This window comes from Papio anubis, chromosome 16, assembly GCF_008728515.1.
Source record: "Papio anubis isolate 15944 chromosome 16, Panubis1.0, whole genome shotgun sequence".
Taxonomy (NCBI): Eukaryota; Metazoa; Chordata; class Mammalia; order Primates; family Cercopithecidae; genus Papio; species Papio anubis.
The window spans coordinates 60,233,411-60,352,907 of NC_044991.1; the positions used below are offsets into that span (position 1 = coordinate 60,233,411).

The 119,497-nt window shown below is 46.8% G+C and overlaps 4 protein-coding genes and 4 long non-coding RNA genes across 12 annotated transcripts; 5 read left to right on the plus strand and 3 right to left on the minus strand.

The window, feature by feature from the left end:
• The first annotated feature begins 15,886 nt into the window (after positions 1–15,886).
• BPIFA2 (BPI fold containing family A member 2) lies at positions 15,887–28,884 on the plus strand. The gene is made up of 5 exons (XM_021921129.2): positions 15,887–18,949; positions 21,610–21,754; positions 22,743–22,850; positions 24,067–24,219; positions 26,764–28,884. Exons 1-5 carry the CDS (start codon positions 18,766–18,768, stop codon positions 27,143–27,145), a joined length of 972 nt encoding a protein of 323 aa, XP_021776821.1. The 5' UTR covers positions 15,887–18,765; the 3' UTR covers positions 27,146–28,884.
• Positions 28,885–37,131: 8,247 nt separating this feature from the next.
• LOC103888051 lies at positions 37,132–43,860 on the minus strand. Of its 3 annotated transcripts, none has more exons than XR_652399.4 (5): positions 43,537–43,860; positions 42,808–42,950; positions 42,035–42,141; positions 39,421–39,512; positions 37,132–38,019 (listed from the first exon to the last, which is right to left on the minus strand). It is a non-coding gene; the product is annotated as an uncharacterized LOC103888051 (long non-coding RNA). The 3 variants fall into 3 exon arrangements; XR_001891941.3 differs by having other exon boundaries at positions 39,414–39,512; XR_002515155.2 differs by having other exon boundaries at positions 37,132–39,512.
• Positions 43,861–44,052: 192 nt separating this feature from the next.
• On the plus strand, positions 44,053–52,648 carry LOC101004235 (putative BPIFA4P protein). The gene is made up of 5 exons (XM_021921128.2): positions 44,053–45,319; positions 46,323–46,470; positions 48,533–48,637; positions 49,542–49,691; positions 52,188–52,648. Exons 1-5 carry the CDS (start codon positions 45,220–45,222, stop codon positions 52,318–52,320), a joined length of 636 nt encoding a protein of 211 aa, XP_021776820.1. The 5' UTR covers positions 44,053–45,219; the 3' UTR covers positions 52,321–52,648.
• LOC110740515 lies at positions 47,996–65,174 on the minus strand. Its single transcript, XR_002515154.2, has 2 exons — positions 64,899–65,174; positions 47,996–49,770 (listed from the first exon to the last, which is right to left on the minus strand). It is a non-coding gene; the product is annotated as an uncharacterized LOC110740515 (long non-coding RNA).
• A 136-nt stretch (positions 65,175–65,310) lies between these two features.
• BPIFA3 (BPI fold containing family A member 3) lies at positions 65,311–75,712 on the plus strand. 2 transcript variants are annotated; one of them, XR_652398.3, is made up of 7 exons: positions 65,311–65,643; positions 71,772–71,922; positions 72,317–72,424; positions 73,061–73,210; positions 74,364–74,448; positions 74,847–74,948; positions 75,493–75,712. XR_652398.3 is itself a non-coding variant. In XM_003904855.3 (7 exons), the coding sequence occupies exons 1-7, from the start codon at positions 65,520–65,522 to the stop codon at positions 75,570–75,572; spliced, it is 762 nt and encodes a 253-aa protein (XP_003904904.1). In that variant the 5' UTR covers positions 65,311–65,519; the 3' UTR covers positions 75,573–75,712. The 2 variants fall into 2 exon arrangements, 1 of the variants encoding a protein (XP_003904904.1); XM_003904855.3 differs by having other exon boundaries at positions 74,885–74,948.
• A 4,962-nt stretch (positions 75,713–80,674) lies between these two features.
• Positions 80,675–82,727, plus strand: LOC110740514. Its single transcript, XR_002515153.2, has 2 exons — positions 80,675–82,470; positions 82,583–82,727. It is a non-coding gene; the product is annotated as an uncharacterized LOC110740514 (long non-coding RNA).
• A 468-nt stretch (positions 82,728–83,195) lies between these two features.
• On the plus strand, positions 83,196–91,419 carry BPIFA1 (BPI fold containing family A member 1). The gene is made up of 5 exons (XM_021921127.2): positions 83,196–86,198; positions 86,369–86,525; positions 88,088–88,195; positions 88,528–88,680; positions 89,673–91,419. Exons 1-5 carry the CDS (start codon positions 85,931–85,933, stop codon positions 89,788–89,790), a joined length of 804 nt encoding a protein of 267 aa, XP_021776819.1. The 5' UTR covers positions 83,196–85,930; the 3' UTR covers positions 89,791–91,419.
• Positions 88,368–106,664, minus strand: LOC110740513. 2 transcript variants are annotated; one of them, XR_002515151.2, is made up of 3 exons: positions 106,316–106,663; positions 91,320–91,718; positions 88,368–88,750 (listed from the first exon to the last, which is right to left on the minus strand). It is a non-coding gene; the product is annotated as an uncharacterized LOC110740513 (long non-coding RNA). The 2 variants fall into 2 exon arrangements; XR_002515152.2 differs by lacking the exon at positions 88,368–88,750 and adding an exon at positions 90,731–90,976 and having other exon boundaries at positions 106,316–106,664.
• Between the last annotated feature and the right edge of the window lie 12,833 nt (positions 106,665–119,497).

Sequence of the window (119,497 nt, forward strand, 5' to 3'; positions counted from 1 at the left end):
AAGTATGGAGGGGTAGCCAAGATGGGAGAGGCAGCCATGCCAGTTTTATTCCTGGGCTCTCTAGCCTCCCAGAGTTTTGCTTTCCTGTCCTTTTTATGGGTCCCTGATGCTGGGCAAAGGGGAAAGAAAGGGACATTTCATGAGGGACAACTATATACTAAGTAGTTTACACCTGTGGAAGACGGAGATTTGCATTGTGTTACAAAGAAATCTGATAGAATCGTTCAATCTCATCTGATAAATGTATTCTCCAAAGAGAAAGGTGTACAGATATTTTCTTATCAAGAGAATTCAGCATCTGTTTACTGGTTACAATTTGATCAATGAGATTTCCACCAGCAAGTTCATTATTACAAGGTTGGTAAACAATCAGCTTCTTCTGGCAAACATGGATTTACAACTTAAACGAACAATCGCAATTCCCTACAACAGCCTGTCTAATAAATGCAGTGCCTCCATCACAAATATGCTTGGATTAAGGGTATACGTTGCAGTGCTTGCAAAATAATTTAAGAATTTTTTTTGAAAAAGAGCAGTGTGTCCTACTGACCAGGTTTGGATTCCTCCAGGAGCAGACACTGAAACAAGGGTTTGAATGCAAGCAGTTTATTTGGGAGGTCGTCCCAGGAAGCACAAGTAGGCAAGTGAAGATGAGAAACAGGGAAGAGGAGGCAGCTCATATGGTGTGATATCAAGCCAGTTACCATTATGAGCACTGGAGCTTAGTCTCCTTGGGTTCAGTGCATAGAACATGACTTAGAATTACCCTACCCAAGGGTGAGGGAGCTAGGGTATTTATACACCAACTACCATCAGTCTTTGGCTGAGGGCTGCTCCTGGGAGCATTGATTCCATGGTACTTCCAGCCTATGCACAGGCAGGAAAAGCAAGCTTTGGAGGCTCCAATAGACAGATGCAAGTGGAAGCTGGACTCCAGTGGCAAAGAAAGGGAGTATGGGAAGGTATGAACAATGTTTTCCTGACCTTCTTAGCAATCCAGCCAGAAATCCAATTCTATGATGACAAGCTAGAGAATAAATATAAATTTCACCTAAAGCATTTACCCCACCTGAATAAAGCTATTTATCCTTAGTTCTCTTACACTAACTATTATGTGAATCTCCAACTTACTCCCTTATCTTTTAACTAAAGGTAATAATTAGCTCTTAGGATGCACTCACAAAAGCATTTTGTCAAAAGTCTTTTTCTTAAAAGTTTCTTATTAAAATGCCATCACATCTACTGATTTGTGCTTCTGTTCTTTAATTTTGTAGAACATTGGATTAATGCATTTGAGGCTTATAAGAATATGCTATAATTGGCTGGGTAACATGGCTCATGCCTATAATCCCAGCACTTTGGGGGGCCAAAAAGGGCAGCTCACTTGAGGTCAGGAGTTCAAGACCAGCCTGGCCAACATGGTCAAACCCTGTCTCAACTGAAAATATAAAAACGAGCCTGGCATTGTGATGGTTGCCTGTAATTCCAGCTACTCAGGAGGCAGGAGAATCACTTGAACTAGGGAGGTGGAGATTGAAGTGACCTGAGATCGTGCCACTGCACTCCAGCCTGGGTTTTAGAGCGAGATCCCATCTAAAAAAAAAAAAAAAAAAAATGGAGAGAGAATGCTATAATAATTAAATATTTGAGGCTTACAATTTTGTCCCCCACATGGCCATGTTATGAGGTGTAGACTATAATTCCCTATATTCTTGAGATGAGAAAAAAGGCTCAGAGAGGTGGAGTGAATTGCCCAAGGACACTATGTAAGTGTTAGCTGTTATCATTGTTATATAGTTCATTGCTGAGTGGAACTCAAACTGATTAAAACATTGGTTCTCAGTTCAAGGTATGTTTGCAAGCCAAGGGATGTTGGCAGTGTCTGGAGACATTTTTGATTGTCACAACTAGGGGAGTGCTCCTGGCATCTAGTGGGTAGAAGCCAGGGATGCTGGTTAACATCCTACAGGGCACAGGACAGCCACGCATTACAGAGAATGATCTGGTCCAAAATGTCAATAGTGCCAACACTGAGAAACCCTGAATGAAATGGTTGATGTTGATGGTGGTAATATGATGATATTTCTATCATGTAGGAAATGGCAGAGCTCAGAATGGATTAGATTGATTTAGTCCCTTGATGGGGACCTGGAAGCCCATGGAGGGATGGGATCTATCTAGGGTCACACAGCCAGGCAGAAGCAGCTGGGCTGGAAGGGTGACCCAAGGCTCCTCTCACCGAGACCTCTGTTTGTCTGTATTTCAGCTGTGCCCAGTGGTTCTGGTTCTACATCATCAATCAACAGTTGAACCTTCTGAAAAGTGAGTTGTGCCAATGGTTTGAGACCAAATCTGTTTAGACCATTGCATACCCCTTTCACCCACTCCTGCTTTCTCCCCTTCGTGGCCGCCAGAGAGATTTTTCTGAATCACACCTCTGATCAAAATCTTCTGCAGATGACCAGGAGGATCAAAGGCACATCCCCAAGGCTGGCAGTTGAGGTCTCTCCTGCAACTGCTCCATCCAGCCTTAGTCTTGACTTTCCTTTTGCTGCTCCAGCTGGTTGGCCTCAGCCACCCCCACATATTCCAGCCCCTTTTGAGACACAATGACTTTGCTCTTGGAGACTTCCTACACCCTCTTTCTGTGCCTGGAAAGCTCTTTTACCCCTTCAAGGTGTGACTCCAATGATCTGTCCTTCCAAAGCCTTTGCAGATCTCTCCAGGCAGAAGGACTCCCTCCTGAGGACTTCTGCAGGACTGTGCACACCCATCTGTTACTCATCATATAGCATAGTAACTCTCTGTTTCTTGGCTGTGTCTTTATCTAGACCAGAAGCTTGTTAAGGGTGGAGACTTTGTTGTACTCTCGTATTTGTCTCAGTCCTTCTTGGGTGCAGAGTAGACCCACCATGTCAATTTTGTTGGCATATGAACTGGAGATGAAAGGAAGGAATGTGGATGGACAGAAGTATGAATGAATGATAAAATAGAAAAATGAAAAGATGAATGGAAGAATGCATGGATAGAAGGGTGGATGAGTGATAGTCAAATAGAAGGAAGTATGGACATGAAATGATGGATGGAGAACAAAGGAAGGGAAGGAGAGAGGGAGGGAGGGAGAGAGGAAGAAAGAGAGGAAGGAAGGAAGGAAGGCAGGCAACTTAGATGGATAAAAGATGAAGAATATGTGGATGGATGGATGGATGGATGGGAGAAGCAAAGGGAGAAAGCTGGATAAAAGTATGAAAAGAAAGAAAGAAGCAGCCGGGCGCGGTGGCTCACGCCTGTAATCCCAGCACTTTGGGAGACCGAGGCGGGCGGATCACGAGGTCAGAAGATCAAGACCATCCTGGCTAACATGGTGAAACCCCGTCTCTATTAAAAATACAAAAAATTAGCTGGGCGTGGTGGCGGGCGCCTGTAGTCCCAGCTACTCGGAGGCTGAGGCAGGAGAATGGCGTGAACCCGGGAGGCGGAGCTTGCAGTGAGCCGAGATCGTGGCACCACACACCAGCCTGGGCGACAGAGCGAGACCCCGTCTCAAAAAAAAAAAAAAAAGAAGGAAAGAAGGAAGGATGAATAGGAGGATGAATGGATTAAAGTGTACATAAATGGTGGATGGATAGGTGAGTGAATGAAGGAAGTAAAGATTTATTACTGGATGTGTGGGAAGATGAATGATGGCTAGATGGATGGATAAATAATAGATGGATTAATGAATGCGTGAAGGAAAAAAGCTATAGAGATGGATGAATGAAAAAGAAAGAAAGAAGAAAAAAGGAAAATTTGGTGGCTGGGTGGATGGATGGGAAGATGTGTAGAAAGACGCTGATTAGGCAGGCAGTAAGGAGAGCTTCATGGCTGGACAAGGAAGAGAGAGGGATTACAACATGCCAAGTTGAGAATGCTCCACTGTCTGTGTCAGAAGACAGTGGGCCTTCTAGCTGCAATGTAACAGTTTGGGAATAATCTCCCTCTCCTGCATAAATCTATGGATGACAGGGGAAATGAATGAGCTTTATAAGCCTCCAACTCAGTTGACTTATCTCTTACGTTTCTCTTGTCCACCCTTCCCGTCGCCCCCTGTCTCCCTCTGTCTCCATCAGATGTCCACTCACTTGGATTATTTGGGGACCACCTCTCGCCTCTCTCCCAAATACCCCTGTTGTCTCAGCAGTATTACCGCCTGGACTTTCGGGTAGGAGCAGCTGCTTCTCTCCTGAGGAATGTTCTGGGATTTGCCTCTGAGATTTTGTTCACATCTGAGACTAGCTCAATGGCGCCCCTTCACTCACTTGAGTCTCCCAGGCAAATGTGCCCGCAGCTGTCCCCTTAAAAGAGAGAGTATGTGCCGTGGCTTCAGAGCCAGGCAGGCTCTGCTTCTGCTTGACTGCGCAACCCTGGGCAAATCCCTTCCCCTTTCTAAGCCTCGGTTTCTTCCTCCATCAGGTGAGAATGATTAGCATTCCCCACACAAAGCTAACATAGTTCATCATTTGCAAGACACGCATATTCCTTACATTGTAAATTTCTTAAATTGGAATGCTTTGTATATTCAATGGCATTTCATAATTTAATTGGCAATTTAAAAATTTCTTAGTGGCACATTAAATAATGCATATCTTAATCAATGGTATTCTAGTGTATGTGGAATATAATATGATGATTACATGAGAAAATGCCTGGTTATTTATCTAGAACAGACTAGGAGCTCAAACACTAGTGGTTTATTCCTCTTTGCCCTTATTTTATTATTTTATTTTTTGTATTTATTTATTTTTGAGATGGAGTCTCACTCTGTCACCCAGGCTGGAGTGGTGCAATCAAGGCTCACTGCACCTCCACCTCCCGGATTCAAGTGATTTTCCTGCCTCAGCCTCCTGAGTAGCTGGGATTACAGGCACCCACCACCACGCCCGGCTAATTTTTGTATTTTTAGTAGAGACGAGGTTTCACCACGTTGGCCAGGCTGGTCTCGAACTCCTGACCTCAGATGATCCGCCTGCCTCAACTTCCCAAAGTGCTGGGATTACAGGCGTGAGCCACCATGCCCAGCCTGCCCTTAGTTTAAAATGTTAAATTAAGTGAGTTACATGGCATCATAATATGCGGGGGTTTTAGGTCCATGGTGGGCCTGCTTCCCTTTCTTCTCAGCTTCTCCCAAGCCTTAGCATAATCCTGCCAGCCCCTCTAACTCATGAGAATTCTTGAATTACAGATAATGTGTTTTGTTCCACAAAGTGGAACCTTCAGGGATCTTGGGGCAGAGCCATCTGTGAGTCTTCTTTCCTTGTCAATAATTCTTATATTGCAAGGTTGTTGTGAGGATTAAATGAGAGGCACAGAGTCTAGCATACAATAGGTGCTCAACTAATGTGGGCTATCTGGTTTTTTTCCCAGGACAAATACTTCCTGGGCTCTTTCATTAACTGGCTGCTTGAAAGTAAGTTTTATTTTACCATATATGCCTCACTGTCCCCCAGTCCTGCCTCCCTCTTCAGGGCAGAACAGCCTTTCCTCAAACGTTGATGTAAAATCGCAGGGCCTCAGAGCACCTACCCGACACAGAATTTGTGCCTTGATCAATAGCACCAAAGCGCGGTTTCTGAATAGTCAATTTCATGGTGATCAGGGTTGCGGTGTGGTTCCTGAGATAGCCCACACCATGGTGATTACTGTTACAATGCATTCTAGGGCCATCCTATTCCATTCTTGTTATTGAGGGATCTCTGCAGTATCCATCCCATAGTGACCAGTGTTAGGTTCATGGGATAGCCCACTCCACAGTGACCAGTGTTAGGTTCATGGGATAGCCCACTCCACAGTGATCAGTGTTAGGGTGGGTCTCTTGAACTGACCTACTGTGCAGTGAAGGGCTTTATCATGAGCTTCCCGTGATCATGCACTCCAGGATGACTAGTCTTCTGGTGAAATTGCTGAAATTTCCCACTCCATAACAATCAGTGCTGTGGGAAGACTATTATAGTGAAATTCCTAAAATATTTCACTACTGTGGTGTATTATTGAAATAACTGACTCCATAGTGAAGGCGTTACCATCGCGCTCAGGACTGGCCCCTTCCGTTGGTGTTAAAGTGAAACGTTGTGGTTATTATGGTTTTGGTATTACGGCTACGTTCCTGGGCTATGCCACTTTTTAGTGAAGAATACAGGGCTGGAATTCCTGGGATAGCCCACTGCTCTATCATGAGAAGCTTTCCAGAACTGATTTCTGAGTCTGGAGGAATTCTTAAAAAATCACTGTGCTTCCATTTCATTTCCCACATCCCCTATGCTTACTGTTGGGGCAAGAGCGGAGGGACATAGGCAAAGAAGGAGAGTTGTCTGGACCAGACTTCTGGACTAACTGCCATTATAGGGTGCCTTGCGCCACTTCTCAGTTTCTCACCGAGGCTGGGTCCCAGGCAGGAGGAAGGGAAAAGATGGGACGTCCCTCTCCTCCAATCAGGCAGGGAAGCCTATTGTTCCCCTGGGGAACCAGGGAAGTTCTTAAGCCCTCTTGCTGTTTCTCTGGGACTTCTCCAACATTATGGTGAAAGCCAGAAAAGGTGAGCAGAAAGAGCCCTAAGCTGGGGATCCTGAGACCTAGGTTCAAGACCCAGTTCAGACACTAACTCTCTGGGAGAAATTATGCCAGCCCCACCCTCTCTGGGCCTCCCTCCTCTCATCTGTAAAGTGTGCCCAGTCTCCAAAGGCCTTTCCTTCAATAATGAGTGTTGGGAAGGTGGAAAGCAGGGCAAAACCTTGGCCACAACAGGTCTTTCTCATGGTGGCATCTTCTAATGTCTTCTGTGCTGTCAGTTGCAGTGACCCAGCAGTCTTCCTATTTCTAGGATGAGTCTGGGACCCCACCAGGACTATGGTAAGGAGGTTCAAACACTGGAGCATCACTATGGTACTCTCTGACCCCATCTTGGTGGCTATGACCTTGATCTACCCACCAATGATTTCCCACAGTCAAACCACAAATAGTTCCCTCATTACAGCTTACGTTTGGATATGCCCAAAGCTGATAAGCTGGGAAACTTCCCAAGGGAAGGTAATTCAGCGTGGAGCTGGTGGAGGTAGAAGAGCCTCTAAGAACCAGACTAAAGGAACGGTGCCTGACAGGGGAAGGACAGACAGTGAATGCCCCTCCCACTTCAGACAGATGGTCAGATTTATAGCTTAGGGTTTGAGTATTCTTGAGGACTATCTGAAGCTGATGAGACGTTCCATCCAGCAGGACAATGGCATTGCAGTAAGATTTATGAAGCCGGTTGCAAGCCTGTCTCTAAGTCTTTTAGAACTAAAGGAAATAGAGGCCAGGCATAGTGGCTCCTGCCTGTAATCACAGCACTTCAGGAGGCTGAGGCAGGAGGATCGCTTGAGCCCAAGAGTTTGAGACCAGCCTGGGCAACATGGCAACATTTTATCTCCACAGAAAACACAAAAATTAGCTGGGTGTGGTGGTGTGTGCCTGTAGTCCCAGCTACTTGGGAGGCTGAGGTGGGAGGATGGCCTGAGCCCAGGGAGTCAAGGCTGCAGTGAGCCACGATTGCACCACTGCACTGCAGCTTGGGTGACAGAGCAAGACCCTGTCTCAAAAAAAAAAAAAAAACCTAAAGGAAATTAGTGCTAAATGTAAGGTTACCTGAAACCCTTGGACTCTCTGCATTTCCAGTTAACCACATCTCTGCACTCTGCTTTCCTCTCCTGCATAAGCAAGGTACTCCCAAGCCACTTTCTCGATGACTGAGGTTCACTTCAGGACCTGCCAAGGGAAATAAAGGAAAGAACGCCAACATTATACACATTTAGAATTCCGGAAGGTCAGAATCTTGGCCTTAGAGGTCCTGTGAACTCCGAGACCTTGGCAATGGGGGTGGGACTGAGCAGAGGTGCTGGGCCTGCTGGGTCCACAGGATTGAAGCACTGAATCCTTTAATTGCATGAAACTCCCATGATGCAGTTGTGTGCTGGGAAGTAGGTGGCCGCAGTCATGGCTCTTTGGTGTGGCAGTGAAAGGGACAGGCTTAAGGGTCAGGTAAACCTGAGTTCAAATTCTACCCTTCCAACGACTCGGAATCTCAGGTTCCTCTTCCACAAAATGGGAATGAGAATGGCACCTATTTATAGGAAAATGGTAAGAAAATGCATGAAGAAAGCCTACGCTCAGAGCCTGGGTGACAGAGTGAGACCCTGTCTCAAAAAAACAAAAGAAAAAGAAAAAGAGTGAAAGGAAATGACTGCTAAATGTAAAGTTACCTGGAACCATTGAGCCTTGCATTTCCAATTAACCACATCTCTGCACTCTACCTTTCCTCCAGAGAACCAGAGGGTGGTCAAGCAGCTCCATCTCAAACACCCCAATCCCTGTGGTACCAGTGGGGGAAACTGAGACTAGAAGGGCATGTAAGACTCAGCCAAGACACCGTAGGGTGCCCCCTGCCTGAGGCTCTGGTCACCTACCCCCTCCTGCAGCTCCTGCCCGCTGTCAGAGGACCTGGGTGTGAAGCTCAGCCCTGCGTACTTCCAGCTGTGCGGAAGTGGACCAGGCAGCTCACTTCCCTGGGCCTCAGTTTCCTGGACTGTTGAATGAATATGAGCACTGGCGGATTGTCTACACACTACCAGGCAGAGGGAACAGGCAGCTTGAGCTAAGGTGTGGAGTGGGGACTTGCAAGGAAGGGGCTGTGAGAACCCGCAGTCACACTCTCTGCCTCTCCCTGTTCCCTGTAGACAGGCACAGTCACAGGCTGGACACTGCATGGCCTTCCGAGCCTCTCCCCCGCTTCTGGCCACACACAGGGAGCAGCAGGAATGGCCTGGGCACAGGCAGGGCTCCCGGGCAGATGGATGGGGGTGAGGGCAGGCACAGTTCTCAGATTTTGCCACAAGGAGGAGTTGTGACCATGCTAATCCATGTTTCTCACACTTGTTAGACTTGAAGGATATTTGCATAATGCAGCATTTGATTTTTATTTTTATTTTTTATGCCAGGCACTGTGCTGGGCATCTGGCTTTCAGGATCGCATGTGATTTTCACAGCCACTTCTCAAGGTCAGCAGTATCATTATCTCTATTTTAGACATGAGGAGACTGAGGTTCAAAGTGGTGATGGGACTGCATGGATGGACAGGGGAGTCAGGATCAGAACCGGGCTCAAACCCCAGCTCTTTGGCCTACCAGGGCACACAACCTCTCTGTGCCTCAGGCTCCAAAGGGGAAAAATGGGGCCAATGATAGCAATAATATTTTGAATAGACCTTAGCTCTTTGTGGATTGTTTATCCTGTGCCCAGCCATGGATCATTTCATTCAGCCCTTTACCCACCCTAAGAGGCAGCTGTTCATACATATTCATTTTGCAGATGAGGAAACTGAGGCCCAGTGAGGTTAACTGCTGCCTAGCCCACTTCCGCACAGATGGAAGGAGGCAGAGCTGGGCTTCGCACCCAGGTCCTCTGGCAGCGAGCAGGAGTTGCAGGAGGTGGTGGGTGTCTGGAGCCGGGAGCAGGGGGGACCCTACTGTGTCTTGGGTGAGTCTCCCATGCCCTCTGGCCTCAGTTTCCCCACTAGTACCACAGGGATTGGGGTGTTTGAAGTGGAGCTCCTTCACTACCCCCTGGTTCTCTGGAGGAAAATGCAGTGCAACAGCCAAGAAGCCATATCCAGGAGGCTCCTGGGGCTGGGGGGTGGGTCCTGCAGCAAGAGGAGGACCCTAAGCTCCTGTATGTCTCCCTATGCCCCAGCCAAAGCCACCCAGAGCTCAGTCCATGCTGGGCATCCCTAGTGTCACTTGGGTGCATGGCTGATGACACATACGACAACGTTTGTTTTCTCAACCTTTTTGTCAGGACCATCTTTGTGAACAACCTGAGGGCCCTGCAGGCTGCGGGGAGAGTCATGTGGAGCCTGAGGGTGGCACCAGGAAAGGAGAGAAGAAGCAAGTGGAGCCGGCCTTCAGGGTTCCTGAGTCTCCACAGGCCCAGGGCACCTGTGTTCTTGGTGCAGCAATAAATGCTCAGATGGATGGCGAGGACGTGGGTCACCACAGGATCCACTATGGGAGGCTCTTGGGAAATATCACCACCACGACACTCATTCTTTCAGGCAGTAAACATAGCCAGGTCCCATTTGATATGAATCTGACCTGCAAATTTGCAAGTGTCCTACAACATATTAAGTTTTACATGGTGAACAGAAAGTTAAATAAAACATATCCCCTCCTCCAACATTTTCCACTGTTAAGAACACACACCTAACTTCCTCAAGTCCCTCCCTTCTCAGGAAGAATAAAGGTTCCACCTGTAACTACACATTCCCTCCACCAACCTCCTTCCCTCTCTCATCCCCTTCGTAGCCAAAGTTCCTTAGAACTGTGCTTCTCCAGCTTGAACACACACAGGAGCCACCTGGACTCTTGTTAAGATGCAGGTTCTAGGGCAGTTGGTCTGAGCTAGGGAGAGGCCAGTGGTCCATGGGCCCCGCTTTGAGCAGCATGCTTATTTTGGATACATCCACCCCACCACCCATCTTGTTTCCACTGGTCACCCCACCAAACTCGCCTTTACCAGGTCCTCTGTGATCACCAGGTAGAGGAAGCCAGTGGACCATAGTTGAGGTCAGCCTCATCTTGACCATAGCACACATACTACTTCCTCCTCCATGAAATCAGTTCTTCCCTTGGCCTTCCTCCCCTAGCCTCCTCCTCCTCCTCCTCTGACCATTCTACCTCTGCCTTCTTTGCAGATGTGATATTTGCAAATTGGCCAACCAGTGGCTTCCTTCACTCTGGCCACTCTGATTGGTTCAGTACTCAGCATGTAACCTTAGCAGGACCAATGGAAATCAGTACTAGAACTTTTGAAGAGATGTGAAGAAAGACATACTCTCTTTCTGCTAGACTATTAAGAGAGAATGTGGACCTGAAGCTGTTGGTGGCCATCTCTGCCACCTCTTGGGGGGATGTCAGTTTGAGAAGAAAGGCAAGCCAAGTCATGGAAAGAACAGAGGCCTGGAGATTTCTTTTGAGCACCTAGATTCAGCCATGCCTGAAACCTGTGGACCTGCTAGTTACATGAGCCAATGACTCTCTTTCACATCTAAGTCAGTTTGGGTTGTGTTTTCAATTACAAATATAACCCAAAGAATCCTGACAAATGCAACTGACAAACATTTCAGTTTATTGGCAAGCCATAGTGGGAAACCAGAGATGAACCCCAGACAGAACTTGGCCTCCCGGAATTGACAATGGAGGAGAGACAGCTGTGGGTGTGTAGGCAAGGAAGAGACCTGTTCAAAACTGACAAGGCAGAACGTGAGAAAAGGTCAGCTGGGTGACTCAATGAAGGCTTTATATAAGAGGTGCTTGCAGGATGGGGAGAATTTGCAGGGGGGTGACATCCTCAGACCTGGTTCTTGGCACTGAGAAGAGTTGATGCAAAGAAATTCTGGGAGGCCAAAGAGGAGGCTTTGGGAATTGTCCAGCAGAAACAGAGAAGTCTGACAGAGGTGGTAAGCCAAGACCCCACAGACACAAGTCCTTTGAGGGCCCTAGAAGAAAAGACAAGGAGCTATGGTACTTCTCCCATGGTTTGGGATTTTTTGTTGTTTTTTTCTGAGACAGAGTCTTGCTCTGTTGCCTAGGCTGGAGTACAATGGTGAGATCTTGGCTCAACTCAACCTCTGCCTCCCAGGTTCAAGTGATTCCTCTGCCTCTGCCTCCCGAGTAGCTGGGACTACAGGCACCTGCCACCACGCCCGGCTAATTTTTGTATTTTTAGTAGAGATGGGATTTCACCATGTTGGCCAGGTTGGTCTTGAACTCCTGACCTGAGGTGATCCACCCGCCTTGGCCTCCCAAAGTGCTGGGATTACAGGCGTGAACCACTGTGCCCAGCCTCTCCCATGGTTTTGATTCACCCTTTTGATTGAGTGGCCACCACACGATGCTCCAGGACTCTGCATTCCCCCTTTTATTTAATGCCTCCCCAGTCCCTACTAGCCAGGATTGCACCGATTTTAGAGAGCAGAAGACACTGTCTCAGAGCAGCCATGCCGTGCCTAACATCACACAGCTGGTCAGTGGCAGAGACTGGAGTGAGGCTCTGCCTTCTTTCCCACCCTTAATCCTGCTGCTGGGCGTGACACTTCTGCATTATCTTTAGTGAGCACTTATGATGTGCCTGATACTGGGCTGACTCTTTTCCAGGCTTAAGTCCCAGATCAGCTGTGTCAGGCGGATGATCATGGTCACCATTTTGCAAATGAGGCAATAGAGGCCCAGAGAGGCAATGTCACTTTTCCAGAGTCACACGGTTAGAAAGCGGCACGGTTAGGACCCAAACTGAGGTCTGGTTGGTTACCCAAAGCCCCTGCAAGGCAAATACACCCAGACTTACCCACATTTTGGAATCCTCCCATCCTTTGTCGTCTATATGATCTGTCTCCACCTACCCCACAGTGTCATAGCATTTCCTCTTTCCACTCCCAAAGTCAGTTCGACCCCATTCAGTGCTTAAAGGAAGGACCTTCACCAGGGCAGGGCACTGTGCCAGGGACAGCAGCTGCCTATTTGCTTCGGGCCGTCGATGCACAGAACACTTGCAAGAACCGTACCTGCTTTGTGGAAAGTAATTGTCAGTGTGCATGTTGGCCTCTGCCCCTGCCGGTGGGGTCTGAGGGTGGACACATGTGGGGGTGCTCTGTGGGGCCCAGAGCCCCACACGGGGCAGGACCCAGGTAAGACACTCCGTACGTGTGTGACGAATGAATGAATGACAGGATGGGTGGGTGGAGGGAAGGAAAGACTCTTCTTGCTGATTCTGGGTCTCATCTCCTACATTCATCTATTCAGTCTGTGGATTAACTTGCTTTTTTCGTTTTAATTAATTGTGGTGTTTATTGGGATCCACCAAAAGCCAGGAGCCAGGCTGCTGCTGGGGACACACAGATGGCAGAATCATGGTCCCCAACCTTAAGGAGCCCCAGTCCAGCGGAGGAGAAAGGGCTAACTCACATGCCTTCAACCAACAAGCTTTTATGAAGGGATTCCCCGGACACAGGCTTGGGGCTGAGGGTGCTGGCGCAATGCAAATGAATCAGAAGGACCCACACAGCCCAGGGGGGATTCTGACGATTAGAATATAAGTGGCAGTGCTGCCAGGCACGGTGGCTCTTGCCTGTATTCCCAGCACTTTGGGAGGCTGAGGCGGGTGGATTACTTGAAGTAAGGTGTTCGAGACCAGCCTGGCCAAAAGGTAAAACCCCATCTCTATTAAAAATACAAAAATTACCCGGGCATGGTGGTGCATGCTTGTAATCCCAGCTACTCGGGTGGCTGAGGCAAGAGAATCACTTGAACCCGGGAGGTGGAGGTTGCAGTGAGCCAAGATGGACTTTGTTTTTTATATATATATATATATACACACACACACACATACACATATATATACATACACACACACACACAAATGGCAGTGTACTGTGAGTGGCTCAGAGCATGGACTCCGGAGTCAGGCTTTCTGAGTTCAAATCCCAGTCCTGCCACTTACTAGGTGTGTGACCTTGGGCAATACACATTACCGCTCTGTGCCTCAGTTTCCTTGTTTATAAAATGGGAATAAGACAGTCCCTGCCTCTGGTTGCTGGGAGGGTAAATGCCTTCTTGCCAGACGTGAGCCGATCGAAGCAACTCACCTACTGCCCTGGAGGTGGCTTGTCTCTGGGACAAGGACTGAGCTTCAGACATCTTTGACTCCATCACAGGGCTTGGGGTGCCCACCAAAGGGTTGTCAAAAGCATGAGTGGTTCCAGCAGAAAATAATTTGCACTTGTAAAGTGAATGAACAATAAATAAATGGACAGATGACTAGGTGCAGGGCCTGGCCCACTTTAGCCAGGAGGATCTGGAAGATGAGACAGGGCACAGACAGATTGAGGGGCCAAATTCCAGGGAGCGAGGTGAGAACAGGGAGGGACCCAGAGAGCTCGCTCATGTCAAGAGGCCCACCCACCTGGGGAAGACAGAAAGTCAATGCCCGTGAGCTGAACCAGACCCTGGGCTGGGTACTGGGACCTTGGAGATGGTGTGGTCTTGCCCTCAGAGAGTGGAACTGGTGGGACGTGGCTGGCCTCCCTCCCTCCCTTCTTCTCTCCCTCTTCTCCTCCCTCTCTTCTTCTCTCTCCACATCCCCTTTCTCTCTTTCTTCCTTCCCTCTCTCCTTCCCTTTCCTGTCTTTCTTCCCTCCCGCCTTCCCTCTCTTTCCCTCCCTCTCTCTTTCCTTCCTCTCTCTTTTTTCCTCCTTCCCTTTCCCTCTTTTTCCTTTCTTTCTCCCTTGTTTCCTGCCACAAACATCATTTGACTCCTGCTGTAGACTAGACCCTGTTCCAGCTCTGAGGGAACCAAGGTGAACAAGACAAGGTGCCCAGACTTCAAAGGACCAGGGGAGGACGCTGACCCGGTGAAAACTCCTTTAAATTTTCTCTGGGAGTGATGGGTGAAGCATTCAGGCACCATTCCATGGGGCAGGAGGAAGAAGTCTCCAGCCTGCAGTGGGGCAAGGCCCCCTCCATCAGTCAGTCCATAGGAAGTGGCTCCCCATATTCTAGGGGCAGGACCTGAGTGGGGTCTATTAGTGTCCAGATGTGGAATCCGGGACTTAGGGAAATACTTGAGAGCTGAAAGAATACAATTGTCACCTTCAAAATCAGGAAAAAAACCCAGCAAAGTCAAAATTAGTAAAAGTTGAATTAAAGGCCTTCAGACTGTAACATTGTGACAACTTTATTAATTGCTCTATTGAGCAGTCATAAGAAGGACAGTAACGTGTGAAAACATTTTGTTGCTTTGATCTTTCTTATTTGCCAAGAATTCCTGAGTAGGCAGTTCAAGTGTGACAACCTAGGACCTACTAGAAATTGGATGGATGATTCGTACCTGACTGATTTCACAAGCAAAATGGTGACAAGCCTTTCAACAATTTTACTGGCAAAATAAGGCAATTATCTTTGATGGGTGCGATGGGAGTGACATCTGTGTGTTTGTTATCTGGAGAAGGGGTGGGGGCTGCTTCTGTCGGTGGGGAGAAGGAAGGTCAATGGGGCAGAGCCTGGTTAGCTGAACATCCCCCAGCCTGGCTGGCCCCTTGTGCAACCCCAGCCCTGTCACTCGCCTTCTCTGGTCTCAGTAGGCTGCGTGACCTCTTAGGCTCTTTCTAGACAGGGCACTGAGCCATGTATGGAAAAAGATACCAGCTTGGAGGTTAAGGCTGGGCCAGTGGGACCAGGAAGCTGCCCCAGCTGGGGATTAGCAGTCATGCCAGGGGTAGGATGTCCTAGTCTTGGCACAGCTAGTCTTTAATGCCTCGCTGGGAATTTTCAATAAGAAATTCATCTCGCGACCCTCATGGCTGGGGCCTTTGTCCCTGAAAGGCAAACATCTTCCATGTGAGAAGACTTTGTGTAACCTGGAGAGGGAAGAGGAGGAGGAGGAGGAGCACACAGGCGGAGGTGTCATTGCTTCTCTTTCCGGAAGGACTCAGACCGGCCAGCCTGAACCACGGGTGACCTCTGAGGGTCCCAAACTCCCCACCCACCAAAGATCCTGTATTGTATATTCTATAATATTAATCTTATGACAGATGCTCCTCATTTTATTTTATTTTTGTTTGTTTGAGACGGAGTTTCACTCTTTTGCCCAGGCTGCAGTGAAGTGGCACAATCTTGGCGCACTGCAGCATCCACCCCCCGGGTTCAAGTGATTCTCCTGCCTCAGCCTCCAGAGTAGCCGGGATTACAGGTGCCCGCCACCACGCCCAGCTAGATTTTGTATTTTTAGTAGAGATGGGGTTTCACCATGTTGGCCAGGCTGGTCTCGAATTCCTGATCTCAGGTGATCCGCCCGCCTCGGCCTCCCAAAGTGCTGGGATTACAGGTGTGAACCACTGCACTCGGCCAGATGGTCCTCATTTTATAATAAGTTATGTTCCAATAAACCCGTAGTAAAGTTGAATTATTGAAGTCAAACCGTGGTAATCTGGGACCATATGTGCACATATTCATCAGCATCATCTTCACCATCTTTGCTGTCGCCGTGCATCAAGGGCCTACCCTAAGCTAAGCCTTCATGGTTGTTACCCCACTTTGACCTCACAGCACGCCCATGAGGTGAGCACTGTTCTTAGTCCCATTTCACAGATAAAGAGCCTGAGACTCAGCAAGGTACAGTCTCTGGCCCAGGTCACATAGCCAGCAACCAGCAGAGCAAGTATTCAAGCCCGGGAGAGCCCAAGCCCAGTGCCAGGCTCTGAGCACTGCCCTCAAAGCCCCTCACCATCGCTTTGATTTCCTAGGTCCTTGCCTGTCCACTATGCCTCTGAGATCCAGGAACAGGATGTTTACCCATTTTACAGATGAGGCAACTGAGGCCTAGGCCAACACCAGGTCTCGAGGTCACTGCATCACGCTCAGCACCCTGGGCTGTATTCCTGGGCTGGAACAAACTGCCTTCACGAGATTTCAGCACAGCCCTTGGCTCTGTGCTTCACAACTGAGGGAGGAGCGGGGCTCAGATGTGTGCAGAACCCAGTGTCAGGCAGCCAGGGAAGGAGGTGTGACAACCCTTCAAGACCACGGGCAAGACTGCAGCAGTGCTCTAATGGTCTGGGCTCTTGAGGCCTGGCCATCACCTTCTCCCTGCAGCCGCCCAGCTCTGTGCTATAACAGCGGAGCCACGGTTAGCGTAGGAACAGCCAGCTCCTGGAGCCACCGGTCTTGTCCCAACCTTTGTCTGGTTGCGTCATTTTGAGGACGGCCCCCCCCCCCAGGTCCTTGCTGAGTTGCAGGTGGGTAAGCAGAAGGGCAGAGACCCATAGTGACCCTGAGCTCTGTGCCAGTCCTTCCCAGCCTGAGGCCAAGTGGGCACCCACCTGAGTTTCCTGTGCTGTTCCGGGTTGACACAGGCCCAGCGCAGCAGGCGTTACAACCAACCCAAACATCGGTGGCCGAAGCAAAAACAGGATATTCAGGCCCAGGGACTCTCCCTCTTTGCTAACTGACCTCAGCCTGATATGGGTGGAAGGGTCTTCCCTGGGGGCCCAAATGCCTGGTTCCTGTCCTTGCAAGTGTGGACAAGCCACCTCCCTCTTTGAACTTCAGCTTCCTCAACTGGAAAATGGAGCTCTGAAAACCTGCCTTAAAGAGTTTTCATAAGGAATAACAGGAAAGTGCATCTAAAGTGCCCTTTAGGGACACCAAGCCTAGTGTCAGCACAAACAGTTGCCAGGCATCTGCTGCACCTGCCGGGTGCAGACCCCTGGAGGCAGGATGCTGTACACTGGGAGACTGTCTGACTCCTTGTGGGCCACAATTCTAGACCCATCTCTGTCCCTGTCTTGCTGAATGACCCCAAGCTGGTAGCTTCCCCTCTCTGAGCCTCAGTTTCCAAGTGATGACAGAGTTAGACTGAATGGTCATTATGGGTCCTCCTGCCAGGACATTCTCCAATTCATTCATTCTCGGTCTCTCCCCAGTCCTCACCCACAAGGACCAAGGACCACCCCCTTGGTAGCTGCAGGCTCCATGAGGACCTGGTCTTAGTCTTGGCAGAAAGCCCTCTCCATAGCCATCCATTTCAATTCAAACATCCTGGGTGACCTTTGGGTTGGAAATCTCTCTCTCTGCTCATCCTGAGAGGGGTATTTTCCTTGGAGTGTCCTTGGATGATCCCAGAACCAAGGCTTGCTTCTGTGGGCAGCCTTCCATCCCATCTCCACCATATAAGAGCCGCCACCATTCAGCAGAATCCCAGCAGACTGTGCAGGGGGCAAGGATTTCATGAGCATCCTCCTCTAAACCTGTGAGTGGCGTGCTTCCCCCACTGGCACCACGCATGGTGGTCTTCAGAAGGTTTTGGGGGCAAGAGGCAGAGGGGTGGGATTGCTTGGGTTAGCTAATATTTTGCATATAGCAGAGATAATCAATATATCTCTAAATTTGCTCTAAATAGCAACTTAGTGATGGGTACTCACTAAAGATTCCATTTCCTTCTGGGCAATTCTTACTCCTGTTCCTTCCATGACAGTCCAGGTATCAAGACAAATAGCAAATCAGAGCAAATTTAGAGATCTATAGATTATATTAAAATAAGCGTCAAACTAATGAACAATGCAGGTTCATGAGGTGGTCTCCACTGATTTGTTCATACTTTTATTCAACAAATATTTATTCATTTACTGTACTGTACTAGGTGCAGGCTTTTTACTGGCGCCTGAGGATTTGACAGTGAAATAAGTCACAGTCCTTCCCCTGTGGAGTTCACAGCCTGGTAGGAAAGGTGGTCAAATAATCAGGGAAGTGTTACCCAGGACCTTGATCAGGATAATGAAGGCAGCAAGGTGGGACTCTCCCAACTTAGAATCTGGGGAGGGGCCTACAGTAGGCTTCACAGAGGGCATGATATAGGAATTGACCTAAGTGGAAAAGTAAAGAAGAAGAAAAATATTTTAGGCAGAGAAGACAGCGTATGAAAAGGAACCAAGAGTATGGGCTTGGAGTCAAGTCTGACTTTTCAAATCCCAGCTCCTTCACTCACTGGCTGTGTGTCTCCGGGCAAGTTGCTGTAGCTTTCTGACCTTGGTTGCCCATTTGTAAAATAAGAAATAACTACATCTATCTTAATGGAATGTTAAATGTTAAGAGTAATGGGAACTCACTGAAGAGACCATTTCCCTCTGGGCAATTCTCACTTTGTTCTTCCCATGACTGTCCAGGTGTCAAGACAAAAGATGCTTCAGCTTTGGAAACTTGTTCTCCTATGTGGCGTGCTCACTGGGACCTCCGAGTCTCTTCTTGACAATCTTGGCAGTGACCTAAGCAATGTCGTGAATGAGCTGAAACCTATTCTTCATGATGGACTTGAGACAGTTGACAATACTCTTAAAGGTAAATCAACGAGGGTTACGAAGAGTGTCACCTAAATTAGCCTCCTAAACACTATGCCTGCATTACCAGAGGCTGCCACTAGGGGCTACTCTTTATGGGTGGTTTACTGAGAAAAGTGGCTATTGAATTCCTGGCTCATTCATTTCTTTCTAGAAACAAGCAATGCCACAATGACTATCCTTTTACATATTATATCCTGATAAACGTTTGCCAATATGTGCATAAGATAAATTCCTACAAGTGGGATTTCAAAAGTTCAAAAACTATGCCGTTGACAAATAATCTCCTATGTTAACACTGTCTCCAACAGTCTACGAGAGTGTTTTTTTTCCCACCCCTTTTCCAGCAGTGGGTCTGGACAACTTTAAATGTTCTGCCTGTCTCACAGATGAAAAGCTATAACTTATTTCACTTTGCATTCCTCTAAGTTCTCCAGAGACCTATCATAAAGACACTTTGCCCTCCTCCTCCTATAAGAATTACTGCTTTCTTTCTTTTCTTTCTTCATGCTTTTGGTGTCATGAAGTTTTTGCCCATGTCTATGTCTTGAATGGTATTGCCTATGTTTCCTCCTAGGGTTTTTATGGTTTTGGGTTTTACATTTATGTCTTTAAACCATCGTGAGTTAACTTTTGAATAAGATGTAAGGAAGGGGTCCAGTTTCAGTTTTCCGCATATGGCTAGCCAGTTTTCCCAGAACCATTTATCAAATAGGGAATCCTTTCCCCACTGCTTGTTTTTGTGAGGTTTGTTGAAGATCAGATGGTTGTAGATGTGTGGTGTTATTTCTGAAGTCTCTATTCTGTTCCATTGATCTGTATGTCTGTTTTGGTACCAATGACCTGCTGTTTTGCTTACTGTATCCTTGTAGTATAGTTTGAAGCCAGGTAGCATGATGCCTCCAGCTTTGTTCTTTTTGCTTAGGATTGTCTTGCTATATGGGCTCTTTTTTGATTCCATATGAAATTTAAAGTAGTTTTTTCTAATTCTGTGAAGAAAGTCAATGGTAGTTCAATGGGAACAGATTGAATCTGTAAGTTACTTTGGGCAGTATGGCCATTTTCACGATATTGATTCTTCCTATCCATGAGCATGGAAAATTGACAAATGGGATCTAATTAAACTGAAAAGCTTCTGCACAGCAAAAGAAACCAGCATTAGAGTGAACAGGCAGTCTATAGAATGGGAGAACATTTTTGCACTCTACCCATCTGACAAAGGTCTAATATCAAGAATCTACAAGAAACTTAAACAAACTTACAAGAAAAGAACAAACAACCCCATCAGAAATTGTGCAAAGGATATGAACAGACACTTCTCAAAAGAAGACATTTATTTGGCCAACAAACATATGGAAAAAAGCTCATCACCACTGATCATTAGAGAAATGCAAATCAAAACCACAATGAAATACCATCTCATGCCAGTAAGAATGGCAATTATTTAAAAGTCAGGAAATAATAGATGCTGGCAAGGCTGTGGAGATATAGGAACACTTTTACACTATTGGTGGGACTGTAAATTAGTTCAACCATTGAGGAAGACAGTGTGGCTATTCCTCAAGGATCTAAAACCAGAAATACCATTTGACCCAGCAATCCCCATTACTGGATATATACCCAAAGGAATATAAATCATTCTACTGTAAAGACACATGTACACATATGTTTATTGCAGCACTATTTACAATAGCAAAGACAGGGAACCAACCCAAATGCCCATCAATGATAGACTGGATAAAGAAAATGTGGTACATATACACCGTGGAATAGTATGCAGCCATAAAAAAGAATGAGATCATGTCCTTTGTAGGGACATGGATGAAGCTGGAAGCCATCATCCTCAGCAAACTAACACAGGAACAAAAAATCAAACACTGCATGTTCTCACTCATAAATGGGAGTTTAACAAAGAGAACACATGGATGCAGGGAGGGGAACAACACACACTGGGGCCTTTTGGGAGCTCGGGGGCAAGGAGAGGGAGAGAATTAGGACAAATACCTAATGCATGTGGGGCTTAAAACCTAGATGACGGGTTGATAGGTACAGCTCACTACCGTGGCACATGTATACCTATGTAACAAACCTGCACATTCTGCACATGTATCCCGGAACTTAAAGTAAAAGAAAAAAAAAAAAGAAAGCATTATTGCTTTGTGGGCCTGCTGCAAAGCTGTCATTCTGGGACTCTCATTTGCCAGTTTCATGGATTGGAGCCATTTTTTCTCCTTGATTCTAGATTTTTCATTTCTTGAGTGTATTCTCTCATTCTTTCTAGTTTTTCAAACTCACGTGAGCATCTCACTTAACACAATAGACCCCTAAGTCACTCCTAAACACTGGCGTACAATCAATATCAATTTCCTGGCCTATTGGTTGATTGCTCTGTTGACAAATAATCAGAATATATTATTAATAGTACGGAGGCAGCATGAAGGAAACAAGAGTTCCCTGGGTGTGTGGCTAGACACATTTCTTAACCATCTTGAGCCTTTATTTCCTTAGCTGTAAAAAAGCAGACAATGACAATATCTACCTCACTGAGTTGTTATAAAGATTAAATGAAATAACATAGGCAAACAGTCTTACCCGGTACCTGGAGCATCGTAGCTACTTCATAAGGGGTGCATGACACAAAATGGCGATTGTTTTTGGCAGGTGTCCTTGAGAAACTGAAGGTCGACCTAGGGGTGCTTCAGAAATCCAGTGCTTGGCAACTGGCCAAGCAGAAGGCCCAGGAAGCTGAGAAATTGCTGAACAATGTCGTTTCTAAGCTGCTTCCAACTAATACGAACACTTTGGGGTGAGTTGGTGCTTCAAGGTGGAGATCTTTGCTCTAAGAAAAGGGAAACATATCTTTGAGGAGGTAAGTTGAAGATGAAAGACAAGCCTCTTTCCCCTCCCACAGAGCCAAGGTGGTCTGAGCGAGGTCAGACCCACCAGAGCTTGAGTAAATTAGAGGCAGGGCTACAAGGTCAATCTGGGTGTCTTATGGGTTTGGGCTTCCATGTTCTTTAATTTCAGGGTCAGGGTGAAGGTTATATTCATCCTTACCTCTACCTGTTTGCTGGTACACAAAGTCCCTTTCCAAGGAATAAAACTTTTCTTTTCCATATGTAACTGGGGGTAAAAGCCCGGATCCCTTTAGAGAAAGGGAAACTGGAGTCTTCACCACATAACTCCAGGCAGTGGATTCACTCATAAACTTTTTATTTTATTGTTATTAGTATTATTATTATTATTTTGAGACGAGGTTTCGCTCTTGTTGCCCAGGCTGGAGTGCAATGGCACGATCTTGGCTCACCATAACCTCGCCTCCCGGGTTCAAGCGATTCTCCTGCCTCAGCCTCCTGAGTAGCTGGGATTACAGGCATGTGCCACCACACCCAGCTGATTTTGTACATTTAGTAGAGATGGGGTTTCTCCATGTTGGTCAGGCTTGTCTCGAACTCCCGACCTCAGGTGGTCCACTTGCCTCGGCCTCCCAAAGCGCTGGGATGACAGGCATGAGCCACCGTGCCCGGCCCCACTCATGAACTTTTAAAGTCAGACTGTTCTGGCCTCAAAATCTGCCTCTGGCACTTACTCCCCTGGAGATCTGGGGGAAATATCACACCAGCCTGAGCCTTGGTGTGCTGTGCCATAAAATGGAGAGAATCAAACCTCTGAACAGGGCTATAGTGAAGACTAAAGATGGCAAGGCCGACGAGGCCCAAACGCTTAACTCAGGGAAGTGCTTGGCAAGTGGCTGTTATGAGGAGTGACAAGGGTGAATTGTGGGTTTTACACAGGTTGAAAATCAGCGACTCCCTCATCCTGGATGTCAAAGCTGAACCAATCGATGGTGGCAAAGGCCTTAACCTGAGCTTCCCCGTCACCGCGGATGTCACTACAACCTTGTGAGTATGCGCTAGAATCTGAGATTTGGGAAAGGCAGTGCAACCTGGCCGATGGATGCCCAACCTGGGAATCAGGCACCTCCTCCCGTTACTGGGTGACCTTGGGCCTCAGTTTCCCAATCTGTGAGTGAGAGGACCCTTCTGGGTCTAAGATCTCAATCCTTAAAATGCTCTAGAGAACTCTAGCCATAATCAAGGGTCTTTTAAAAATAATACTCCAATGAATGTAGTTTTGAAATCATGACATTTATCTGGTTTTAAAATTTGAAAAGTTGAGAAAACAAGCATTTATTATTCCTTGGCAAAATTTCCTCCGGCATTATTTTGTCTCTCAAGATTCTCTCTAAATTGCAGAGACCATTACAGAAAAATTCATACAGTAATACACACTGTATAATAAAGTATGTGTGTGCAAAATATAAGTTTAAACTCTTTTAATTTTAGCTGGGAGTGGTGGCTTATACTTGTAATCCCAGCAATTTGGGAAGCTGAGGTGGGAGGATCGCTTGAGCTCAGGAGTTCGTGACCAGCCTGGACAATATGACAAAACCCTGTCTCTACAAAAAATACAAAAATTAACCAGGTGTGGCGGTACACGCCTGCAGTCCCAGCTACTTGGGAGGCTGAGGCAGGAGGATTGCTTGAGCCCGAGAGGTCGAGGCTGCAGTGAGCCCTGATTGCACCAGTGCACTCCAGCCTGGGTGACAGAGTGAGACCTTGTCTCACGAAAATTAAAAAATTTTAATTTTAAAGGAGATAGACAAGAAAGGATCATGTGTGAAAGCACTTCTGTAAACTACATGCACTAATGGTGCCATCCATCATTTAGCTATGAGATCTTGGGAAAGTTACTTAACCTCTCTGTACCAAGGTTTCCTCATTCAGAAAATAGGGATAGTAATAAATGAATCCAGGTAAAATACATTTTAAAGTACCTACACATAAATTGTTGTCAATAAATATTAACTACTATTATTTTACCTATTAGTGTAATGTTGTATAAAAAATTCATATGAGCTAAACCCAAGTGGCCAGGAGAAGCCCCTAAAATAAACATGTAAATTTCATAGAGGATATGGACCATGTTGATATTACCTGGGCCATGTTGACATTACACATAGACATTCTGACTCATGTCCACACAGGTGGAAGAACCCAACTGGGCAACAGGCAGGACCTTCTAGACTGTGTTCACTGTGCATCTTACTTCCTGCAGGCCCATCATTGGCCAGATTGTCAACCTGAAAGCTTCCTTGGACCTCCTGACTGCAGTCAGCATTGAAACTGATCCCCAGACAAATCAGTCTGTTGCTGTCCTGGGAGAATGCGCCAGTGACCCAACCAGCATCTCACTATCCTTGCTGGACAAGTAAGTCCTGTCATCTTAGCAGAGCTGGGCTCTCAGGGAACTTGAGGACCCCTAATTTCAGCTCTAGTCCTATAAATAAGAGGAGGCCTCGTGGTGAAAGTGTTCAGGCTCTGGGGTCATGTTGACCTTGGTTTAAACATCAGCTCTGCCACTAACTTGTAACTTTATCACCAACTTGATCCTCTAAGCCTGTTTTCACATCTGTAAACTGGGGGTGTTCATAATAACTACTCATAGGCTTCTGAGATGACCAGATGAGAAAATACAAATATTTAGCATGCAGCCTAGAACATGCTGCCTCTCTCCCTGCTGGTTCTCTCCATTACTGAGACTGGAGTGTTGAGCTCCCCACCATAATCATTAATTTCTTCATTTCACCTTTCAACTCTGTCAGTTTCTGCTTCATACCGTTTGGAGCTCTGTTGTTAGGTGCATGCACATTAGGATTGTTATGACTTCTTGGAGAATTGTCCCCTTTATTGTTATGTAATGTCCCTCAATAATAATAATAATAATAATAATAAAATTGTATTTACTTTCTTGCCTCCAGAAGGAGGGAGAGGGGAGAGTAAGCGCCTGCCATGGGCTCTAATTTCAGATTGTCCCCAAATTGTTCTCCACCCAGTGGAAATTTCCTGAAAGGAGATCTTGAAAACTTAATCCTCCCCATTTAAATCATTGATCCCTTTTAATCCACAAAATCTACATCTTAAGCTCTGTGCTTGAAAGAGCAGGTCTGACTCAGACAAGAGGGTGGAGGGAAAAAGAGTGACACTGGCCGATGGCTGGGAGAAGAAGAACGACCCAGAAGCTGAGGGCTGGGGCTATTTGGCCTTGGCCAGGAGCAAGGCTGGGTCCTCAGCTCTCAGCCCTGATGGCCATGAGCAGAGGACACTCCACTTGCCCTGCACTGAGGGATCTGAACACAGGTTGCCCAAAGACCCCTGAAAACCAAAGAAGGTTTCCATAGCCTGATGTGAGTTGCAAAGGCCGGGATGTAAATTCAGAGACCGGAGTCTGGCTGGGTGCTATCTTCCCAAGTAGCCTCAGGAACTCCATCCTGCTGCACTGGGTCTGTGCCCACATCTGTGAGATGGCACCACTCTGCAGCTCCAGATCCTTCCAGGGCCTTTCTTTGCACTTGTGGTTCAATCCCAAGTGCTCCCCATGGTCATGTAGGCTCTGTTTGATCTGGCCCCACCCTTGTATCCCTGCACCCTCCCCTTACTCACTGTGCCCAGATACAGTGGCCTTTGTGCCGTGCCTCAGATAGGCTCTTTCCCAGCTCAAGACCTTTGCATGGGATGCTCTGGCTGCCTAGAGCATCTTCTTCTCACTCTGCTTCAATGGACTGCTGCATCCTGCAGGGCCTTCACAGGGCTCCTCCTATTCTCTCTCGTAAGAGTCTACTCTTGCCTTTAAAGCACTTGTCACAAGTTCTCAACGTATATTTAATGGCATGTTCACTTTTTTCATTCTTTCAGCCAAAAATGTATTGAGACTGAGCATGGTGGCTCCACACTGGTAATTCCAGCACTTTTGGAGGCTGAGGTGGGCGGATCAGTTGAGGTCAGGAGTTCAAGACCAGCTTGGCCAACATGGCAAAACTCCATCTCTACTAAAAATACAAAAATTAGCCAGGGTTGGTGGCAAGTGCCTGTAATCCCAGCTACTTGGCACGCTGAGGCACAAGCACTGCTTGAACCCAGGAGGCAGAGGTTGCAATAAGCCGAGATGGTGCCACTGCACTCCAGTCTGGGTGACAGAGCAAGACCTTGTCTCAAAAAAAAAAAAAAAGGTGTATTGAGCAGGCACTATTCTGGGCTCTGGAGAACTGATTGGTAATGACAAACAAGGACCCTGTTCTTGCGGAGCTTACCTAAGGGAAAGCTAAGCTGGCCTGGATCTGTGTCCACATCTGTGAAATGACACCGCTCTACAGCTCCGAATCTTCTCAGGGCTTTTCTTTGCACTTTGGATCAAATCAACCCAAATTCAGTCCATCAGTAAAGAACGCTCCAGGGAAATATGAGTCCTGCACAGAGCATTACCCTTAACAGGGCACTGTGATAGCAAAGCCCTCTCTTAGATAAGTAGTCAGGGAAGGCTGCCCTGAGGAGGTGGCAGTTATACTGACAGTTGAAGGTAGGAGGAGCCAACCTTGGCAAGAATTGTTTAGGTACCACATTAGGGTATGTTTGGACTGTTAATGTTTAGGTACCAGGTTAGGGGATGTTTGTACTTGGCTCATTCGGTACCAGGGCCCAGCTAGGTTCCTGGTGCATAGTTGGTGCTCTGTGAATATGGGTTGAATGAATGAACGAATAAGGTCTCTGTGCTGAGAATCTCATGAGGCCCTGGGGTGAGCCACTGGTCAGATGTGGGATTCTAAGTGATGATCCATGTGGCTCTGTCTGTAGTTAGAAAGGAGTTTCCATGTCCCTGGGATTTCTCTGACTCCACAGTGTTTCCCCCCCAGCTTTTGGCAGTTTCCCCCATCTCTTGCCCACTTGACTAGGCTTTAACAGTTCCTTGTGTTTGCAGCCGCAGCCAAATCATCAACAACGTTGTGAATAGAGTGATCAACACGCTGAAAAGCACCGTATCCTTCCTGGTGCAGAAGGAGGTAAGTCTCCCACTCCTTGGGGCCCAGATCCAGGCCTGGTCGTGGCATTTTGGGGAATTTGCAGGCCTGGCTGTATCCTCTGGGCACTTTTCCTTCAGAGGTGAAAGCTTCTCCTTGGGAGGTCAGCTGGAACTTCCTCCCCTACTAATCAGCCTGGGGGGCAGCAGGGGAGAACAGAGGCCTGACATCAGCTGGAATTGCCAGGACCCAAACTTGAGCCACTCAACATATCCATGCACTACCAATATGCTTTTGCAGCTAACATCTTCGACACAATTTTACTTAAATACATTTCTTTAGAAGCATTTATTTTTAAAAATAAAACTTTATATCCCTATCACAAATAGAAAATTAATATCACATATCATACAATCAATGGAAAAACTAAACACAGACTTATAAAATAGTTTTAATTTTTTTTTCCATCTGTGCATCATCCAGAACCATAGGTACCATGTGCAGGATTCCTAGGCCCACAGTTGCAGAGATACTAAATCAGTCATTCTGGAAGGGGACCCAGGAATGTGGGTTTATAAAAGAAAAACCCTCCGGATGGCTCCGTGACCCACTGAACCGGAGTTTATTTATATTCCAAGTGTGGTCCTCCACCAGCTTCAGCCTCAGCTGGGTGCTTGATAGGAACATAGAATCTCAGGCCCCACCCCAGACCTGCTGAATTGCAATCTGCAGGGAACTGTGTACACACAAGAGCATGAGATACTCTGCTCTACAACCTCAGGGCAAACGCCTCAGGGCACCATTTGACCCTTTAAAATTCCAGGGTTCCAAAGCTCAACAACATGGGGATGTCAACACTCTAGAATGTAGATTTCTGAGGTCCTAGAATTCTAGTGTTCTAAGGTTTTAGGATTCTAACACCCTAGGGTTTCCAGATTTAAGATTGCTGGGATCCCATTTCTCTAAAATTCCAAAGTTCAGGCCAGGCACGGTGGCTCATGCCTGTAATCCCAGCTCTTTGGAAGGTCAAGGTGGGCAGATCACTTGAGGTCAGGAGTTCAAGACCACCCTGGCCAACATGGTGGAACCCTGTCTCTACTAAAAACACAAAGATTAGTCATGCATGTTTAGGTACCAGCTTAGGGGATGTTTGTACTTCGCTCATTCGGTACCAGGGCCCAGCTAGGTTCCTGGTGCAGAGTTGGTGCTCTGTGAATATGGGTTGAATGAATGAACGAATAAGGTCTCTGTGCTGAGAATCTCATGAGGCCCTGGGGTGAGCCGCTGGTCAGATGTGGGATTCTAAGTGATGATCCATGTGGCTCTGTCTGTAGTTAGAAAGCAGTTCATGTTCCTGGGGTTTACAGGCACATGTCCCAGTCTCTTGGGAGACTGAGGCAGGAGAATCACTTGAATCTGGGAGGCGGAGGTTGCGGTGAGCAGAGACTGTACCACTGCATTCCAGCCTGGGCAAGACAGTGAGACCCTGCCTCAAAAAAAAAACCAATAAAACAAAATGAAATCCTAAAGTTCAAAGGTTCTAAGATCCCTAGAAATGAGCTCCTCTGTGGGTGGCAAGCAGTTTGTTTCTAGCCCAGGAGAACGGTCTGTTCTTCCTCCTTCTCCTGACCGTCCTCTTCCTCCTCTCTCTGGCTGTCAGATTTGCCCACTGATCCGCATCTTCCTCCACTCCCTGGATGTGAAATTCATTCAGCAGATCATCGGTAAGTCAACGGGGAAGTGGGGACCTTCTGAGGCAGGCCTGGAGCTCTGTGCCCACCGCATAAGCAGTTCTGGTCAGGAGACCCTGGAGAAGCAGAAGAACCCACTGTCCTAAGCAAATTAGGAGCTGTGGCTTCCCTCCACAGGCACTTGGGGACTCTCTTTGGCTTTTGGGTCTACAGGCATGGCTGAGGTTGCTGGGGAGAAATGGAGTAAGTAAAGGTGTCAAGACCCTGGAGGTGACCCTTCTATGAAAATAGCCACAAGTCAGCCAGGAACGGTGGCTCACACCTGTAATCCCAGCACTCTGGGAGGCTGAGGTGGGCAGATCACTTGAGTTCAGGAGTTTGAGAGCAGCCTGGGTGACACGGTGAAATCCCATCTCTACAAAAAAAATACAAAAATTAGCCAGGTGTGTGGCATGCACCTGTAGTCCCAGCTACTCAGGAGGCTGAGGTGGGAGGATTGCTTGAGCCTGGGAGGCGAACATTGCAGTGAGCCGACATCATGCCACTGCACTCCAGCCTGGGCGACAGAGTGAGATCCCGATCTCAAAAAAAAAAAATTAAAAAAAAAAAAAAGAAGAAGAAAGGAAATAGCTGCAAGTCCAGTCCCTTAGGCAGTCACTTCGTGCTCTGTACTCACTATCTCACTGGATCCTTGCAACAACCCTGTGGGGTGGGTACAGTCATTGTAGCCACTCTACAGATGAACAAACTGAAGCTCAGAGAGGTGCAGTAACATCCCTGGGGTCCCACAGCTGTCAGGTGACCTGCAGGAGAGCGGCATCTTTTGGAGTCTGGTCTCTATTCAATTTTCCAGAGGCAGAGACTAAAACCTGCTATTGATTTTGTTTCAGATAATCTTCAGCATGAAACCCAGCTGCAAACCCACATCTGAAGAGGATGAATGACGAGGACCACTGTGATGCCTGCTGGTGAGGAGCCAGGCTCTAAGCCCCAATGCACAGGGCCTATGGTGAAGAAAAGCCAAGCATGGCTTCCCTTCTTTTTGTGTTAGAAGACTGTGCCTTCATCTCAGTCATAGACTGAGCACTGGCCCCTGTCCCAGGCTAGGGCCTGATTCTGGTCACACTCTGAATACTGAGCCTTAATCACTGAACTATGATTCTGGCCCTAGACTGAGCCTGGATCCTAGTCACAGACCGAGCTTTGATGCCAGTTATTGACTGAGCCTTAGTCTTGGTCACAGACTGAGCCCCAACCTTGGTCTCAAACGGATCCATGATTCTGATCACATATTAGGCCCTGAACCTGGCTCCAGTGGTGGCCTGCAATCAATCTTTCCACATCTGCCATTGTTCTGAAGGAGGGTGAGGGGAATGTAGATGAGTCAGTGCTAGGTGCCAATGAAAGACCCCAAACCACAGGTCCCAGTTTTTTCTTCCCAGGACTTAAACCACATGGGGTATTGTGGGAAAGAGCTGGGACACTGGAGCCAGGTCAACTTGAGTCCCATCAAGTGCCCAGTGGATGACAGCTGGGTATAAGGGCAGCCTAGCTGCAAATGTCCTAACCCCCTGTGGTCTCATTCCAGATTGGTTCCCAGTGGCTTGCGCCACCCCCTTATAGCATCTCCTTCTGGGAAGCTGCTGCCACCACCTAACCAGCGTGAAGGCCTAAGTCCCACCAGAAGGACCTTCCCAGATGCCCCTCCTGCTCACAGTCAGAACAGCAGTTTCTACACATACTCTCCTGTCCCTGGCAATAAAGGCTCATTTCTGCACCCTTCTGTGTGGCTCATTGTGTTCCCTCCATTTGGGATTTGTTGGTGGGAATTGGGGAGGGAGGTTGGGGACTGCAACTAGGGTGGGAGAGACCTGGATCCAGAGCTAGAAGGCTCAGTGAGAATATCCAGCCCCATCTCCTGGTTCTATAAAGGGGGCCACGGAGACACAGAGAGGCAACAAACCAGCCCAAGTCTCACAGCCAGTCTGTGGCGATGGCAGACCTCTGATCTATCCATTCACGCATTCAACAGGTATGTAGTGAGCACCTACTCTGTGCCAGACAGGCAGTGGGAACTGGAAAGTCACATTCTGGGAGCAGTCCCACCCAGCGCTTTCCTCCATTCCTCTCCAGGGGCCCTGAGGATTCTCGGAGAAACAGGGGACACCCCGCCTGACTGGAGTCAGGAGTATAAGGCAGAGTGATGCAGGCTCAGAGGCCTGTGGCCCCATCTCCACCTGCCCTGTTGGCCCCGCTGCCCTCTAGGGGCCCCACTGGAGCAGAGATGTCTTTTCCAGGGGGTCCTGAGAGTTCTTAGTCTGTAGCGCTCTCACCCACCCCTCCCATCACCTGAGAGCCTGTGCACCCACCTGCCAGGCTGCCTGGAGGTCCAGCTTCCCTAGTGAGGTCAAGAACCCTGGGATGCTCACCTATCCTATGGAGACCAGTTTCTCCCTCCACCCAAAGCCCCTCCATCCACACCCCAGAATGCAGCTCAGCCCATGCTGCACCAGGCTGTGGCAAAGACAGCATCACACTGCTCACAGCAACACGTCATGGGGGGCTGCCTTTGTGCGGCATGAGGGCTCCATTGATTCCTTACCACACCCATGCACCAGGAGAGCCATTATCACACCCATTTGACAGAGAACTCTGAGGCTGACGGAAGCAAAGTGACTCCTCCGGGTCACACAGTGAGCAAGGGGGCAGAGCCGGGCTTTGAATCCACAGCTGTAGGACCCCTGGATTTACTACAAATGAAGACACTGAGGCACAAAGAGGGCCCAGGCTCAGAGAGGTGACATCCTGGCTTCCAGGCACTTTGGCCACTACTCTTGCCAGTCTCCAGCAGGCTCCACTTCCCTGGCCCAGGACAGACGAGGTGCTCTGGGTGCTGTTCTTCTCCCCCATGTGTGGACCCTCGGCTCTTCCTTTGTTCTAGAAGGGGCAGGACACTGCCCGTTCCCACAATCGCGTTGGCCTCAGCAGAGATGCAACACGGGCCACACACTAATGCACGCTGTCGCCTCATGATCCCAGCAGCCTCTCCTTTCCAGTAGGGAACCCAGCTCCAGGAACCTTTGCCAATTTTGCCAAGCAGCCATCTCATTACTCTGCACAACTCTAGGAGGCAGGGACGGCTCTTGTCTCCACGAGAAACTCAAACTCAGAGAGGCCAAGGCCACACAGAAGCCTGCACCCAGCTGCTAATTCACTCGAGGGCTTCCTCTCTGATGAAGGCAGTCTCACGGAGTCAGGTGGCCTACGGGGGCCCTTTGATTCCTTAAAGTTGCCTAGAGGGCCTTGGACCAGCAAGCTGAATCTCCTCCTGAGCCCCTCTGCTGAAGATCTCAGCTCTGGTTATGACTGCGAGTTGCTTGACACAGGGTGAAACTGAGGACTTAGGCAGATCTGAGTTCAAGTCTGCCACTTTCTAGCAGTGTGACCTTGGGCAAGTTACTTAACCTCAGCTTTCTCACCTGTCAAATGGAATTAATAGAAAATCTGCCTCACCAGGCTTGTGAGGATTAAATGAGGAGTCAGTGAGTGGAAAGTGTTTAACCAGGGCCTCATATCAAATAAGCACAGGATGAATGTTGGCCTCTACACCCTGAAACTACTGTTACAACTGCCATGCTCAAGTTTGTTGACTGACAGATAAAAATATGGTAGAAGAATTGTGGCCCAAGGAGATGTTGAGTTTCTACCTTGTCTCTATGAGGGAGGACTGCTAACTAACTCCCAGTGTGCATTCTTCTCTCCCCAAGATTTGGCTAGACATATGGACCCCAGCCAGAGACCACATCTCCCAGCCTCCCTTGCAGCTAACTGTGGCCATGTGACTAAGGTCTGGCCAATGGCATATAAGCAGAACTAATTATGCAAATTCCACTTTGTGCTTTAAAAGGAAGGGGATTCCCTCAACTTCCTCCTGGCATTCTCCCTCCTCTGCAGTTAGAAATGGGAGCAATTGGAGCAACTGCCCTGGACCCAGAGGTGGAAGCCCTGTGTTGAGAATACCACAGCTGCTCCAGCAGCCCCAGACCACTCAGCCCTGGGCTGTTAAGGGAGAAAGGAATGAACTTGCTTATTTAAACCACTACGTTGGGGTCTTTTTGCTAAGTCTGCTTTGTCTACATTGTACCTAACTCATTCTTCCAGTAACGTGCTGTGTGACCATTAGGCAGCCAGCTTCCCCTCTCGGAGCCCTGTTTCCATATCCCCAAAGGTTCTTCCCACTCTGACAGGACAGAAACTAATGTTTCTTCCATAACTGAAGAGGGAAGGAAAGAATAGACATTTGTTAAGTTTCTACTACATGCCAGACACTCTATTAGACTGATGATGACTTTGCCCTCCAGGGAACATTTGGTATTGTCTGATGTGAACCCCGAAAATTTGAGACAGGTCTCAGTTAATTTAGAAAGTTTATTTTACCAGCGTTGAGGATGTGCGCCCATGACAGCCTCAGAAGGCCCTGATGACATGCGCACAAGCTTGGTTTTATTCATTTTAGGGATATATGAGACATCAATCAATACATGTAAAAAGTACATTGGTTCTGTCCAGAAAACCGGGAAAAACAGAGACAACTCAAAGCAGGCAAAGAGCTTCCAGATCACAGGTAGGTGAGACAAATGGTACCATTCTTTGGAGTTTCTGATTAGCCTTTCCAAAGGAGGCAGTCACAATATGCATCTATTTCAGTGAGCAGAGGGATGACTTTGAATAGAACTTCCTTTCACACTGGCAATATTTTCAGTTGTCACAAATGGATGAGGCGTGTGCTACTCCAGGAGAGCACGTGAGTAGAGGCCAGGGGTGGTGCTAACCATTCCATAGTACACAGGACAGACCCTCACAACGGAAGCATCCAACCTAAAATGTCACTAGTGTTAAGAAACCCTGTAGTAGGCAACTGGTGTGGGCTGAGGACAGTGAGGGCCAGGACCCTGGGGCACAGCCTCAGGATTCCCCACCCTTGGAGCTGGGGAGCCCGGGTTAGGCAATTTGTGGGTGACCATATCTGTGGAGGACTTTGCCGTCTGTGTTTTAGGACCTGGGGAGAAAGAACCCCGTCCCCTACCCCTCCTCCCCCATTTTAGATACCCCAGAGGGACTCATTTTGGGATTCCCACTGACATTCAGGAAGGACACAAACCCTTCTCTGACCCCAGCCAGCCCGAGTGGCCACCTGTCTTTGCCACAGTGACCCTGCTCCCATGACCCTGCGGTGTCTTGAGCCCTCCAGGAATGGCAGGGAAGGAATGCGGAGCCAGCAGGGAGACCACGGGGTCGTTGAGGAGCTGTGCCCGAAGGTGGTGCGTGTCTGGAAAGGCCCTGCAGGAGCTCCCACAGGATGGTACTGGGGAAATATGTCTATGGAGCCAAAGATAAATTAAAAGAGTCACCAGAAGGAACTTGCTTGATTAGAGATAGCTCCCATTCAGACGACCTATTAACAATATCTGTTAAAACATCAGCTGGACCAACTAATCTTCCAATCAAATACCAAGATGGGAAATTCAGATTGCACTCTGTCCTTTGTGGCAAGTGTGGATTCATCTAATTGACTGCTATGTTCAGATGAGCAAGGATGAGCAGACGGGCGGGAAGGTTCCAGAACGGCACTGCTCACCTTTACTGACCAAAGCACGCTACCCAGTAGCCCTGATGAGGCAGGAAAATAGGGTCTGGAGGCAGGGAACATAAGGCCAATTCACACTTCAGCTAGGACAGGAAATACCCTCTCCATAGGGCCTACACTGAGTAAATGACTTGGTAACTTTACTTCATCCTCTTCATTTACACAGGGCGTACCCCAAGTACAGGGTTTTTAAACTCACAAAAGCTCTGTAACAGGGCCTTTGAGCCCCTGTGCTCCGCCCTGCTCCCACACTGTGGAGTGCACTTTCTTTTCAATAAATTTCTTCATTCCTTTCTTGCTTTATTTGTGCATTTTCTCCAATTCTTTGTTCAAGACGCCAAGAACCTGGACACCCTCCACCAGAAACACCGTCTCTACAGCAGCTCTGGGAACCCCCCAATGACACTCAGTGATATCTGGGAACCCCCTGCTAGCAGCCAGTGATATCTGGGAACCCCCTGCTAACAGGCGGTGATCTCTGGGAACCCCCTGCTAACAGGCGGTGATCTCTGGGAACCCCCTGCTAACAGCCAGTGATCTCTGGGAACCCCCTGCTAACAGACAGTGATCTCTGGAAACCCCCTGCTAACAGGCCATGATCTCTGGAAACCCCCTGCTAACAGGCAGTGATCTCTGGGAACCCCCTGCTAACAGCCGGTGATCTCTGGGAACCCCCTGCTAACAGCCGGTGATCTCAGGGAACCCCCTGCTAACAGGCCTTGACCAACAAGACTAAGTTATTTGGAAGAATATCTGTTCCAGGTATAAGTGGGGATTTTTTTGTTTGTTTTGTTTTTGTTTTTGAGACTAGAGTCTTGCTCGGTTGCCCAGACTGGAGTGCAGGGGCGTGATCTCAGCTCACTTCAACCTTCACCTCCCAGGCTCAAGAAATTCTCCTGCCTCAGGCTCCCAAGTAGCTGGGATTATAGGCGCCCACCACCATGCCCGGCTAATTTTTTGTATTTTTAGTAGAGACAGGGTTTCGCCATGTTGGCCAGACTGGTCTCGAACTCCTGACCTCAAGTGATCCACCGCCTCGGCCTCCCATAGGGCTGGGATTACAGGCCTGAGCCACCCCGCCCAGGTTCTCTTTTTCTAAACATGCCTCACATAGAGTGTCTCCAAATGCAGCTATGTAAAAGAGAACCAAAACTTGAGTGACTGCTCTGAATAGCTATGAGGAATTCTTTGTAAGAACCGCTGAAGGCAATCTGATTTAAATGCGAAGAGGCAGCTAGGTATTTAAAGTTTCCCCAGATATCTTCACCTAAGTGATACCTCCCTTCCTAAGGCTGACCAAGGCCGGTTGATCCTTTTAAATTAAAAATAAAATGTCCCATGTAAAGGCTGGAGGAGTGTTTTATCAGAATGTCTTGCCTTTCTGAGGTTCCTTTCTTTTTTTTTTTTTTTTTTTTGATACGGAGTCCCGCTCTGTCGCCCAGGCTGGAGTGCAGTGGCCGGATCTCCTGCCATTGATTTACGCCATTCTCCTGCCTCAGCCTCCCGAGTAGCTGGGACTACAGGCACCAGCCACCTCGCCCGGCTAGTTTTTTGTATTTTTTAGTAGAGACGTGGTTTCACTGTGTTCGCCAGGATGGTCTCGATCTCCTGACCTCGTGATCCGCCCGTCTCGGCCTCCCAAAGTGCTGGGATTACAGGCTTGAGCCACTGCGCCCGGCCTCTGAGGTTCCTTTCTATTAGGTCGAAGGTCTATGCTCCAGGAGGAGAGAAAGACCTCCTCATAGGAATGCTGAAGAGAGAGCAGGAACTGAGCTGATCCCAGGCTTCACTGCAATTTTATATGCCTGTTGGTCAGTCTCTTTTAGGGCATTCTATATTTTGCATTCTGATGTACCTAAGAGTTAAACAGTTGTTAAACAGATCATGCTTGTGAGTATTTCTCTCTCATTTTGTACAATTAACCAAACAAACAAACAAACAAAGCCCACGAAGCCCTGTATTTGTCTTTTTTTTTTTTTCTTTTTCTTTTTCTTTTTTTTTTTTTTTTTGAGATGGAGTCTTGCTCTGTCACCAGACTGGAGTGCAGGAGCGCCATCTCGGCTCACTGCAACCTCCGCCTCCCAGGTTCAAGCAATTCTGCTGCCTCAGCCTTCTGCGTAGCTGGGATTACAGGCACGCGCCACCACACCCAGCTAAGTTTTGTATTTTTAGTAGAGATGGCATTTCACCGTGTTGGCCAGGATGGTCTCGATCTCCTGACCTCATGATCCACCTGCCTTGACCTCCCAAAGTGCTGGAATTACAGGTGTGAGCCACCGCGCCCAGCCTGTATTTGTCTTTTTACTACATGGATGAACTCTGTCATATGAATAAGTACTGTACTAATCCATTTTAAGGGAGCCTTATTTTGGAAATATTTCAAACTGGTGCAAATGGAAAAGGCTTTTTTTTTTTTTTTTTAAAGCTAAAGACAAGAATGTCATGCTATACAGGTACAACTTGATCTCTGTTAATAAAAACCAATGTAGATATAGACATTTTACCCTTTGGAGTAGCTGTGTCCCAACCTGTCGCCATTGATTTTTTGGAAATGGCTTTAGAAATGTCCAAGTTGGGCTGGGCTCAGTGGCTCACACCTGTAATCCCAGCACTTTGGGAGGCCAAGGGGGGCAGATCACTTGAGGCCAGGAGTTCGAGACCAGCCTGGCCAACATGGTGAAACTCTGTCTCTACTAAAAATACAAAAACTAGCCGGGCATGGTGGCGCTTGTCTGTAATCCCAGCTACTTGGGAGGCTGAGGTAGGAGGATCGCTTGAACCCGGGAGGCAGAGGTTGCAGTGAGCTGAGATCGTGCCACTGCACTATAACCTGGGTGACAGAGTGAGACTGTGCCAAAAGAAAGAAAGAAAGAAAGAAAGAAAGAAAGAAAGAAAGAAAGAAAGAAAGAAAGAAAGAAAGAAAGAAAGAAAGAAAGAAAGAAAGAAAGGAAGGAAGAAAGGAAGAAAGGAAGAAAGGAAGGAAGGAAGGAAGGAAGGAAGGAAGGAAGGAAGGAAAGAAGAAAAAAATAAAAAATGAAAAGAACAAAAAGAAATTTCCAAGATGTCCTTGAATTGTCTAACCATGGACATTGGCAGTTGTCTCCCTTCTATCATGTAGAATACTTTGACTTAATATTCTTCCAGATATAAGGGGATACTTGCTTGTTTTTCAAAGTGTTTATTTACTGCTTACTATTTGATTACAATGTATTAAATTTTAAAACCTGTGGAAGTGGCGAGGTGGGGAAGAAATCCTGTAGTGGACCTCATACACATTTATCTCATTGAATTCAGATTTTTACTGAGTGATCCAGTGAATGAGTCTTTGGTTAGGTGTGGCAACTCAGGGTCAGAGAGGTGAAGTGACTTGCCTGAGGCCACATGGCTGGTCAGAGGCAAAATGGCATTTAATCGGAAGTTCATCACCTCCGTAGCTTTTCCCGCTAGCAAAAGATGAAGGATGCAAATTTTCCTTACTGACTATAATTTGTGGCAATCCAATCCCACAGAAAATACACAAGGAGGCGCTCAAAAGTCAGGGCTTCTTTTGGGCAGTAACTAACTCGGGTCAGTGCCAAGCCTTAGTCCATGCTGTCCCAACCTAGGACACCTTTCCTTCTCCCTCACCTGCTGGTTAAATCCTCCACTGCTCAGGAGTCACCACGCAGCTGAGCGGGACTACTCCTTAATGTTTCCAAAAATGAGACACTGTATTTCTCGACATGCACGTCTAACCAAGCTACCTTGTCACCAGCGTCCAATGCAGAGAGAACACTCAAACATCATCAGTTCTTAATAGCGTGGCTTCCACTCTTCTCGTTCACCCCTCTGCCCATCTGCCTGAGGGCAGGTGCTTCACTTCTCAACAGCTCCAATGCCTAGCAAAGGTGCAAGCAAATAACCCATGATGAATGAATGAATGAGCGAATAAATGAATGAGCCTCTTCTTGACTGTACACAGACACCATCTCTGGGGCAACTGAATGGGTGAGTAAGCAGGAAAACTCTAGCAAACCAGGATTAGAGGGTATGGGAGACCTGCATTATTTTCTGTTAACCAGAGACAGATAATGGAGGACAAAATTGATGGACTATGGACCAAACGCATGGCTCCTAGCTGCATGGCGCCAGGCTGTGGAGGGAGTAGGGCCAAGATCACCAGGACCCACTGATGACTGATGTGGCCAATGTGGAGTGGGGGAGTTTCCCCTCTGGGAGCCTCCCTGGGGCCAGCTCTGGGCTTCTTTCTCACCAAGCCCAGAACTTAAAAGTGGGGATGTGGTGAGGGCTTCCTGGAGGTGGTGATGTCCCATGAAGGAGGCTTTGGGGAAGAGGAGGATGCTTTGGGAGGGAGAGGGACATCTACCATAAGGGGATATGTGGGAAGAATGAAGGCACAACCTAAGTGGACATGAAGTTATCCAGAGAGTAAAGCACTCAACTCTAGCGCAGGCTCTTTTGAAGCCTTTATTCAGTTAAATCAATGCTGCCCATTCATATGGATCTTTCCAATGTTTGCTTGATTCATACAGGATAACATTTCAGGATCCAAACTGTTAACTCTATGCCTTGGAACATTTTGTGACCCCAGGAACACATCATGAAATATTTACCAAAGTGGATCTTTCTGTTTACACTATGATGATAGCGTGTACCTATTTCACTACATCTTTGCCAGCAGATGGAAACCTTTACTGTAAATATTTGCTCTGCGAATGGGAGTAGAATAAATTTCATCACACTGGAAAAGCCAAAGTTCTCAAATTAGGGGAGTCAATTGTTACACCAACTCAACAGACTTGTTTTCTGGGCATTTTTTTTAAAATGGAAAAATAACTGTAGTTTCCAGCTGGGTGGAAATAAAGATCTAAGAATTTGCTTAGCTGGAATCACAATGATGCAAAAAAAGTGGAACTGAGAAAAAAACTGAAAAGGGATGCCAAAATTTGACAGACGTTTATTCGTTAGTCTTACTAACTTACTTCTGTGTTAGTGCATGCAAGAAAAAAAATGCATTTTCAAAAAAAATAGGAAGGTTGTTGAGTATCTAGCTGAGCCAAGCCTGTGCTGAGCAATTCAGAGATGACCTAAGCAGTGCCTAGCCAACCTCAGCATGCAAGGAATGTGTTCCTGCCACACTTGTTGCAGGGACTGGAGGGACTGAGAGGGGAAGACGGCAAGACCTGTTCCCACCATCAAAAAAGTACAGCCTGTTCCTGCTGCAATAACAAAATATCTTAGACTGAATAATTTATAAATAATAGAAATTTACGTCTCACAGTTCTGGAGGCTGGAAGTCCAAGATCAAAGTGCCAGCAGACTTGGTGTCTGGTAAAGGCTTTCTATCTGCTTCCAAAATGACACCTTCTCACTGCAATCACAAGAGAGAAAGGACGAAAGGGCAAAAGGATGAATGTTATGTCCTCACATGGCAAAAGAGAAGTGGAGGGGCTAGGCAGCTATCTGAGGCCACATTTATAAGGACACTGTCCTATTCATGAGTACAGAACCCTTATGACTTAATTGATTCCCAACAGGCCCCACTTCTTAATACCACTGCTTTGGGGTTTAAGTTCCAACATATGAATTTTGGAGGGACACATGCATTCAAACCATGCACGTGTTTTAAGACATCTTTGCAATTAAGGCTTTAGTGGGGTCCCAACCTTTCAAATGGTTGAGCACATCTGTTCTCAAGTCTTCAATGAACAAACCTCTTCAGTAAGATAGAGAACAGTTACCCCTACCCCACAAGGAAGTCACAGCTCTGCTCTAAAAGGAGGAAATTGTGATGTAGTATGAAGGTTACAAGCTTTCATGGAAGGTAGAACTAGATTCAAATCCTCATTCTATTATACACTAGCTCTAGGACCTTGGGCAAGATTTGTCTTCTCTTGAGTCTTAGTTTCCTTATCTGTAAAATCAGGTTAATTAGTTCTTGCATGATAAGGATGCATTTGTGAAAATTGCCTGTCAATGTGAGCTATTATTTTTATAGATGGAGAGACGGAGACCCAGAAAGGGCTTGGGAGCTGTCCAGCATCAAACAGCAAGAAATGGGCAGCACCATGCTGGAGCTCAAGGGTCTGGGACCACAGACCAGTAAACTGAAGCTAGGACATCCTCTGCCTCCCCACTCACAGAAGACCGAGCGGCTTTCTTCCTCAGAGTCACCAGACCCATCTCGCTTATTGTACAGATGAGAAAAGCAGCTCAGAGCGGGGCAGGGATGTGAATGTGACTCCTACACACTGTCTTCCCGCTTGCAGCCCCTCTCGGTGCTCTCCATACTCTCTGCACCTCTCCATTTGATGGCATTCGTGATGTACAGATTCAAATATGTTGTTGACATTTTCCCGGGCCTTCCAGGCAGGCATGTTTGCTTTGGAGGTATTGGATAGACGTGGTAAAATCAAGGGCTTTCCATCAGCTTCCTAGCTGTCCATCACCCAGTGCCACGTCTCCCCCAGCAATGGGATCACTTGCCATTTATACAGTCTGCTCCCCTACAGAGTCATCGAGAATCAACCTACAGAGGCCAGAGTGTCTCGACAGCACACCAGAGAAATACAGGTAAGCACAAGGCAATGGCACTCTCCAACCTGCCTTTTCATCAGATGCTGAACCAAACTAAAGCTTTTGATACATGTTACCAGTTACAAATTGTGTTTGGTTCTAGCACAGAATATGAAAAATCATGGCTTCCGTCATGATGAGAAGCCCAGAGTTAGGCTGGCGGAGCCTGCCATCTCCTTCCTTGGCTACCCCTAGCATGTAGCTTTCATCTTCCTTCTAGTAAGATAACTGCTGGGCTCCAGTCATCATGTCTTACATGTAATCAGGAAAAGGCAGGAGAGGAAAACAAAAGCATGCGCTTTGCAGCTGGATCAGTCACTCTAGAGAACGTTTTAAGAAGCCCTGACCTACAATTTCCATTTATATCTCATGGACCATCCCTGGTTGCAAAGAAGGTTGGGAAAGATAATTTCTTTGTTAAGCACATTTCTTCCCTCAAAAATAAAAGGATTCTATAAATAAAGAGGGAAGAATGGGCATGTGCCCTCAGCTCTCCAAGCTTCCATTTCCTGCTCTGTAAAGGAAGCATGTCAATAACTGTCTCATAGGATTGGGATGTTGTAAGGAATCGGGGCACTCCTCCAGCACCCAGCAGGAAAGATGCTTCCCGGCCACCCTCCCCTCCTTCAGACTGTCCGTGAGTCTTCCAAGGGTACTTACTGTCAGAACCAGGGAGGGATAAAGAGGAACTTTAATTTGCAAATTCAAAATTAACTTCTATTTAGTGGCACTAGGCTAAACAATTTTCAAAATGCTTGCTGAATTCTCCTACTAACCTTTTTGAGTGAGATGCAGATTAAAGTATAAAAAACTAACAAGCAGGAGAGCCAGGTGCTAGCCACTAACTACAGCTGGCCTTAAGAAAACTTAACCCTGATCCGAGCCTCTGTGTCCCATCTGTAAAATGGGTATTGGGCTGGGTGCAGTGGCTCATGCCTGTAATCTCAGAACTTTGGGAGGCTGAGGTGGGAGGATCACGAGGTCAGGAGTTCGAGATCAGGCTGGCCAATATGGTGAAACCCGTCTCTTCTAAAAATACAAAAATTAGCCAGGCATGGTGGTGCACGCCTGTAGTCCCAGCTACTCAGGAGGTTGAGGCAAGAGAATTGCTTGAACCTGGGAGGTGGCGGTTGCAGTGAGCTGAGATCGTGCCACTGACTCCAGTCTGGGTGACAGAGCAAGACTCCATCTCAAAAAAAAAAAAAAAACCGGTATTGGGTGGGTAGGAATGAGTCCAAATGACTCCTTTGCTCCCCCCAATCTCCTTTAGCTCCATAGAGAACTTCTCAGAGTGACCCTGAAGCTGACTCTGCTTACCTGGTATCCCACGGGTACTGCCCCAAGACGCTGAAGGTCGCGGGCCTCCTCATCCTCTGTTGGTTTCTTGCCCTGTTGTCTGCTCAATATTGGAATATTTGACTTGCCTGTGGATTTATTTATTGCATATTTTAATTTCTTGGCCTTTAGTCCCTTGGTCATTTTTTAAGCATGCATGCCTTGTAAATTTTTATTGGATGCTGAACACGATGGTGAATGACATGATCTTTTTTCCAGAAACGAAGATGGCAGAAAGATAGAGCAGAAATGGATCATGACCCTGCCTAGGCTTAGCTTTGTGTTTTATTATGTAGAACTATTTTGGTCTTGTTCTTACTTTTAGAGGGAGACTATTTCTAGGGTGTGGCCCTTTCTCCTAGAGCATAGTCTTTTGTGTCTTCACTGAGAGCTTAAGATGTGTACCAAAGTCCCTCCCATCAAAGGGGCCCACCTCCAACCAGCGCTTCCTTCCCCAGCATCACACAGCGGAGGTGCTGGTGTCTCTGTTCACCTTTTAACTTTCAGCTGCTGTTTTCTGCCTCAAGCCTGAGAGTCCCACCCTGCAAGGGCGCAGCTTAAAAGCTGAGATTTCAAGGCTCCTTCCCTGGGGACCTTCCTCTGGGATTTTGCCCCTCAAGTCCCAGCCACTTTGGTGGCCCTAAATTCCAATTTTTGTCTCCTCCTCCCTGTAAGACTAGCTCTTTTTGCTTGGACTCTAGTTGATACGTTGGAAAATGACCTCAAGCAAAAGCTGGGGTGAATATGGAGCCCACCTTGAATGATGTCTCTTTCTCAAGAATCACAGCATTTCAAATTGTGCCCGTGTAGTTGCTCATGGATGTCCTCCTTTGTTTTTATAGATTTCCATCTCTTATAGTTGACTTTAGTTGGGAGGGTTAGTCTGATGCAAGATACTCTGTCGTGAACAAAACCAGAACTCTGCAGATGGAACTTGAGCGTAGATTTCACAAGGACTGTGAACCCTCATTGCGGCTCAGGGATAGGGTGAGAAAGATGAACACAGAGAATGCTTCCATACTTATAAAAACAGGCCAGGCGTGGTGGCTCACGCCTGTAATCCCAGTACTTTGGGAGGCTGACGGGGGCAGATTACCTGAGCTCAGGAGTTCACGACCAGTCTGGGCAACATGGTAAAACCCTGTCTCTACTAAAATTTAAAAAAAAAAAAATTTAGCCGGCTGTGGTGGCTTGCACAGAGGTCGCAGTGAGCTGAGATTGCGCCACTGCACTCCAGCCTTGGTGACAGAGCGAAACTCCATCTCAAAAACAAAACAAAACACCACACATGCACACACACACACACACACACACACACACAAAGAACTTCAGGGTTGGTTATTCCTGGAAAATGCTTCACGGGTTATAATGTGGCAGGGAAATGCAGAAAACCTCTAAGGAGGTTCCTGCCGGTGCCATCTTGGGTAAAAACATGAAAATTGCCCAAAAGAGGAGACATTCCACGAACATCAGTCAATACATACCTTAGAAAATTCTGCAGACGAGGAGGTAGACAGTCCTGATGTGCTGCTACTTGAATAAATGCTTCTGTAGAAGCATGACAGGCCAATCCTTGTTTCTCATCGTGTTACATGAATGCATACCTATGGAAAGAAAAACTTCCAAAAAAAGACACAACAGAAGTTATCTCTGTGAACTTATTTTTATCTACTTCTTCTGTCTTTGTACATATCTTTATTTTCTAATTTCTCTACTTGCCTAAAAACAGATCTCCCAAATTAAAATGTTAAACCATGAGGTGGTTCACACCTGTAATCCTAGCACTTTGGGAGGCCAGGTTGGATGGATCATCTGAGGTCAGGTGTTCGAAACCAGCCTGGCCAACATGGTGAAACCCCATCTCTACTAAAAATACGAAAAAATGAGCTGGGCGTGGTGGTGGGTGCCTGTGATCCCAGCTACTTGGGAAGCTGAGGAAGAAAATTGCTTGATCCCAAGAGGTGGAGGTTGCAGTGAGCAGAGATCATACCACACTGCACTCCAGCCTGGGCAATAGAGTGAGACTCTGTCTCAAAATAAATAAATAAAATAAAATAAAATAAAATGCTAAACCAAATGGGCTATGAATTTACATGAGAAAAGTGACCAGGGACTGGGCTGAGAGTCTCCTTGGAATCTGTCAAGTGTCTAAGGAGAGAACCGGCCCCTACCAGCCTCTACCTGTTAGTCTCAGGTCCCAGTGGGGCCATTTGCACTGGCATTTGGTTGAAGTCCCAGGAAGCCACATGAACACCTGCATGCACCTCCTTTCCGGGAGGGGTGGAGCATGTGTCAAGGTCCCAAGGGGCACTCCCAGACCAGGCAGTGTGCCGTTCAAACGGGCACAGTAGATGGGCCTGTAGTGTCCACATACTCCAGCCCTAGTCCCTCAGCCTGGGCCCTTCTTGTCCGTGCTGCGGAGCCTACGCTCTCCCACCAGCTCAGGGAGGTAAGCCCTTGAAAATGTCAAGTGAAAATCATGATCATAATGATGCATCGGCACAGTGGTGACCATTTGTGAAGCACTTACAATGCGCAAGGTGCTGTGCTAAGTGCTTACAACAAGGGCAAGAGGAAGGTATGCGTTTGTATCCTCTGCATTTTCCAGGTGAGGAAAGCCTCAGGTATCCAGCAAGTAGGTGGCAGAGCTGGGATTCCATCCTGGGTATGTCTGTCTGAAGCCAGGGCATATCACCACCACCATTTCACTGTAAAATGAGGATAGCGTGTCCTGCATAACATCGTGTGGTGAAGCAACTTGCACTAAATCCCACAATCCCACAGCTGCTAACAGGTGGGGGATTTCAGAGACCATTGTCATAACTCTAACGTTATGCAGCCTCTTGCAGCAGCCATGAGCAGCCCTGCTGGGGAAGGCAGTGTCCCTGCGGGAAAAACCATATGTCCAGCTTTTGGGCATAAATACAGGTTGTGTGGCCTTGGGCAAGTGACTTCATCTCTTGGACCCTCTGTTTCTTGCTGTAAACTCTGAGGAAAAGCAGGTCCCTCTCTGAGCCTCAGTCAACCCATCTGTAAAATGGACATAGGTGAATGGGTCCACATGAGTTCTGTGGCCACTTCAGACCTAAGCTCTGGGAAGACCCTCTCAGAAAGTGTCCTTGCAAATGACCTCTTTTCCCTGATCCTCCACAGGGACCTAACCCAGGATGCTGAATGTCTCCGGCCTCTTCATTCTCCTCTGTGGGCTGCTTGCCTCATCCTCTGCACAGGACGTCCTGGCTGGAGTTTCTTCCCAGCTCCTTAATGGTGAGACTGTCCTGCCGTGGGTCATGCAGAACCCTTAGCCAATGCCAGTGAAGTTCTCATTAGCAAAGTGCCTGGGACACAATTAACACTATTAATTGTTCGCTGTCCTGACTGCAACATCGTTTAATCCGCCTTTTCCAAGAGCCCCCTCTTTCCTGTCTCCTTGCTGTGCTTTATCTATCAAGACCCACCATCAAAGGAACCATCTCTACATGGACTGGTCCCTGTCCCAGCCTTTGTACCTGCTGTTCCCTCTGCCTGGAACATTCTTCCCCTACCTGTCAACATGGCTGCCTCCCTTCCTTCAGGTCTCTGCTCAAATGCCACATTTGCAAAAAGCCCTTCCTTGACCTCCTGCATAAATGAATCCCTCACCCTGCCTTTTATTTTTTCGTCATAGGATGGACTGATATTCAGCGGCACGGTCATCATGGTTAAAACATTGAAATTTTGGGGTATACTATTTGGGAAATACTTCCTGCTTACAGACTCTCCAGGTGCCCCCCATTGCCCCAACCATCCCAGCTTCACCCCCAGAACTCCAGCTTCCCCATGAACTAAACAACTATGCAGTTAACACCTGGCACAGCCTGGGGACCCCAGGACCTGGGTCCAGAGCTATGGCCAGTGCCCCTGTTGAGCTTGTTGCTAAATACTTTGAAACCAGCCTCTTCACAGCACTTGTTTGCACCTGAATCCTGCCTGTCCCTTTATCCTCCACTTTTTCATCTGTCTCTCCTCAGCTCCGTAAGAATGCCAGCTCCATCAGGGTGGTGCCCAGGGTGGTGAACAGACTGGATGCATGGCCCAGGTGCATAGTAGGCCCCTATGAATATTTGCTGGATGACTATGTCTGGAACTTGGCCCAGAGCCCAGCAAGCCAGAAATAGCTGATCGACAAATCGGAGCCACATAGGGGACATGCTCGGAGGTCGAGATTGTATCTGGGGATCTTTGGCATCTAAATGTCTACATGGGTTTGGGGGTGGGACATTCTTTACAGATTTGACTCAAGGACTCCTCAGGGCAGACTTTCTTCCCAGCCTGCAGACAATCGGCCTCCAGAAATCATTGAGTAGTGCCTTCGATGTTGTATCAGGCCTCCTGGACATCTTGGGGCCTCCACTCACCAATGAGATCGACACTGTTAGGTGAGTGGTCCCTGATCACCAACCACCCCCAGTCCAGGCTGTCCTGGTTTGTTGGATAGTTAGAGCTCTCCCCACATTTCCTGACCTCACAGAGGCCCTTCCCTTGCAAAGAGCCTTTCCAACTCTGATGGCCTGAGATCCCCTGGGTGGGAGAAACTCCCACTGCAGAAGGCTAGGGGAGGGGCTGAAGACACAGGGATTCAGTCCCCTTGTCTGGGAAAAGGATGGCTGCTCACCAGCTGTGACAGCATCACCAATCTCCCCCTTTCTCTGAGCCTCAACATCTGCCCTGTTCAATGGGGAATAATAGCATCTACCCCCATGGGGCTGTTGTGAACATTAAGTGAAATAATATGTGTAAAATGTTTGCACATCTTCCTCTCCTCAGTAAGCATCCAATCACAAGGTAATAAACAACAGCAAGAATGTGATAATCCTAATACTGGATGATGCTGGGCTTTAGGGTTAGATTGGCCATCAGAGTATAGAAGACCTGGGTCCCTTGTCTTCTTAAACTCAACATGTCCAAAACTCAGCTGCTGACTCCCACCTTCATCCCTGCCCCAACCTGTGCCTCTCCCTGCCCAGCCCATCTTACCTAACGACAATTCCATCCATCCAGTTGCTCTGGCCAGAAATCGTGATATCCTCCCTGGCTCCTCTGTCTCCCTTGTACCTGCTTCCAGCCTGTTGCCAAATCCTCCCTGTCACTTCTGCCTTCAAATCACAGCCAGGCATCTCACCACTTTTTTTTCCCACCTCTGGTGGTCTGAGCCACCATTATCTCCCCGCTTAACTTACAGCCGCAGATTCTCCTGCTTCTACCCACCAGCCCTCATCTCCTCCATTCTGTTCTGCCAGTATCCAGAAAAATCTTCCTAAGAAGCGGAGCCAACCCTGTAACTCCCTTGTCCAAACCCTCCAATGTCTTATCTTCGCCCTCAGAACCAAGTCCAAAGTTCTTACCACTGGCCCTCAAGGCTCCACGCAATCTGGCCCTGGCTACCTCGCTCACCTCTTCTACTAGTCTCGCCTCACTCTCTGCCTGCTAGCCACACAAAGCCCGTTGCTGTTCCTCAAACACACAAGCCACATTTCAGCCTCAGGGCTTTTGCACTTGCTCTGCCTTCTTTATTATTTCTACTATTATTATTGTTTTGAGATAGGGTCTCACTCTGTCTCCCAGGCTGGAGTTCAGTAAGTGGTGTGACCACAGCTCACTGCAGCCTCAACCTCCTGGGCCCAAGCCACCCTCCTGCCTCAGCCTCCCAAGTAGCTGGGACCACAGACACATGTCACCATGCCCAGCTAATTTTTTGTTTGGTTGGTTGATTTTTTGTTTTCCTTTGTTTTGTTTTCGAGACAAGGTATTGCTCCGTCACCCAGGCTGGAGTGCAGTGGCACAATCATGGCTCACTGCAACCTTGACTTCTCAGACTTAATTGATCTCCTGCCTTGGCCTCTCAAAGTGCTGGGATTACAGGCATGAGCCATGCACCCAGCCTTGCTCTGTCTTAAGCCTGTCCTTTCCTTCTCTTGACTGTCTGCATGACTCATTCTCACTTCATTCGTGACTCTGCCCAAACGTCGACTCCTTTGATAAACCTTCCCTGACTACCCTGTCTGAAATTCCACTCTTCCCAATATTACCTTCCATTGTCCTGATCCTGTAGGGCCTTTTTTTTTCACCATGCCTATCACTTTCTGTATGTATTTATTTACTGGATTTATTCTCCTATACATACATACCTGCTCCAAGCATCTGCTGTATATGGCTTTCGGTCTTATTCACTCATTGATTCCAGCCTGCTTGGTGCTGGGCAAAGTGCTGAACATTATTATTCTGAGATGCATTAAGATAAGAGCTTCTTTTTGCTCGGAGATATATTTCCAGTGCTTATAACACATAGTAGCTTTGCAATAAACTACCTGGTTAATGAATGAGTAACCATCTTTGCCTATATTCAGCTTCTTCTCTGCAAGGGACCTGCCATTGCACAAAGTGAGGTCCACCTGCAGCAGGAGCCACAGCCTCCCTGTGTTGTGCTGTTTCTTCACCCAGGATACAGGTGAAAAATCCTCAACTCCTCCAAGTCTCCATCGAGAGTACCCCTCAAAGAAAGGAGGCCACTGTACGAGTACCATTCATATCTGAGTTGATCGTGCAGTAAGTCACAGCTATGAGTCTCGCAGGTTCCATCGGCTTTTGCACAGGAGTCGGGGGTTGTGGGCAGGAGCGCTAACCAAAGGACTCAGCAACAGACTTACTGTGTGGTTAGAGCAAAACATCCACCCTCTCTGGGCCTGAGTCACCCCATGTGTAGAATGAGAAGCCTGCAGAATACTTGAGTGCTCCAAGCTTGGGGCCCCTCTGGAGAAAGCAGAAGGGTTGAGCAGATTTCCTCCCCCTACCTCTTCCAGACAGCCCCCACCTTCATTTATTTGGACTTCATGAGTCTGCTTAGTTCTGATTGAATGTAACTGAAGACAAGAACACCGAATCACCTCTGGACCCCAATTCTGTGACACTATTGCCTAGAGATCAACCCAGGAGATGCATCTGGCCCACTGATAAATTTTGTCTGGTTTGCATGGTGCCTCTGCAGAGGCCAGGCATTCTCCAGTTCACCGCAGCCTTTACCTCTCCCTGTGAAACTAACTGCCGGTCTACTTCATTCATTGCCATTTCAAGCCTGGTCATCAAGGCGATGGATTCTGAGACCTCTAGAAAAGGACTTTCCAAGGTCAGATGCAGTTTTCTAGTTTTGATAAGATGCCATACTTAGAATCAAGATTTTCCTTCCTAACTGTCCCCAGAGCCAGAGGTAGCAAGTATTAGGTTCCCTGAGTGCAGAACCCTCTGACTTAGCCACTGGCTGGATGCATGACTTGGAGAAAGCCATTCCCATTCTCCAGGACTGAATGGCCTCTTTTGAAAAATGAGAAAATGACCTTAACAGGGTGGTTTTGAAGATTCTGTGGCAACATGGGGAACCTCGTTCTAGAAACAAATGGGGATGTAGTGAGCTCTGAGTTTCTCTCCCATCTGCCTTACCTCTTCCCTCCCACAGGCTCCTGACCTTGAAGCCCTTCACAGCTAATATGCAGTCAGATATAAAAGTCCAGATTCGTCTGGAGAAGAATGTAGGTGGCAGATATGAACTTGCCTTTGGGAACTGCAGACTCTTGCCTGAGGCTATCTGGATCCAAACTGGAGCCCAGTGAGTTCTCCATCTGTCTTTCTCTGTGTCCAGCTGGTTATGATGATGTTCCCAGTGAGGTTTCACCTGAAAGATGTCACTAGAAAAACAATACCCTACAAAATTAGGCTTTTGTGTGTATGGTGATGTGGGTATAATAAATAGGACTTTCTGTGCCTTTAAAATTTTGTTTTTGACAAAAGTAATAATTCTATCAACATGAAAAGAGACTTACCAAATAGGACTGAGCAAAAAAAAAAAAAAAAAAAAAAAAAAAAAGGATTGCTTGGCCATTTGTTGATAGGTTATTTCTAAACTTTTTGGGCCTAGTGAGGTGGCTCATGCCTGTAATCTCAGCACTTTGGGAGGCCAAGGCAGGTAGAGAGCTTGAGCCCAGGAGTTCAAGACCAGCCTGGGCAACACAGCAAAACCCTGTCTATACAAAAAATATAAAAATTAGCCACTTGTGGTGGCAGGCGCCTATAGTCCCAGCTACTAGGGAGGCTGAGGTGGGAGGATCACTTGAGCCCAGGAGGTTGAGGTGGCAGCGAGTCATAAGCATGCCACTGCACTCCAGCTGGGGCAACAAGCAAGACCCTGTCTTGAAAACATTAAATTAATTTAAAAGATAAACATTTTGCTATCATAAATAACCCAGAACATTTTGATATAGGAAAATGTTCCAAAAATAGAATTATTTTCTTATTGTAGATTTTTAAGATTATTCCAAAAGTATACACAGTTCTACAACTTCTAAGTTTTCAGCACTGCCAAACCACTCACCAAATACCTTACCAATGGAACTGAACCAAGTGGCATGTCTCTAGCTGATACTGGGCAGTTTTGTCCCATATAAAATAAATCCCAATTATTCTCTTTTTCACAACATTTATTCTTTTATACATACATACCTTCCCCAAGCATCTGCTATAGATGGCTCTCATTCTTACTTATTTATTTCAGCCTGCTTGGTGCTGGGAAAAGTGCTGAATATGATTATTCTGAGCTACATTAAGACAAGATCTTCTTTTCACTAGGAGGAAAATCCCACAAATGCTATTATTTTCATTACTTTGACTACCAGTAGAAAAAGATTTCATCATTTCTTAGTCTCTGATATTTCCTCTTCAGAGAAACTGTCTTCAGAGATTTTGCTCTTTTAATAAGTAGAGTTTTAGTGTTTACTTCTAAATTTATAATCCTTTTTCAAAAGTCTTCTTTTTAAATATTTTTTTGAAATAGGGTCTCACTCAGTTGCCCAGGCTTAAGTGCAATGGTGGTACAATCTTGGCTCACTGCAAACTCCACCTCCCCAGCTCAGGTGATCCTCCCATCTAGGCCTCCTGAGTAGCTGAGATTACAGGCGCAGGCCAACATGCCTGGCTAATTTTTGTGTTTTTTGTAGAGACAGAGTTTCACCATGTCTCCCAGGCTGGTCTCAAACTCCGGCACCCAAGTGATCTACCTGCCTCGGCCTCTCAAAGTGCTGGGATTACAGGCATGAGCCACCACATCTAGCCCTTTTTAAAGTTTGTTTGTTTGTGTGTGTGTTTGTTTAAATTAAGGCTGATATCCACATTTAGCTGAATCCAGTGGTCATCACCAGTCCATTTTCTATCTTGTTTTCTTCTTTCACGAATTCTCTATTTTGATTCATCTCAGTTGCTCGCTGTTTCAGGAAAGCTCTGGGTGTGGAATGCTTTCTGCACCCTTGCACACCTGGTCCTGTCCTCCTGACATGTTCAGACACAAATGAGAACCAAGCCAGATTCACAGCCCATCTCGCCTTCTGAAAACTCTGCAAATACCTCTCTCTCCCGTGATATGCTAAAGAAAACATGGCCCTCCTTTGTGAGGAATCTGAGACCTAAGGTTGGAAGCAGTAGATCATAGCTGATTTCTATGCACACTCTTTAAAAAATAAAGACATAAACCCTTTGCCTGAGAATAGGACAGATTTATCTTCACATGTTAATGATTAGGGACTGAGTCAGGAACACAGAACACAAGGACACCTTTATGCTATTTCCTGCTTCTTTCTCCTGTCTCCCAATTAAAGAACGATGCTATACTGTTCCTTCCATGAAAGCACTGGCCCTCCGGCAGAAGAGATAAGTTCTGCTGTAGCATCAGGTAATCAGAGAAATGAGAAAGTGAGAAGGAAAGAGAGAACTCAGAATTAGCCAGGATGGTCAGGAAGAGCTTTCTGAAGGAAACCAGTTGGCTGGGCCTAACAAGAATTTGAAGAAGGCATCTCCAGTGGGAGATGCAAAATAGTCACAGAGAAGATAACGGTGGGTAACAATGATAAGGGCAAGGTGACTTAAACTTGGATGATTAATTTTGAGGAGCCCTAGAGTGTGGACTGGAGCAGTAGGACATGGCTGGGTGATTCAATGCCGTGGAAACAAAGAGTAGACTTGAAGAAGTTCACGGTCATTGAGCAAAGAAGTGATGTGGAGAAAGGAATCCGAGAGAAGTTAATCTGTTCTGCGTATTTTCTGCCTCTTGATTTAGACTCGCCCCAGCAGCAAAATTTGTTGTGGCAAACATAGAGAGAAACCTGAAAAACATAGTAGCCCACGATCTGGGACAAAAGGTAAGTATGCAAACCCAGATTACTTCCGTTTTTGAGCTGAGACTCAGATAACGAGGGATTGGATCTTCTTAACGAAGTGGGAGGAAATCTTCCAGGAAGGAGAGCTAGGGAGAGATGGAGTGGCGTCTATTAAGCTCCCATTCTGCAATCGGGCACTGGTGAAGTGTTTTACAGACATTCTTTAATTCTTCAGGTCAAAATCAGCATCCGTGTGACCAGAAGTGAGTTGATAATTCTCTCCAAAACTCAGTTTCCTTATCCATAAAATGGGGATAAGTAATCACAAAATTAACATTCACTAAGCACTCAAACACTATGCTAAGTATCCGAATTTTCTTATCTCATCCTCCAAACAATCTCATACTCCAGGTAACAATATCATCTTCATTTTCCAGATTTAAGAAACGGTCCCAGGCAGGGCCAATGACTTACTCAAGTCATACAGCTGCCAAGTGGCTGAGCTGGCTTGTGACCCTAGGGCAGCCTGAGCTGGCTTGTGACCCTAGGGTAGCCTGTCCCCAAAACCCATCTACTTGGTTGTCCCCAGAATGGGTTGGCTTAGGAGAACTTGCCTTGCTCACTCTAATTTAGGCTTTATTAACGGAGCCCTCCTCCTGACTTTTGCCTATTTCCTTGTCTTTCAGGTGTGTCCTGTGATTAATAAATGGCTCTACAACCTGGAGCAGCATGTGGTTAAAGAATTGATTAGTAAGTGCTGGAGGTGGGAAGGGACAGGAACACTCCAGAAGAAAGCTCAGACCCCTCTGTCACCCTTTGTATCTCATTTCCCCTTACCTCACCCTGGCACTTCTAGACCAAAAATCTCTTTCCTGCTGAAGTAGAATGGTCCCTAATAATCACAACGTTAATAAACTCAGCTGACATTTACTGAGGGGGCCCAGTGTGCCAACATGAAGCACTGTGCCTGCACTAGCAATTGAATGTGCACCTTTAGCTAAGGACATGCTTGTTTCAATTCTCTTCTTGTCCTCAGCCTAGAGCAGCTAAGATATGAATGAAGGCTTCTCCAGGGGAGAAAATCTGCCCAATTCTCCCTTTATTCTCCTCTCAAATTGTATGATGTTGATTGAGGGGCAGGAAATTGGTCTGGTTTCAGCCGAGACAAAGACTGCCTCCTTTCAGATGTCTCTACCTCAAGCATCCAAAGTTTTCAGATCTGCTAGAATTCAAAGCAAAAAATGCAAGACTGAATCTCAGCAGCTCAGGCCCCCATCAGGACTCCAAACCTCCCCCACCAAAAAAAAAAAAAAAAAAAAAAAAGCTGAATTGAAAGGTATATGCCTTCATTCACTGAATATTCACTAGTCCTGCCAAGTGCTAGATGCCGGAGTTTCTAACGTTCTCTCGAGTGGCTCTCCCAGCAAGCAATTTTCTGACCTCTGCTTATATACCTTCATTGACTGGGAACTCACTACTTTTTTTTTTCTTTCTTTCTTTTTGAAATGGAGTTTTGCCCTGTTCTCCAGGCTGGAGTGCAGTGGTGCAATCTCAGCTCACTGCAGCCTCTGCCTCCAGAGTTCAAGTAATTTTCCTGCCTCAGCCTCCCAAGTAGCTGGGATTACAGGCATGCATCACCACACCTGGCTAATTTTTGTATCTTTAGTAGAGACGGAGTTTCACTGTACTGGCCAGGCTGGTCTTTAACACCTGACCTCAAGTGACCCACCCACCTTGGCCTCCCAAAGTGCTGGGATTACAGGTGTGAGCCACCGCGCCTGGCCAGAACTCACTACTTATGAGGTAGGAAGCTTGAGGCAACTAATCTGGATGAACCTAAAAATTCCCAAAGCTTGTGATCCCAGGCCCATGCAAATGAGTGGGACAGCTCAACCAACACCTTCACTTTGCTATTGGGCCATCGCTTCAGAGAGATGACCAGATGAAATGAGACTCCAGCTGCAGTAATGGCACCTTTCTCCACTGTCTCATTCCAATGTAGGAGCTCTTAAGTGATTAGCTTGGAAGGAAGTGGTTGTTCCTAATCTATAGATAAGGAAACCAAGATCCAAGAACTTTAAGCAATTTATCCAAGATTGCTTAGCAAAAAATAGTAACAATTAAATCTAAATGCATATTAGGTGCTTTACTATGTGCCAGACTCTTTGTGGACTTTACATATGTTAACTTGATCAGTCCACACAACTCCATGAACTAGGTATTATCACTATCTGCATTTTAAAGATAAGGAAACAGAAACAAAGGAAGATCAAAATGTTTGCCCATATTTCCATGGAAGAAAGTGTCAGAGCCAGAGTGAACCCACATCCTCCAGCTACAGAGCCCACACTGGTAGTCACTATACTGCATGGTTATCCATGCAGTATCCATGCAGTATCCAGAACGGTCCACGAAATCATTCAAGACAGCCAGCAGCAAATCAGAGCTTCCAGCCTCAGACTTCCGTCTCCACAGCTTGGGCTCATTCCCCCTCCCCATTCTGCTCCCAGTGCTGCTCCAAGGGGGAAACCTCCCTGTTCTCTCTGATCCTCCCCCACCCCCACTGTCTGAGGTATCTGTTTTGCATTCTAGATCTGGTCCTGCTGCAGGAAAAGTACCAAGTCACCATCTAAATGTCCCCAAAGTGAAGGAGCTATGTGTGTACCAATCCGGTGAGAAACCAGAGCATGTTTCCATTCCTTAGTGATGACCTTTGGCCTTTAGGGTCATTATAAGTGTGTTACTCATTCATTTATTAAATTGTAGTTAAGCCTCTACTATATGCTAGACACTATTCTACATGTTAGGAATACAGCAGTGAAGGAGATGGACAAGGAATCTGATTTCCTGGAGCTTGTATTCTAGTTGGGAATACTAACAGCGAACAAAGAAATAAATATATAGTCAACTAAATTCCAGAGGATGGTGGGTATTCAGAAGAAAACAAAGCAGGAGGATGTGGACAAAAGTAACTAAGGTGGGGACAGAGAGAGGCATCAAATTAATGTAGTCAGACAGAGGCTCTTTGGGGAACAGATACTTCGGCTGAGCCCTGAATGATCAGGCAGTAGGAGTTGTACCAAGACCCAGGAGAAAAGTATCACAAGCAAGAGGATGAACACGTGCAAAGTCCCTGAAGCAGGAATGAAGGAACTTGCCTTTTTGAAGTAAAGAAAGGAGGTTGACGTGGGCTGGAGTGTGCAGGGAGCTCAGTTTTAGGAGACATCTTTACAAGAGTGATATCTGGGCCGGGCGCGGTGGCTCAAGCCTGTAATCCCAGCACTTTGGGAGGCCGAGGTGGGCGGATCACGAGGTCAGGAGATCGAGACCATCCTGGCTAACACGGTGAAACCCCGTCTCTACTAAAAAATACAAAAAAAAAAAAACTAGCCGGGTGCGGTGGCGGGCGCCTATAGTCCCAGCTACTCTGGAGGCTGAGGTAGGAGAATGGCGTGAACCCGGGAGGCGGAGCTTGCAGTGAGCAGAGATCCGGCCACTGCACTCCAGCCTGGGCGACAGAGCGAGACTCCGTCTCAAAAAAAAAAAAAGAGTGATATCTGGCAGATAAAAGGAAGGGAGTTTCTATAAAAGGAGATGACATTATTCATTCATTTATCATGTATGTATTTGCAACAATTCTGTGCTGAATACACTCTGCTCAGGTGTCACCATCTCAAGTCTCTCAAAACGGCACATCCACCACTCTCTTCCCTGTTTTATTTTTCCTCATAACAGTCATTATTGTCTTACTTCCTACTATATTATCTGTATCTTTTCTCTCCCCCTCCCATAAGAATGTACACCTCATGAAGTCAGGGACTTCATCTTATTCCCTGTTTTATCCTAAGTTCCAGGATTACAAAAATGAATCACACATGGCCCCTGATCTCAAGATCCCCCAGCCTAGCAAGAGATAAAACAAATAAATAGGCAATTTCTTGTGCACTGAGGTGATCAGTTGAGGTTCTATGGAAGTAGACAGGCAAGACTCAGTAGCCTCACCAGGAGACTTCCAGGAGTCTTTGCAGAAGAGGCAAGATTTAAACTGGGTATTGAAAAATGATAAAGACTCTTTTGGTGGAAAAAGACATTATAAGCAGAGGATACAGCATGTGCAAGTACACAGAAGCAGGAAAGGGTCTGATGCTCTGGGCAATGGGGAGAAGCTCTGGGTGACTGCCCATAAGAATCATGGGGGATAGAGGTATCCTCCTCTGAGGAGTAAGGATAAGCATGTAATAAGCTGCGCTGTACACATGCTTTGTGAGAACAAGGTCACATGTGATGAATCGAGCTGTAATAAGGTACAGTGCATGACGGGGACATAAAAAATTAAGTGGCCAACACCATAATGGAATCTATGTCCTTGAGTTAATTAGCTTAGTTATGTCATACTCTAAACTATTGTTATCCAATGGAAATATAACAGGAGACACACACGTAATTTTGAATTTTCTAGCAAAGCCATCTTTAAAAGGAAAAAGAAACAGATTATATTAACCTTACTGGTTTATATTTACCCACCATATCCAAAATATTATCATTTTAACATGGAATCAATATAAAAGTAATAAAATATTTTACATATTATTTTTGCAGTAAGTCTTTGGTCTGATGCGTATTTTGTACCTACAGCATATTTCAGTGTGGACTAGCTGCATTTCAAATGCTGATATCCATGCGTGACTAGTGGCTACCCTATTGGACAGTGCAGCTCTCTCTAAGTTAATTGGCTGGCAGTTGCAAAACGTTGAAAGGTCTAGGGCATCTCAAGTGTTCCTGCCAATATATCTAGGCTCTCACTTAGCACAGAAGTCCCAAATCTGTGACCCCCCCATATTATATTCAGCTCACAGACATATTTGGTTTAGCTTATAAAGTGTTTATACATGTGACTGAGTTGCCAATATTAAAAGTAAGAAATATGTCTTTTGATTAACTAGGGCACCTGGTGATATTTTGTATTATTGTGTTGTGAAGTAGGCCAAGGTGACGAGGAAGAGCCACCTTGATTGATGAAAGGAAGTCCAGGGAAACAATGAGAAAACGTTATCCAGAGAGAGGCAGTGGATGGGTGTCCCTACAGGAATAGACTTCAGCACCACGGACAGCAGTCATACCAGCGCGGAGGGAGAGGGCAGGAAGTGGGAAAGGCTGTCGGTTCTGACCGGAAGAAAGGGTGTGACATTTACTAATACCTGGATTATTTCACACAGAATCAGCTTCTGCATCCTAGTTTTCTCCCTGGAATGTTCTCCACACTCCAGGACACCACCTGCGTAGATCGTGTTGATTATTCAGCTGATGCCTGGAACTGCATGACCCACCCTGGACCCGAAGATCCCCTGCTTCTCCGGGTATGGAGGTTATTTCCCTGTAAATCCTCACCAGAACCTCTGTGCTGATTCCCTGTAATCTTCCCACAATAAATTTTTAGCAGCTCTGAACTGCAAATTGTCCACCTTCCACAGCGCCATGTAGATGGGGGCAACATAGCCAGAGACGGTGGTAGGTCTGGCCATGATAACTAAAGTCTGGAAAGCAGGGGAGGATACGTGGGTTGATTTATCCATTATCTCATAAACATCTGAACACTCTAGTATGATGTTTCCCTAAAGCTAATTAAAAATTTTAAAAGGTTTCCTGTCTTGTCTGGGATGTTTTCTGAACTGATTTTGTGAGCTTGGGTGGCTCCATCCTCTTGGGCACAGTCTCCTCACTGCGCAGTGGGAATGTTGGTCTCATCTTCCCAGCACCCTCAAGCAGGAACAGCCTACAAAGTTGTGATTTATGAGAGAAACTTTATCCTGGCCCTGGTAACTCCATTTCTCTTCCCTGTATCACCAAACTTCCCAAAACATAAGCTGCTATTCACTGCCTCTCCTTCCTCACTTTCATCCCCTGCTTATTTCTTTTTTTTTTTTTTTTTTTTTTTTTTTTTTTTTTTTTTTTTTTTTTTTTGAGACAGAGTCTGCGGCTCTGTCGCCGGGCTGGAGTGCAGTGGCGGGATCTCAGCTCACTGCAAGCTCCGCCTCCCGGGTTCCGCCATTCTCCTGTCTCAGCCTCCCGAGTAGCTGGGACTACAGGCGCCCGCCACCTCGCCCGGCTAATTTTTTTTTTTGTAGTTTTAGTAGAGACGGGGTTTCACCGTGTTAGCCAGGATGGTCTCGATCTCCCAACCTCGTGATCCGCCCATCTCGGCCTCCCAAAGTGCTGGGATTACAGGCTTGAGCCACCGCGCCCGGCCGTTTATTTCTTTTTAAGATGGAGTTTTGTTCTGTCTTCCAGGCTGGAGTGCAGTGGTGTGATCTCGGCTCACTGCAACCTCCGCCTCCTGGGTTCAAGAAATTCTCCTGACTCAGCCTCCTGAGTAGCTCAGACTACAGGTGTGTGCCACCATGCCCAGTAAATATTCACATTTTTAGTAGAGATGGGGTTTCACCATGTTGGCCAGGTTGGTCTTTAACTCCTGGACTCAGTGATCCATCTGCCTCAGCCTCTTAAAGTGCTGGGATTACAGACGTGAGCCACTGCAACCGGCCAAATTTTTTTTTTTTTTACACAATCTGGCTTCCTTCTCCAAAGCATTATTCTAATTTAATTCTCATGATAAATCTAGGAAGTAACTGTTATTTTCTCTTGAATAGGTGAGAAAACTGAGGCTCGAAGAGGTGCAGTGATGTGTGCAAGCTGCACCTCTAAGAATGAGAGAGTCAGAACTCAAACCACATCTGCCTTAGAATGAAAGTCTGGGTACTCACTGGGCCTGTGGGCACACTGTTTGTGTCCATATGCATGTTCCTGACCCCGTCCCCATCACTTTCCCCTTGTCTCACTTGCTCTGGTCACACTGGCTTTCTTGTGCTGCCTCCTCAGCTTGTTGCAACCTCAGAGCTGAACACTGGACTGGATTTTTATCTGTCCTGTTGACTGCTTGGCACATGGAGGGGCTCAGTGAAACCTGCCAACTCCCTGATAAACGCTCCCTCCTGGGAGCTGCCACACACTGCACAACAGCATGGAGAATGTCACCCCCAGAGTCACACAATCCCTCTTCCAAAGACAGGTCCCCAATTCCCAGAGGATCCAAGTGAAGAAATTTAGTGTTGCAGCTATCTCTAGCAACCATGAGAATTTAGGATCAGCTAAAGCAAAATGAGCAAATATTGGGTGACACATGTTGGAGAAAATTAATAAAAGGGGAATTGGGATCCAAAAGCGGAAAATGGAAGAAGACAGAAAGCAAGTTTGGTCCCTTTGAGAAAGGCAGCAGGAAGCAGAAGAGAAGCCAAGTTGCTTGAAGAATAAAATTAATGATCAAACAGGTTGAATGTGCATTTTTAAAAGAAGGACCCATGCCCGTTTCCTCTTCTTATTGGCTGACATTTAAGGGCAGGTGAGGCTCTGCCTGGCTGGTTATCCTTAATGACCTGCCTTCCTTCTTTCCTCCTGAGAACACTCCTGCTAGGTAAGCCTCGGGGCTTGACAGGTTGGTTCCTGCCCCCTTGTGGTCCAGAGTGTTCGTGGTTATGGTGAGACCTGCAGTCTTCAGTCCATCTGGTGGATCAACACACTGAAAATGTTGGTATTGGCCATATGTGTCCCACGAATCTTAGTAGCCTCTGTAGTATATAAGAGGAAATGCAGCTGGACAGAACAGGCTTGCAGACCCCGGGGGCGGGGGGGAGGTCAAGGGCTGTAAGTGAATTTATCCAGAAACAAGGTAGAGCCGATTAGAGCCAGACGGCCCAAGATCAAATCCTAGCTCCACATTTACCAGCTGTGTGTCCTTTGACAAGTGACTCCAGAGTCAGGGTTCAACATAGGTCTGCCCTTGTTATTCTTCCTGCCTCTCCTTGCAATGCCTGTGGCTGGGGAAAGCAGGGCTGAGGATCATGTTGAGCAGCAGAATGGGGTGTGGGATGGAGCAGTTGGGGAATGAGCAGCAGCTCCTCGGAGCTCCCTCCTGCAGGCCTGGCTACCTGGTTCCCATCCGAGCCCCACCCCTCCCCAGCTGGGTAGATTTGGGGATTTTACTTAACATTTCTGTGCCTCTGCAAAAGGAGGCCAATAATAACAGTACCTACTGCAAAGGGTTGTGTTGAGAATTCAGTAAGTCATTACAAGTAAAGCACTTAGCTTGTCCCTGGAGCTCAGTCAGCACTCAATAACTGTTAGCTAGTCACTGTTATTATTTCAGCTAAGTGATCTTCACACACCCGTGTGCCTCAGAATTGTCCAGAAGCTTATTCCAAGGCTCCCCCTCCAGAGAGTCTGACTCAATGCATCAGAAGTGACCTAAGAATCTGCATTCTTACAAGTCCCATCTCTCCCTCCAAAATTTGGTGATGCTCCCCTGGAAATTCCAGTTTTTCCGTTTTCCCTTTGCCTTCTCCAGGCCACCCTCAGAACCCAGAATCGGTCAACTCTTCCTTTGTCAAACCCAATAGGCCATTCAGAAATGGTCCCCACTCTGTCCCCTGCCACTTTAAGGAAATTCGTCTTTGGATTAAAGTTATACGTGTATATACGTGTATATACGTATATACACACATACATATATGTACATATATATACAAACACACACATATATATTATATATATAAATAATGGAACAAACGAATGACTAGATGAACAATGAATTCCATTCCTTAGAAGAGTAATTCTCAAAGTATGGACTGAACCCCCTGCATCATCTCTCTAGGGTGTTCATTCCAAAGGCAGCTCCCAGCACCTCCGCCAGCCCCTTCTAAATCAGATTCAGGAATCTGCATTTAATGCTTCTGCCTTCTCTGCTGTTCCCTGGAGTTTGGGGACCTCTGCCTTTTGCTAGGGACCTGGAATTTCCTTAGGGCCCCAAGGAGAGGAAGTGGACACCCCAATTGGCCATTGGAGATCACAGGTGTGCATAAGCCTGCTTGGCCCAGAGTTCTGCCAGGGGAGGTTCCTGCCTCCTTGTCCCACTGGACAGCTTCTTCCTGCAGCCAGGGATGTGAGACAGGCCCTCTCCCTGGGCACATGGGTACAGACTTCTCACCCCGTAGATCCAGCCACTACTGTCTTCATTTCTTCCTCCAACCTGCTGAGCCCTTTCCCACCTGAGGGCCTTTGCCATCGTGGTTCCCTCTGCCTGGCTCCCCTTCCACATTTTGATACTCAAGGCTGGCTCCATCACCTCCTCTCCTCCTGGGCTCTGCTCGAATGTCACCTGAGACCTTCCCTAGCCCCAGTCTAATGTGGCCTGCTTGCTATTTCCAATCTCACACTAAGCTTTTCCCCTTAATACAATTTATGGTTATTTGGTTTCTTGTTTATTTCACCTTGTTCTGATTCCCTCGCCAGATGATAAGCTGCTGGTGAACAGGGTGACTGTTATTCCCTAGAGTCAAGCACAGTGCCAGGCACATAGTTGGCCCACAGTAAATAATGGTTGGGTGGGGCCGGGCGCAGTGACTCAAGCCTGTAATCCCAGCACTTTGGGAGGCCGAGACGGGCGGATCACGAGGTCAGGAGATCGAGACCATCCTGGCTAACACAGTGAAACCCCGTCTCTACTAAAAAATACAAAAAAAAATAGCCGGGCGAGGTGGCGGGCGCCTGTAGTCCCAGCTATAGGGAGGCTGAGGCAGGAGAATGGCGTAAACCTGGGAGGCGGAGCTTGCAGTGAGCTGAGATCCGGCCACTGCACTCCAGCCTGGGCGACAGTGCGAGACTCCCTCTCAAAAAAAAAAATAATAATAATAATGGTTGGGTGGATGGATAAACGAATTTTTTTCAAAGTCACACTCCTTGAAAGCCAGTTTCCCAGGAGAGCAAGTGTTTTACCATTGAACCCATGGGCATGCCTTAAGAGGTCCATGGCAATCCTGGTACTGTGTGCAACATTTTTTAGCTTGGTGCATTTTTTTTTCCTAAAAGACAAACCAAAACTTCCAGTGCATTTTCAAAATGTCCCCCAAGAAGGTAAAGAAGCTTGTTTTAAGGAAAGCTATTTGGAATACTGAAAGAGGCTGCTAATGTGTGAGGCTCAGTGGTGTTCCACAGCTCCAGGGCCTAAGGAAAACAGTATCTGAGGCAGTGCTAGGGAAGGCAAGAGAGCCCGCTGGGATGCCAGCTCAACCTCTTCCTGGCTGGGAGCTTAGGCAGCTGCTGGGTTTCTCTGGGTCCCTGTCTCCTCACCTTTGTAGCGTGAGGACAGCATAAGATAGACCACAGAGCAGGCTTAGCACGGGGAACGGGTCCCAACGGAGAAACACCAGCCCCGCCAACCTCCAGGTAGTTGCTCATTAAGGAGCAGTCCTCACTCCACCACCGTCCTCCCTGAAAGCACCAGCGTGGGGTGCCCAGCCAACTAGGGCTTTTTCCCTTGAATGTCAGCTGAAACTCCACCTCCTCAGGGAGGTCTTTTCTCTGACATCCCTTTTCCCCCATTGACCAGATATCCCCTCACTGTGCCCTCCCACAGTACCTCCCACCTCCTTCACCGCTGGGCCATACTTCATAATCCTATGCTCAGTTGCAGGGATAATTGAAGACTGTGTCTCCCCACTGGTATGTGAGCTCCATGAGGACAAGGACCCTGCCTGACCAGTCTCTGTGGGATCCCCAGAGCCCACGACTCCTGGCACTCAGTGCTCAATGATTTTAGTGGTTTTATTCATTGAATGAATGACAGCAAAGCCCACCATCTGAACAACCACGCTCAAGCTCACTCCAGGACCATCACATCCTCACTGCTGTCTCAGCCTCTCTGTCATTCCTGCCTGCCTTCTGCAGTTGCATTTCATTCGTGAAAGTACTTGATACAGGTGACTCCCGCATTCGTTGCACACGTGTCCCAGGAACCATCTCAGGACTCTCATGCTCCATGTCACTGACTCCATCAGCTTCCCTGGTTTACAGGTGAGGAAGGCTCAGAGGAGTAAGGACAAGGAGGAGGATCATCATAATAACATGGTTTTGGAGCACTGGCCCAAACATGATTCGCTTTAATCCTCACTATAGCTCTGAGGTCTGCCCTGTGATCCTTTTACAGACCTGGGAGCTGAGTTTGCCAAGAGACAGAGTCAGGAGTTGAACCCTGGTCTGCGTGACCCCAAAGCACATGTTCTGGACTGCATGTGATCCTGCACTGAGTTGGCTTCAAATCCAGTCCCCAGCCCCTGAGCAGGGCCCTCTCATCCCTCCAAATCTGCTCTCTCGTCATGCATCAAGCTCTGAAAATCTATACCCTCCACGCTGTCCTTTCATTAGGCTCTGTGGCCCTGAGAACCACAGCCTGTGATGAGGAGGGATCAACAGCCCCCACCCCATTTTAAGATGTCCAAAGAGCCAAGCACAACAGATTTGTTCCTCCCGACAGTGCCCACTCTTCTGTTTTCTTGACAAAAAAACAAACAAACAAACAAACAAATTCCAACCACTTACATAAGACCAGGAAGGCTAGAAAAACACATTTTGAAGTAAGTGATATTCTACAAACATCCCAAGGGAAGCATGAACTCCACGAAAGGACCTCAAATAGGGAAAGCCAACACCCTGAGCCACGGCTTTCTCAGTGCGGTCTCTTACAACACCACAGTAAATTGCCCAAGAACAGCCCCAAGGCTTCTGTGAAATTTGCAAAGGACGTTCCCATCCCTCCTCCACATGGGGCCCTCTACGTCCCCCGCAGTATGGGGAAACAGCACAGGGACAGTGACAAATGCCTTTGTCTCAGAGCTCACAGCAATGGCACCGTGGGGCCCAGACCCCCGAGACCTGTGCTGCTGCAGTATAGTGGGCAAGAGAGAGCTGCAGGCAGTGCGGTCCAAGAGGATGCAGGGACCCTCCTGGGCCTGGGAGGTGTTGTGTGGAAAGTGGCTTTTGCTCTGTGTGCAGTAGGAAATGCTGGAGGGTTTTGAGCAGAGGAGTGGCATGGTCTACCTTACATCTTTTTTTTTTTTTTGGATGGAGTCTTGCTCTGTTGCCAGGCTAGAGTGCAGTGTGGTGTGATCTCAGCTCACTGCAACCTCCGCCTCCCAGATTCAAGCAATTCTCCTGTCTCAGCCTCCCAAGTAGCTGGGACTACAGACATGTACCACCACACCCGGCTAATTTTTGTATTTTTAGTAGAGACGGGGTTTCACCATGTTGACCAGGCTGGTCTCGAACTCCTGACCTCCTGATATACCCGCTTCGGCCTCCCAAAATGCTAGGATTATAGGCATGAGCCACTGCACCCGGCCTATCTTACATCTTAAAATGACTGTCCAGGCTGCTGTGTGGAAGAGATTGTAGGCGGGCACAGTTAAATGCTGGGAAACCAGCCAGGACCCACTGGCAATAATTCAGACCAAGCTGATGGTGGCTGAGGAGTAGTTGTGAGACGTGGTCATGTTCTGGAAGTGTCAGCAGAATCTCCTGACAGATGGGTTGTGGGAGATGGGAAAAGGGGAGGAAAGGGCAACTCCACGGGCTGGGACTGGAGCAACTAGATGGACTTGGCACCACTTCCTGAGAGTAAGGACAGGGGACTTAAACTGAATTCTCTCTGAATCCCAATCCCAGGGCTCCAAGGTCAACCTGCTGCTTTGGCTTCAAGACTCTGTAAATCTTATCCAGAAAGATAAGATCTATCCATCCAGTCATTCATTCATTTGTAGCATTAACAAACATTCACCAGTACTTACCATGTGGCAAACATAGGAGGCACTGTAGACATAAGGATTAATTAGACTCATACCCTGCCCTCAAGAAACTCATAATTTGGAGGAGATTCAGAGATCAGCCATCTCCATTTATCAATTCAGTCGTTTGGTCACTCAACAAACATTCATTAGCACTCAGTTTCTGACAAGCAAGTGTCATGGTAGAGATTGAAGTGGTTGGTCTTGCCCTTAAGAAAGTCCTAGCCCAAATGGAGAGCTTGGGGTTAGCCATCCTCACTCAAATGTGTTCATTCATTGGTTCACTAAAGAGTCACCAACATCCAGCCTGTGCCAGGGTCTGGGAGAGGACTCCTGTTGGATGACCCAACAATAGGCTCTGGTGAGTGTCTCCAAGCAACAAGGCCTTCCTCTGGAGCCCTGGCCTCCCCCCAGGGTTCCACCTGTTGCTCTCCCAATGTGAGCAAGCCCTGGTGGCAGCTGTCAGGGTCCAGTGTACCCCCTCCCCACAGCATGCTGGGGGCTAATTCTGATGTCATCTTTCTGCAGAAAACCATGAGCCCATCCCTCCAGACTGCCACCCTCAAAGCCATCTGCCCAGGCCCCATCTGACACTCTCGACATCCGCAGGTCCCAGACCCTACAATGTGTCCACTCTGGAGGCTCCTCATCCTCCTCGAGTTGCTGGCCTTGCCCTTGGCACCGCGCAAGCAGCCTTGGTCTGGCCTGGCCCAAGCCCACAGAGACAACAAATCCAGCCTGGCAAGAAGTAAGCTAAGCCCCGGGCTCTGCCTGCTGCCCACAGGGTCGGGGAGGTGGGAAGGTGCCATCTGGGCTCCACCGCTAACCTGCTGGGTGACTTCAGGTTAGTCACTTACCCTCTTTTTTTCTTGGACCTCAAGTACAGAAAATTGAGGTTGTGTTGATTATATGCCAACTTCTAGCACATCCTCATTGGCACAAACTACTTCAAGGTCCCCCTTTTGTTTTATTTTCTTATTTCCCCCTTTATCCCTTATTCTCACTCCCGTATCCCTACTGCCTTGGCAGGCACTGCAGTGTGTTTAATGGCTATATTTAAATATGCCTGTGTCCTTGTATGTTCGGTACTTTAATTTACATAAATTGTATTGCCATATATATCCCATTCTGGTTTTTTTACTGGTTTCACTCAGCACTACGCTGTTGACATCTATGTTGCTTCAGCTGGTGCAGAAAGAGCCATAAGATTCATCCACCCCAGTTTATTTGGCTGTTCCCCTCTGGATGAACATGCAGGTTGTCCCTAACTCTCCACGATTATAAAGTACACTGAGATGAACCTCCTTGCACGTGTCCCTGTTACGGCCTGTGGGAGAATTTCTCTGGGATATACCCAGAAGGAGAGTGGCTGGGTCCTGAGGTAGAGGTAAACTCAATTTAACCAAAACTGCAGGAATCCTCTCTAGAATGGCCACGTGGTCTACACGTGCTCCGGTGAGAAATGACTATACCTGTCTCCCCATGTTCCCCAGCACTGCCGAGTACTGAGCTGTATCAGTCAGCTAGGGCTGTCCTCACAAGATACCACAGACTGGGAATTAAACAACACATATTCCTTTTCTCACAGTTCTGGAGGCTGGAAGTCCAAGATCAAGATGCAAATAGGGTTGGTTTCTGGTGATGCCTGTCTTGCTGGCTTGCAGACAGACACGTTCTCCATGTCTCCATATAGCCTTTTCTCTGTGCATGCAGAGAAAGAGATCGCTTCTGTTTCTTCTTATAAGGACACCAATCCCGTCAGTTTAGGGCCACATCCTAATGACCTCGTTTAACCTCAGTTAGCCCTTTAGAGGCCCTGTCTCCAAAGACAGTCGCACTGGGGGAGGAGAGGACACAATTTGAACTGACATTACTTTCAGACTTTTTTTTTTTTTTTGCCAGTTTGATATGAAGTTGAGTGATAACTACTTGTTTTAGCTTGACTTTATCTGGTGAGTGGGAAGTTTGAGCATCTTCTACTTTTGTTAACCATTTTGACTTTTTTTCTTGGAGACAGAGATTCTCGCTCTGTCGCCCAGGCTGGAGTGCAGTGGCATGACCTTGGCTCACTGCAATGTCTGCCTCCCAGGTTCAAGCGATTCTCCTGCCTCAGCCTCCTGAGTAGCTGAGATTACAGGTGCATGCCACCATGCCCGGCTAATTTTTGTATATTTAGTGGGGAGGGGGTTTCATCTTGTTGGCCAGGTGGTCTTGAACCCCTCACCTCAAGTTATCTACCCACCTCGGCCTTCCAAAGTGCTGGCATTACAGGCGTAAGCCACCATGCCCAGCCCCATTTTGACTTCTTTGAATTCCCTGTTCTTACCTTTTGTCTGTTTTTAAATTTGCTTTTCTGGGTTTTTTTAATCCTCTTTGATTTGAAGAAACATTACTTAATTCTTGATATTAGCCCTTTGTCAGATTTATGCATTGTGAATATTTCTCCCAAACTGTCATCTGTTAACTTTGCAGGTCCTTCCCTGAACAGGAATATTTTCAAATTCATCAATATTTTGTTTTATAGTTTGTGTTTGGAGAGTCTTAAGACCTGGCTCCTACCTCAGACATATTCTACTTTGTTTTTTTCTCATAGCTTTATAGTTTTACCTTTCACATTTAAGATTTTAACCCATCTCTGGAGGCTATCTTTATGTATGCCTGTGTATGTAAGGCAGAGATTCAGCTTCTCTTCTCTGCATGTGACTCAGTTTCCCTAACTCATCTACTAAATGATCAAATTCCCAAAAATGAGGATTCACTGCTAAGCTCCCTGTGCTGTATCTGTACATTTGTTTTACGCCAATAACATAGTATTGTAAATACAACATCTTTGTAAACTGCTGTTTTATCTAACAGACCTATATTCTTCCAAATGAGTTTTAGAGTGTGTTGAGTTCCTTTAAAAAATTCATCTGGTGGGGCATGGTGGCTCCCTAGCACTTTAAGAGGCTGAGGTGGGAGATCACTTGAGCCTAGGAATTCAAGACCAGCCTGAGCAACATATCAAGATCCTGCCTCTACAAAAATAAAATTAGAAAATTAACCAGGCATGGTGGCACATGCCTGTAGTCCCAGCTACTTGGGAGGTTGAGGTGGGAGGATCACTTGTGCCCAGGAGTTTGAGACTGCAATGAGTTATAATTGTGCCACTGCACTCCAGCCTGAGCAACAAAGACCCTGTCTCTTAAAAAAAAAAAAAAAAAATCAAGCCAGGCACGGTCACTCACGCCTGTAATCCCAGCACTTTGGGAGGCCAAGGAGGGCGAATCACGAGGTCAGGAGATCGAGACCATCCTAGCTAATACAGTGAAATCCCATCTCTACTAAAAGTACAAAAACTTAGCCAGGCATGGTGGCGAGGGCCTGTAGTCCCAGCTACTCAGGAGGCTGAGGCAGGAGAATGGCTTGAACCCAAGAGGTGGAGCTTGCAGTGAATGGAGATCATGTTACTGCACTCCAGCCTGGGCGAGAGAGTGAGAGTCTGTCTCAAAAAAAAAAAAAAAAAAAAAAATCATCTGGAAATTTGATTGGAGTTAAAATGAATTTGTTAATTTAAAGGGAGTTGATATTTTTTACTTCCCAATCATAAACTTAGTGTATCTTTTCATTTATTCAGATTTTACTATATATCCCATAATATAATTTTAAAGTCCTATCAATGTCTCAAGCATGATTTGTTAACGTGATTCCTAGAGAATTTATAGTTTTCATTGCCATGTAAATGCTACCTAATCTATTATATTTTCTAGTTGGAATTGCAGGTACAGATGGAAGGAAAGCTGTTGACTTCTTCTGATATTCAAAAGCCTTGCTGACCTCTTTTAGTTTTATTGTTTTATTTATTCTGTGAGTTTTTCTATCTAGAGTATTATATTATCTGTAAGTAGTAATAGCTTTATCTTTCCTCTTCTAAGCCTTACACTCCCTGTGCCTTTTTCTTATCTTGCATTGTAGCCAGAGCCTTCTACAGAAATGGAAATGAATCCAGAATTCCCCTCCAAGCATATTTTCTGTAGGTTTTTGGAATATAGTGTTTATCACATTAAACTTGTTCCTTATGCCCCTAGTTTTATGAATTTTTCTTAATCATAAGTCAGTACTGACCTTTAACAAAAGTTTCTCTGCATCTAAAAGTTAATCACTTTTTTCCTCCAACCTACTAAATGATAAATTGTATTAATAGATTTTTCTGCGGTTGAACCTTGCCAACATTTCTAAAATGAACGTTTTTATGATGTACTAGTAGTTTTTTGTGTGTGTTTTTGTTGTTGTTGTTTTGTTGTTGTTGTTGTTGTTGTTTTTGCAATGGAGTCTTGCTCTGTCACCCAGGCTGGAGTATGGTGGCGGGATCTCAGCTCATTGCAACCTCCACCTCCCAGTCCAGGTTCAAATGATTCTCCTGCCTCAGCCTCCCGAGTAGCTGGGATTGCAGGTGCCCCCACCATCACACCCTATGGATTTATGTATTTTTAGTAGAGACAGGGTTTCACCATGTTGGCCAGGCTGGTTTCAAACTCCGGACCTCAGGTGATCCGCCTGCCTCGGCCTCCCAAAACATTGGGATTACAGGCGTGAGCCACTGCACCTGGCCAAGATTTCATTAACTAATAATTTGTTTAGGATCTTAGCAAACTTTTCATACATAAAACTAATATGTAACTTTCTTTTCTTGGTATTGTCCTTGAGGCTAGGAAAGTTATACTAACCTCAGAGAATGAATTTAACATCTTTCTGTTTTTCCATTTTCTTTCACAGTTTTCTCTTTATAAAAGTTTGATAAAACTCTCTGTAAAATCTTCTAGGTCAGAAGCTCTTGGAGAATGAGATCTTCAATCACTATTTTTATTTGTTAAGAAATTTCTTAATTTCTTTGGTTATGAATATTTTCTATTTTTCCTCATCAGAACTTGGAATGTTGTGGTTTATCATGAATGTATCCTTTTCATTTAGGTTATTGAATATATTGGTGTATAATTCTGAATCCAGGTAACCTCATTTATACAATGAGTGCAGTTAGAATGTTAGTTCATGAAGCTGCTTTTCAAACTTAAATGATGAAAAGTATGTGAAAAGTGCTTTGACTGTGCATATGTTTATTGCTATGACCAGTAGCAGCTTCTCTGCAGTAACCCAGAGTTCTCAGCGAAGGGCCTGATCTCAGGTAGGGTCAAGAAGTGAAATTATATTATCAGTTAGAGTACTTAGCAGCAGGCAACAGAAAACCCAACTCAACCTGGCTTACACAATAAAAAAAGTTGTCATTTTACATAACTGAAAGTCAGAGGTAGGACAAGCTCCAGGTTTGGTTCAGTCATGAGTTCAAAGCTTACCTCCAGACTAGATTTTGTCTATTTTTCAGCTCTGCTATCATCATGGTTTTATCCTCATGCTGGTTCCCAGTGTGGTAAGAAAATGGCAACCCATGGCCATTGGCACTATAGGCTGTCTTGCTTCTTTCTGATAGGAGAAAGAGAAAAGAATTTTCCCCTCAAACGTGAAACATGAGCTCTCCTGTTTGGTCTGATAGAGCCAACTGGGTCATGTGCCAACTTTGAACCCAAAACAGTCAGTGAGGGTGAGGCACACCTGATGGTTCAGATAATCAACAGCCTCATCTAGACTAGGAATTTAAAGGAGTACTTGAATCAAATCAGGGTTCAGATGAGGAAGATAGAATGAATAAATGGATAAGTGGATGGATGAATGGAAAGATGGATGGATGGATGGATGGATGGATGGATGGATGGATGGATGAGTGGATGGATGGATGGATGGACAAATATTAGACTGGCAACCACTGGTATCTGCTGCTTACAAATTCCCAAGCACCACTATAATCACGAACCAAGAACTACCAAGAGCTCTGGCCATACCTATAGGTTCACTCTATCCTTGAGACTATTTGTTTAATATTTATCTCCCCTAGTTGACACAAAACTGGTTTGAATCCTCAGTGCCCAGTTTGGGGCCTGACACCCAGTAGATGCTCAATAAATATTTGTTGGATGAATGAATGAATGGTCTTAATATTCCTCACAAGGACCCTGTGAGGTACTGCCCCTGTTATACAGATGAAGAAGCCAAGACCCAGGGAGATGATAGAGCCAGGATTTGAATCATGATCTGCTACTCCAGACACATTCTTGTTTGTAAGCGACAGAAACAAACATTGCTGAAACAAACAGCTCCAAGATGCTGTCTTGGAGGAGGGGGATGGGGTGTGACAAAGGTTTCTGCTACTCTGCAGTAACCCAGAGTTCTCAGTGTGGGACCTGATCTCAGGGCAGGCAAAACCAGTGAAATGATGTGCCCTGTGGTACACTCTGATGTTCATCAGAGCTGGATCCTCATCCCAGGCAGGAGGGTCTAGAGACAAAATAGGCAGGACTTAAGCATCTCCAATAGCTTTAAAAATTCCTTCCTTTGGGAGATTTATTCTTTTCTGGTGGAAGCTCCACTGGGTCCTGCAATTTATTCTAGATATGGTGTGGAGCAATTTACATCTATTCTCTCCACACTTACCCATCTAAATTTTCTCTTCAACCAACATTGACTCTGATCTACATCCCGTATGTTAGCTCCGTGCTCCAGACTGAAATACAGTGTTGGGTGAACTTTCAACCAGGATACCCTCCTTTGAGCAGCTGTTTCTGCCAGACCCTCTGCAGGTTTTTTTCTTTATTTCTCACATCAGTCTTGCAAAGCATAATTTCATTTCATAGATGAAGAAGGTAGATCTCCATGGGGAGGCGGTGACATGCACCACTCACTAAGCAATCAGAGCTTGCACCAGCCTGCAACCCAGGTCTCTGAATCCCAAGCCCCCCACCTTTTCCATGACACTGTGCAAAGTCAGTGGTCCTTGTGCATTTCCAGTTATTGCTCAGGGCCTCATAAAGCACAACGCAGAAAGCCGAATCCAGAACATCCACTTTGGGGACAGACTGAATGCCTTGGCACAAGTGGCCCCAGGGATGGTGGGCTGGCTAATCAGCGGCAGGAAACACCAGCAGCAGCAAGAGAGCAGGTGAGACCCTGAGTTCCATCCCTGGCCCTGGAACTCTTTATAGAGCTCTAGATCGAAGGGTGGAGCCGATGGGGGGCTGGAGAGGTTCAAGGCCTGTAAAGAGGGAAGGTAGGAAGATTGAAAGAAGAGAAGGTGGAAGGCCCACACGAGGAAGAGTGGGGGCCCAGCTGCACAAATCAAAACTGTGTGGCACTGTTAGGGCCACTCTGGGGCAGCTTGCAGTCCAGGGCTCCCGCACCTGACTCTTGCCCTCAGAGCATCTATAAAAGAATCACACTCCAAATCCCATTGCCAGGCCCTCTTTATAGACGGGACAGTCTTGTTTCTCAGCAGGAAGCCTTACCTGTTCTGAGGTCCCTCACCCTTGCGGGGCCTCTGCTCTTTCCTTGTGCAGCATCAACATCACCAACATGCAGCTGGACTATGGTGGGATCCAGATGTCATTCCATAAGGAGTGGTTCTCGGCAAACATCTCGCTTGAATTTGACCTTGAATTGAGACCGTGAGTCATACAGAAGCAGCATCTGAGAGGTGCTAGCCCTCCTTGCAGGGAACCTGGGAAATCCAGATCTTTCTGATCCCAACCTAAATTCAAATCCTGGCTTGCAAAGCCACTTGCTGTGTGACCTTGGGCAAGTCACTTCGCCTCTCTGAGCCTTGGTTTCTTCACCTGAAATATGGATTACAATCATTAGTCAGTGGAAGGAAGTCATTTGCTCATTCAAACCTATGAGAGTTCACAACAACTGGGCTTGATAAAAGAGAGAAAGGGAGAACTGCTGTAATCATCTCATCGCCCCTGCTCACCATCCTCCTGTTCAAACTATCCTTTGACATCCACTGCCCCCAAGAAAGGGAGGATGCAGCTAAATGGGAAAGATTTTTGAAACAGAGATTAGCTCTCAACGTTTGAATTTCCAAAGGCCTATTTAAGGGATTTTCAAAGTTTCTCTGGCTACAGCTGTTTTCTCTTTAATCACTGACTTCGGGATTTAACTGGGCCTAGTTTGTTGAAAGGACTCAGAGTGCCAGGGGAAGCCCTGACAGTGGACAGTGCCCATCTTTGCCAACACGGAGATTTCTACTCTTTCTCTACCTCCTCCCCTTGCCCTTCCTCCTCCTCCTTTCTCATCTGCAGGCCCTTCGATAACAACATCATAAAGATGTGTGCACACATGAGCATCGTTGTGGAGTTCTGGCTGGAGAAAGACGAGTTTGGCCGGAGGGATCTGGTGATAGGCAAATGCGATGCAGAGCCCAGCAGTGTCCACGTGGCCGTCCTCACCGAGTAAGACCCCAGCTGCCCCTCCCCAGAGCTGGGCCTCCTTCCTGACAAGCCCCAGCTGCAGCGTCACTTCCTGACCATCTCCTAAATTAGTCCAAAGCAGATCTCATCCTTCCCCCAGGATCTGCTCTTCCTCCCGTGTTCCCAACCGTGATGACCCTACCACCCTCCCAGAAGCCAGACTCTTCTCCCTCCCTACTCCTCAGGCCCATCATCACCAGTTCCCATTAATGACTTCCTAGTAGCCCTCAGGTTCTCTCTTTCATCTCCATCTCCTACTCCACTACCCGGAGCACTACAAGAGCCTCCTCCTGGCTTTCCCGGATGTCCCCTCCTACTCTCCATTTCCCATCCTGCAGCAGAAATAACTTTCTAACACAGAAATTTGGCCATGCCCAAGCCCCTGCTCCAAAGCCTCCAGTGGTTCCCAGTGCCCTCTGGATAAAGAGCAACTCCCAAATTTCACTCAAGGCCCTGCTTGTCCTCTCCCCTGCCAACTTTTCAGCCCTTTGTCCTCCACCACACACCACGCATTTTTACACCACTGTGCCTTTGCACATGCTGATCCTGTTGCCTGGAATGCCCTTCCCATCTTCCCTGAAGCTCCTCCTTATCCCTCATTCATTCATATGTTTCCCAAAAATCTACTGTATGCCAGCACCACATCTGATGCTAGGGATACAGTGGTGAACAAGACACAAAATACAGCTTTAATAAAGCTCCATAGGTTGGCTGACCAAGTCTTTCAATTTCAACTGACTGTAAGTCCCTTGAAGGCAAGATTTGTGCCTGATTTATCTCTGTAATTCTGGAATGCTGAAAGCAATGAAGACCTCAGTGGATGTCTGATCATTTGTTCATCAGATATTCATTGAGTACCTAGATTGTACCAGACATTCATGGGAGGACAGTGTAAGGGAAAGACTCTGGAATCTGGTGCTCTATTGCCATGTTTCTTATATAACCAGCACTTATTAGCTGTGTGACCTTGGGCAAGGTCCAAGCTACCCCTTTGACGATCACTGACAATGATACTTCTGGCATGGGGCTGAGTGAGGATTAAAAGACTGTGGAAGGCGTACTCAACACATACCTCCTGGCTTTAATGTTGCCTAGATTGCTCTGTTCTGTTCTGTACCTCTACCTTTCTTTCTAGGGCTATCCCACCAAAGATGAAACAGTTCCTCCACAACCTCAAAGATAACCTGCAAGAAGTTCTCCCACAACTGGTAGAAAGTCAAGTAAGTTTAGAAAAAACTTTGCATCTTGAGCAATCTTGAGTCCGAGGGTCAAGGCATATCCACTGGCAATTTAGCAAAGGATTTCAAACATTGGGTTTTGGAGCTTGAAATATCTCAATTTGAAACTTCAGGTTGGCCATGAGTTTTGTCAGGCTATCCTTGAGCAAGAGACTTTGCCTCCCTGAGCCTCAGTGTTCCCACCTGTAGTATGGGAACCACCACAGTCCCTGTCTTATATGATGAGGATTTGTGGAGACAAAGCGTGGAAGTGTTGTGCATGACACTGAGCAGGTAGTTGGCGCTCACTACCAGGGAGCCACTCTGGCCATGATTCCTACTAGAAAAATCCCATGGACTTAAAGTTTCCTGCCACAGGCACTTCAGTTTTCCTTTTCCAGCCCCTGGCCTGATCCTTCTCTCTGTGCTGATGGTCCAGGTATGTCCTCTGATCGGTGAAATCCTCGGGCAGCTGGATGTGAAACTGTTGAAAAGCCTCATAGGTGAGTGTCTGGTCCATCCAGTGAGGACTCCTTAGGACTGGCAAGGGGCTGAAAGAGGTACCCCTGTCCCTGGAGCCCCCAGGGAGGCCTGCTAAGGGGCATCTGCATGTGCTGTGAGAACACTTTAGAGGTGACCATATTATGATGACCACACTGTCCCCCAAGAGAGCTGGGACAGCAGAACGTACCCCTACCAAGCAGGCTGTGCCCTGCCAAGTCACTGAAGTCATCAGGTTACCAGGGATTCTAGCTTCTCCCAAGATCTCCACCCAATCCAGTAGGGAGCACTGGTCCCACCCCAAACCTGAGACCATCTCTACTCCAGTTACAGATAAACAGTTACAGTCCCTGCTCATATAGAGCTCATAGACTAGTAAAGTGAAGACACCAAGAAGCAAATAATTCAGCATCATTTGGGGAGGGTTTTCATGTGAACACTCCCGACACTCGCCTTTGGTCACCATGGATAGATGATGGTTTCCCTTCAGTGTGGGAGTTGGGAGGTGGGCACGCTGGTGACAGATGCTACCTTTTCTCTTTACAGAACAGGAGGCTGCTTATGAACCAACCCACCAGGAATCCAGCCAACCCTCTGCATGCCAGGCTGGGGCACCCCCCAGCTAACTACTGCTGATCAGAAGGAAAGTCCACATCTTGGGACCTTAAGTCTCCCTTAGAGTGGGGCTTCTGCTACCCTAAAAACTTTGCCCCAGACCCTGTGGACATCCCATCCTCTCCCACAATAAACTCTAGCTCTGAAGGATGCACAGGTCCCTCCCGCCTGGGCCCTGGGGTTTAGGTCTAGAAGTCAGACCTGATGAAGTATCCTCCTGAGAACAAATATCCCTACGGTTGCTCATCAGCCCAGAAATGCCAACAAAAAAAAAAATGCAGGGAGGGGCCTGTTGAGATTTCTCATTCTCTCATTCTTTCATTCCATATTTACTGGGCACCTAATATGTGTCAAGAATACTGCTGAGCTCCAAGGGGGTGTAGAGAAAGTGTGAGAGAGTGGAAAAGTGAAACCATGGGCACCAAACACACCTGAGCTCACCTTCAATTCGGCCCAACTGGCAGTTCCATGAGGGTGTAGGTGCCATGCAGCATGGTGACCCATGCCCCAGCATACAGCTGGCACAGAGTGCGTGCTCAGTAAATATTTGTGGCTCAATGAGTGGTTGGATTCTAGTCTTAGGCTCCACTAGCTGCATTTGGGACAAAGCTTGTTACCTTTCTGTCTTCATCATTTGCAAAATGGGAATAGAAATCTTGCAAGATGTGGAACAACAGAAGCCATCCAACGCTGCTGGTGCGAGATCAGTTCTACCACCACTTTATAAGGCATCTCTTAAAGTTAAACATAGGCTTGCTTTACAACTCAGCAATTCCACTACTTAGTGTATTCTCAGCAAAAATACATGCACGTGTGGAGCAAAAGGCAAGGAAGCTCGTAGCAGCAACGTTCATCATAACCCCAAACTCAGCATCCCCCCATGCCCATCAAAAGAATGAATAAATAGAATGGGCAGATATCTTGTGGGATGGGCACCCACTGGAATCTCTATAGTGATGGAAATGACCAAAAATTGCCCACAGCCACATGGACGAATCTCATAAACAGAATGTTACATGAAAGAAGCCATAGGCAAAAGGGCACGTGTTGCGTCTCCCATTTATGTGAGTCCCAAAACAGCAAAACTAATCCGTGCCACCAGAGATAAGATAGTGGTTACCTTGGGGCAAGGGTTAGATGCTAAGAGGGCATTGAAGGGGGCTTCGGGAGAGCTTATAACATTCTGTTTCCTGATCTAGGTGCTGGGTATGGGAAGGGATGTTTGGTTTCTGAAAACTCATTGAGCTATTTACATATATGCATTTTTCTTACGTGTAATGCACTTTAACAATTTTTTTTTTTTTTTTTTTTTTTTTTTTTTTTTTTTTGAGACGGAGTCTTGCTCTGTCGCCCAGGCTGGAGTGCAGTGGCCGGATCTCAGCTCACTGCAAGCTCCGCCTCCCCGGTTTACGCCATTCTCCTGCCTCAGCCTCCCGAGTAGCTGGGACTACAGGCGCCCGCCACCTCGCCCGGCTAGTTTTTTGTATTTTTTAGTAGAGACGGGGTTTCACCATGTTAGCCAGGATGGTCTCGATCTCCTGACCTCGTGATCCGCCCGTCTCGGCCTCCCAAAGTGCTGGGATTACAGGCTTGAGCCACCACGCCCGGCCACTTTAACAATTTTGCAATAAAAATATTGGCCGGTTGTGATGGCTCACACCTGTAATCCCAACACTTTGGGAGGCTGAGGCTGGAGGATTGCTTGAGGCCAGGAGTTCGAGACCAGCCTAGGCAATGCAGCAAGACCCTATGTCTACAAAAAGCTTGAAAACTTAGCTGGAGGTAGCAGCACGCACCTGTAGTCACCACTACTTGGGAGGCTGAGGCAGGGGGATTGCTTGAGCCTAGGAGTTCAAGGTTACAGTGAGCTATGATTGCAAAACTGCACTCCAGCCTGGTGATAGAGCAAGACTTTGTCTCTCTAAAAAGTCCATATATGTATTTATAACGCAGGATGCTTGTAAGGAGTAAAGCCATGAAAAACCATTTGCAGTATATTTCATATGTGATGGGTTCATGGAAAATACTTATTAAATGTCACTTAATCCAGCCAGGTACAGTGGCTTATACCTGTAATCCCAGCTCTTTGCGAGGCCAAGGTGGGTGGATCATTTGAGCTCAGGAGTTTGAGACCAGCCTGGCCAACATGGTGAAACTCCGTCTCTACTAAAAATACAAAAATTAGCCAGGCATGGCGATTTTGTTGCCTGTAATTCCAGTTACTCAGGAAGCTGAGGCAGGAGAATTGCTTGAACCCAGGAGGCAGAGGTTCAGTGAGCCAAGTTCATTCCACTGCACTCCAGTCTGGGCAACAGAGTGAGGCTCCATCTCACCAAAAAAAAAAAAAAAAAAAAGTCATTTAATCCATTGTTAATGATTTGACTGTTGATTATTCAATTATTAAATATGGATTCCCACTCTCCTCCAACCAAGAGTTGGAAAAGCAACCTGAGAAATCAAGGGAAAATAAAACACACATATTAATCACAGTAGCACACACATTAAGCACTTGTTATATCCAGAGCTTTTTGGTGCTCAGAGCTTACATCCAGCATCTTATCAATGCCTCCCAGCAACCCCACCAGATACAAAATTTCAGCTCACTTTATACATGAGAAGCCTGAGGCTCGGAGAATAAAGTCACTTGTCTAAGGTCACACTTAAGGAAATGGCCACATTGACTGCACTCAGGCAGCCAGCTCTAGAGCCCACGCTCTCAACCACCGTCAGTCCTCCCTCCCAGTCTTCCCTTCCTTCCAACACCCCCCACCCAACCACACACACACTCACGCACACACACACACGGTGGGGACTGATGAAATATGTGTTCAGTGGGACTGACAAGCTCAAATAAGGAAATGTCAACAGCTCAGAGATGAGAATAGGGCAGGAGAATCTCACATCTCTGTCTTTGAATTCAAGCTCCCTAATCCGAAATGCTTCACCGGGGATTTGCAACCCTAAACGCTAATGTTCCCCTTGCCAGCCGTGAGCTTGTGGGGTTCTTCCTGCTCATGATTCAAAGAGCAAACACAGGAGGGCCAGGCCTGGTCCCCAACAAGGCTACCTGGTTCACTGGTGAAGGCAGCTTTTGTCTGCCTTCCTCCTGACCGTTTCTGGGCTGGCGCAGGGCTCCCTGTAGGGACCTCCTTGGGTTTCTGGCATTCTGTTTTCATTTTAAGGTTCATGGAGCACAGACTCATTACATTTCCTCCTGGAAGGGCTTGTTGGACAATGGACCTCTATTAGGATACTGGGGTTCACAATGGGGGATGGTTTAAGGCTCCAATTCAGCCCCAAATGTTCAGAACCTCAGTCCTGGCTCTGCCCTTCTGTGCCTTATAACTTCCATGCCCTCCCACTACTGGGCACTGACTCTGTGCCAGGTATTGGGCTGGGAGCTACATGTGTTTCCCCAAATTGGAGGGGGTGCAACAAATCAGTTCTAGAGATCTGTCATACAACATTGTGCCTACAGTTAACAAGGCTGTGTTGTACACTTAAAACTTTGTTAAGGCCAGGCACAGTGGCTCACGCCTGTAATCCCAACACTTTGGGAGGCTGAGGGGGGCGAATCACCTGAGGTCAGGAGTTTGAGACCAGTCTGATCAACATGGTGAAACCCCGTCTCTACTAAAAATATTAATACAAAAATTAGCTGGGCGTGGTGGCACACACCTATAATCCCAGCTACTCGGGAGGCTGAGGCACAAGGAATCACTTGAACCTGGGAGGCAGAAGTTACAGTGAGCTGAGATTATGCCACGGCACTCCTGCCTAGGAGACAGAGCAAGACGAGAGAGAGAGAGAGAGAGAGAGAGAGAAGGAAGGAAGGAAGGAAGGAAGGAAGGAAGGAAGGAAGGAAGGAAGGAAGGAAGGAAGGAAGGAAGGAGAGAGAAAGAGAGAGAGAGAAAGGAAGAAGAGAGAAAGAAAGAAGGAAAGAGAGAAAGAAAGAAAAGAAAGAAAGAGAAAGACTCTGTTTAAAAAAAAACAAAACTCAGTGGCTCTCATGTTAAGTGCTCTTACTACAATAAAATTTCTTAAGGCTGTGCACGGTGGCTTACACCTGTAATCCCAGCACTTGAGAGGCCAAGACAGGCAGATCACTTGAGCCAGATCACTTGGCAAAACCATGTCTCTACAAAAAACATGAAAATTAGCCAGGCGTGGTGGTGCACACCTAAAGTCCCAGTTACCTAGAAGGCTGAAGCGAGAGGATCACCTGAGCTCGGGAGGTCGAGGCGGCAGTGAACTGTAATGGCACCACTACGGTTCAGCCTGGGCGACAGAGTGAAACTGTCTCAAAAGAAAAATGGGGGGTTTGGCAGGGGAAGAGCTCCATCAACGGGAGGGCTCCAGGGAAGATGGGCAGGTGCTTTCTGAACTGAAAACTGTGATGCAAACTTGCACTTAAAGTAAGGGCACTGAAGCCAAAGATGACAGTCCGACTTCACCTCTTCCCAGCTGAGATGACCCTGGGCAAGTCACTGTCCTCCCTGAGCCTCAGTTTCCCCACAGGCTTGTTATAGGTGGCATAAAGCACTAGTGTCTCACGAAAGGTTGTTTATCATTAGTAGTAGTATTTTTATTTTTATTTTTTGCACTTTAAAAGCAAGCGCAAAGATTAATCTCAAAAGCAAGGGAAGCTTGCCTGAAGCAAACCCTACTTGATAATATATATTTGTTTCATCTAAGTTGGGGTTCCTGGCTCTCTGGGAATGCTCTGGAGCTTCCAAGTCCATCTGAAGACCCTCTCTAACTCAGTCCCCACCCTGAGCTTTCTCCTGGGGAGCAGATCCCACATCCCATTCTCACATTCTGGAGAAGAGACCTTTCATACTAGCATAGGTCACAGCCCTTTGAAAAATCAAACCAATTCTGCCCTTTAGAAATGGATCTTTTGTTTGTTTGTTTGTTTGTGACGGAGTCTTACTCTGTCACCCAGACTGGAATGCAGTGACACAATCTCGGCTCACTGCAACCTCCACCTCCCAGGCTCAAGCAGTTCTCCTGCCTCAGCCTCCCGAGTAGCTGGGTTTACAGGTGCGCACCACTAATGCCTAGCTAATTTTTGTATTTTTAGTAGAGATGGGGTTTCGCCATGTTGGCCAGGCTGGTCTTAAACTCCTGACCTCAAATGATGCACCCGCCTCGGCCTCCCAAGGTGCTGAGATTACGGGTGTGAGCCACGACACCTGGCCAGACATGGATCTCTTGATTGACAAAACACCCTCAGCAAAGGCTTCCAAACACAATTGCAATCTGAGAAGTAGGAAGGAAAGGCATCACCTACAGTTTCTGAGAAACACATGGGGAGGGTACTGATGTCACCAGTGTGGGGTAAACCTCTTAAAACGTTCATGGTGTGTCCTTCCATTTGTTTCCTGGTGCCTTGAGACCTTTCCCCTGTTCAGGGCATGGAGCATGCAATCCCTGTGGCCACAAGGGAGGGCAGTTTCAACAGAAGCAGAAACAAGGCTCTTGACTTTCAGGAGCCTGAGTTTTTGATAAAGTGGTAGTGGTAGTGACAGAGAACAAACAGGTGGTTGCCAGCAGATGGGGGCAGGGGGTGACTGTAAAGGGACCCATGAGAGTGCTTTTTGGGAGGATGAAACTGTTCTGTACTCTGATTATGATGGTGGCTGACTATACACGTAGTAAGACTCAAAGGACCATACCACTAAAAGAAGTCAATTTTACTGTAAGTTTTTTTGTTTTTATAGTCTTGGCTTTTGACTTGTTAAAATCAGGGCATAGGGGAGTCTGAGAACAGCACACACATAATGAAGTTGAAGCAAAACTTCCTGCCCACAAGACTAGAAAATGCCCTATGTTGGGTTGGTGAAGTGTGAGGGTCCAGGAGAACTGGAAGGAGCATAGTTCTGGTGGGTTCTGATGGTGACTCAGTCCCTTGCTGCTCCCAGGCAGACCTGGGTGTGGGAGGAAGGGAACAGAGTCCCAGGCACATGTGTGGGATCCAGGGACAGAGGGTGTCTGTGTCCACGCTCCCTCCCAGAGCCTGAGCCAGAAGAGAGGATGAGACCCCGGGGAGAGAAGGGTAACGGGAAGGTCTAGGTGGATCCAGGCAGGTGGGCTTGGGCAGACCCTCACAGCCCTGTATCAGGCCCAAGGGACTGGCGAACAGCAGAACAATTCTGTGTCTTACGAAGCAGTTGAAAGTAAATGCTAAATCCGAAGGGACCTTTCACCAGGAGGGAAGTACAGTGTCTCCGCAGTCTAGGAGCAGACGGCACATGGCTGTCTCCGTATTGCCAGCCAAAAACAGGGACAGGCAGCCCCCTTGGCACAAATGAAGCCCCTAGCACAGACATGAAACCCCAGGGGGGAATGGGGACATTTCTGTTCCTGAGCAAAATGGTATTTGAAATGGTAAAGTATAGATAAATCAGAAAGATGTGTGGATGCCCGAGTTTATGAACTGTGATTCATACCAGCTCCCCAGACATCATCTCCCCATAGCCCTGTGAGGCGGATTTTATTCTCCCCAAATTTTACAGGCGAGGAAACTAAATGAAGTTCAGGGGACTGGACTGACTTGCCCAGGGTCGTAGGATTTGAACCAGAGCCGTTTGAGCCCAAATTCACCCACTTTCGGATGCAGTACAGACACAGCCTCCCGACCTCAAACCAGAGGGTGTAAGCTTTCATTAACTGGCTGCACAAACTCTATTAATTCCTTGCCTTATCTGCCTCAGTTTTCCCACAAGGATAGCAGCAACCTGACCCGACCCAGAAGAGTCATACGATGGGACCACTGTGAGGATGACTGCCATGTACAAGATGTGGGCAGAGTCCAGCAAGTACCTTGAATGGATAATGAAGGTCAAAGCCACGGCCCCAAAGCCTTGGAGGCCCCACCCAGAATCTGGAGAGCAGTGGAGCAGGCCGGTAAAGCCCAGTGTGAGGGAGCAGTGTGGCCCACTGATTACCAGGGACTCAGAAAGACATGGAGGGTGGCGGGGTCAACTGACTCCAACACTCACCCGCTGTGTGTCCCCAGGAGGCAGTCACCCTTTCTGACCCTCAGCCTCCTCATCCAATGTATGAGAGACCACAATACCAACCACTCCTGAAGAAGATGAAGTTCAAATATGGAGAGCACCTGGCATGCAGTCAGCGCTTAATAAATGCATATTTCTTCCTTCTCTCTCCACTTTTGCTTATAAGATGTTAGGTTTTGCTGCGCTCACTGGTCCAGGACCTTGGCCTTCCTGTGTCTTCATCTTTTCATCTGCTAAACAGACTCCAAGGGCCCAAGTGGTGGGGATAAATACCTGATTACTCCACTTAGGGAAAGGTAGAAGAAAGGGTAGGATAGAGACCACGAGGCCTGGGAACCCAGAAAGTCTTTTCCAGGATATAAAAGAGAAGTGGCCCAGCACTTTGGGAGGCCGAGGTGGGTCACCTGAGGTCAGGAGTTCGAGGCCAGCCTGACCGACATGGTGAAACCCCCTCTCTACTAAAAATACAAAAACTTTGTGGGGTGTGATGGCACTTGCCTGTAGTCCCAGCTACTCAGGAGGCTGAGGCAGGAGAATCACTTGAACCCGGGAGGTGGAGCTTGTCGTGAGCCGAGATCGCACCACTGCACTCAAGCCTGGTTGACAGAGCAAGACTCTGTCTCAAAATAAAATAAAACAGAATAAAAATTAAGTGAAAATTTAAAAAATAAAAAGGGAAGCATGAAAGCATAAAGTTCACAGGTGGGGAAATCAAAACGGCCAGCAAGTGTGGGGAGGCACCTTCGTCTCTTAGCACAGTGATACGGGGAAAGGACCAGAGTGTGGATCTCTCACCCCAGGCCAGCAGTGCATCTCTGGACAGCTCGCCTCACACTCAGCCTCAGTTTCCCCCTTGTAGAATAGGAGTATGGGGCTGTGAGGATTTTGTGAGATGCTGCATGTGAACACGGTGGCAGGCTGGGCATATAGCAGGAGCTCGGCCAGTGTCTGCTGTTGGCACTGTTTTTGTTGTTTTCATTCTCCAGTCAGTTGCATTCTAACTGTGCTGCATCCTCTCTGGGTCTTTGGGCACTTGTCCCCACTGGAGCTCAGTTTCCTCCTCTATAAAAAAAGGAGCAGTAACCTCTCTCTCTCAGGGTTCTTGTGAGGACAGAGAGCTCCTGATGTGCAACAGGGGCTCTGAAAACAGAAGACCCACTGTGTTTCACCAACACTAAAAATACAAAATCTCTACTAAAAATACAAAATCTTTGTGGGGTGTGGTGGCACTTGCCTGTAGTCCCAGCTACTCAGGAGGCTGAGGCAGGAGAATCCCTGGAATGGAGACACACCCCAGATGTCGGATGAAGTGTCTCTTTTGACACTTTAGGAGAAAGAATCCTCCAACAATTGGGGCAAAACAATTAGAGCAGGAGAGGAAAGAGTCCAACAGATGAGACTGAGGTCCCTTCCTGGGCTCTGACTGGCTGGCTGCTCCTTTCAATGCTCGAAGCTACCTAGGGAGCGTGGGTCCCCAACCTTGGCCCCGCTCAGGAAACCATAAAGTCTTGAGTAACATTCCATCTCAGGTTTTTCTGTTTATCTTGTCGACCAAATAGTTTAACCGTCCCACCTGCTAATGTGATTGGCAATTATTTGCTTTGGAGAGCCCTGAAAGATGCCGCCAGATTGCAGAATTCTCAATTATCTAGAAACCCATCACCCAACACACGCTTCCTGGTCCCCATACTATAAAAGAGGCTGCCTCCTCGGCAGAAGTGAGTGGGGGAGACAGAGGAGACCAGCACAGCTGCTGAGACCTCTAAGAAGTCCAGGTAAGAGCTGTCCATTCTGCAGCCCCTCTGCTACCCTTGACGGCAGGGATCTCAGGCTCCTCACTGTGGGGCAGGCAGACCGTACTCAAGATCACTCACTGGGGGCCATGCAAGAGAAACAGACCTGGCCAATGTCAGGGATGTGGGAATGGCCATTTGCTCTGCTGTCCTAAGAGACCAGTAATATTGATATAAAATGAGCACTATTAATGCCCTAAATCAAAACCCCTAAGGCAAAAGTTTTAACTTGAGGTTACCAATGTGGATACAGATGATCCAGAAAGCTCCTAAAATTCTTCCCCCAATTTTAAACATTTTGATGCATTTTTCTGAGACTAGGATCTTTAGCTTCCACTGGATTCATAAAGGGTCTGTTGCCCAAAGGAGATTCAGAGGCTGTGGTCAAAGTTACCTCCCTAAGAAGGGCACAACTGGCTCTTTGGACCAAAAGACCTTTCATTTCCAGCCTTCCACCACAAGAATGGAGCTTTAGCTGAGTCAGCCAATAGATGGAATTTTGCACAAAGCCGCCAGTTGTCTCCAAAGTGTGGGTACTAGTGCTGGCTCTGGACAACTTTACTGGCTGCCAAATAGACCTGTGGGAGGTCTGCGAGCCAAACCTCAGGGGGTGCCCAGAATTCCTCCAGGGCAGCTTGAAGAAGAAGAGAAAGGTGTCAAAACGATAGAACGCATGTTTGTGTCTTGAGTGAGGGGAGGGTTGGGAGACCTGCCTTCAACCACAGCTCTACCATCAATTTATTCTATGACCTTGGGAAAGTCACTACCCCTCTTTGGTCCCCTGGTTCTTTGCATGCAATGAAGACTCTGATGGCCCCAGGAATTCCCCAACACATGTCTGCATGACATGTGGCTGTGGCCATGCGATCCCTATATTGTGTGACTTTCAAGGGCATCCACCAACCGTCAGGCCAAAGGACTGAACGGGGATGATGCAAAACAGCTCAGTTCTTCAGCACTTGCATGTTTAACCCTTCTCACTTGCTTTGTCTGAAGAGCAGCAATGATTCAAGCCATTGAAGCAAGCCTGATTGGAGGATAAATCTGACGGTTACTTAATTTAACAGAGGGTTCACCTGGCTCTAGCTTCCAATCCTCTCTCCACGGTGTACTTGTGACCTTGGGGAAAGTTACCCACACTCAGGCCATGAGTACTTGGGTACATGAGTGGGTTTCAAGAGGTGATGGCAGTACATTTGAAACTCCCAACTGGAAACTCACTTGACCTCTGTGAGCCTTGGTTTCCCCTACTGGAAAATCAGATAACACAACTGTGGGCAAGATGGAGTGAGGTGAGGCTGGGATTCTTGGCAAGGAGGAAAAAAACCCTCTTCCTTGGAATGTGCTGGAGCCAGATACCAGTGGGGCTGTCTCCTTTTTAGGCCCCTGATCAGTGGCCCTCACCTGTGCAATGCAGGTAACAGGTGCCCATGTCTTAGGGTTGTGATGAAGATGAAATTGTGTAAAGCAGTCAGCCTGCTGCCTGGCAAGGAGAAATTGTTCAGCAGTGTTAGCTATTACTAGTGACCCCCTGGTGTTCTGGGGAGCAAACGAATGACAACCCCACCCCCTAGGCGGCAGGGGCAGGTGGTGCATAAATTCCTCTCTGATATCGATGCCCTGTTGGACTTGTCATTCTGTCCACAGATACTAAGAACAAAGATGTTTCAAACTGGGGTCCTCATTGTCTTCTACGGGCTGTTAGCCCAGATCATGGCCCAGTTTGGAGGCCTGCCTGTGCCCCTGGACCAGGCCCTGCCCTTGACTGTGAATCCACCCCTGCCCTTGAGTCCCACAGGTCTTGCAGGAAGCTTGACAAATGGTGAGTCTGTGACAACTTCTTTCAGGGGTGTGTGTGTGTGTGTGTGTGTGACAGAGAGAGAGTGTGTCCAACCCTGCGAAGCGGGGAGGGACAGGGCTGGATGGGGGAGGGGGCCTGAGGATCTGGAATTGTCAGATCTGACCCCCAGAGACCCTTATGCCCATTTCCAGCCCTCAGCAATGGCCTGCTCTCTGGGGGCCTGTTGGGCATTCTGGAAAACCTTCCGCTCCTGGACATCCTGAAGCCTGGAGGAGGTACTTCTGGTGGCCTCCTTGGGGGACTGCTTGGGAAAGTGACATCAGTGATCCCCGGCCTGAACATCATTGAGTGAGTTACCCTAAAATAGAGCTTTGATCTCCGCCAGGGAACCCCAGGTGAAGATCTGCCAGCCCCAGGCAGTGGCACTGAAGCAGTGAGGTGGCAGCCTGAAGGGGGAGCCAGGACTCAGTTCTGAGACCCATCTCCAGTCTGGCAAACCAGCAATGCCCTCAGTTCTAAGCATGTCCTGAGGCCCCAGCATCATCTGTAATCCTCACAACTACCCTCTGAGGTCGATTTAATAATCTTCAGTGTGCAAATGGGAAAACCAAGGCACAGAGGTGCTTGTGTTCCCGCTGCTAGAGTGATGCCAAGTGAGTAAGGCTCTCACTCTACTTTCCTAAGTCCAAAGCCAAGGCTCTTCCCACTACACTGTGGTCATTTTGTTCTCTCTACCTGTGAAATCCCTTAGAACACAGATGGCCTTTGATGTAAGCAAGAGTGATATCACCAAGATATCACCTTGATGATATCAATGTGATGAAGAACAGTGTGATGTCCATGGAAAGGTCTAATGTGGTGTTTCCCATGAGACAGCCAAGAGCTTGCAAAGCAAAAAGCAAGAATGGAAGATTGATGCCAGTGAGCTGGGAAAGCCTGGGTCCTGGATAGGACTGGATCAAAGCCATTTCCAAAATTCTACCCACCCAGGGTCTCGCTCCCTGACTTGGAGACAGACAGACTTCTTGACTTCGATTTTCAAATGTACCTGTTGGATGACCTGGGACAGGACACCCTGTCTCTCTGTGCTTGGTTTATCCATCTGTAAAATGTAGATTATAGAACCCACAGAGGAAGTCTATTGGGAGGACTGGAAAAGGTGTAAATCACCTGGCACAGAGGCTGGCTCAGTGAATGGCTTCACCCATCAAATGGCCTCCCTGCTTGGTGGGTGAGGTCAGACGACTGGCTTCTCCTGGAGACAACAGGGTATGATGATGGATGGATGGTTGGAAAGATAGGACAATGGGAGAAAGGCTTCCTTCCACCCTCTCTGCACTCTCCCTGACTTCCTGCTCCTCAATCCCCATGATAAACTTTGGTGATCAGCCACCTGACAGGGTGGGTGATTCTTACCCATAAGTGTTTGTGCAGGTTTACTTCCAGTTGCACCTGCATCATTCATTCATCCACTGACCAATCCATCATCCAGTTATTCATCCTTCTACCTAATCACTTACTCTTCCATCCATCCACCCACGTATCCACTATCCACCTTCTCATCAATCCACAGTCAACTAATATGAAGTAGCCACTTTCTTTGTAAGGCTCTTAGCTGGCATACAGGATGCAAATATAATCCAGACACAGTTGCTCTCCTGAATACATCATAGACTGGAGATGAGGAAAGGGCACTGTGTGTGTGTCAGATCTGTTCCAGGGCAGAGGCTGGAAAAGACCTGATGTGTGACTCAGACTCATGTGGCTTAGGCTGCAAGACTCCCCTCCCGTCTCCCTATCTTGGTTGGGAAGTTCTACCTCTGGGATGAATACTGTTAGGTTAAAGATGGTTTCTGGATTTGGAGTTAGAAGAGCTAATATTTCCCCCTCCAATATTACTCCCTGGACAGTATAAAGGTCACTGACCCCCAGCTGCTGGAACTTGGCCTTGTGCAGAGCCCTGATGGCCACCGTCTCTATGTCACCATCCCTCTCGGCATAAATCTCCAAGTGAATACGTGAGTGGGTCCCAAGAGGGGGTGAGAGGATGGCTCACTAAGGGAGACCCTGGTGACCATGGGTAACCATGGGTAACCATAACAGGGGTATTGGAGTCTAACAGACCTAAGCCTCCAACTTCAGCTCATTTGTTGCTATGCTGAGCAGCCTTGGGTCACTTGGGAAGCTCACTTGACCTCTTAAGCCTTTGTTTCTTCTGCTAGAAAATGAGATAAGTACAACTGTGGGCAAGATGGAGGGAGGTGAAGCTAGCATTCTTGGCAAGGAGAAAATAACCCTCTTCCTTGGAATATGGTGGAGCCAGATACCAGTGGGGCTGTCTCCTTTGCAGGCCCCTGGTTGGTGCAAATCTGTTGAGGCTGGCTGTGAAGCTGAACATCACTGCAGAAATCTTAGCCGTGAGAGATAAGCAGGGGAGGATCCACCTGGTCCTTGGTGACTGCACCCATTCTCCTGGAAGCCTGCATATCTCTCTGCTTGATGGGTGAGGCCAGAGGAGCAGCTTCTCCTGCCCAGAGATGACATGGTGTGATGCTGGATGGATGGTTGGAAAGCTGGGACAATGACAGAATAGATGAGTGAGAGGCTGAAAGGGTGGGAAAATGGATGGGAAGGAGGGAGGGTGGAAAGATGGATGGATGGATGGATGGATGGACTGACAGATGGTTAGTTGGTTGGGTGGATGGAGAGAAGGATGAACAGATAGATGGATGGATGGTTAGATAGATAGATACATACATACATAGATAGATAGATAAGTAGTCGCTTATCCCTTCTTAGACCAAGATAACCAATTTTATGCTGGATCTAGCAACAAGAAATTGGAGTTTAAGCCCTGCATATTACATAGGAATGGGGATAGAGGGCTTCCTATGTGAACTTGGGTAGTGCTTCTCCAATTTAGTTCTAAGTTTACTTATCTGCAGTATGGAACTGCATTGGAGTTATTGATAGAATCTACCAAGATAATAGGTGTGAAAGTGCTTTGTCCCAGTAAGGGGTAAAATAGACATGGATCCTAACTAGGTTACTTATTTCAGTTACCTGTCACATGGGGAGACTGTGTCATACCTATTATGCAAAAGTTGCCCATGTGGTTAACTTTTAATGAGCACATACATTGGGCTTCACATGTGTCATCTCATTGGATCCTCATGACAACTACATACTAAGTAGTATCCATTCATTTATGGACTCTGCAAAGCCTTATTGACACCTGCTTTTTCTGAGAACCATGTGTTTATCCTACACATACCTGTGTGTGCACTGCTGTACACAAATGTAACTCCCTTTCAATAGGACCCTTGCTGTTGGCCTGCACACGGGTGTAGACAGACAACACTCTGCTTTAGTGACTGAGTGTTGAGACTGTGGGGTTCACAGTGGGGTTCACTGTGGGGTTCACAGTGTCCCCCTCTGGAGCCTTCTCCACACCAACTCCAGGTCACTGCATCACCCATGGCTTTTCTCTTTCAGACTTGGCCCCCTCCCCATTCAAGGTCTTCTGGACAGCCTCACAGGGATCTTGAATAAAGTCCTGCCTGAGTTGGTTCAGGGCAAAGTAAGTGGGCAAGGTGGGGATCCCCTGATCTAAACCAAGTTTTAGAACTTCTTGCACTGAAACAAAGCCCTGGGCTGAGTGGGTCCAAGTCCTTCAATTTTATAAGTAACTTCCATTCATCAATCTATTTGTCCATTGATCCATCTGTCCATGTTTCTTCTTTACATCTTTCCAAATGCATTGATAAGTCTCTGCTCTAGGCCAGGCCCTGCCTGTCCACACTGAAGCTGAAAAGGATTGGCCCCTGTTCTGAGAAGTTGGAGAAGTTCCCTGCCCAGCTTTCTATGGCCACAGACAGTCTTCCAACCTATGCCTGGGTGTCTCCTATAACCAGAGCACTCCACTCTACTTAGAATCAGATGTGATGTCACAGAGTGAACACTGGGCTTGTGTGATTTGGGGTCCTTCACAACATCCCTCATGCCTCCAGTTTGTCCTCGTGCATGTGTGGTCATTGATCTGTGGGATTGCTTAGAATCACTTTCACACTGAAAAATGACAGGAAATTTCCCCAGAGAACCCCCGCTGGGGATTCTGCTGCTCCAGGGTGCCACTCTGCCTAACTCACCCCTCTGCCCCTGGCCAGGTGTGCCCTCTGGTCAATGAGGTTCTCAGTGGCTTGGACGTCACCCTGGCGCATGACATTGCCAGTAAGTACCTGCTTTCCAGCCCTCTGTCCCCCTCTGCAGGAGCAGCAACTTCCCCCAAGGAGTTTTTTTCCTGCACACCCTAGGATACTAGGTCCCTCTGGCCTCAACTCTCACCATTTTGGGCTTCTTTTTCCCCGGAATAATCCAGATGATTTTGAGATAGACACTGTGTCTCCTGCCTCAGCCCTGACACTGAGGACAGCTGGGCTGGTTGGTAGAAGGAGGCCTGGCTTCCTCCAAGCATGCTGAACACAGTCGGATCTCCAGAGGCCTCCATTCCCTGGCCCCCCACCTTTAGGAATGTGGACTCCTTCACGTTGAGATCATGACTGTGGTCTTTTTTTTATTATTGTTTGTTTGTTTGTGTATTTGTTTGTTTTTCTAGACATGTTGATCCACGGACTACAGTTTGTCATCAAGGTCTAAGCCTTCCAGGAAGGGGCCTGTCCTCTGCTGAGCTGGCAAGTGCCCCTCCACACACCCCAGGATTTTGGGGGCTGGCTGTTCTTCTCCTGGTAGAAGGCAGCCGGCAGCTTGGGACAATGACATCCAAAGAAAGAGACAAACATCTACAGAGGTACACACAGGGATGCACAGAGAAATCCACAGAAAAGCTGACAGAGGTGGAAGGATGCAGGCAGCACAGCTACCAGGAGAAACACACACACAAATGCCCAGACACATGGCCACTGATACAGACGCACACACTCTCACACCAGCATACTCACACACGCCCACATCGGTGGACTCACCACACACAAGTACACGTGGATACACAGACACACACTCACTCAAACACACGCACACGGAGCCCTGACCCCAAGCCTGATGCCTTCCCCAGGGTCTTGGCCTCCTCCTGTCCCTTTGAGGCATGAGTTTGATGATGAGTCAATACCAGTAACACTCACTGACCTTGAGTCTCCATCCTGATTCGGGTCTTCCCCCAACAGAACTATTTCTTGCTGCTCAATCCATTCCCTCTGGCCCAGCTTCTCAGTGCTCACAGATGACTGACCCATGTGCTGGAAGATGACACAGTCGCCTTCTCTCCGAGGAACCTGCTCCCTCTCCTTTCCCACCAGGCGTGTGTAACATCCCACGTGCCTCACCTAATAAAATGGCTTCTTCTGCATCAGGGACCTTGTCATCCTTCACCATCACTTGAGGGCTCCTGGGTTGGAAACAGCCCTGACCTGGGTGATTGGGGCCATGGCACATAGTTTGGCACCTACTTTGTAGATCTGAATAGTCTTGAGCAGGTCAAGGAGGTGTTCAAGTGTGTGTGGATTTCAGAAGGCTTTCCCAGGCATCCTTAGAGAGGGGGGATAAGGCGTTCAGGGTAGATATAATACTCCAGGTACGGTTAATGACACACAAGCTTGCCACACCAGGAATGAAAATGGCAGGTTTGTATTAGGGAAATGCAAATTAAAACGACAATGAAGGCCAGGTGTGGTGACTCACATCTGTAATCCCAACATTTTGGGAGGCCAAGACAGGCGGATCACTTAAGGGCAGACGTTCAAGACCAGCCTGACAGATATGGCAAAACCCTATCTCTACTAAAAATACAAAAATTAGCCAGGGGTCAAGGCGTGTGCCTGTGGTCCCAGCTACTCGAGAGGCTGAGGTGGGAGAACTGCTTGAGCCCAGAAGGTGGAGGTTGCAGTGAGCCAAGATAGTGCCACTGCACTCTAGCCTGGGTGACAAAGTGAGACCCCGTCAAAAAAAATTAAATTTAATTTTTAAAAACACACAATAAGATGCCATCTCACACCAGTCAGAACAGCTATTATTAAAAGGTCAAAAAATAGCAGATGCCAGCGAGGTTGCAAAGAAAAGGAATGCTTATACTGCAGGTAAGAATGTAAACTAACTCAGCCACTGTGGAAAGCAGTCAGGAGATTTTTTAAAGAACTTAAAATGGACCTACCATTCGACCTGGCAATCCCACTACTGGACATATACCCAAAGGAATATAAATCCTTCTACCAAAAAGATACACACACATTCATTACAGCACTATTCACAATAGCAAAGATATAGAATTAACCTAGATGTCCATCAATGGTGGACTGGATAAAGAAAATATGGTACATATATACCATGGAATACTACACAGCTATTAAAAAATGAGATCATACATGGTGAAACCCGATCTCTACTAAAACTACAAAAATAAGCTGGGCATGGTGGTGCGCACCTGTAATCCCAGCTACTCAGGAGGCTGAGGCAGGAGAATAGCTTAAACCCGGGAGGTGGAGATTGCAGTGAGCCAAGATCACGCTACTGCCCTCCAGCCTGGACGACAGAGTGAGACTTCATCTCCAGAAAAAAGAGAGATCATAGCCTTTGCAACAAAATGAATGCAGGTGGAGGCCATTATCCTAAGAGAATCAATGCAGGAACAGAAAACCAAGCATCTCGTGTTCTCACTTACAAGTGGGAGCTAAACATTGAGTACACATGGACACAAAGAAGGAAATAATACACACCAGACCTATCTGAGGGTAGAAGGCGGGAGGAGAGTGAGGATTGAAAAACTACCTATGGGTACTATGGTGATTACCTGGATGACACAATTATCTATACAACAAACCCCCACAACACACAGTGTACCCGGGTAAAACATGTACCCCTTGAATGTAAAATAAAAGTTGGAAAGAAAAGAAAATGGCAAATTTGAAAGATGTTCAGAGGGTGGATCTGGAAGGATGTGAGAGAGGACATGGGTGAGGTGTGTGTCCAGGTGTCAGGCTGAGGAGCTGTGGGTACCTGGGGATCTGGGAGGATGAACTGATTCCAGCAGACAAAGTATGCCCTTGGCTGCGGCTACTCTGTGTGGAAATGCCTGGGACACCCTGAGGATCCATCCAGGAAGCCGACGGTACACAAGTCACCTACCACCCATTTTTTGCTTCCTTGCATGCAGTCATACTGACCTCTTGTCAATTCTGTAAGTAAGAGGAGGACGAAATGAAAAGGACAAACTGGTGCAAAGTGTTCACTGCTGAGGGTTTGAGAAGGACAAACATAGAGAAAGGGTCACTGGAATTGTAAGTAAGCAGCAGCTTCTTGATATCCTGGGTGGGAGTCATATTGTTGGAGGAAGAAGCCTGAATTTAAGGAACTGAGAAGAGGAGGGGAGGTAAGAAAGTTGAGTCTGTGTATGCAGATAAGATTTATGAGGCCAGGCACAGTGGTTCATGCCTGTAATCCCAGCACTTTGGGAAGCCGAAGCGGGTGAATCGTTTGAGTTCAGGAGTTTGAGATCAGCCTGGGCAACATAGGGAGATTCCATCTCTACAAAAAAAAAAAAAAAAAAGACAGAGAGAGAGAGAAAGAAAAAAAGAAAAATTAGCCAGGCATGGTGACATGTGACTGTAGTCCCAGCTACTTGAGGGACTGTGGCAGGAGGATCGCTTGAGACCTGGAGGTCAAGGGTGCAGTGAGCCATGTTCACGCCACTGCACTCCAGCCTGGGTGACAAAGCAAGACCCTGTCTCAAAAAAAAGAAAAAGAAAGAAAAGAAAAGATTTATGAAATACTGGCTGTGAGAAGGAAAAAGAATGGGGCTACCCAGACTGAAGAACACTGACCCCCTCAAATAAAAAGTACATATGCTCTCAATGTTGAGGTCTTTAGGGACTAGTCCAACTCTTTCATTACACAGATGAGATACTGAGGCCTTGGGGTTGTGTGAATGACTTGCCCAAAGCCACAGGGAGACAGAAAGGCCAATCAAAGACTGGAAACATCCCAGACTTTACAGAAAACCATGTCACTTGCTCTTTGGAGACCTTGTTGACCTTGTGAGAATGAGAAGATTCAAGTTCATGTTTTTCAAATCTTTCTGATTCTAAGAGTAATAAACGAGGGACCTACCCATTCCCCAACCCCTGTCAAACATCAATCATCAAGTCCAGACCTGCCACTATCTCCACTTACTGTTGCCTCCAATCAACATGGCATCCTAGAAGGACAGTCCCATAGCTCAGACTTCGAGATTTGTTGTGTGACACTATCATGTGTCTTCAGGGAGAATTTAAGACAGGAAGCATATTCCACACCACAAAAGTTCTCTGAGCTCAGGTGAGTAATTAAATCCCAGCAAGCAGCTGAATGAGCACTGGGAATGTCCACCTAGGCACTGACCGGAAGTGCAGAAGGACCTTTCAGATAGGAAGCCAGCAACTGCGGCTTCCCGATTGTGCTAGAGAGGCTCCAGGAATCAGCTACCTTCAGGTCCTATCTGGGCAGGCACTGGGTCAGCACTGAGAGTCCCCTGTGTCTGAGGTCCCAAGAACCAGGGTGGATGGAGCATGGGGACACACATCTAGAACCATCAGCGCTGGGCCTTCTGCCCTCTGACCGTTGTGCTGAACCATGTTCCTGCCTCACACCCTTCCCCTGGCCATCTCTGGATATGATTTTCCCCCTGCTCCCCTGGACTTCTTCCTATAGTCCACAGAAGGGTCCTCTCCTCTCTGACAAGTTCAATCTCTAACTAGCTAATCTAGAATTCCCCAGGATACAAGACCTCCTGCCAGGTCAAAACACAGTTATGCCCTTTAAAGAGTGAAAACACTTTCACATTTTAAAAACTCTCTGGGATTATGTCAGTGAAAGTGGCAAAGGAAAGGTCTCTGAAAATTTTTTTCTACATAAAAGCAATGAGAAAACTGACAGAAAAGGTCTTAACTAACATTTTCAGAGCTGTGGAAATTAACCAAAGCTTGTAGCAATCTGGGGAGAGTTTATTCAATACAAATTATGGAATCTCAGCAAGAACAGAGAGTTTTGTGGCATTTTAATTTCTCCCATCTCCCCATGCTCCAGCTCCATAGCCAACTTGAAAACGAAAAGCCCACAGTGAAAACCAGCAGCCCAGTAGCCACTGGAGAGGTGAGGAGGGAGTTAGAGCAACTCATTCACAGAGAATTGTCATTGTTTGACCGGCCCATTGGTTTCCCAGGAAGACTCATTCTCATGGTTGTCATTACTTGACCTGACACAGAGTTTTCCCCTGGTCTGAACAGCCTTTTCCCCAAATACATTTGTCAAAAAATAATCAGAGGCCACAACATCACAGCTGCCTGGGGGGATTTAATATTTGGAGCAAACAAAAAACTAACCAAAAAGCTGGGGAATAAGATATCTATATGAGCTTTGAAAATCTCCAACATACTCCTAGGACTCTAGGAGGCCATGTGCTTACAGGGAGCTGTGTTTATGTAAGGAGTAAAGATTAAGGCAGAATTGTGTTAAATAAAAATTAGAAAAGGCCACTGTTTTGCACTGAGCTCCTGCACTAGGTCCAACAGACCAGACCAAACCAGAATGGAGCCACTCAGGCATAAGATCACGTCATCAAACTAAACTTAAAAAACAGGCCAGTTTTCCAACCAAGCAGAAGGGGCCCAGTCTACCTGAGCCAGAGGGTAAGAAAGTTCCCTCTTCCTTAACGCTACAAGGAAAGTAACTTTGATATGATCAATCTGCTTTTTGTTCCCTGCTTCCGCTTCTTTTATACCTATAAAGCCCATCTCTGCTCAGCTCACAGGAGCTCACAGGAGCCTTTCCAAATCTTTAGATGGGATGCTGCCCAGTTTGCTAATCTATAAGAAAAGCCCATTAGAACATATTCCTACGTTTAAGGTAAGCTTTGTGAACAGGGTATTCAGTACCTGTGGATCTGAACCCACACGGAGGGTCACACTCTTACTGGGGCCCCCATCAGATTGGCAACATGTCACATGTGGACTATTCATGCCTGGAGGGAAAGCTCCAAATACACAGGTGGCAGGTCCACAGTGCTTCAAATCCGCACCTACTGCTGCCACTGCTAATCTTCACCAGTGTGTTGTCAATCTAGGCACTACTGGGCACTCTAATGAAACAAAAAGGGGAAAGATTTGCTTCCCCATCCTCTACCCTCTTCTCATACTTTGTGGCTGGAGGTGTTTCTATTACCTGCAGTGCTGGCTGTCCAGGTATTGCACCCCAGGCTGTGTGTCCGCATCCTGAGACTACCTCTGTGGACACCCATTGCTCTTCCTGCTTGACCCAGAACTTTCAGCCTCAATTGTCCAGTCCAGGAAGGGAGATCATGTACTGCAGAAATTTAACAGGTCTGATGATGTTGCCCACCTGAGTGGAAGGATCAGATGTCCCTGGAGCCACTAATGGGACCCTAACATCCTGATACTCCTTGGTCTCATCCACTATCCCTGTGGCGTCCCATAAAAGAGAGGTGCACCACCACCAGATTAGAGTTAGGGGGGCCCATCTGAGTATTATGACACCCTGAACCACAAACTACCCCAGAGACATGCACTCCATAGGGAAAAGGAAAAAAGGAATGGTTGAGAACACTGAGATTGGAATTTCACAGGCACAGCCTAATCAAGCATTGCCCAGTCCATGTCCACCTCAAGCCCCAAGAAGCTCAGTGTTTCCCAGCATATGCTGCAGTATTTACTGTGCACACTGCCCTAATCAGGCAGGGGTACCAGCCCATTAGCAGACCACCTTAATGTCCTTTCGTCAGTTGCTACTTGAGTCAGCCACTCCATCATTCATTGGCTCCATTGGCCTGCAGGAGATAGGGTGCACATAAAGTTCATCATATGTCATGAGTTCGAGCCCATTGTTGTGTTGCTTGGGCAGTAAAATATATTCTTTGGTCAGAGCAAAGTCCCACAGGGCATCCAAAAACATGACATAGTTCTTTTCAAGAGCATCCATGGTAGTTTCAGAGTTCACATGTTGGTCTAGAATGGTAATACCACAGCCTGAGTAGATGTCAATGGCAATGAGGATATGAGTGCCCATGACAGGAGGCCAGAGGCCTGTTGTGGCCAATCTGCCACACCAGGGCAGTTTCTAGCCCTCAGTTAATGTATCCCAATTCCTCTCTTAGAACCATTTGTGCCCCTTGGCAAGAATCACAAGATTATACTGTGTCCCTAGTCTTGGCATCTTCCAGGATGCTCGTTCTTGCATCTGAGGCGGATGTCTGAGTCCATTTTGTGTTGCTGTGAGGAAATACCTGAGGCTGGGTAGTTTCTAAAGGAAAGAGGTTTATCCGGCTCATAGTTCTGCAGGCTGTACAAGAAGCACAGTGCCAGGATCTGCTCAGCTTTTGGAGAGGTCTTTTGTGTGGTGCCACAACTTGGCAGAGAAGGCAAAGGGGAAGCAGGCACGTACTGAGAAGGGCCAAACCCGAAGGGTGTCCTGACTTTGTAACAACCCTCTCCTGTGGGTGCTAATACATCCTCCCAGAACCAATCCAGTCTTGTGAGAGCAAGAACTCCATCACTACCAGGAGAATGACACTAAGTCATTAGTGAGAGATCCACCCCCATGACCCAAACACCTCCCACTGGGCCCCACCTCCCAACACCATCACTCTGGTGATCAAACGAACGATATCCAAACCATAGCATAGACTTTCAGTGGTCAATTGTTGCTGGCTGTTGGGCACAAGCTTAATTGGCACAAGACTTCCATCCATATTCCATTTCCAAAGGTCCTTTGCTATGAGCATCCACTGGAGTGACAAACATTTGTCCCTTCCAGGCAGCAAGCTGCTGTCACTGTTTTTGTTCCCACACAGGGGATCCTGTGATGGTTCATTCACTCAGTTACCATTCTCCTGACAAGATGGCTAGGCTGTTGGCAACGGCCCTTGAGTCAGTGAAAATGTAACAAGATACGGTGGTAGGCATGGCCTCCACAGCTGTCATCACTGCACATAACTCAGCTCATTAGGCAGAATGTCCAGTTCCAATCCCAGCCAAAAAATGGCCATCTGCTGGCTGGGGGGCAGCTGCAGTCCGGTGGATCCCATTTGCCTTTAGTTTTGCAGAGCCATCAGTAAACCAGGTCATACTGTCAATAGGCACATCTTTGAATCCTGGGTCCCAGTTAGCCACAGGAAGGTTCAGAGCATCCCCCTGTGGGTTGCTTGGTGCTTCTGGGAAGCTGGCTATTTGTTCATGGAGTCTACTGGTCCTAGTTGACTTGGATGTACCATTCCCAGTTAATGATTGAACTCTGTTGAGCTTGTCCGGTTTTATTCGTGGGATTTGTAAGCACCCAAGTACAGGTCACAGCATCACAGGTGGCACTCCTGCCATAAAATGCTCAGTCTCCTCTAGTGAGTGCCCAATAGCAAGCAAGGAGTTGCCCTTCAAAAGGGGTGTATCTGATGGCCACCACAGGCAAGTCATGTATCCAATAGCCGAGAGGCTGGTGCACCCCAGTGGCAGTTTCCCGTTGCCACAGATTCCAATCAGCATGCTTGGCGGTCATGGACATGAGCAGTCTCACTGAGCTAGCAGGCTCCAAAGGTCCCAAAGGCAGTACCTGAGCCATGGCTTGTTGCACTGCTTCCAAGTCCTGCTGCCACAAGGGGCCCCATTCAAAATTGGTGGTTTTGTGGGTCACCTTGACTAAGAAGGCCAAAAGAACACCCAGATAGGGCATATGCTGTCTCCTGTACACAAATAGGCCTATCAGCTATTGGGCCTCCTACTTATTAGTGGGTGTCACCAGGGCCAACAATTGTACTGGGGATACTTTTTTGGCTTCCTATACAAGCGATCCCTGGGAAATACATCTATTGTGCTGAGTCCTGGACTGTATCTGGATTTATAGTCCAGCCAACACCAACTATTGTATCAATGGTCTGTTTTTCAGTAGGCCCTACTATCAGGATGCCATTTATGCAATGGGTGACTAAATCTTCTATGAGGTCTTGGGCTTGTTGAGCGTCAAGCACCACCCACTGGTGGCATATCGCAGGGGAACTGAGGTATCCCTGAGGAAGAATAGTGAAGGTATTATGCAGAATAGTGAAGGTATATGCAGAAGGCAAATTGATCACAAGGCGATTGAGTAAAAGCACTAACCCAGTTAATAACAGCATGCTAATCTCCAGTAAGGGTTCCCACTCTCTCAGTGACAGTGATGACATCTGACACCTCATGGGCCCAGGGCAAACCCCAACATTCAGCCTGCATTCTGCCTACCATCAGCCACCATACCTGGAGGCTTTTCGATCAGCCAGACTGAGCTGTTACATTGACAAGGCAGTTTGTAACATTCCTACAGGAGCACATCCCAAATTCAGAGTAGTATCCTGTTCTCCACTTGGTATGCAGTACTGTGTTTGTGGAATAACCTACTGAGGCTTGGGTAATTTAGGTGGCAGGTAGGAGTGGACACACCTCACTGCTATGGTTCAAATTCTCAGCTGTGAGGGGGAACACCCTCTCAGACAGCGGTGATGTTCTGTGCTACAAGCCGTCAAAATATCAATGCCTGTAATGCACTCAGCACAAGGAACCGTGGTCACCAGCACTCAAAATGGCTCAAAGAGCCTCACTCGCAAGCACATAAGTACCACAAGCAGATAAGCACCATGGATCACCATGTTAACCTTCAAACCATCCAATGACATCAGTTTAATTTTTCCCCTAAGGAAATCCAGAAATATTGTCACATGGGCACCAGTATCCAGGAGCCCCAGAAAAGTCTGAATCTCTTTCTTTTCCCATTTATCTTGACAGGGGTATAAGATCACTGGTCTCCAGTGGGAAGCCAGGGGCCTTGGCCCCATTCCTAACTGTGCCATTCAGCCTGAAACATTTGAGTCTGCAATATTCCTTTATCAAACAAACGCACCATCCAGGCTGTATGAGACTTTCTGGCTTTTGTCCACATTTTCTCTTTTATTGTCTGATGTCCCCTTCAGAGAATGACCTCCTTTCAATAGTCTAGTTTTCAGCAATGCCTTCTGTCGTTCAGCACTTTTTGGAAACAGGCCTTACTTCAGGCCTGCAAGCAACCTGGACCAGGCAGGATTCCCTGCACAGGGCCCCCCATTCCCCCCAGACATCATCTGTTGTCTGGGACACCATGAGAGTTGACACTACGTTCCATTTATCCCTGTGCAGCCAGCACCTCAGTCAGTTTATAACCCCTCAGAGGAGCTGGTACCACCCCTGGGCAATGGGTCTGACAAGCCCTGCCTTTCCATCATGGTCTATTTCTTTGGCAACCCTGCACACTGTCAAACTGTGAAGCTGAGCATCCTGCACCAGTGGCCAGTCCCAGGGGAGAGGAACGCCGTGCACGCTTACCAACCCCAGGAGAGGGCTCCAAGCACTTCTGCCCATTTCATCTTGTTCTGGGAGTCACCAAGGAAAACACAACACTTCACTTATGTAGAGAAGGAACAAAGCAAAATCAGCTTCAATCGTGTGCATGTGTCCTCCAGGCCAGCAGATCCCCTCAACAGCCAATGCAAGGCATTTGGCTATGGACACCCCTCCCATGCCACGGATGGACTCTGACCCCTCTCCTGCGGAGCTGGAAATGCCAAAAGCTGGGGGCATATCTGAGGGCCATTGACATATACACTTAAGCAGAACAAACGGGCACACACTGAGCCTAAAACAGGGAAATAGATTCCCATGCAGGGCCTGGAACAGGCCGCACAAGCCCTTTATCTCTTGGTAAGGAAGTGTTCCAAGCCCAAGACACATTCTTTTTTTTTTCTTTGTGATTTTTTTTTTATTATACTTTATGTTCTAGGGTACATGTGCACAACGTGCGGGTTTGTTACATATGTATACATGTGCCATGTTGGTGTGCTGCACCCATTAACTCATCATTTACATTAGGTATATCTCCTAATGCTATCCCTCCCCCACCCACCCGACAACAGGCCCCGGTGTGTGATGTTCCCCACCCTGTGTCCAAGTGATCTCATTGTTCAGTTCCCACCTATGAGTGAGAACATGCGGTGTTTGGTTTTCTGTTCTTGCAATAGTTTGCTGAGAATGATGGTTTCCAGCTGCATCCATGTCCCTACTAAGGACATGAACTCATCCTTTTTTATGGCTGTGTAGTATTCCATGGTGTATATGTGCCACATTTTCTTAATCCAGTCTGTCATTGATGGACATTTGGGTTGGTTTCAAGTCTTTGCTACTGTGAATAGTGCTGCAATAAACATACGTGTGCCTGTGCCAAGACCCATTCTTACATGGCTGAGTGGGGGTCGAAAGGCTGCATGCCTGAGACTGGCTTTCCCAACACAATCATTAGCTGACCACTAAGCTAACTAAGCAGACACTGCAGTAGCCACACATGACAAAGAATACAGACTTTACAGAATTAGTTCAGAAAAATCAAGAAACAAACTACTACAAGAACAAGTAACAGCCAAAAACTCTGGAGAGGAGGGAGAATCCAATTTCTGAAACTGCCATGTTATATTATGTTAAACACCAGTGTTCAACAACAACAACAAAAAATGAGATATGAAAAGAAACAAGGAAGTATGACTTCCCAAGAAGTATGACACCCAAAGATATCTCTGAAGAATCTCAGATGTTGAACTTACTAGAAAAAGACTTTAAATCAGCAATTTAAAATATGTTCAAAGAACATATGTTTAAGAAACCATGCCTCAGAACTAAAGGAAAATATCAGAATGATGTCTCACAAATAGAGAATATCAGTAAAATTACAGAAATTGTTTTAAAGAACCAAATAAAAAAACTGAAGTTTAGAAGCATAATGACAAATAAAAAATTCAATAGAGGGGCTAACCAGCAGATTTTAGCAGGCTGAATAAACAGTCAGAAAACTTGTTTTAATTTTTTATTTTAATTTTTGTGGGTACATAGTAGGCACTATATATCTACATATAGTATATATAGTATATACATATATATACTATATACTCACACACATATATATTTATGTGTATATATATGGTACATGAAATGGTTTTTCTTTTTTTTTTTTTATATGGAGTCTCCCTCTGTCACCCAGGTTGGAGTGCAGTGGTCCAATCTCAGTTCACTGCAACCTCCAAGTCCCAGGTTCAAGCAAGTCTCCTGCTTCAGCCTCCTTAGTAGCTGGGACTACAGGTATGTGCCACCACACCTGACTAATTTTTTGCATTTTTAGTAGAAACAAAGTTTCACCATGTTGGCCAGGCTGGTCTCAAACAGCTGACCTCAGGTGATCCACGCACCTCAGCCTCCCAAAGTACTGGGATTACAGGCATGAGCTACCAAGCCCAGCCATGGAATGTTTTAATACAGGCATGCAATGCTTAGTAACCACATCATGTAAAATGGAGTATCCATCCCCTCAAGGATTTATCCTTTGTGTTACAAACAATCTAATTATACTCTTTTAGTTATTTTTAAATGTACAATTAAATTATTATTGACTATAGTCAACCTGTTATGCTATCAAATGCTAGGTCTTATTCATTCTTTCTAACTATTTTTTGGTCCTCATTAACCATCCCCATCTGCCCCCATCCTTGCACTACCCTTCCCAGTCTCTGGTAACCATCCTGCTGCTTTCTATGTCCATGAGTTTAATTGTTTTGATTTTTAGACCCCACAAATCAGTGAGAATACACAATGTTTGTCTTTCTGTGCCTGGCTTACTTCACTTAGCATAATGACCTTTAGTTTCATCCATGTTGTTGCAAATGACAGGATCTCATCTTTTTTATGGATGAATAGTACTCCATTGTGAATAAGTACCATTGTGAATAATATCCATTCATCTGTTGATGGACACTTAGGTTGCTTCTAAATTTTGGTTATTATGAACAGTGCTGTAATAAATTTGAGAGTGCGGATGTCTCTCCAATATCCTGAGAATCAGAAAACTTGAAGATTAGTCAATTGGGGTTATACAGTCTGAGGAATAGAAATTAAAAATTATAACGAAGACAATAAAAACAGAGTGTCAAAAGACTGTGGCCACTATAAGCATGCTAACATACACATCATAGGAATTTCAGAAGAAGAGGAGATAGAGATGGGGATGAAGAGAGGACATTTGGAAAAAAAAAAAAATACTGGGCCAGATATGGTGACTCATACCTGTAATCCCAGCACTTTGGGAGGCTAAGTGGGTGGATCACGTGAGGTCAGGAGTTCAAGACCAGCCTGGGCAACATGGTGAAACCTTGCCTCTACTAAAAAAATAGCCAGGCATGGTGGTGCACACCCATAGTCCCAGCTACTAGGGAGGGTGAGGCATAAGAATAACTTGAACCCAGGAGGGAGCAGTTGCAGTGAGCCAAGATCACACCACTGTATTCCAGCCTGAGTGACACAGCAAGACTCTGTCTCCAAACAAAAAGAAAGAAATAAAGAAAGAGTGGCTGAAATTTCCCCAAATTTTATGAAAACCATTAATCTACACATCCAAGAAGTTCAACAAAATCCAAGTAGGATAAACTCAAAGAGATCTACATTTAGACACATAATAATCAAACTGTCAAGAGACAAGGACAGAAAGAATCTTAAAAGCAGCAAGAGAGAAGTGACTTGTCAAGTACATTAAAGCCTCAATAAGATTGACAGTTGATTTCTTTTTGGAAACAATGGTGGTAAGAAGGCAGTTAAATAACATTCAAAGTTCCAAAAGAAAAAAAGACTGTCAACAAAGAATTATGTATCCAGAAAAACTAATATTCAAAAATGAAGGAAAAATTAAGGGATTCCTACATCAACAAAAGCTGAGAGAATCTGACACTAGTAAACATGGCTTAAAGGAAGCCCTTCAGGCTGAAACAAAAGAGTACTAGCCAACGATTTAAATCCTAAGGAAGAAGTAAAGAACATCAGTACCAGTAACTAGATACTTAAACATAAATGACAGTATAAATGTATTTTTGTTTGTAACTCTTTTTGTTCATCTGACTAAAAGACAACTGTATAAAGCAATACTTAGATGTGTTGATGAGCACAGAAATGTATAAATATGTAATTTGCACGGCAATACCAGCATAAAGAAAAGGGGTAACAGAGCTATATAGGAACACAATTCCTATATACTATTAAAATTAAATTCACATTAATTGAAATAGACTGTTCTATGTTAATGATAATTCCTAGGGCAACTACTGAGAAAATAACTAAAAATATATGGTGAAAGAAATGACAAGAGAATTAAAATGGTGCACTAGAAAATATCTATTTAGATAACAAGAAGTAATAATTGAGGCATAGAGGTACATATAAGACATAAAACATATAAAAAACAAATAGCAAAATGCCATGAGTAAATCCTATTCTTTTCTATCAGTAATTTAATTAAATGTAAATGGATTAAACATGCCAGTTCAAACCAGAGATTGGCAGAATGGATTTTAAAAACATAATTCAGTTATTTTCTTTCTACAAGAGACACATTTTAGTGTCAAAGATAAAAACAAATTGAAAGTAAAAGAATGAAAAAAATGTATGCCATGCAAACAGTAACCAAAAGAAAGCTGGAGTGGCTATACTAACATCAGATAAAATAGACTTTAAGATGAACACTGTTACATGATACAAATAACATTTATAATGATAAAGGAGTCAATCCCTCAAGAAGACATAACAAGTATAAACATGTATGCAACTAACAAGACAGCCCCAAAATACATGAAATCAAAATTGTCAAAATTGAAGGAACAAATTAAAAATTCAACAAAAATAGCAAGAAACTTAAACACACAATTTTCAATAATAGATAGAATGACTAGACAGAAAATCAGCAGGAAGTGGAAGATTTGAACAGCACTACAAACCACCTAGAGCTAACAGACATCTATAGAACACTTTTTCCAACAATAGCAGAATGTACATTCTTGCCAAGTACACATGGAACATTCTCCTATCAGAATAGAACATATGTTAGACCATAAAACAAGTTTCAATACCTCTAAAAAGATGGGAATCATACAAAGTATGTTATCTGATCACAATGGAATGAAATTAAAAATTAGGCCGGGCGTGGTGGCTCAAGCCTGTAATCCCAGTACTTTGGGAGGCCGAGACGGGCGGATCATGAGGTCAGGAGATCGAGACCATCCTGGCTAACACGGGTGAAACCCTGTCCTACTAAAAAAATACAAAAACTACCGGCGAGAGGTAGCTGGGTCGCAGTCCCAGCTTTTCGCTCAGGAGGCCGGGAGGCAGGAGAATGGCGTGAAACCCGGAGCGGAGTTTGCAGTGAGCTGAGATCCCGCCACTGCACTCCAGCCTACATATAGAGCAGGACTCCATCTCAAAGAAAGCAGAAATTAAAAATTAATAACAAAAGGAAACGGTAAATCCCATAAACATTTTATAGACTAAAACACCGTACTTTATTCTCAGACTCCAAAAAGATTACCGATGAAGCAATATGTGACTCATCCGGCTTCAGACTCTGGGTACAGAGCATCCTGTACTGCCATGGGCTACGAAACGAAATTCCCTTTGATCAGGCGGCGGCCAAGCCTATAACCGCTAACTCCTCAGGCACCAAGCAGTGTCAATTCGGCCAAAACAGCCGCAAAGTCACACATCCCATGCCTTTCCTACAGCATACTGTAGGAAGACAAACAGAGCCCCAACGGAGATGCAGAGCAATACTGAGAGCAAAAGGATCCAGACCTAAGCAGTGCCTTCCACATATTGCTTACGAAAGTAATAAACAGGAATAAGCTATCAAGCTAAGGGTTTAAGGGATCAAAAATGATCCTATAGCTCTGTCCATTTTTAGAAAGCAAGCAATTGAGAAATGAATCTAACTTAACTTGTGATTGGAAGAGACATAGAACAAAAACAACCAGTGATGGTTTCAGGAACCACTTAAAAACTGAAATACTTTAAAACTCGTTAAATTTGGGACACTACTACATGCCTATTAGGATGACCAAACAAACAAACAAGCAAACAAACAAACAAACCTGACAGTACTGAATGATGGTGAAAATTCAGGGCAAATGAAACTCATACGTTGCTGGTGGGAATGAAAAACAGTATGGCCCCCCTGAAAGACAGTATTCTAGTTTCTTAAAATGTTAAGCAGATGAGAGATGGACATACCAGTGTCTCCCCTTGGAGGCTGTGGAAAGTGAGTCATGGACTCAGGTCATGGGGCAGCAGCTCCACTATCACCTCACTCAGGTTCCCAAGGGTCAACCCAGGACCCAGCTCCACAGATCACAGCCCCTGCATGGCACTGCAGCCACCACAGGCCTCTGCCCAGTAACCATGGATCCCACAGCCACAGCAAAAACCAAAGAACACCCCAACATTCCACCTGGAACCCAGATCTCAACTAGAAGCCTGGATTGGTCTGTTTTATGGTCAGTTAGAAAGGAAAATTTAGGCCGGGTGCAGTGACTCATGCCTGCGATCCCAGCACTTTGGGAGGCTGAGGTGGATGGATCACCAAGGTCAGGAGTTCAAGACCAGCCTGGCCAACATGATGAAACCACATCTCTACTAAAAATACAAAAATTAGCCGAGCGCGGTGGCGGGCACCTGTAATCCCAGCTACTCGGGAGGCTGAGGCAAGAGAATTGCCTTAACCTGGGAGGCGGAGGTTGCAATGAGCTGAGATTGTGCCATTGCATTCCAGCCTGGGTGACAAGAGTGAAACTCTGTCTCAAAAAAGAGGAGAGGAGAGGAGAGGAGAGGAGAGGAGAGAAAAGAGAAGAGAAAATTTAGAAATAAAGTATGTTTTGTCCACTACTGCTAATGATCATTCTTCTTTTCCTTTCTCATTGTTTTTGTAACTATATAAAATTAAAATGTAGTAAAATGTGCACATGTTAAATGCATTGCTTTATAGAGTTTTAAACTTTATGTTCTTTATAGTATACCACAGCCTTATCAATATATAGATCAAGTTTATTAACACATAAAATATTTCCTTGTGGCTGGGTGCTGTGGCTCATGCTTGTAATCTCAGAACTTTGGGAGGCTGAGGTGGGTAGATCACATGAGGTCGGGAGTTCAAGACCAGCCTGGCCTACATGGCAAAACCCCATCTCTACTAAAAACACAAAAATTAACCAAACATGGTGGCAAACACCTATAGTCCCAGCTATTCAGGAGGCTGAGGCACGAGAATCACTTGAACCTGGGAGGCGGAGGTTGCAGTGAGCTGAGATTATGTCATTGCACTCCAGCCTGGGTGACACAGTGAGACTCTGTCTCCAAAAAACAAACAAACAAAATATCATTGTAACTTTTTAACCAATACCCACTCACTCTATCTATGCAGCCCCAGTTTTGATTTCTATTAACATACATTATTTTAGCTATTTCTTCAACTTCACAAAAATTAATCACAATGTATTCTTCAAAAAAAAATGTTACACATGCACTTAACATATGACCCAGCAACCCTACTTCTAGATATTTAGCCTAGAGGAATGAAACACGCTCACACCAAAACCTGTTCCTTCACGTTTTGGGGTTTCGTTTTTTTTTTTTTTTTTTTTTGAGACGGAGGCTCGCTCTATCGCCCAGGCTGGAGTGCAGTGGTGCGATCTCCACTCACTGCAAGCTCCGCCTCCCAGGTTCACGCCATTCTCCTGCCTCAGCCTCCCATGTAGCTGGGACTACAGGCGCCCGCCACTGCGCCCGGCTAATTTTTGTATTTTTAGTAGAGACGGGGTTTCACCATGTTAGCCAGGGTGGTCTGGATCTCCTGACCTCGTGATCCGCCCGTCTCAGCCTCCCAAAGTGCTGGGATTACAGGCGTGAGCCACCGCACCCGGCCACTTTATGGGTTTTTTGGTTTTGGTTTTGGTTTTGTGTGTCCGTGTGTGTGTGTGTGTGTCAGAGTCTCACTCTGTTGACCAGGCTGGAGTGCAGTGGCATGATCTTGGCTCACTGCAACCTCCGCTTCCCAGGTTCAAGTGATTCTCATGTCTCAGCCTCCCGAGTAGCTGGGATTACAGGCCCAGGTAACCACAGACGACTTTTTTTTTTTTTTGTATTTTTAGTAGAGACAGAGTTTCACTATGTTGACCAGGCTGGTCTTGAGTTCCTGACCTCAAGTGATCTACCCACCTCGGCCTCCTAAAGTGCTGGGATTACAAGCATGAGCCACCACACCTGACCCTATTCCTTGCTGTTTATAGCAACTTTGTTCATAATATCCCAAAACTGGAAACAACCCAAATGCCTTTCATCGGGTGAATAAACAAACTTTAGTGCATCTATACCACAGAATACTACTTGGCAATGAAGAGGAATAGATATTGGTTTACACAACAACTTGAATAAAGTTAGGAAGAGGATCCGAATGCTAACTGCCTGCCTGAGGGATAATTTGATAGGTATCAAAGGTCAAGACATGCCATTATAAAGCAGGAAAAAGATATGAACTCTTATTTGTTTAAAGCTCAAGTTTGTGATGTAGATAAATTCTGAAAAATATAAGAGGAATAAAAACCCCACTCACTTACACATCATTCATACTTTAAATGACTCCCTTCCCAATTTCCCTGCCACTATTATTTTCAGAAGCCTCAGAGAGCTTCCTCTTTCACTATGTCAGGGTTATTCTAATTGCAACAAGGAAAGAGTGTCGGTTGGGAGCTAGCCTGTCTTGAATGCTTTGGGTGATGCTGCCGCAATCTCTTTTTTAAGAAAGAGAGAGAAAAAGAGGGAGAGGGGGAGAGAGAGAGAGACTGAGAGAGCTGGACTCCAGTTCTTCTCACCACATTATCCAGGAAAACTTAATAAAGGGTGGAAAGGCTTACTCCATCCATTTCCACTCTCCCATTTGTAAAACCAGCTGGATTACGGCAGATGAGGGTGGACCTCCAGATACTTAACACAGTGCCCTGAGTGTTGTAGTATCTTTACTGGGAACAGCCGAATGCAGCCTTAGTTACTTACTGTGGAGCTATATAATCTAGAAAATGTGTTCTTTTCAATACTCAAGGTAACAAGCTCAGAAGCGAATTGTACTCACTTCGGATAAATAACGGTACACACTCGGTCTTGCCCTTGCTCTCTCTTGTTCTTAAAACAAGTTATCCATGGCTGGACACAGTGGCTTACACCTGTAATCCCAGCACTTTGGGAGGCTGAGATGGGTTGATCGCTTTGAGCCCAGGAGTTTGAGACCAGCCTGGACAACATGATGAAACCTCGTTTCTACTAAAAGTACAAAAATTAGCTGGGCGTGGTCCCAGCTACTCAGAAAGCTGAGTAACAAGAATTGTTTGAACCCAGAAGGTGGAGTGTGTGGTGAGCTGAGATCGCACCACTGCATTCCAGCCTAGGTGACAGAGTGAGACCCGTCTCAAAAACAAAACAAAACAAAAACAAAAACAAAAACAAAAGCCATCCATTTGTAAATTGCTGATTTCTTTAGGGCATTATCTCCATAAACTTTTCATAAGCCATCAATGATTTCACCAGTCACACATCCAAGTTTCACCATAAATTTGATGTGTATTCTTGCTTCAATTTTAGCAGGATTCATGTTGCTTTGATAGGGTTTTTTTTTTTTTTCCAAAATGATGTCTTATTCTTCTTAGTGCCTCAAACCAGATCCTGTTCAACATGTTCTAACAAATTAGTTCAAGTTTATTTCAGTGCAAAATATTTGTAAATGCAGGCATAGTTTCTTCATAATATGCATTTTCCATAAACTTTTTGGAGAACTTCACAGACTAAGAGATTGATTGTAGAGATTTGACCTTACAAAGCTGTGGGAGTGGGTTAAATGGTCCTTGTTAGGCTGTTGTTTTTGCATCTGGTGCTGGAGCCTGAAGCCAGCAGGGCAGGTAGACAGGAAGGGGAGATGGATGTGAAGTGAGGAAGAACAAAGAAAAACTGAAACCTGCTTTAGGGTCTCTGCACCTCCAAGTCCACAGATGCAGGGGCGCAAGGAAGATTTCCTGCTCCTTTAGTGAACACATTTGAGAGCCTGGGCGTTTGGTAAGGCCATGGAATAGGAGCCAGAGACCGGGAGCTAGTCCAGACACTGCCCCCACTGTGTGTGACCCTGAATGCAAAGTAGCCAAGACCAGTCACAATCCCACAGCCCTCTTGAGCATGAACAGCAGCGCAACGGCGGAACTCACTGCACGACATCCTCCTCTTTGGGGCTCAGTCTTCCAAGGTAAGAAATGGGAAGCTTTTAGCTGTTGAGTCTTTGCTTCAGATGAAACTCTGTGCCCAAGAAGATCACCAGTTGACGTATGCTAAAGCTAAACTTAGCTCCCTTAGTTTCTCCCTTGTATTAGTTATCTATCACTAATACGTAACAAAGTATCCCAGAACTTCGTGACTTAAAATAACATTATCTCCCAGTTTCTGTGAGTCAGGAACATAGAAACTGCTTAGCTGGGTGGCTCTGGCTCTTGCGAGGCTGGAGTCAGGATGTTTGCCACGATCATCCAAAGGCTTGACTGGAGACTTCTCACTTCCTGGACACCAGAATCTCTGCATTGGGCTGCTTGAATGTCCTCACAACATGGCAGCTGGCTTCCTCAAAACACGTGATCCAAGAGAGAGAAAGAAGGAAGCTGCAGTACCTCTTTTTGACCTCACCTCAGAAGTCACACACCATCACTTTGTGCCATAACCTATTCACTAGAAGTGAGTAAATCCACCCCACATGCAAGGAGAGGAGAACGAGGCTCTCCCTCTTAAGGGGGAGCATCAAAGAATTGTGGATATATTACAAACAACTATACTCCCCTCCATTCTAGATGTTACCCTGGGCATTGCCTTTAGTGGCCAAAGTCCCAGGAGCAGGCTTTCTTAAATAAATGAGTCTTTCCTCCTTAGGTAAATTCTTCAATCTCCCTTGAAAGTGCAAATGGCTATAGTCCCGTGTTTTTGTTTTGTATTCTTGTTCTGATTATTCATTTAATGGTAATTTTTCCTTCCCACTTTTTTCAGACCAGATAAAAGCAGAAATACTCTAGCAGAAGTGGGGTTGAGGGGCACAGTTTCAACATCTCTGCCATCTGTCGTGTCTCCTCCAGTGTTGGCAGGCGCGAGATGACTTTAGATGGTTCCCAGATACAGCATGAAACAACCTTAAGTCACTAAGGGGAAATGTTCCTGTTCCTTTTATAATTCTTCTTTCCTTCTTCTGATTGCAACAAGGAAAGAGTGTCATTGGGAGCTAGCCTGTCTTGAATGCTTTGCGTGATGCAGCCGCAATCTCTTTCTTATGAAAGAGAGAAAGAGGGGGGAGAGAGAGAGAGAAAGAGAGAGACAGACTGAGAGAGCTGGACTCCAGTTCTTCTTCTCACCACATTGTCCAGGAAAACTTAATAACCTTTTTCTCTTCCATTTGCATCTACTTAAGCAGTTACACTGTATTTCAGGAAGTTGATAGTGAAACTTAAAATATGTAAAGTTCCCTGTTATAATAGATGTCTTTAAAAATAGGAAGACACCCAAAAGGAAAACATTAAGTAAATAAAGGTAATGGTGGCTTGTAAATGGCACAAGTCATGGAGGTGATATGTGAATGACTGAAATTCGGGGAGCTTAGGGACCATCCCCCCAATGCCTGACCAGCCTGGCTACTGGATTTCCTGAAGCCCTAGTGGGATTTCCAGGCCCCTAACTTGCGCCAGCGCTCACACTGTATGTCCTGTGGCCACTAGAGGGAGCTGTTGCACATATACATACTTCCCAGCTACCACCATGGGGATGAACACTATCTACGTAGCAGTAACTCCATTAAGGATCTCATCTAATCTTCCCAGAGATGGGGTCTCTAAGGCCCAAAGTCACAGAGCTTGTGAGCAGCAGATCCAGCATCCAAATCCCAGCAGCCAGACTCTGGAGCCCAAGCTTTTTGTCATAGGTTGAAAACTCATGAGCTCCAGCCAAATCCAATGCATTGCTATTTTTTTAGATTTTGCTTTGAACACTTGATTGTTCTCCAGTTGGATGCTAAATATAAATGCCCTCATCATATCGCCCAGCTAGCACACCAAGTTGTCTTCCATTATTAACTGTTTGCCTCCTAAAGCAGATTTTCAGATTTACCAGTAAAAATACAGGACACCCAGTGAAATTTACATTTCAAATCAATGACAAATAATTTCTAGTGTAAGTATGTCCCAAATATTCCATGGGACATACTTACACTAAAAAAAATTTCATCATTTATCTGAAATTTAAATATAACTGGGCTTTCTATATTTTACCTGGCAACCTTACTGATATGTTTTGGCTGTGTCCCTACCCAAATCTCATCTCTGTAGTTCCCATAATCCCCACAGGTCATGGGAGGCACCAGGTGGGATAACTGAATCATGGGGGCAGTTTCCCCATCCTGCTCTTGTGATAACAAGTCAGTTCTCATGAGATCTGATGGTTTTATAAGGGGCTTCCCCCTTCACTGGGCACTCATTCTCTCTCCTGCTGCCTTGTGAAGAGGTGCCGTCTGCCGTGGTTGTAAGTTTCCTGAGGCCTCCCCAGCTGTGTGGAACCGTGAGCCAATTAAACTTCTTTCTTTATAAATTACCCAGTCTTGGGTATTTCTTCATAGCAACGTGAGAGCTCACACTTACTCTAAAAACATCTTTGCATTTGAAACTCCTGCTCTGTCCCTTATTCCCCCACAGAGGGGAATATTTATAGAGAATCTACTATCTGCTAGTTTTGAGTGGGACCCAGAGAAATAAAAGGCTCTGCAGCAGCTCCAGGCTGCAGTTCAAACAGCCCTGATGCTTCAGCTATGTGGTAGTCAGGCAGACCCCCCCATGGTACTGAAACTCTCTGGGATCTATGAAGATGCCATGTGGACTTTCTGGCAAGCCCCAATAAGGGAGTCACAGACTGCTAGATTTCTGGAGCAAAGCCATGCTGTCTTCAGCAGAGAACTGTGCACCATGAGAAAAACAGCTTCTGACATGCTACGGGGCCCTGGTCGGGAAGGGGCACCTGATCACAGGGCATCAGTAACCATGAGGCCAGAACTGCCCATCAGGAACTGGTCACTGTCATCCACCAAGTCATCAGGTCAGCAGGACCAACAGCAATCCTTCATCAGGCAGAAGTGGTGTCTGATCTAGTGGGGGCTGATCCCTGGGTGCACACCCATGGTGCCATAGATGTTCCCCAGGATCAGCTGATAGAGAAGGAAAAATTCTAAGCTTGATTCATGAGTATGTCAGCTCAGTACGTTGGAAGAAGCCAAAAATGGATGATGTTTCACACCCTCAGGAGTGACCCTGAAAGGCAGCAACCTGAGGAAATCCCCCCAGGAGTAAAGCTTCAGGCTGTGCACTTGCTTATCCACTTTGACAAAAGAAACAACTGAAGGTAAGATTTATAGGCCAGGTGCGGTGGCTCACACCTATAATCCCAGCACTTTGGGAGGCCAAGGCGGGAGATCACTTGAGCCCAGGGGTTTGAGACCAACCTGGGCAACATGACAAAACCCTCTGTCTACAAAATATAAAAAATGAGCCAGGCGTGGTGGTATATGCTTGTACACCCAACTACTGGGGAGGCTGAGGTGGGAGAATCACTTGAGCCTGGGAATCTGAAGCTGTAGTGAGTCATGATTATGCCACTGCACTTCAGCCTGGGTGACAGAGAGATGCTGTCTTAAAAAAAAAAAAATGTATAGACACGTGAGCTGGGGGAAAATGATTTAATTGTTTAGTCAGGGACCTGGAAGAAACAAGATTGGAAGACTGGGGACACCAAGGCTGATCTAGTAACTGCCAGTGAGTGTGTGACCTGTCAACCACAGACAAACACTGACCTCCTGCTATGGTACCATCCATTCAAGAGCTCAACTAGCAGCCGGTGTGTGGCAAGTTGATTACAATAGACTCCTTCAGTCCTGGAAAGGGCATTGATTCACCCTGACTAGGACTGGCGTATGTTTTCAGAATGGGTTTGCCTTTCCTACCTGCTAAGCCTAAACAACCATTACTAAACAAGCACTGGCAGAATGTCTGATTCACTGACACCAGGTCCCCCATATCATCACCTTGGACCAATGGACCCATTTCAGGAAAGGCACTGTGGAGTGGGCACGTGGTCGTGAGATCCACTGGTTTGACTATGTATCAACCATCTGGAAGCTGCCAGCCTGGTAGAATGACAAGAAGGCTCTTGAAGAGGTGCCATCGTGTAGATGATACACTGCAAGGATGCAGTATGGTACTGTCTACTGCTGTGTAGAAAATTATCCCAAAGTCAGGACTCTAAGATCATAAACATTTGTTATTTAACAGTTTTTTTGAGTCAGGAATTTGGGAGCTGCTGGGCTGGGCATTCTGGCTCTGAGTCTGTTATGAGGTTGCAGTTGAGTTGTTGACTGGTGCTGCAGTTTCATCTGAAGGCTCGACTGACTGAACCTGCTTTCAAGTTTACTTTAGTGGTTGTTGGTCGTCCTCAGTTCCTCACCGGCCATTGACCAGAGGCCTCTTTCCTCACCACGTGAGCCTCTCCACAGGTGGCATTATCCTAATAGTATGGTGGCTGGCTTTCCCTAGAGTATGTGATCCAAGAGCTCAACTTATAACCTAATCTCAGAAATGACATAGCACAACTTCTGCCACATGCCATTGGTCACACAGACCACCCTGGTACAGGGTGAGAGGGGACAGCACAAGGGTGTGGACACCAGGAGGTGGAGAATTGGAGGCCAACTTGCAGGCTGGCTGCCATGGGCGTTATCCCTTAGGATCGGAAGTCAGGCCCAGCCAACAAGGAAACCCAGGAGTAGCCTCTCTCAGGAGCAGCAGATACCGAAAGTACAGAAAGGTGAGGGGGGCTGGGGAAGGCAGCGGTCCCAAATGCCACTTTCCAACGCTAAGGAAAACAGTGGAAGAGCATCTGTGATGCTCCCACCTTTCAGTGGGCGTCCTCGCTCACCCACTCCACAGGGCTGGGCTCCTAAGTGTCTTTTTCTCCCCTCCTGGGAGACTTGCTGATTCAGTGAGTAAATGTTAGCACAGGAACCCAACCTCTGTGCGTGACTTTAAGGGAGGTGCCCTGTGGTTGCCCCATGCTTCCCTCCTGGCCAGCAGGAATCAGGACAAGCAAAGAACATGACATTCACAGTCCAGGGAGGTCGCACAATTCGGAAAAGGTACAAAGAGTTTGGAGAACTCACTTCATTTGGTTTGGGAGCCTCCGCTGGTGGACACGGTAAGAGATCTTAATCTGACTCACACACTCTCAAAAAGAGAGCAAAGGCATTTCTCGATGCATCCTAGAGAGCTTGGTTGAGGGTTGCCTAGAAGTATGGGCTGCCTACCACACCATTGGTGGTGGTGAGAAAATGATTTACCTTCCTACTCTCTCTCAGTTGTTCTGAAGATATCACAGAGAAAGGCTCGGCACAGTGCTGACATGTCTTCAACGCCTCTCCAACCACTCGCTACCCTCCCCTTTAGAAAGAAAGCAGGCAACATTTGCTAGCCAGAGTTCAACAACATGTTTCCACTTGTTTTCGTTGTGACTTTGGAAAGGGCATTTCACCTCTGTGAACAACATCACTTGCCATAAACAGTCAGTGATGATGGGACTACAGTGACGATAATAAGGGCGACAAGTTTAGTGAGTACTTATGCTCTTGGGAGTAAAAGAGAACCTGGCACGTGGTAAGTAATCATTAAGCTTAATCGCCACCCTTATTATGGTCACTATAGTCCTGTCATCACTGGCTATTTATGGCAAGTGATGTTGTTTTTTTCACTTTGGGTAGCATACAGTTTTCTGTTAGAAATAGATCAAATTGGCTGGGCACAGTGGCTCACACCTGTAATCCCAGCACTTTGGGAGGCCAAGGAAGGCAGATCAGCTGAGGTCAGGAGTTGGAGACCAGCCTGATCAACAAGGAGAAACCCCGTCTCTACTAAAAATACTAAATTAGCCAGGCGTGTTGGCACATGCCTGTAATCCCAGCTACTCGGGAGGCTGAGGCAGGAGAATCGCTTGAACCTGGGAGGCAGAGTTTATGGTGAGCCAAGATCACACCACTGCACTCTAGCCTGGGCAACAAGAGCGAAACTCCATATCAAAAAAAAAAAAGAGAGAGAGAGAGAGAGAGAAAGAAAAAGAAAGAAAAAAGAAATAGATCAAATTTATTTGAGTTTGCAAAAGTGATTTCGTTTACCAAGATGCGTGCTGAGTCCATAACAACGCAGGCATTGGCAGATATGGAGAAGCTAAAGGTGGTTGTCAGGAGTAGGTGAGGACAGTATATAAATGACAGGTGCTTGGGAGACGCTGGCCGAAGGTGAAGAGCATAGGCTTTGCAGTCAGATACACCCGAGTTTACATCCTGGCTTTTTGTCACAGTAGCTCTGTGACCTTGAGCAAGTTACCAGGCCTTACTGCACCTCCATTTCCTTCTCTGTGCCATAAGGGATAACAGTGAACCTGCAGGCCTGAGCCTCAGCTAGGCCGGTAGTGAGAACTCAGAAATGGGAGGACCATTGGCCGGGCACAGTGGCTCATGCCTGTAATCCCAGCACTTTGGGATGCTGAGGCGGGTGGATCACTTGAGACCAGGAATTTGAGACCAGACTTCCCAACATGGTGAAACCTCGTTTCTAGTAAAAGTATAAAAATTAGCTGGGCATCATGGCACATGCCTGTAATCTCAGCTACTCAGGAGGCTGAGGCAGGAGAATCACTTGAACCTGGGAAGCAGAGGTTGCAGTGAGCTGAGATCACGCCACTGCACTCCAACCTGGGCAACAGAGCAAAACTCTGTCTCAAAAAAAAAAAAAAGAAAAGAAAAGGAAAAGAAAAAAGAAATAGTAGGGCTATTTATGTTCTATATTTCATAAAGCTCCCTTCCTTTCATACATTGTTGGCCCCAAAAACTGTGTTTCAAAGTCAAATGTGTGGAAGATGAACAGAGGGAGGGTCACATGGTTTGTGTGGGAGGTGGGGGGCAGGGGTGTTGGGTGTTGGTTGGGGGAGGGCATCCAGGGTGTTCCCAGGAGGCTGAACCTCTCATGAGCCTCTGATGGTGTCGTTTCAGGATCCTACACGTGTTCTTATTGTTGTTCAGCATCCTCATGACTGAGATAATTGCACACTGTGACTGTATATTTATTTGTCTGTTTCTTGCTCTCCCTCTGTCTCTGTCTCCCCAGAAGACTGTGAGCCCCAGGAGGGCAGGAGCTGGTCTATGTACTCCCTGCTATATCCAAGGCACCCAACTCTGTGTCCACGCAGAGGGTATGTAATGTGCGTTTGTTGACTGACTGACTGACTGACCTGCTAGCTGACTGCATCTCTCTGATACACCAGTCTTGAATTACTAAAGAAAATGAGAGGGTTGGGAGAGAAATACTGGGGGACTGACCCCTGAAATCATACAAGCCCCGCAACATAGCAAGGTCTCAGGCTCTAGCCTGAGCTCCAGCCTCCCTGGCCCTGCTCTGGGCTGCTAGTGGAACCTCTCCCGCCCTCCTGACCTGGAGAGACTGGAGATGGGGTGGGGGTGGGGGCTGCCCCAAGAATCCATCTCCAAGGATGGCCATCTGAGGGGAGATGAGGCTAAACCTCCGAGCACCCCAAACTGAGGCTCCCAACTTGAGGGACTCAGCTGCCCCCAGAGGCCTAGTCCAGTGATTCCCCATCTCCCAGGGACCCCTATATCCCAGGGACCTGCCCATTTCCCAAGCCCCCTACTCACATAGCCACACTGTTTTCAAGGACAGGTAGCCACTGCTATGGGAGAGTTCTCACAACAGCTGAACTTTGTAAGCCACACCTTCCTGTCTTCCTTTATCTAGTTACAGCTAGACAATACGACACAATATCAATCAGAGCAACTGTAATACCAGTCATAGAAATCCCAATGTCAAGAGCTGCTTCTGGGGTTCCCAGCTCCGCTTTAAGTGAGCGCACTGTGAGTCCCGGCTCCTGTTCCCTGCAGCACCGCTGTTGTGAAGGCGAAGTGAGATAACACCATGCTCAGAGCAGGGCCTGGAAAGAGGACCTGCTCATCTGATTGGGTGGTTTCCATGTCAAGGCCAGGCACAGCATGGGCTGACAGCTGGGGCCCAGAGCCCCTTTTGCCAGGCCCAGACTACAGGCACAGAGAGGTGAGGACATTTGCCTGAGGCCACACAGTAGGGGTGGGTCACCTCCTAGTGTGTCCCGGTGCGCTCTCCACAGGACCCACAGCTCCCTCCTGAGCTTCGGAAAGCACCCAAGAGATGGGCAGAGAGAGGAGAGAGAGAGGGGATAAGAGAGAGACAGGACAGGGACAGGCCGGGGACAAGGGAAGGAGAGACAGAAAGAGAAGGGGATGGCAAGAGCAAGACAGAGACCTCTGGGAAAGCCAGACAGTGAAGACAGCAGGTTACCCGAGGCTGAGGATCTGAGCACACTGCCCCTGCCTGGGGGGGAGGCTCCATGCAGCCCGCAGCATTCTGGGAGGCGCTGAGGGCCTCAGGACCCCAGCCCTGCTTGTGCTCCATTCCCATTCCCAATCCCATCTCACCTCTAGCCGCCAGTTCTGGTTCCTGATGAGAACATCCCCTGCCCACCTTCCCTGCCACTCACCCTACTCCCTTCCCCTTCACGTGACTCAGACAAGCTCCCAGACACCTTTCCAAAACCCACCCTCCTTCCTTTGCCCCTGCAAGGCCCCCACTGTGAAATACCCTCCCCTCCTAACACATCCCTATCCCTTAAGCCCAGATCAAATGTCACCTCTTCCAGGAAGCCTTCTCTGAATTGTTCCCCAGGGAAGCACTGCGATGCCATTGCTGATAGCAGCAACAAAAGCCCAGTCACGCCAGTCCCAGAACCACCAGGAAAGAAAGAAAGAAATCATTTTTCCCCTCCCCAGTAAGGCAGGGTATCCCCTTCTGGGCCCCACCAAGCTGCCAGCGACTGTCACACACGAGGCGGGTGCCAGCCTCCCTCTCTCTCGGTGCTGACCACGCCACCTGTGTGTTTGCCACTGTTCTACTGTTTGACATACTTGACCTGTGCTGACCTTATTAAGCCCAGCCGGTCTGCACCCTGGCATTTGTATTGCTTGTCTGGCCCTAATAACAATCCCTGTGTCACCTCTATCCTGGTGCTTTGCACACTTGGCCAAGGCTCATGGCTGTGAAAGCAGCACATCACCCTACCTGGGTTCCCGTTCCTAGAGCTCTGAGCCTACACACTTTCTGCCCACATGGATGAAAATCCCAGCACTCAGCATGCTGCCTGCATCCGCCTCTGCTGGGTCACCCAGCACACCTTCATCAACTGGACCGTGAGCCCCACAAGCGCAGAGATCTGGTC

Excerpts from the sequence above, each read along its gene's own strand:
- BPIFA2 (XM_021921129.2), top strand. The coding sequence starts at position 18,766 with ATGACTGTCCAGGTGTCAAGACAAAAGATGCTTCAGCTTTGGAAACTT. Across the intron at positions 21,755-22,742 it reads ACTAATACGAACACTTTGGG|GTTGAAAATCAGCGACTCCC; the intron begins GTGAGTTGGTGC and ends GGTTTTACACAG. Across the intron at positions 24,220-26,763 it reads TCACTATCCTTGCTGGACAA|CCGCAGCCAAATCATCAACA; the intron begins GTAAGTCCTGTC and ends TTGTGTTTGCAG.
- LOC101004235 (XM_021921128.2), top strand. The coding sequence starts at position 45,220 with ATGCTGAATGTCTCCGGCCTCTTCATTCTCCTCTGTGGGCTGCTTGCC. Across the intron at positions 45,320-46,322 it reads TTCTTCCCAGCTCCTTAATG|ATTTGACTCAAGGACTCCTC; the intron begins GTGAGACTGTCC and ends CATTCTTTACAG. Across the intron at positions 49,692-52,187 it reads TGGATCCAAACTGGAGCCCA|ACTCGCCCCAGCAGCAAAAT; the intron begins GTGAGTTCTCCA and ends CTCTTGATTTAG.
- BPIFA3 (XM_003904855.3), top strand. The coding sequence starts at position 65,520 with ATGTGTCCACTCTGGAGGCTCCTCATCCTCCTCGAGTTGCTGGCCTTG. Across the intron at positions 65,644-71,771 it reads CAAATCCAGCCTGGCAAGAA|TTATTGCTCAGGGCCTCATA; the intron begins GTAAGCTAAGCC and ends GTGCATTTCCAG. Across the intron at positions 72,425-73,060 it reads TTTGACCTTGAATTGAGACC|GCCCTTCGATAACAACATCA; the intron begins GTGAGTCATACA and ends TCTCATCTGCAG.
- BPIFA1 (XM_021921127.2), top strand. The coding sequence starts at position 85,931 with ATGACAACCCCACCCCCTAGGCGGCAGGGGCAGGTGGTGCATAAATTC. Across the intron at positions 86,526-88,087 it reads CCCGGCCTGAACATCATTGA|TATAAAGGTCACTGACCCCC; the intron begins GTGAGTTACCCT and ends CTCCCTGGACAG. Across the intron at positions 88,681-89,672 it reads CATATCTCTCTGCTTGATGG|ACTTGGCCCCCTCCCCATTC; the intron begins GTGAGGCCAGAG and ends TTTCTCTTTCAG.